This window comes from Haliotis rufescens, unplaced genomic scaffold (genome assembly GCF_023055435.1).
Source record: "Haliotis rufescens isolate VD_foot unplaced genomic scaffold, xgHalRufe1.0.p SCAF_106, whole genome shotgun sequence".
Lineage (NCBI taxonomy): Eukaryota > Metazoa > Mollusca > Gastropoda > Lepetellida > Haliotidae > Haliotis > Haliotis rufescens.
This window is the reverse complement of record NW_025963787.1, coordinates 122,210-266,388: the sequence shown is the minus strand read 5'-3', so window position 1 is coordinate 266,388 and position 144,179 is coordinate 122,210. Positions and strand designations below refer to the sequence as shown.

The 144,179-nt window shown below is 40.5% G+C and overlaps 2 protein-coding genes across 2 annotated transcripts; both read right to left on the bottom strand.

Annotated features, from left to right (window-relative positions):
• Positions 1 to 31,294: 31,294 nt before the first annotated feature.
• LOC124115571 (protein Wnt-4-like) lies at positions 31,295 to 76,332 on the bottom strand. The gene is made up of 5 exons (XM_046476614.2): positions 76,253 to 76,332; positions 66,085 to 66,882; positions 39,367 to 39,623; positions 35,417 to 35,685; positions 31,295 to 34,857 (listed from the first exon to the last, which is right to left on the bottom strand). Exons 2-5 carry the CDS (start codon positions 66,150 to 66,152, stop codon positions 34,396 to 34,398), a joined length of 1,056 nt encoding a protein of 351 aa, XP_046332570.1. The 5' UTR covers positions 66,153 to 66,882; positions 76,253 to 76,332; the 3' UTR covers positions 31,295 to 34,395.
• A 20,769-nt stretch (positions 76,333 to 97,101) lies between these two features.
• Positions 97,102 to 107,686, bottom strand: LOC124115573 (speckle-type POZ protein-like). The gene is made up of 8 exons (XM_048392024.1): positions 107,426 to 107,686; positions 105,899 to 106,004; positions 105,559 to 105,732; positions 104,194 to 104,302; positions 102,360 to 102,529; positions 100,030 to 100,150; positions 99,414 to 99,536; positions 97,102 to 98,458 (listed from the first exon to the last, which is right to left on the bottom strand). The coding sequence occupies exons 1-8, from the start codon at positions 107,512 to 107,514 to the stop codon at positions 98,319 to 98,321; spliced, it is 1,032 nt and encodes a 343-aa protein (XP_048247981.1). The 5' UTR covers positions 107,515 to 107,686; the 3' UTR covers positions 97,102 to 98,318.
• Positions 107,687 to 144,179: the final 36,493 nt, after the last annotated feature.

Sequence of the window (144,179 nt, the reverse complement as noted above, 5' to 3'; positions counted from 1 at the left end):
TAAGATGTGAATACCAGTATATCTCACAGGGTATACGATGCGAATACCTGTATGTCTCACGGGGTGTAAGATGTGAATACTGGTATGTCTCACAGGTTGTAAGATGTGAATACCAGTATACCTCACAGGGTGTAACATGTGAATACCACTATGTCTCACTGGGTATACGATGTGAATACCTGTTTGTCTCACAGGGTGTATGGTGTGAATACTGGTATGTCTCACAGGGTGTAAGATGTGTATACCAGTATGTCTCACAGGTTGTAACATGTGAATACCGGTATGTCTCTAAGGGTGTAAGATGTGAATACCGGTATATCTCACAGGGTGTAAGATGTGAATACCGGTATGTCTCACAGGGTATAAGATGTGAATACCGGTATGTCTCACAGGGTGTAAGATGTGAATACCGGTATGTCTCACAGGGTGTAAGATGTGAATACCGGTATGTCTCACAGGGTGTAAGATGTGAATACCGGTATGTCTCACAGGGTGTAAGATGTGAATACCGGTATGTCTCACAGGGTGTAAGATGTGAATACCAGTATGTCTCACAACCTGTAAGATGCGAATACCGGTATGTCTCACATGTTTTAAGATGTGAATACCAGTATGTCTCACATGGTGTAAGATGTGAATACCGGTATGTCTCTAAGGGTGTAAGATGTGAATACCGGTATGTCTCTAAGGGTGTAAGATGTGAATACCGGTATGTCTCTAAGGGTGTACGATATGAATACCGGTATGTCTCACGGGGTGTAAGATGTGAATACCAGTATATCTCACAGGGTATACGATGTGAATACCTGTATGTCTCACGGGGTGTAAGATGTGAATACTGGTATGTCTCTAAGGGTGTAAGATGTGAATACCGGTATGTCTCTAAGGGTATACGATGTGAATACCTGTATGTCTCACAGGGTGTAAGATGTGAATACCGGTATGTCTCACAGGGTGTAAGATGTGAATACCGGTATGCCTTACAGGGTGTAAGATGTGAATACCGGTATGTCTCACAGGGTGTAAGATGTGAATACCGGTATGTCTCACAGGGTATACGTCGTAAATACCGGTGTGTCTCACGGGGTATACGTCGTTAATACCGGTATGTCTCACAGGGTTAAGAATACTGATATGTTACTGTGTGTTAGATGTGAATAATAGTATATCCCGCGGGATATAAGATGTGAATAATAGTAGATCCCGCGGGATATAAGATGTGAATACCAGTATACCGCCCAGGGTACAAGATGTGAATACATATGCTGTGTAATACACAGGCGACTTCACTCAGTCGGACGCATAATTCGTGATACACAGAAGACGTCAGCCTCTGTCGGACGCATGATGTGTGGTATACAGTCGTCGTCAGTCAGTCGGACGCACGATTCGTGATACCCTGGCGACGTCTATCAGTCGGACGCATGATTTGTGATACCAAGTCGTCGTCAATCAGTCGGACGTATGATTCGTGATATCCAGTCGTCGTCAATCTCTCGGACGCATGATTCGTGATACCCAGTCGTCGTCACTCAGTCGGACGTATGATTCGTGATACCCAGTCGTCGTCAATCAGTCGGACGTATGATTCGTGATATCCAGTCGTCGTCAATCAGTCGGACGCATGGTTCGTGATACCCAGTCGTCGTCAATCAGTCGGACGCACGATGTGTGATACCCTGGTGACGTCAGTCTGTCGGACGCACGATTTGTGATACCCAGGTGACGTCAGTCTGTCGGACACACGATGTGTAATACCCAGGCGACGTCAGTCTGTCGGACGCACGATTTGTGGTATACAGTCGACTTCTGGCTACCGAGCGCAAACCTTTGCGAACTGTTTTGGGATTCTGACAATTGGACCCTGACTAGCAGATCCTGACTACTAAGGGACGCAACTCTGCACAGTGCTTTACATTGTATTAGACCACTTGGGGAACCGGCATACCCCAACAGGTTCACTGACTAAGCACTATTTGCGTCGAACAGTTTTTAATATGTTTCTACGCTCGAACTAAATTGTAGCCTTTATTTTTCATTCCCGGCTAAGAAGAAGTCTTTAAATATTCCCAAAGGTATCCCTACAACTCACAAGTGTCACAAGTCCTGATGGCTGCGTAATTTCATAATGGGTGGTCGAGTTAAAATTGTTGAGTAGAATGCCATGAAACCTTTCTTTTTGGGAGTAAACAAATGCTGTCTCTCAAAGAGAGCCATCTTATTTGCCTGGTTTTGACTGACACCAGTGGTATTTTGCAGATAATAATGTAAATTCTTATGTCATAATAAGATAATAGAGTGTTTGAAATATCTTTGCGGTGTAATAAAACGGCTGCAAGTGTTGTTGTGACTGCTACAGAAGAGACTGTTAAACACAGCAGAGTAGCCAATGAAACTGAACCAGCGGCACGTAGATATTTCAAGAAACACCGTACCGCAGGAACATTTTCTAGCCAGACAGTCGTTACATTGTTAGGGGGTTGTTGGCCTGATGTAGCTTTGTCCCCGGTTCGAATCTCTCAGGATATCTTAATATCGGGTATATCTGATTCATAGATCTATACTTAGAGAATCTTTGAAACAAAACGAGCCGTTTGGAAAGAGATAGACGGATAATAGAAGACTTGATAGAAGAATTGTGATTAAAAGTAGAGTAGAATACTGAATAAAAAGCTCGGTAGTGGGATCGAAAGAAGGACGATAGAAGTATAGGAAAAACGGGAGATTGGTGGATAGATGGAGGGATGGATAGAGGAATAGATGGGAGAAGTGTTTGATAAAAAAAAGGTCGTATTGGATGTAAAGAAAGATGGACAGAAGAATGTGCAGTAATATTGGTGAAGGAATGGGTGGAGGGATGGGTGCATTATTAGAAAACTTTGTATAAGTATTGCTAGAATAATGTGTGCTCGTATTGAAAAATAAAAGGGACCAAAATATATCCAGTCATATTAATAAGAAATCTCCATTGTCCATTGTACGATTCCGACTATATCATAAGCATGTGTTTATGAATCACTATCAAATAGGTATACGCGTAAAGGTGAGATTATCCTGCCCCAACTGTGGCACCCTTCACAAACACATGCAAAGGCAAGTCAATTGTTCTTCTGAACAAATATAGGAACATATGTTACAAGTCAAAATAGGGAACGAATGGAGAGAAGGATGGATAGATGATGGGTTGAAGTGTTGGTAGAAGGGTAGATAGAGGATGAATAGAAGAACAGTATCTGCGTTCTGAAGACTCCACTCTGTGTCTAGGTAGACGATGTCTATTGCAATAGGACGAAATGCCCCAGCCCTTCCTATCGCGATATTTGCACCGCGATACGGTTTATTTCTTTATGGTATAACACAAAAATGTGATTAATGCAAAGGTGAAATCAGTATGCGGTACACGATGTCGGTAAAGTATCATTTAAAAAAGAATAAAACAATAATAATTTCGTCTTGTGTAATGACGTCATAATAGTTAATGACATTACAGCCTATTATTGTGACGTCTTCTTTTGAGTCTAACGAGCGGATATTAAAGAAACGCGTACACTCGTGTTTATCATCATACTGCTTTAGCAAAGCTCATGTGAGAATTATTGTATTCCCTTTCATTCTCCCGTAATGCAAAAAATCTGACACTCGCTTCGAACGATTAGTACGACAAACATGAATGTTACAACCTCAATCTAAGTGGCCGGTCACCTATTTACTTCGCGTGTGCCTGACATTTCGCCGCAAGTCAAGTAGCGCTAAGCATCCAATCTCCAGAACGCTCGAGTGGGTTCTTGATGGGTCCACCCCCGGGCAGGCAGGCTTTGCCCTACCCTAGGTGGCGTGTTGGTTGAGCGGTGGAGCAGACGTGCTGTGTCAGTTGCAACTGGTCACGCCTTGATACTGTTGTTGTTTCACCTGGACCGAAGCTGTTTCCAGTGGGTTGACCTGACGCATAATGATATCCAGTTGAGATGGAGTAGAGGGATATTGGTTACAGGTTGGATGATATGTTGGAGGTCTTTGGGTTGTGGAATAGTGTGCTGTTACGATGGTTATATTGAAGTGTGTTTCTTGGTCTCGTGAGCATTTGTCAACGCGTTTACATCTCTTGATACCTATTTCAGGGCACTGATAAAATCATTGTTGAACAAACAGTTGTTATCTTTAGCATTGATGATATTTATTTGTTTGTTTGTTGTTTAACGCTGCACTCAGCAATATTCCAGCTATATGACATCGCTCTGTAAATAATTGAGTCTGGATCAGACAGTCCAGTGATTGACATCATCAGCATCGATCCACGCAATTGGGATACGATGACATGCATCAGCCAAGTCAGCCACCTGACCACCCGATCCCTTAAGTCGCCTCTTACAACAAGCATGAGTCACGTTTTACGGCAAGCATAGGTTGCTGAAGACCTATCCTAACGAGGATCTTCATGATGTTAAACTGGTAACATATTATAAGTTTCTTATTAATATACCTATTGGTAACATTATGAGAAAAATAATGTATAAATTTACTGAGGACGTTGTAGAGTTTCTTAATACTATTTTAAACAATTTCATGACGCAACATATCTGGACATAAGAAACATCATTACAAGGTCAGGCATGCTCAACAGAAAACAGCGACGAATCAAAACCACAATCAGAACACTCAACCATCTGTTCTTGAGAGCACCTCTGGTCAGTGGCGTATGATATATGTAATTTGTTTTACAATCACATCAAATTGACAATCAAGCATTCATAAGAAAACATTTTTTGAACAGTCGAACCATGCTCGATTCTCCAGTATGTTATGTCTCCCTTCTATTTTGATCAATACCCCGGACCCATTCACCACCATTGTATCGTTTTTGAACAAAAGCGACAAAACTCTTTTACACTGTCATAAGAAATATATTCTGAAAGGACAGTCGACTGTACGATTCCGACTGTAACACGAGCATGTGTTTATGAATCACTATCAAAATGGACCACGTGACTCTGAATCTTGATGCACAGACCTCAGTATGAAACAGACGAGGCGATCTCGCTGGTCTACTATATTTTTAGTCAGGTGGGTAAATCAGTGGAAGGGAACGTGCGATTTGATGGTTATTGAAAGATATCAGCTCATCGATATACCGGAAGCGTATGCTAAACATCATGACCAAATTACCTTGTTATGACTTTGTCATATGTATAAAGAAACAGATCACCATGAAGGGAAGCACAGCTGGTGCCCATGGGGGTGCCTACTTCTTACTTAATGTATTACCCCTGAGTTTTACATAGAGATTATAATGAGGAAGTCCATCATTTCACATACTGTTTTCTCAGCAAACCTCATATGACATTTGCTTTTATTTTTGCCAAATTGTCCTGAACCTCTGAAGATGACTATGTAACTGTATCTATGTTCAACAAAAAGGAATGGCGTTTTTCCTTATTTTTGTAATGCGGGATAGCGGTGAACAAAGCTGAAAAATCAAATGTTTTGACAGAATTAAACTTGTTTCATTTCTGAGATTGCAAAATGTCAAGCAAATCTTTATACAAGGTCACTTATACCAAGTTCTTTGATTACACAGGGGCACGGGTTGCCCACTTGCCCACCCTGTGATAGAACAGAAATACTGTTCAAAGAGGCTTTCCTCAATCAAGCAACTGGCACCCCGTGAAAGAAATAAAATACTGTTCGAAGAGGCTTTCCTCCATCAATCAACTGACACCCTGTTATAGAACTGAAATACTGTTCGAGGAGGCTTTCCTCAATCAAGCACCTGACACCCCGTGAAAGAAATGAAATACTGTTCGAGGAGGCTTTCCTCCATCAAGCAACTGACACCCCGTGAAAAAACTGAAATACTGTTCGAGGAGGCTTTCCTCCATCAAGCAACTGACACCCTGTGATAGAACTGAAATTCTGTTCGAAGAGGCTTTCCTCCATCAAGCAACTGACACCCCGTGAAAGAAATGAAATACTGTTCGAAGAGGCTTTCCACCATCAAGCAACTGGCACGCCGTGACGTAACTGAAATATTGTCCAAAGCGGTGTTCACCTTATTTATTCATTCTTATTCGCCTTTTTCCCTTTGACATAATATATTTGTCAAGAAGAATAGTTGTGTTTCAAAAAGTCAAGTTTTCTGACGCTTCCTGTTTGGATGGTCAGCCCTGAAGACCAAACGAAGTCTCACAAACTCCGTTGTCTTTGCACAGTGAGCAACATGTTTGGTTAAGGAGGTTCTGATGCGATTTTTTTTGTTATGAGTTTTTCCTGGGGAGCAAAGTTTTCATTTTCAGTGGAGATGTTCAAATGTGTAACTGAGTTACAATATGCATATGATCGAATCCTCGAAACAGATGTTCTGATGAAATATTCCGTTATAGAAGACGTGTCGCTTTTGACAGAGTTGTTATCAGTAGCAGGTTAACTGTTCTGTGTATGTGTTCTGATAAACACGTGTTGGGCCGTTGACATTGTGTGGGCTCATGACCAGTAGTTTTCTCAAGTTAATAGACACCTGACGCCATATTTCGACACACGTTCGCGAATGCTTATGGAGTGAGAAAGTCTTCCTACTTATATGATATACTATGATTCGATTCACGACAGGTAATTTGATGTCTGGTAAGTCATCTTTGATAACTTAATGAGGTCGGCTATAGGGGGTAAATTACTCGATTGTACGGGTGTCAAGCCTGTCTTGTTATCTAAATTACTATCCATTTCCACATTCGCTCTGATACCCACATTTCATAATGACAAATCCCATGTCTATGTGTTCTGACAAGGCCAGAATAATACTATCCATAGTGTTTGTCAACCGAAGACAGTATATTCTGTTTTTTTAACAGAATGTAAAAGTTAAATTATCTCATTCTATCAATTTTACTTCAAAGTAGACCTTAAACTTAATTAGTTCTACTAATGATCGACAGCTGTTAAACAATTCTTAAGTTTTTATTTGCTCACCGCCAAAAGTAACTGACTAAATAAATTATTAATAACTGGAACTTGAATATAATTACAATGTTATTAAATAAAATTATATTTTACAAATTGATTAATTGTCTGTGTAAACCGCAAACCACTTGTCAAGACAGATCAGGACCAGTTCAAAATGAAACTCACCCTATATATGTTTTCTCTCCCTGTCTGACATTTAGCCATGTCTTGAGTAAATATCACAACTTTTGCGAGTCAGATTGTGCTCTCGAAATTTGGAAATTGTTCAAATTTTTATAATACAAAAACATTATCTTTAGAAAGGCTTTTGGACCCATCTTCACCCTAAAAAAACTAATAAAAAAGAACATGGGTCACAGTTTGTGTTGACTTAATTGGAGTGTATTAACTATTGCTTGCGTGGTTGGTGGTCCGTTCTTTATTTTCCGACTTCTTTAGGCAACAAACTCTTATTTTTATGCAAATTGTGAGAGTGGCGGGTTCTTGTGGTATGTCGGGATAAACTTACCCTTTCCGCGAATACCTGGTGTCATCACTGATTTTTAGTGTTCCATTCATATAGTTTTCAGCGCTATTTTGACTGTTTCGGCAGATAATCGAGACTGGTTCTGTTCTGGAGTTGATGTTTTTTATTTTTCTTTGTGTCGTCACGTACATTCTACGTTGTTATACCTTGTGATTGAATTTTATAATTTCATAAATTCACCATTACTATTATAATTATCTCAAGGTGTGGGCTCTTTTGTAATATCCGTCTTAACTCAAAGTCACTAATACCACATTTTTGTTAGGGTAACCTGGTAGGACCAAAGTCATCGGGTCTGGACCAGGCAGATCAGTAACTCCACATGTGCTTACATGGGTTACAGCGTGAGACAGGACGAATCCCAAGAAACTCTTTGGAGTCAAGGCACCGATTACGGTCACCCATCGAACTACCCTCAGCGAACAATGTTTCTTAAAATCATCCGATTTGTGACCTGCGCGCTGTGCACAGGACCACGTGCCACCATATTACAAATGTCAAGCAAACCATACCATCATGAACAAATATATATGTCATTCTATCTAAATATACATTTGACACATAAGAAGCATAAGTTTTGTGTATCATGGAAAGGTTAATAATATTATAAAAATTAGAGTATAATATATTAAATAATTTTAAATTAGATGACAATACATCAGCGACACAGCTCCGGAAATTCATATTTTTTTATGTTTAATATAACAATACAAGAACGCGAAAAAACCCATCTTAAACAATAAACAACAGAGCAAGGTGCACACGAGACAGTGACAGAATACAGCTCATCGCGGTAAAGGATTCAGTCTTCTAATGCTGAATTGTAACCCTTGGGTTGCTGGAACATGTACTGAACAGCAAAACGCAATCAGCAAACATCAGTGGGGTAGTTCGTAGCCTGTAACTATGTCACTAAGCAATGGCAGAACAGTCTGTATTTGAGAGACACAACTAAAGATGTAGGACTCAATGGTGAAGGGTGAATGGGTTGTATGTAAAAAATGAAAGGAAATGTAAATAGGAAAAACATGACATGTACGAACACATTTTATGTTTCTTTTAAGATATTATTCCAGCGAAAAGTGTAGATGTCAATGACTTAAACTCCAAACGCGCTCGTGAATCATTTTTTTTATAGCTAGAAGTCTGCTGTTCCATATGCATATTTCCTCTTAGGAAAGAAGTCAAAGTCAGATATTCCGGATACCTGTCTCGTTTTGTAATGATAAATGACTGCTTAAGTGCAGGTTCCAGACGCTTTGAAGCCTAGCCCAGACTTCATATTGTATTACGATAAACGTATTCTTATGATAAATGATACAAAACACATGAAGACTGTATGACAGTTCTATTTAATATGTGAGCCAAGATGCTCAAACAAATCATACGCCATATGAAAATGATCAGTTATTTTGAACTATGTGCATCTATTTTGATATATATTTTGCCATGTCTCTTGAATCTGCTTGTAGGTTGCAAGTAAGTGAGGACTTTGGAAATTGAATGTGAAATGCAAGCGTCAGTCCCTAAGTATTTTCGTCTGTAAACACGAAGATTTACTGCGCAATACCCTCGCGGTGTCATTATGAGCTATTGAGAACAACAGGTACCGGCCCATTCATCTTCAAGCTCGCTTCGCCCTAAGACCACCTGCGGTTTTCCTGCTTTCATTCGCCTATTGTGTTTCTTTGGACACGCGGTTCCACAGAACCAATCTTAGTCAACGCTGAAAGATAACTCCTAAAATAATCAAAATTATCTAGTTGGAGACTGAGTGAGGCTTCCGTGTGGAACACTCTATCACACTGCTATATCGAAATCGAAATTTGAACAACGTCCAACTTCAACACGTAGAAACATTTGAAAACCTTTCACCAAGTTCCAATCCTGACGCGGCATCTTTAAAGATTACGCGCGCCGCAGTTAAATTGGTTTTACCCCCTGCTGAAAAATGTAAAATTCTTGCCTGTTCTTGTATCTACTTCAAATCAGCGATCAAAAAATGTCTAATTTGCCCGAGTGTCGACACTGATAGTTTACCTAGGCGTCTAACAGGTTATTCAATCTCAGATAAAAGATACCTACCCCATATGCTTCGAACTTAGATGGCTAATATTCGTCGCTTAGGTGTTTATTTACTTTATCACAAAGGACAAACTTGGTCGCTAATTGGGCACAGGAGAAGGAACCACAGCTGGCTTGAAATGGTTCAAAGTGAGGAACTGATCACGCATCCTAAAAATCTACCAAAATGCAAGCCATCATTTCTGTATTAGCCCCCTATCAAGACAGCGTGAGCAAGAAAAACAATTTTTACAAAATGAAAATAAAAAGATACACATTTGTCTGACTATTACACTCAAGAAAATGAAAACCAGATTATTAGAACTCTTATTTCTTCACAGCCGTCGTTTATCTGGGCGATTTTTTTGTAAACATGCTTATCCGCACGACGGTGAGCGCTGCCGTTTCCACAGAATGATGGTTTGAATGTCAAGAGTGCTTCTGAGTTTGTCTTCTAATCATTAGCTCCAAGTCAGCCATATGACAAGAGTATATTAAAGCAATCGCCATTCCTCATTATCTTGTCGCTCGCATGATAACACATGTCGTTCGGGAGTGTTTTATGGGACTACCTTAATTCAAGAAATGTCATCGGAAATTATATATTAGTTAATATTTCACAAAATGGCAAGGGTAAGGTATTTTGCAATATAACACATTCTTCCATTTTCACTTTGTGAGTTGCCTATTCACAGTGTTATGAATATTTCCTGATTGATCGTTAGATCATTTTTTATGCATTTGTTGTAAAATAGGCACAATACTGAGGAGTATGTTGTTTTTGTTGTCCTATTATGCATCACTTATGTTTGTGTCCTCATACCATTATCCGACATGCTGTTATATGTTTTCATATGCTATGTTTACGCAGCAAAATGAGAAAATGTTCACAAAACACAACACACTGCACCAACATATGGAAAAGTATTCGGGCCATACAACATATATATGTTGAATTTACAAGATTAAGTCAGCATTTTGAAATGTAAAATTAATCTGAAAAATTTAACATCGCATCATGGCAATTGAAATGTTGTATTTTAAACATTTTGAAAATTCAACTTAGTACCTTGAAATTTCAACTTAACCTTGAAAATTCAACTTCATATAATGACAGGTTTGCTTAGGTTCTCGAATGTAGAACAAGGTAAATTGAATTTTCGGGATACATAAAAGTTATATTTTTGAACGGTTGAAGCAAATGCACATCGACACATGTTTGCCATCACGCATACCTGCTTTCAGCGGCATTGTCTCCATTGCTGACAATTAATAAAAAATACAGTTTGAGATACACTGAACCAACTGAAAAGATGCTTAGTTGAAGCTAAAACGTCTTGTAAATTCACCATGGCAGGGGGGAATATTTCCATGGCTGATATACGTGCCAACATGTGTACAGCATGCGAACAGATTCACGTACGTCAGTGGAGTTGATTGGAGATTCGGGTCACTCACTCTAACAATTAAAGCGACAAACCCCTTTCCATACTGATAAGAAAACTGATGTGACAAATTTGGAAATGTACTCCACATTTCTACCCTAAAACTTGAAAGCTTTACTGAGGCCTTGGATGTTGTAACCTTGATCAAACAACTTTTGAGCAAGAGTACTCCCTTTGAAATCTTCGTAGACAGAGCATGCTTGATTGTACTATACACGTTGTGACTCGTAGACATCTCAGGTTGGAGTCACTGGGATGCTGCTCGACATAAAGGCAAAAGTTGACTATTGGAAAGTTGAAGTCATCCCTCTTGTCCTACAGTCTTGTATAGAGTTTTTTTTTCTCATTCTGAATCTTTCTGCATAGATCTAAGTATGAAACAGGCGAGACGGTCTTACTAATATGGACACTTACATTAAATTGTTTTCTTGAATAACTCGAACGATATTAGGAAACTATATATACAGTGAAGTCGGATTTGGCGATGGCGAATTTTGCGAATAATTCAGTTTCGTTTGATTCTGTTTTCTTGCAGTTTTTACGTGTCGATTCCCAAATTGAAACAATATCTTAACCCATATATATTTGTACGTAAAATATTGTAGTGTGAAACCAACGAACAACCGACACATGGTATACAATCAACGATTGTATTACAAAATTAACTAGGTTTAAAAATCAATACAAATTACTGCACAGCAAATACAATGGCAGTACACAATAAAGTGGGAGTGCAATATTCAATGGCAGTATGAAATGTGAGAGCTATGGAAATAACAATTACAAGAATAATAATCATATCGCCGCAACAGTAGTCAAGCCTTGGCTGAACACCGGGGTGAGAAGTAATTTTCACTCGAAAGCTGGTCTTGATGTAATGTCAGATGAAATGTGAGATGAGACAGGGACGCGCCCGCTCCACTTATATAGCCAACAAACTTCCAGCACTTTCCACACAGTGCCAGACCAGTCCAGGGTTACTGGAAACATTGCATCATATTCAACATGTCTTTTTAACGCTTGACAATCATCCATCCTGTTCGTATTCCGGAAGTTTACAGATGATTCGAGCATCTAAATAAAATAACTTCCTCACCACTGCTTACATTAAAAATAGTACAACATTCGTGACAACTTATCCTTGTTCAAATACAATGCAATGAACTTCTACTGAATACAGTTACAATCATTGTTTAACAATAAATTACACTGCCATATAACACTGTAGAAATGGTGATGTTAATATAAATATGAAAGCCGGAATGTTTCGAATTCTTTTTCTAACTTACAAAAGGATATTAATGTACACTGTAGGGTATTTTATTTCTCAGATATGAAAATGGCTGTTTGAAGTAAAATACAAACGTGTTTCCATTGTAAGTTTTAATATCAAGGAGGTACTGATGTATCGAAGTTTGCGGGCGTGTATCATCAATGATGACATATTATGAAAGTCAAATATCTCAACGTCAAATATCAATGACGTTCTGCACGAGACTGACGTCAAAGAGAACTGTTTATTGCTATTTGTAAAGATACGTTTTCTTTTTGCTCATGTCTATGGATGATAACCCAACTTGAAGGAATGCATTACATCTTACTTAAGAGAATTCGGAATGAGTTAATCCGCTTATCTTTTAATCCTAACGACTTGGCGACCCCATGCCGCGCATATCACTTCTATCACAGGTCGCCTGGCTGCTAGTTGCTGTCGACAAATTCTACATCGTGTACAGAATAATTACTTAATTCATACTGAACATTCAAGGTTCCACCGTGCACCGGGTTACCGATATAAGTTTCCAACACCTGCCATTTAACACCGTCACTCCCACACACACCAACACTTCAAAGCTGAACAGATTGGCGAGAAACATGGTAATTATAATGTAAAACAAACATGTTGTATTATTTCTCGTCTATGTTTGTTGTACTGCCCGTAGTGTCCGTGGGTGTGTGGATACATACACACCAACACTGTTCTCACTTTATTATTGACAGAGGTCTTGGCGCTCTCTAGGGATCTAATCAGACCGACTTTGATACCACGTTAAAGAACACTGTTTCTTTACAGTCACAACGCCGATATGCATCTAACCAGTACTGTTTCTTTACTGTCGGAGCTGCTTGTTTTACTTCTCCTCGAAGATGCAAGTGCGGAAATGAGCGAAGGAATCAAGGTGGATATTCAATATGGCGGCGCGCCTTCCGAGACCTATCGGCTGTAAACCTGGCAAGCCAAGATCCACACACGGGGAAAGAAGTCGCCACATTCTCCACCGAAGACACCTTCGCCAGACAGATCGGAAGACAAACTGAAACATTTTCTGTGGATGCTTCCGTGTAGGGATACATTACAGAGTGAAAATATTTACACGAAGCCAGTTGGGAGAAAACCTGAAACAGTGAAAGTTATACGGATCTGGTTAAACAACGCGTGCACTTCTTGCCCGAGTCGGATGTTGAAAGATATAGAAGAGGTAAAGAAAGGGAACTGCTAGCTAAAAAAGGTGGTGGTTTCGCGTTGCATTTCGCAAACATAAGTTTGTACGGTTGAAATTTGAAGGGGAACAAGACTCGTTTGACTCGAGTCATTACAATCTCAAATTTGTTATTATGTGTATCGACCCTAAGAGAGAGAAAACGTCACACATTACAGGCAATGTTATGTCTAGACCAATGGGATAAAACAAGGAGTGTAACTGATCGGCCGGTCAGCATACTGAGTTTGAGTGGGGTTTCCTTGTAAAACTGCTGTGTGGCATCTCAGTAGGCTAGCATTATAAAACCGGCTTTAGTCAGTATAAGTATGGTTACATTCTACGTGAATCCGGGATTCGAACCAAAACCAGCGGTTCTTGATCAAGCACGCAACTAGTCACAGTGCCCCAATCCCAAACAGGCTACTCCGTCGGTAACAAGAAACATGTCTAGGGCTCGCTATGTACTTACAGAAGGCGTTTGGTGTGGCCAAGAATAACCCAAATGTTATACGACACATGCTTGTATCCAACTGTTTGGACATTTAGAGATAATATCGCGAGAAAAACTATAACGTACATGCATGCATGTGTCATTTGGGATAGTCATTTTAATGCCGTTATATATAATGTTTGGGATATTCGCTGAAATGCCACAACTATTTTGCATCTTCTCCTGCTGGGAAATCAGACGCCCGACGCGGTGGAAATGTTTAGAGAGGAAAAGTTCCTTGGTATCAGTATTTACCTTACAAACGCAAAATTGATGCAATCAGGTGGTAAAAACGACTGGGGGCAGCGGGATGCAGACTACCTGGGAACATCAATCTACCTTTGGGATTTCAAGATTTTTCCTTTCTAGAATCTGAAAGAAATCTGTGTTTCTTTGATCATCATCACAAAGAACTGAGTATACGTGGCATATCAAACAATGCCACATATAAGGATACCATGTTTAACTGAGGAAGACATTTTCCAAAACCATACATCACTACTATCTACCTGAAGACATGTCCATTCCTCTTCTGTAATGGATACCAAATGTCCATAAAGATCCGTACAAAGATACACATATATTGCTGGGTCCAGCACATGTACCACCAAATCCCTGTCTCAAAGATTAACAATAATCAAGGAAGGGCATTCTTTATATTCACAGAAAGTATTTGGGACAAGTGGAATTAATACCATGTGGATTCTAAAAAACTCGAATGTCTTACTTGAATGGTTGAGAGAAGAACTTGGTTCAATTCTGTCAAAACATTTGATTTTTCAACTTTGTGTACCACCATCCCTCATGACGAACTCAAGGAAAACCGTCATTCCTTGAAAATGAAAGCAAAAATGTCAAAAATGAAAGCAAATATCATCTGATTTTACTGAGAAAACAATATGTGAAAAGCTGGACTTCCTCATTGATAACCTCTATGTAAAATGTAGGGGTAATACCTGAAGTAAGAAGTAGGCATCACCAGGGCACCAAGTGTGCTTCCCTTCTTGCTGAGACCCGTGAAGATTCCGGGGTAGAATAGGTCTTCAGCAACCCATGCTTGCCGTAAAAGGTGACTTTGCTTGTCGTAAAAGGCGACTAACGGGATCGGGTGGTCAGCCTCGCTGACTTGGTTGATGCATGTCATCGATCCCAATTGTGTGGATCGATGCTCATGATGTCAATCACTGGATTGTCTGGTCCAGACTCGATTATTTACAGACCGCCGTCATATAGCTGGAATATTGCTGAGTGCGGCGTTAAACAACAATCCAACCAACCTTCTTGCTGATCCTTTTCTTTACACAAACGAATCGAAATTTCTGCTCCGATTGGCATAGTCAAAACAAGGTAATTTAGCCAGGAAGTTGAATTTAAGCTTCAGGTATATCGATGATCTGGTAGCGTAAATTCCCTCTTACTGGGTTAAAAAGGAGACCGCCCCATCTGTTTCATGTCGGACAAGAGTCAACTTTCCCTTCAGTTTGAGCAATATTCCAGCAGCTCCAGACCTTGGTGTCTACATTTAACAATTTCTTAGGTACTATCGATCAGGTTCTTTCTACGAAGATTTCAAAGAGCTTTTTATCAAGGTTTCAAAATTCAAGGCCTCGGCAAAGCTTTGAAAACGTTTCATGGTGGACACGCGGAGGACGTTTCCACATTTGACGCATCGGTGACAAACATTATTTCCGATGCAATTCCCTATTTTGACTTGTAATATATGTCCCGTGTTTTGTTCAGGTGAACAATTGACTTGCTTTTGCATGTGTTTGTGACGAGTGCCACCGGTGGGACAAGATACGCTCGCCTCATCCATAAACTAGTGATACAGTCGGAATCGTACAATCGACGCTGCTTTTAACAGGGATTTGTTGTGGCTATTGGGAGGGTTTTGTCGCTTTTACCCACCTGAACTTGAAATAAAACCGACCAGTGGAACAACCTCTTCTGTTTCATACTTAGATCCATGCATAAAGATCAATGATATAGCTGGAATCGTCCAATGAACTCGCTTTTAGCTAAGATTTCCTATAATTATCGAAATGGGTTCGTGGCTTCTATTTATTGAAGAGGGAAACGTGTACGACTTGCAACCACTTTAGGCTTTCCTTCCACATTACGCTGACACGCCCTTGTAGAACTGACATACACGGCGCGCTAAAACCACCTGCACTCAGGTGCAAAGAATGTGAACCATTTATGATATTCTTAGGTTTATAGAAGCTTAAGTAGCTGTAATGTGTACGTCATACCAAGGATTTCTGTCTTTTTGTAATACAGCCATATCGGAAGGGTGATATATTACAATACAATTCCGAGGGAACTTTGTTTAAAGCCTCAGTCAGCAATATTTAAGCTACGTCTCTGTGTACTTTAAATAATTGACAATGTAACACACACACGAGGGACTGAAACCATGAGTAACGACACCCGCTATCGGGGCACTTTGACACTAAATCACTCCATTTACTGAAAAAATGATCTTCCGACAAACGTGTGGTTTATACCTACTATACCCACGTGTGGTTCATACACGCTATACCCACATGTGGTTTACACCGCTATACCCACATGTGGTTAACACCCGCTATACCAACATATGGTTTACACCCGCTATACTCACATGTGGTTCACTACCGCTATACCCAAGTGTGGTTCACACCCGTAATACCCACAAGTGATGCAGATAAACTATACCTGCGTGTTATTCAGACAAATCACAATCGCGGGCGTTTCGTATCCGCTATACCCGCGTTGGATTTAGACCAGCTATCCCCGCGTATGGTTAAGGCCCACTCTACCTGCGTCTGATTCAAATCCAATATTAGTCTTGGGTGATTCGCACAAACGTTATGGTGTCATTCCCGGACCCCTTATGCCCGCATAGGTTCAGACCATCTATGCCCACGTATGATTCAGCCCAGCCATACCCGCGTATGGTTCAGACCATCTATTCCTCTATGTGGTTCTATGACGTTCTATGCTCTCGTGTGGTTCAGACGAGCTCTACCCAGCTGTGGTTCAGACCCACTCAACCCTGGTGCTATTCAGACATACCAAACTAATAGTTGCGTTGTCATTTTGTCCCCCGGGTTATACTTTAACCAGTACAACTCAAAGCACCCTCAGAAATGTGATGGTTGAATGCAAGATATGTGCTTGGGTGTGGATTTGTACAACCCCGTGTGGCAGTTTCAAGAACTAGGGAAGGTCAAAGATGGGAGGTCAAATCAGTGGATTTGTGAAGAGGTGGCGTGTTCGATTAGAACATCCACCTGGTAACAGAGCGATTTAGAATGTTGTCTCTTGTTTACCCTACTTTAAGATTAACGTGTAATCTCTCAAGAGCGCGTCCAACCACATGAATGACATATATTTGTGTCAGTTTCTGTCTGTTAAGGTCAAAGGCCAGGTCACACGCAGCGAGTGCGTTTTGTTTGTTCTATGAGCAGATAACTCTTAATGAAGACCCTTCATTGTCACATTCTTTATACCAGACCTCACTCACGTCTAGCTGCAGTCGGGTAGCCTAGTGGTTAAAGCGTTGGCTCGTCACGCCGAAGACCCGGGTTCGATTCTCCACATGGGAACCATTTTCCGGTGTCTCCCGCCATGATATTGCTGGAATAGTGCTAAATGCGGCGTAAAACCATATTCACTCACTCACTCACGTCTAACGGTATCGTCTAGGAGTGAGTGAGTGAGTGAGTGCGTATGTGAGTTGGACTTTACGGCTTTTTAGCAATATTCCAACAATTATAACGACGAGGGACCCAAGAAATGAACTTCATACTTTTTACTATTCGTGGAAATCAAACCCGGGTCTTCAGCGTGACGGGCCGACGCTTCATTTAGCACGTGTTTGTTTGTGGGTGTACCTTTCCACGTACCACATTCTAACAAACAACTGTTGTTTCAGGAACCATTACATCCCAACTGAGATTTTATCCAAAAACATATTTTGTCCCCCAAAATTCTTGAAGAATATAATTATGCTCCAGACTGTTGCAAATAAATAAATTGCCTGCCACAAAAAGTAGGTTCCAAGTTTCCAAGGTGTTTTTATTTTAAAAAATCAGGCTAATGGTTTTAAATAAATAAAATATATCTGGTTGTGTAGCTGTAGCTGGAAAAATATATAATCTCGATGCAAAATTACAAAATCCGAACACTCACGTGTCCTTTAAACTGCCATGTGTCAACTGAATGTACGGATTAACGAATGTTTTCTTTGCATACTATCCTTTTCAGAAACGTCGACGATTAATCTAATCACCCGGAAGGAAAGATTAACAGAGATCTGTCAAACCCGACAAATGCAATAGTATATAAAATATAAAGAATAAAAAATATGGTTCTGTGCATTTCGCAAATCTGACCGCGGTGTGCAATTGCAATCAGTGCAATCAGTGGTGTGGATAGTACAATGTATAATTGTTCTTGTCATGGGCGTGTGGAGACAGGAGACGTTTCTCAAGTAGCACCACCCCACATTCTCTCCAGCCCTTACCCAGAGGAAAAGGAAATCACAGAAGAGTATGTTACACATATCTATCCCATTTGTTTGGAAAATTGAAATGTCTGCAGGCATTATGCGATACTTAGAAAGTTCCGTTTCCATTACGGCCAGTCTTTGAAAGATACATATCTGTAAATTAAGTATGTCACGAAAGTTTAAGAAATTACACAGATTCAGACACAAGAGTGATGCCCTTAACTATGCACCGAGTAGGATCCGTTTATCACATTAGAAGACGGGAGGCTGTATTTTAGATATTTATATATTGGCTTGGTGACTGGATTGCGCGCCACACACACAAACACAAACACACACACACACTCTCTCTCTCTCTCACACACACACACACACACACACACACACACACACACACACACACACACACACACACACACTCTCTCTCTCTCTCTCTCTCTCTCTCACACACACACACACACACACACACACACACACACACACACACACACACACACTAACGGGAAAACTTAGCTGTACATAATATAACGTTTATAAAAAAATGCATTTAATCTGATATTATTTCATGCATCTTTCAATACATATACATGTAGACATCCCCTCGACTTTAAGGTACTCACACACGTTATGAGAACAACACACTACAATTGATTAGTTATCAGGTGCTCAGAAAGAATAATACTTTTGTTTAAACGCAAATAACGCTCACGCAGTGCCATGGCTTGTTGAAAATCAACGTGGTGTATATTGACTTTTGGAGGCAGCATAACATTGCTGTACTTCCATGTACGGTTGTTTCTCCAGACCTCTCCACCATAGAACATGTCTGGGATGAGTCGGAACGACGCCTACAATAGGACCGGAACCAGCTGGTAATGCTTGCACAGTTTGGCCGATATTGACACTGTTAATTGAATTGTTACACCATCCCTCATGTTGTTATTTTCAATAAAATACCATTAACACCACTTTATATGAAATATGTGTGCGTGCGTGCGTGCGTGCGTGCGTGCGTGCGTGCGTGCGTGCGTGCGTGCGTGTTTACATGACCATGTTTGACTTATTCGGATTGCATGTTTATGTATACACCATGTTTATTTACATTAGGGTGTTTGACAGGATTTGGAATATAAGGTCAATGCATATTTGCATGGCGGATTTGACATAATCGGAATTCAAGTACCGTGTTTGACTGAATCGGAACAAAACGTCAATACATTCATAATGTTTAATCCAATGGACCTTTATAAATGAATACAATTCAGGGCAAGCTATGAATGAAGCATGATGCTTTTTTATGGATAACAACTTCTTTATATATTGTCACGACTTTCTGAACTACTTCTTGCCGCTCCATCGGGTTAATGGCAGAGTTCCAACATGACGACGCATATATACAGTCATGTTATGTTTATACAAGCTGTTTATACACATGGACATGTATACCCGAATCATAATAGAGGGTCTGCAGACATATATCTTTTAGCATGGATATTATAATGAGCTACCGGAGGTGTATAACAAGTGTCATTTATGGCCCAGAGGGAGCTGAAATGACGGCGTTCTACAGCGTTACCGCACCGTGATGCATGTTGTTCAACACACTGAGAGCCATTTCCCAACCTTCCTAAAGGGACACAATGGCTCCATCTGACAATTACAACTGGGCCCCACGCCGTCACTGGTTCTATCGCACAGACAATCGTACAATCCACATAAAACAGTAATAAAGCATTCTTTCCTCACCAGATTCCACTTACCCAACAGAAAAAAGGTCCCCTTCTGTTATCAAAACTTGACTTTTCTTATTGCGTAGTCCAAGCTTAATTCGATAGGTCTCTGTTAGAGTTCCAAATACTTGACTTCTTTACGCAGAGCTTATGTGAAGGCGCAGGGTTTGATAACCGCGAAGCATAAAAACAGACAGGCTTTACCTGCTGTTTCTCTGGCTGGAGGTACGCCGTGCCGATAGAAGGAGAGCGTCTCAATAAATGACATGTGCATTTAAACAATACAATCGACAATGGGAAGTTGTTCAGATATAGTTGGCGTGTATATCACCCTCGCGGATATAGCATGTGTTGAAGTAGAACGGTGCGAGCAGTCACTGACTGCCATTAGAAAAAATAGGTGGTGCTGCCAAGTCTTTGGACCGCCATGACCTTGCAGGAAAAACGGGTTTCTGGTGTTCAAGTTATTAATAATGTTGTTCAAGGTTGATATAACCAGATTCATGACCAGTGATAATTTTATGCACCGCAAATGATTAATGGCGTATTGCAGACACCATTGGCGTTGCAGTAGATGTTAACGTCACACCCTATCTTTGACGTAATGACGTCGAAATAGATGAAAACGTCACATCCAATCATGAACGTAATAACATCGCAGTAGATGGTAACGTCGCAACCTATCATTGACGTAATAACGTCGCGATAGATGAAAACGTCACACCCAATCATTGATAACGTGATGTTAGACTGCTAGTTTCATATCAACGTTTTCATAATCGTTAATTATGGATATACAGACATTATTCCATTCACGTAAACTCGAAATAATTATACTCGAGTAAACGCGTGTCACAATAATTCTAACTCTGTCTCAGTGGTACGTAAACTACAGAATATAATGATCATATTTATTTAGCTAGCCAGGGCGAATAAATGAATTTACAAGTATATTTATGCAATTACATTGATATACTCGTGGTGCAAATGGTGATCACAAACCGCTAAAATAATTTCTTTTTAATTCTTGTAAGTCGTTCTTTTTTGAAGGTATATTGGGGAAATTGCTTTTAAGTATTATTTTTGCATAACGACTATTCACGAGCAACTTCGTGACGGCACCAGGACATTAGGTTTGCTTCTTAGATTGGGGGGGGGGGGGGGGGGGCACGGGTGGCCCAGTCGTCTGAGGCGACGCGATTCGCTGTGCAGAGTTGCGTCCCTTGGGCACGCCAGAAACCTATGATTGTGGGTTCGAATCCCGGTTCGCCCCAATTGTGTTTCTAGGTTTGTCAGCACCATACCCGTGCTCGTGGGTTTCACCGAAGTGTTAAACGTCTTAGACCTGCATCACTTCGGGCTTTCCTCCCCAGAGGGGCTGACACGCCGTGATATGACTGGAATACTGTTAAAAGCAGCGTTAAACCCAACTCGCTCACTCACTCTTAGATTTGGCAGATGATCCATGTCCTTGTTAAAAATGACTATGTCATAAATATAAATAAAGTGCCGGGACTTGGTAAATATGGATTACTTGTACTTGTGTCTCCTGGTTTTGACCGTCATGTGAGTCAAACTAGTCATCTCACGCATGCATACCACCATGTGAGTCAAACTAGTCCCCTCACGCATACATACCGTCATGTGAGTCAAACTAGTCATCTCACGCATACATACCATCATGTGAGTCAAACTAGCCACCTCACGCACATATACCGTCATGTGAGTCAAACTAGTCATCTCACGCATACATTCCACCATGTAGGTCAAACTAGCCACCTCACGCACATATACCGTCATGTGAGTCAAACTAGTCACACTGACGCACACATACCGTCATGTGAGTCTAACTAGTCACCTCACGCATACATACCACCATGTGAGTCAAGCTAGTCAACCCACGCATACATGCCGTCATATGAGTCAAACTAGTCATCTCACGCATACATACCATCATGTGAGTCAAACTAGTCATCCCTCGCGCATATACCGTCATGAGAGTCAAACTGGTCACCTCACGCATGCATACCACCATGTGAGTCAAACTAGTCCCCTCACGCATACATACCGTCATGTGAGTCAAACTAGTCATCTCACGCATACATACCGTCATGTGAGTCAAACTAGCCACCTCACGCACACATACCGTCATGTGAGTCAAACTAGTCATCTCACGCATACATTCCACCATGTGAGTCAAACTAGCCACCTCACGCACATATACCGTCATGTGAGTCAAACTAGTCATCTCACGCATACATTCCACCATGTGAGTCAAACTAGTCACCTCACGCATACATACCACCATGCGATTCAAACTAGTCATCTCACGCATACATACCATCATGTGAGTCAAACTAGCCACCTCACGCACACATACCGTCATGTGAGTCAAACTAGTCACCTCACGCATACATACCACCATGTGAGTCAAACTAGTCACCTGACGCACACATACCGTCATGTGAGTCAAACTAGTCACCTCACGCATACACACCACCATGTGAGTCAAGCTAGTCAACCCACGCATACATGCCGTCATATGAGTCAAACTAGTCATCTCACGCATACATACCATCATGTGAGTCAAACTAGTCATCCCACGCACATATACCGTCATGTGAGTCAAACTGGTCACCTCACGCATGCATACCACCATGTGAGTCAAACTAGTCCCCTCACGCATACATACCGTCATGTGAGTCAAACTAGTCATCTCACGCATACATACCATCATGTGAGTCAAACTAGCCACCTCACGCACATATACCGTCATGTGAGTCAAACTAGTCATCTCACGCATACATTCCACCATGTGAGTCAAACTAGCCACCTCACACACATATACCACCATGCGATTCAAACTAGTCACCTGACGCACACATACCGTCATGTGAGTCAAACTAGTCACCTCACGCACACATACCGTCATGTGAACCAAAATAGTCATCTCACGTATACATACCACCATGTGAGTCAATTTAGTCATCTCACACATATATATAATCATGTGAGTCAACTTAGTCATCTCACACATATATATATAGTCATGTGAGTAAAACTAGTCATCTCACGCATACATACCACCATGTGAGTCAAACTAGGCTCCTCACACATATATATCGTGATGTGAGTCAAACTAGTCCACTCGCTCATATAAACCGTCATGTGAGTCAACTTAGTCGTCTCAAACACACATATATATATATATATATATATATATAGTCATGTGAGTAAAACTAGTCATCTCACGCATACATACCATCATGTAAGTCAAACTAGTCACCTCACGCATACATACCACCATGTGAGTCAAACTAGTCATCTCACACATATGTATCGTCATGTGAGTCAAACTAGTCACTTCACGCATATATACCGTCATTTGAGGCAAACTAGTCATCTCACACATATATACCGTCATGTGAGTCAAACTAGTGATCTCACACATATATATAGTCATGTGAGTCAAACTAGTCACCTCACGCATATAAACCACCATGTGAGGCAAACTAGTCAACCCACGCATATAAACCGTCAAATGAGTCAAATTAGTCATCTCACGCATATAAACCGTCAAATGAGTCAAACTAGTCATCTCACGCATATATACCATCATGTAAGTCAAACTAGTCATCTCACGCATAAAAACCGTCAAATGAGTCAAACTAGTCATCTCACGCATACATACCATCATGTAAGTCAAACTAGTCATCTCACGCATACATACCATCATGTAAGTCAAACTATGACATCGTTTCAGCTAGAAAACAGGTCTTGAACTACAACAGTGGCTGGTAGATGTTGGCAATACGCGTCGGTACCAACAATGATGCCTCTGAGCAATGTTATGGTAATGAGTGTGTTTGAGATGGGGGAGAAAGAACATCAAACGTTTAATTTTAACAGATTTGGTAAACTGTTGATAGTGCGTTATGCTCTAAATGGACTTCATTACTTCAGTGAAAAGAGCACTCCTGACAAAGTGGTTATAAGTGGCACACCTCGATATGCAGAGTTGCTTCCCTTATATGACAGGATCCGCTGGTTGTAGGTTCGATAACCACCCCAATGATTATCATGTCAGTGTGTTTCACGGAAGTGGGGGCTGGTGGGGGTAGCGTTGTGGCTAAAGCGTTCGCTCGTCACCCGGGTTCGATTGCCCACATGGGTACAACGTGTGAAGCCCATTTCTGGTGTCCCCGTCGTGAGAATACTGGAATATTGCTAAATGCAGCGTAACTCCATACTCACGCACATTCACTGAAGTTGTTATTGTCTACCAACTTGGTCACGTCGGGCTTTCCCTAAACACAGAGGGGAAAACAGTTACAGCAGACGTTAAACCCCACACCACACAATCCCTGTGTCTTAAGCCTCTCGCTCTCCTATTCCAACCACAAGGTACATATTTGTACATTGACAGAGTAAACAACGTGTTTTTCATGTAAACGTAATGTCTTTGAAACCCCTCTTGTTTAAGGATAAATGAAATAGATCAAGTTATTAAATCGTTAGTGGCGCAAGACTTGTTAGGAAACGTATAGTTGTTTCTCTTGTATCATCATGTGATTTAACAACAGCCAGTGTGATGGAAATGTGCCTTGACTGACCAGGGATGTCGCAGTCGTTGTCGCTGCGAAAACAGAAGAGACGCGGTAATAGAAGATGATAATGATCTCAGACGGATATTGAAGTCATCACTGAGTAAGTGAGTGAGTGAGTTGTTTTTAACGCCGCTTTTAACAGTATTCCAGTTATATCACGGCGTGTTCGCTTAATATTGGGGAAAAGCCCGAAGTGTTGCAGGTCTCAGGCGTTTACCACTTTGGTGAAATCCACGAGTATGTGGTGACGTTATGGTGCTGACAAACCTGGAAACATAATCGGAGCGAACCGGGACTCGAACTTCGAACAATCATAGGTTTCTTGCCTCCCCAAGGGACGCAACCCTGCGGCACCTTAGACGACTGGGCCACCCGTGCCCTCTGTAACCAATGAACCATGACGGAAAACAACATGTATATGATGTAACGATGAAATAGCATCAAGGGTATTTCACATATTGTAAACCATCAAAACTTCAAAATTTAAAAATACTATAGGTTAGTGACGTGCATTGGTTGTCGTCACCAGTTTCCGTTCCCGTTGGACCGCCTCCGTTGCATAAAGGATAGAGCGTCTGCCCGGAGAATGGTAGGTCGGTGGTTCGATTCCCGGTGCCGTCATACAAAAAAAAACCGTTAAAAGGGGATAAAACAAGGACTGGTCGCCTTGGAGTGTAGTGTTTGAGTGGGATATACATGTTCAATAGCGGCGTGGCTTCTCAGTCTGCTGGTACTGTCAAACCGGACAAGTACATGCACACACACACACACATACGCGCACGCACACACACACACACACACACACACACACACACACACACACACACACACACACACACACACACACACACACACACACACACACACACATGTTGCTATATATCACCTCACCTCGTAACAATGTATCGTGTTGGTGAGGCGTTGGAGAAAATTCAGGAATACAGTGGAATCCGGAAACCTTGTTTAGCCTGACCATCACAGGTGAACGAAACGTTGTTTGTATTAATACTGTTGGTGGTTAAAACTCGAGCTATCAACACCGAAATTAAACAATATTGAGCTATTTTGTTCAGGAAGTGGATGAGGAGTGTTTTACGCCGTTGTTAGGAATAAGTAGTAGTAGTAGTAGTACTAGTAGTAGTACTAGTAGTAGTACTACTAGTAGTAGAAGGAGTAGTAGTAGAAGTAGTAGTAGCACTTAGCAGCATTAGGAGTAGAAGCAGTACCAAGAGAAGTCGTAGTAGAAGTAGTAGTAGTAGCAGCTGGAGTAGTAGTAGTAATAGTAGTAGAAGTAGTAGTAGAAGTAGTAGTAGCGCTTAGCAGCATTAGGAGTAGAAGAAGTACCAATAGAAGTCGTAGTAGTAGTAGTAGCAATAGTAGCAGCAGCTGGAGTAGTAGTAGTAGTAGTAGTAGTAGTAGTAGTAGTGGTGGTGGTGGTTGTGGTGGTGGTGGTGGTAGTAGCAGTGTGTTTTTTGTTTAACGTCGCGCTCATCAATATTCTACCTATACAACAGAGGTCTGTACATAATCGAGTCTGGACAACACAATCCAGTGCTTGACATCATGAGCACTGACCTACAATACCAAGGTCAACCAAGTCAGCGAGCCTGACCACCCGATCCCGTTAGTCGCCTGTTACGACAAGCTTGAGTTGCTGAAGACCTATTCTACACCGAGGAGGTAGCAGTATCATATGTAAATCACATGTAGAAAGCTTAATGAAGAAGCAGCGATACATCGTGGCCCCGGCAATAGTACGGGCCCGGAATGTGGCATTTCCAAATGAACAGGGTCCGCACTACCGAGGTTTCATTGCCAAATGAGGCAGTACATCACACATAGGCCTACAAACCCTGTGCGAAGTCCAAGCACGTGCGTGATTCAGTGACATTATCATAATATTTAACCATGATTGAACTATTTTATCATTGCAATCAGTCGTTACCTAGGCGCAACAGCAGCTTCATGAGTTGATATATACTACTCAAAAGAAGTTAAAGAACACACGACTATAGCCATGTGAACACATCGGATGTTGTTTAACTTCTTTTGAGCAGTACAGTAACAGTTTGGTAGCTGGACATTGCCAAGAATAAATAGAATTGCTTATCAAAACAAAGACTCGATATATCATTTAACATGGCATATCCACATTAGATCTCGCTACAGAGAACAATGCACTGTTTGCAAATTCACAAATAATAAAAAACATTAAAGAGTTCAATCAAGCTTTATACAAGCAATGTGGCTTCCGCATATGATAAATGATACGAGAGGGACCCCACGAAGAGACAGATTTCTTCCCCAATTAGTGACGTGTCTCTTCGTGTAAGAAACTCTCCAAGAACATTCCCACCTTCCTGCTAGCACGTGCCGCAGTGCCATTGGCACCGTCACCACAAAGGTCACGACCTCCCTGGTCCCGCCCTCTTCAGGGCAGTCGTGGTGTGACAGCATAGCTGAGGATTATCTCCCTTCTTTGTCGCCTTGCGAGTGATTTTTCTTTCTAATGACCTCACATTTTACTGTCCCTCTGAATGCATTTCTCTTTACAAATATCACGTTTACTGATCTAAATAATTGCGGGGATATTAACAAGAAGGTTATCTAGTTAAACCCATCTCATCAACCTTAGTCGGCTAGAATAGCGAATTATGCTTTCATCTTTTAATTGCTTCCACAGCTAATACAGAGACGCATTTTAGCCTTGCTTGAACAAATATCTTCTTTCTGGATGAGGAATCGCCCCTTAAGACATTACTCCTGTACATCAAAGAGTGCAATATGCAAAACTGAAGAGAAAACTATCAATTAGGCTAATTCATAACACGGGGACGTTGCAGTTTGAGACGTATGAGGGTCGAATTACCCTCCGTGTTTATCCTACACGTCTCTTGAGAATAACAATTTGGGTAAATTAGACATCGTTATGCCGCGTAAAGATATCCACTTCACAAATCTTTTAATGCTGTTTTATGTTTAAATTTATTGCTGATAATTACGCCACCAGCACTCAACGCCTTGCTATCTCTGAACGCTGTTGTGTAATGCATGTATATAGGAATTACATATATTTATGCCACTGTCCTGACCATGCTGAATGCTTACCAAAGAGTGCGGTCTGATGTGGGGATAAATTCTGGGTCTCCCAGACAGTTATGATAGATGCATGCCTGTCAAGTAGACTACTGAACCAGACTGACATTAAATACAGATATACAAAATACAAAAAATGTGCAACGATCCAAATGCTGTAATTGTATTCATACATCCTTCTTGAAGTACTGTTTGTAATGTTTTCTAATTGGATCTGTGTTTTCCGGAATAGGAACGTTCTTGACGCAGCTGGTATCAATCCATCCTGTCTCACGAGAATTCAGATTTCTGGACATATTGGACACTAGTTCTTTGAACGTGATAGAAAAGGTAAAATATATATCATCGTAGCCTCCTGTTGATTTGGACTTTAACCACTATATACACATTCGCTGAATCAAATATAGGTGTTTGTTATAGAGTAAATCAATCAATTTGCGACACTAAGAATGTAAATAAAAGCGACAAAAACATTTCCATAACCGTAAGAAATATCATATTAATAAGAAATATCCATTGTCCATTGTACATTTCCGACTATATCAACTGGCATGTGTTTGTGAATCACTACCAAATAGTGATTTTACCAGGCGTTGAAGAAGGGTTGATCGTTTCCCGCCCGGCGGTGGCACCCGTCATAAACACATGCAAAGGTAAGTCAACTGATCATCTGAGTGAGTGAGTGAGTGAGTATGGTTTTACGCCGCTTTTAGCAATATTCTTGCAATATCACGGCGGGGGACACCAGAAATGGGCTTCACACATTGTACCCATGATCATCTGAGACAACACGGGGACATATATAGTACACATGGAAACAGGGAACTTGAAATCGTCTATGCGTCACTTGTTTGTCTAAGAGTGCAATATGCAAAACTGAAGAGAAAACTATAAATTAGGCATTGAGCATATGTTAACTTGTTTTGTCGAACACGACTGATATCGTGTAACACCCTTGTTTTAGTATGAAACGTTTATTATACTATAACTATGAGTGAGTGAGTGAGTTGGGTTTATCGCCGCTTTTAACAGTATTCCAGTTATATCGCGGCGTGTCAGCTTAATGTGGGAGGAAAGCCCGAAATGATGCAGGTCTCAGACGTTTACCACTTCGGTGAAACCCACGAGCACGGGTATGGTGCTGACAAACCTAATAACATAATCGGGGCGAACCGGGATTCGAACCCATGATCCGAACCCATGATCATAGGTTTCTGGCGTGCCCAAGGGACGCAACTCTGCACATCGAATTGCGGCGCCTTGGACGACTGGGCCACCCGTGCCCCCTATAACTATGACATAAATTTAGTAAACCACGGTTGTTATAGTATAACACGTAGCATTTAGACTAGTACTTTAGTCAAACACGGCTGTTTTAGTATCTCAAAGTTATTTTCGCATAACACGGAAGTGATATATCACATTACAGTTTCCATGTACATATTTTACTGATCATGTTTAAAATAACCATACATGTCACTTATTCTCCCATCATCACACATACTCGTGGAAACGAACAAGGTGGCACTGAAACAGGGAGATAAGCTATACTGTCAGTACATTTGAAATAGCGCGCATACAAATGTCACATGCCAGAATCAAATGTTGAGATGTGTTTGTGTGTATTGTTTCCAACGCGTATTTGGTAGACAAGGCTGGGAACACATGATAGCATATTACTTTGCTGTGTGTTCCCTAATTCATTTCAATCAGTATACAGTTAACTACGGTTATAACGAACACGCATATAACGAACTGACCGATATAACGAACATATTTTTCAGTCCCGACCATTTGTTGTATAAATGCTGTATATATGCTTATAACGAACTACGGTTATTACGAACTAAAATTAGTGGCCCCTTCGAGTTCGTTATAACCGTCGTTTACTGTATATACAAAGTATATATTATAGTGGCCACTGTGTTATAAACATATCTAAATACTTTTTGGGTCGTTTATATTTTGTCAATTCTTGTCAATTCAATTACTTTGTTCGACTCTCATGCATCAATGAGCGATTGATATGATCCTCTGCAATATCTATAAAAGTCTGACATAAGGTAACATAGACTACTAAAAAGAAGTTAAGGACCACCCGATTGCTTCATAAAAGTACGGCATGACAGATTAACTATAGTAATCTGAAAGTCAGGTGGTCCTTTACTTCTATATATATTATTCCCATGAGTGGAACGAAAATAAATTTTACTGTCTGTCTGTTTATTTTTGATAGGCATTACTTAGAAGTTGACGGATGACAAAGTAGACCCAATTTATGGATAACAACTTCTTTAATTACTGTAAAGGCGACATTTCGGTATATATCCTTATACCGTTGTCACAAGCAGGACAACGGTATAAGGATCTTTTCCGAAACGTCACTTTTACAGTAATTAAAGAAGTTCTTATCCATAAATTGTCTACTTTGTCTGTCTGTGTGTCTGAAATTATTACCTTGAAAAAAAAGAGTTAAATTTAATTATCTTAATGAAATATAATTAAAAAAAGCCCTGAGACTCTCTTCATGTTCATACATTTCACTGACCCACATTTAAAGACTTATTTGCTGTTGGGATGTCTTTGTTTCATGGTCTCTAAGACAGACTGGAGATCGTGCACTAAGAGAGATTCCGTTCCCCACTGGTAACGTGTCTTCCTGTGTAAATTCCTCCTCAAAATATTCTCACCCTCTCGTGAACACGTGCTTCGGTGCCACGACCTTTTTGGTCCCGCCCTTTTCAGGCCAGTCCTGGTGTTTTGATTTATATGTATGTGTGAGAGAAGAAGGATAATAACACGTTATTTAGAGAATTGCTTACAGGCAACGAGGAATTTCGATTATCTGTCCCGGATGATTTAAGTTTGTGTCATGCCTCGATGAGGGACCTTCGCCATTGATGTACAAGGGGCAGGTAATCCGCAATCACAAGATACGAGTAGGTTAGTTTTTATTTTACCCAGTATCTCCTATAATGAGGGAGTTAAGTGAGTATGGTTTTACGGCGCTTTTAACAATATTCCAGCAATATCACGTTGGGGTACGCCAGAAGTAGGCTTCACCCATTGTACCCATGTAGGGAATCGGACCAGGGTTTTCGGCGTGACGAGCGACCCAAATAATGAAGAGTCTGTGTTCGCATTACAAAGTGAACACTATCTATGTGCGGTTGGGTACCAGCTGGGCGATTAATTTGAAAAACACAAAATATATAATTATGTTCAAGTTAAACCGCTTGAATCGACCCACACTCATTCATATTTTAGAACATGCATAACCTCTACTGTATTTCTTATTTTGTATAAATAATCTCCACATGTATAAACATATGACTAAAATAATGTAAAATAACATAACGTAATGACTTTGAATGTAAATAACAACATAACGCATATTTAAGATATTAATGGTTTAATTACAGTATTAAATTGGGAGAAAGCATACTGGTTTTCTCATAATAATTGCGATATAAGTTAAAAACAAGATTTCTTCATAATATGTCGTAAGAAAGATTGAACAGATTAACTTTAACAACATCGATCTGTGAACAAATTGATTATGCACATAACTGTTAAAACATTGTCACATACATACTTTCCAACAAGAAATCCCTTTCGTATTTAGTATTTACGTAAAACCAATCGCGATTGTTGACGTTACATTGTACCTACATATGTATATACCTATACGTACAGTAAAGACATGTACACGTTTGCCTTAAAAAAGTCATCCATTTATCATTATGACGGTTACCGTGTTTACAGCAAAATAAATATTTCCTCTCTAACATACACTTGTGAACATTTTGCTACATAGTACGAGTAATACTACATATAAGCACAATATACACTAAAGTTCGAGTCTTGACCAAATTTACACAGTGATTCAGATATGTACAAAATCATGACTTCATTTATCAAGTATGTGACTTCAGAGAAACAAATTCCTAAATTACAACAGTGAGTGAGTATGGTTTTACGCCGCTTTTAGCAATAATCCTGCAATATCAGAGCGGGGGACACCAGAAATAGGCTTCACACATTTGAACCCATCTGGGGAATCGAACCCGGTTCTTCGGCGTGAAGAGTGAACGCTTTAACCACTGGGCTACCCCACCGCCCCTTAAATCACCACAGAACGTGACCCATACATTTTGGTCCTAAGGTGCCACTTGCACAAAACGATTTTAGCACTAAGACAGTTGTGACTCCCATAACAAATACGTGCTGTAATTTTAGGGCTAAGGTCTCTCTGCGCAAGTGAGACCAGAATGGACACCCATTGTGGAAGGCGAGGGAACCTCTGAGCAGTACTTAACGTAAGGTACTAAATGGTGTTTCAGGTTAAAAAAGTAGTTAGTATTAAACATATGAAAGTTGACTCATTTAATCACTTACGCCTTATGGAATCAAATAAAAGCTTAATTAACAATTATTCGTGTAGGGTACCAAGATTTAACTGAAATAATTAGCCATATCATATATGAATAAATCATGTCCAGTGTTTGATTACGGTGGGTAGACATGGTATCTCGCTATACAACTATGATATATCTTCATTAAAACAACCTTTCACAGAAATAAGAACCCATAGATTTGTACAATAATATCTTGCAATTAGGTCATTCAAAAATGCTGTTGAGCTGTTTTGTAATTAAATAAAGTAAACCGGTTCCAGTTCATATGGTTTACAAAATACGAAGCCATCTAATTTGCTGTACTGTTGTGCTGTGCTTTACAATGGCACTACGATGTAGACAGTGGCCCAGACATGTATCCATCGTATATTCTAGTTTCATGTAGTCATGGGACAAAACAACATAGAGTCTACATTCTATGACAATGTACATGATAGTTACATTAAATTATGCATCATTCACAAATATTCAGTAGATTACGGAAGCTAAGTTGTCTACACTTAATCATATTCTTGTAATACAGAACGTCTACAACACCGAAACTGTTTAAAGTAAAAGCAACATTTTAAGCAACATTATGAATTTTTCAATCTTATGATGTCTAAAAATAAAATAAATAATAATTTGGAAATACAATCATAAAACACGTACACTTACCATTGTATTAAATAAATATTAAGTTATTTAGAATACAAATATTATCTTGTAATATATAAAATCGTTATCGATTTATTACAGTGGCGTTTGTTATAAAGGTATATTGGGAGACAGCAACTTTTAGTAACCATTAGATACCGAATACAAAACATCTATCCCTTAATTAACATTTCATTCAAGAATTAAATATATTATACATATTTGATTAAGCAAAGATTTTGCCAATAAGACTCTTAGTTAATATTTTATTGTCTTTGTTATTAAAATAACGAAATAAAGACATGTCAAAACGACAAGGAAAGCCTCCACAGGTATAATTACTGTCCAAAGGTTACAAAAACCTATAATTACAATCATATTGATCATATATGTATTGCATGTACACATATATTTATAATCTGAAGTATTTACGACATACAGAGATAAGTATCAGTTAAAAATATTCTAACTGGAGAGACTATAACCTTAACTAACTAGTAAAATCATTTTCAGTTTGTATTCAGATTTCTCATGTAATACCGTATCTAGAGACACATGCAGATTCGTCAAATGTCATCTAATTTCTACTACGCGGTGACAGGTGTTATCATTTATATATAACTGTTTGACGACTTATAGCATGCGGAGAACATTAATATCCTTATTTCACTTTCTTTGGGCAGAGCGCCACATTAGGCATGCACATTCTCTGAACTAGTTTCCACTGCAGTAACTGTGGTGACAGTTGATGATATAGAAAATACCGAGCACCAGAATCATCAGCTGATAGCAGCCATTACTTTAACTAAATGCGGCGAAGACTGTTCCGTGACAAGGGTCATTCCGTAGCAGGGTTATCAAACTGGCCGTCATACATCACGTTGTCAGTGAACCTTCTCGGGCGTCTCTGAGGAAGAGGCTGGTGTTTATCCTCGAAAGAGTCTTGCTGTTGCTCCAACTGGTATCAGCTGCTCAGCAGTAACTGAACAATGCCTAGGTGGTCTGTCACAACTGACAGAACGATGGAGATGAGGAAGACCAAGAACGCCATCCAGTTGCCTCCAACGTGTTTAAGGAACACCAACATATGTTTGAAATATTATTCTTTCATGCGTTTTCGCTGCTTCAAATGTCCCAACTCTGTTCTTCAACTTTTCTGGTGAACTTAGGAAAAACACCGTTGTCCAACTGTTGACAACTGTAGTCCTTGATTATGTTGAACGTAGTTCTACAACTATAACGCAATGTCATCCATTGGTTTCACTGCTGTCGGATCCAGTGATGCCTTTCAACAGTTACAGATAGCTTAAACCATTACTTGCATCGATATCAGATCAGTAATGCCTTTCAATAGTTACAATAAGATGCAACCAACAGCAACATCGATATCAGTCACAGTAATGCATTTTGACAGTTGCTATAGGGTCCAGTCATTGGTAACATCGCTCTCAGTTACAGTAATGCATTTCAACAGTTCGTGTACACTTCTTACATTCTACTCTGCAACACCAGTAAAATTTGCAGTCACAATCATCCCTCTCTTCTTTCACAAGTGTATAATAACCCCTTCCACAACACATCAAACTGCACCCATCAAGAGCGATGCTTGTCTTGTTGCACTTTCTGCCTCGAGTACCCAAAGACCCGGATGCAGGATTAAAGTTACAGAAATCCGGAGACTCCTCTAAATATACAAGATCTCTCTTCGTCGGCCGTTTTTGGTTTTTACTGAGTCGTTTTAATTTCAGTCTGTTTCTGTCCACTCTGACTATACTGGCCCCATCAAAACGTGCTTTGAGGGCTGAGCCTATTTTTCGAAAAGCCTTCATCTTTCGCCAACAGATTTTAACAGAGCACGAACCAGAGACGCCATGACACTTGCAGATAAGTTCCATGTTGTCCTTGATGGTCTGGAAAAGAAAGAAAATATTTTTAAAAACAGATTTACATGTTATCGTTCAGTGGACATCACAAATGATACCTATTTGTATAAGGGTTCAGATATAGTGTAATTATTTATTCTAGGTGTTTCCAGTTCGACTAATGTGTTTCAAGTCTAAAACGATAACCGGAAGCAGTTTCGTTGGGCCTTCATTTTATATATACCGGTTTTCATAGTCTGTCTGGAATCATTATTCAAACTTTCCCTTTCCATAACAAAAAGTACACAACATACATATTTGGACGTAGTTCGTCAAAGAAGTGATACGTAAATACAATTTGGATTTTAAAAGCTAAAGGAAATGTTGAAAAGTACTGTGGATCCTGCCGCACTAAGAGGTCTAAAGCGGCGTTAAACCCACTCACTCACTCTGATAGGTCGGCTCGTAACCCAGATGAAGTGTGGGTTAAAGGGTAACCGCGGTACTGTTACTGCTCAAAGAAAAGTCACCTCACGGACGTGAAAGTTCGCGCAAGATCGTCTTCGAGGTGTAGTTTGTTTTGACTAGTACTGTGCGTAGTTCCTACCTTTCTCCCAGCACCATTGTTCCAGACGTTCATCAGTCCAAAATCCTTCACTTTCAGTTCGTTTGAGTCCACAAACTCCTTCGAGAACCTCTGTCCATATCTGATGTTGTCGGAACATCCTCCCCACTCGAACTTTCCGTCTGTGACCAACTGACGGGTTTTTGTATCACATCCACACTGGTCAAGCTGGCCACGTGCGCAGGCGCGGGTGACGCTGTACATGACTCCGGCCGAAGATATGGCGTAGATGTAGGCTGTCTCGCGACTCTCTGAAAGAAATATCGTAAAATATTAATACACTGAATAATAATCTAAAGACGTGTTTTTGGAATGGATAGCATACATATGTTTTTCAAAATTATCCCCAAAGAGGGTCTGGCTTGGGACATTTTGCGGTCCTGGTGTCTGACATGTTCATGTATATAAAGCAACAAAATCTTATCCATAATCATAAGAAATCTCAAAGTGGAGTCCATTGTACGATTTCGACTACATCATGAGAATGTGTGTTTGTTTGTTGTTTAACGCCGCACTCAGCAATATTCCAGCTATTTGACGGCGGTCTGTAAAATAATTGAGTCTTGACCGGACAATCCAATGATTGATATCATGAGCACCGATCTTCGAAAATGGGATACGATGACATGCATCCAACCAGTCAGCTAGTCTGACCACCCGATCCCGTTAGTCGCCTCTTACGACATGCATATCACTATCAAAAAGTGATGACACCAGGTGTCCGTGAAACAACACATGGGGCCGATTACAAAACGTGTATCCCCGGACTCGAGACATGCAGCTCCCATGACACAATCCCACTCTGAACCCGTGAAGATCCGGGGTAGATAGGTCTTCAGCAACCCATGCTTGGCGTAAAAGGCGACTATGCTTGTCGTAAAAGGCGACTAACGGGATCGGGTGGTAAGGCCCGCTGACTTGGTTGATGCACGTCATCAGTCCTATTTGCGTGGATTGATGCTCATGATGTCAATAACTGGATTGTCTGGTCCAGACTCGATTATTTACAGACCGCCGTCATATAGCTGGAATATTCCTGAGTGCGGCGTTAAACAACAAACCAACCAACCAACCAGCCACTCTGAACATTGTATTAGGTTAAATCGCAGTCAACCCTTTGCCTTTTCAATTTAAACTATCGAATTTCATGCCTTATTATAATTTTCGTTTGGAAAGGCAGCGGTGTATGTCTTTGGTCCTGGTGTTTGAGCTTCAACTGAGAGATCCAAGTCCGATTGTTCACATGGGTTCAATGTGTGAAGTCTATGCCGTGTGTCTCTGCCACGATATGGGTTTTATACTGAGACTAGAGGGGCAGGATAGCTTTTCGCGAACGTCTGGTATCATCACTATCGATATAGTCGGAACCGTCCAATGGACTCTTGTGATTATGGAAATGTTTTTTGGTCGCTTTAGTTACAGTGACTTACAACCCTTCCCACTTAATTTGTGGAGAGGGTCTTGATCGGAGGATAATGTAATCGGTGCTTTTTCCACATGTCTACATTCTACACCAATCTGCAAATACACATCAGGAAAGTCTTTGCTAGTTAAATAAATTAAGGTTCAGCGTAAGCATTTGCACAAAGGCAACACAAAACAACTATGATTGTAAATTCTATTCTTCGAACATCCGTCTGCAACGATTGACATTTCTTTTTAATAAAAGCTGAAAAAGACAAGCAATATACAAAGCCTATTACAAGAAATGTGCAAATGAAACGAGGCAGATAACCCATGTTTGTGAATGTCAGGACCCTACAACCTTTTTCGACAGCATATACCCATCCCATATCACTCCGCACCTGCACCCGACCACTGCTGGAAGAATGTGTACTGTCGCCTCCTCGTCCAATCAACCGCTTTACATAATTCTCCTCGTGTTTGACCCTTGCTACGGCTTTAACCGCTTGACTTAACTCAAACATGTGCATATTTTCCTTTCCCAGTGAGAATGAACGCTCAACTTAATTCACCCTTTCCACCCAACTAACTCGTATGCTAGCATACAGCTGTCCAAACAAACTGTGTTAATAAATCATGTTTGATGTTAAGAGACGCTACGGCTGTCTTTCAGAGATAATTAAACTGTCAAAACACCCAGATCAGCCCAACTCGTCTTGTCCACTCCAGCCGATGTTTCTCGAGATGAAAAGCAGTTGTCGGGAAGATACGTTATAAATGGCTGTTGTTAGCTACTGTTGCGACGAAAACACTATCTGCATCCCTGGGGGGCAACGAAAGACGTGAAATACGTTTACAACAACGCTTTCAACTTCTACAATATTTCACAGCTTTAACGCATTGTGGAATTGTGGATGACTAAATTTTTTATAGTGATCATTATTTCATAATGATTCGTGTTAGCTCTGCATGTCTTCCATTAGCAATAGAAATATATCGCCAACATAATGTTACGTATCAAATCAAGATGGAAACTATTTTCAACATAATGTAAATTAATATGTTTTTAAACATGACTTAACCTATATTTATTTGTATTGCGACTCTGCACTGTTTTAATATGTACTGTGCTTATGGTGAAAACTGGTTGATATCCTTTCAAAAAGAAAGATCAGATTTCGTACGTTTCCCTCCGAACAAGTATTCAAAGTATCGTGTTTCTTAAGAAATTATTTTCATAAATGAAAACCAGTGACACATTGTCATTACTCTCTGGATCCAATAAAGCGAAATAATAACCTAAAATCCGATCCCGACCTGTTGAAGATACCTTTCTTTTTTTCCTGTTTCATATCACAGTGAAGCAAATTGAAGTTAACTTAATGAAAAAGTACCAGTCAATTTTCAACTTGACAGTGATAAACATTATACTTTTTAGGAGAACAGCGCTCGATAAATCAATGGACGTGAAACCCATACTGGCTATTGTCAAGCGCGGCCGCCATACACGCATCTATGCTGAGCGTGCCCCATAACACAATTAGCTGTCGGTTTCCAAGTCAAACTTCATCTCATAACGAAGAGCAATGTCAAAACTTGGCACATCGCTGTTAGATATTGACAGGAACGAAAACTGTTTGCGCGACGTTATCGCGACGATCGCAGTAACGCCGAAGCGAAAGCTTACGTGGTTTCCTCGACTTTCGCAGGAAGAAACGCTTCTCCCCCGCCCCATTGCCCGACCCCATACCCTTCCTGGCACTTTTATGTCGGGATAAGAGGAGATAAGGCAATACACAGAGCCATTGCCACTCACCTTGCCTTGATTTCTAAACATGCAGAATAGTGTTATCTCTTGACATTTCTTTACAGAAGTATGACTTTCAGAGGGCTATGTGAGCACTTTGAATCACAATAAACATTTCTCCTTCTGGTTTTTGAAGCGTTCCTAGCTATTTGTATTAGGTTATATCTTTGCTATTTCTGTTTTAAATGAGCAAATCATCACTTCATGCATATGATGGCCCATAGATAAATAAATCCAAATAAATACGTTACCACTCATAGGGCTATGTTGTCACAACATTTACACAAGATGAGATTCTGTTTTCAAAACGAGAACGTTAATGTGAAAAGGGACATATATCAATATTATAAGTGGTTGGAATAAAAGAAACTATAGATGTGATTAAAATGGTTTAGGCAGTGTGATGGAGCAGGTATGATTTGTTAACTCACAAAAGACATTTGGAAGCAGATAGAAGGAAATTATGCAACGCCGAGCGTCTGCTAACTATTGTCTTAACTCTCCCTAGCCCCTCTCCCTAGTCATTGCCTTAATCCAGACCCCGTGTTAAAACTACTTGTGTTATTCGCATCATAGGGTTATTCACCTTTATGAGCTGTGTAAGGGATGTGAAAGGTTTAATTGGTACAGGGGTTACTGGGAACGTGTTATACAAGGGGGGATTACTCTCATCTAACAGACAGACAACTGTGTATGTTACATACAGTTTCTCTCAACTTACTTGTGCTTAGAACCTGTCCAAAGACGTTGGTGGTGTTGAAGGTGGAGCAGTTCCAACGACGATCTTTAAACTGAAATTGGCATTCTTCAATGCCAACATTGGCTCCCTCGTGAATGACGTCAATGAGTTTCTCTTCCTGGTCGCAGAGCTTTTGCTGCTTGGGTGCCAAGAACTGCAGGTTTGCACATCGCTTCCTTACGGGCACCTCCTGTAGTTCCTCCAGGAGAGTCTGGTAGGAGCTCGTCATGCCAAGGTACCTGGAATCAAGATTTCCACAGTGAATATAACGTTAATGCAAGAGAATAAACAGTCTTGATTATCCGCCCAGATTCCATTTGGCGTAAAGGACAAAGTAGCTATGAATGGACCAATGACAAACAGTGATGAGACAAGGTGTTCGCCAAAATGGTAAGCATTCACATTCATAGTACGTCTGCCATGCGACGGCGGCCTGTAAACAAACCAGACAATCAAGTGATCGATGGACCAGAAAACTCAGTGACATAATAGTGCATTTACTGATTTGAAAACACGAAAAATGTTAGTTTTGAATTAGGCCATGTCACTGAAACTGTAGGGTATTGTTCACCTTGCAGGTTGGGTTGTGAAAGAGAGTGAGTTATATTCACGTTGAACTGTAATGCAATTATACAACGGCGTGTCAGTTTAATGTGGGAAGGAAGCTTGAAATCATTTACCTCTTTGGTGAAATTCATGGTGAAAACCATGGCGCTAACTAATGGAAACCAAGGATCGGATCATACGCATAGGTTACTCTTTTAAGATCCGGGGTAGAATAAGTCTTCAGCAACCCATGCTTGCCGTAAAAGGGGACTATGCTTGTCGTAAGAGCCGACTGACAGGATTGGATGGCCAGGCTCGCCGACCTGGATGCTTCATGTCATCGATCCAAATTGCCTACATCGATGCTCATGATGTCAATCACTTGATTGTTTGGTACAGACTAGATTATTTACAGAACGCCGTCATAAAGCTGGGATATTGCTGAGTGCGGCGTTAAGCAACAAACAAACAAACAAATCAAGCATAGGATCCTGACTCGACCATGGATCCGGACTGGGTAAGTATGAATGCACAGTTTGTTATGAGCTAGAAATGTATAAATGTATCATATATGTTTTGTATGAAAGAAACGCACCGCAATAAGAATTACACTTCCTAAACTTCTAGATTGTATCCCTTCTGCTCTAAACAATGGCATCACAACCATTTCCATAATCAGGAAATCCCTGCTACAAGCAGAATCCTTTATATGATTCCGACAATATCATAAGAAAGGGTTTATGAATCACTATCAAGCAGTGATTATACCAGGTGTTCGCGAAAAGGTGAGCGTATCCCGCCTGCCGTTGGGATCCGTCACAAACACATGGAAAGGCAAGTCAATTGTTCACTTATTGCATCGGAGATGGGTTTTTTTGGCACTGATGTGTCAAATTTGCACACATGCCTACCATAAAACGTTTTGAAAGCTTTACTGAAGCCTTGAATGTTGTAACCTTGATCAAACAAATGTTAAGCAATACGCGTATGACGCTAGCAGTGATTACCCTGGGAACACTGTTGTCCATTTTAACAAGCATTTCACTGCAACAAGTCTATATCTGAAGGCTATATTTATTATTTCCAATGTTTTTTTATTGTACCTATCAATGTGTGTATTACATACCAAGATGTTTTTTAGCCTTATAAAAGAATTACAGGGGATGATAAACCATTGAAATTACTTGGCTTTATTATTATGTATGTTTGTTTTTGATGGAATAATTATATCTAAGAACTTACAAAGCACGTACAGGCTTCCAAGAGACATTCCCCAAACCTAGAAATCTACGAGGCTTGATGAGTTTATGGAGTCTACTAAATGTTTTAAATGCTTTTAATCAAAAACATATGTGCGAAAACAGAAACCTGAAAAGCCTCCCCCAAACTATTCCTAATATGGCGGAAATGCCAACTGGTATTAGTAACGCGTTCGCATGTACGTCTCCGAGATGCTATCGCCACATTTAATAACATGACCTGCTGTAAACCTAATTAATGTCATCGTGTTATCAGTAATTACGTGTTTATGCTGTTTTCGTCACTTTCATACAGATAACTTTTTAGTAGTTACACACACAAAAAACAACAGCACGAATAGCATTGCCCCTTCCTTCAGAAGCCTACAATCCTTCTAGGTTTCCCGTCTTGCACTCGGAGATATGTGATGTATATTTCTTGCCAGTACATGTGAAAAGATAGTATATCGGTCCGTAATAGGAAGGTGACATATTTACAGCTTTTGACATTCCTTCAAGTCACACGCTCAATGTACCTCCGAACCTTGTCTTGGCAATTTTATTGGTGAACATGACCAGAAAACAACCAGCGTGTTATTAATTCCAAACCACCATGGAAATGGAACAAACTCGCATATGACGACTGTCACTGTGAATCGACGGCGAAAGTCCTGAGACAGGTAGTGTTATAATACAGTGCGTGGAAACTATGATCTCTATGTACCCTAAACATAGAAGCATTCTTCTGTGGGCAACATATTTGATGGTGTTCCCGTGAACCAGATTAGCAAGCAATGATGGCTTTGACCTTGTGTGACCTGTTCATTCCTAAGTATGTCGTTTTAATTACATATTGAACAGGTTTTCATTTTGTATGTGTGGCGTACGAGCGATAGTAGGAATCATCCTGAACGTTTCATTTGCACCGAAAGTCTTATCTTGGAGGGGGTCTTAAGGCTGCCATCAAATGTTTAAGGTGTACGAGCTTCTAGAAGGTTAAGAGGATATTAATGCAGGTGAAGATAGAAGCACCTGAACTGCGATATTCACCAACGCTGATGCAATGTTAAGAGGTTATCGCATGCACGTATTTATTGTACAACAAACAGGTTAGTTCGAACAACAAATATGTAATTGCAAGGTTTGATTGTACAGATTACTCCACAACAGAGCATTTCTACAGGCCGCATTCCTTCCCCTGTATTGACCAGAGGTTGATGCGACCAGACAATGTAATCCCAGTAAATCCTGCCTTGCGGAGCACAGCACCTTTGATGTGAGGCTGGAGAGATATAATTTCACCTTCTCCTCACCTAATCCAATTTGTCTAAGACAACAGTATGTTCTCTGGAGTACCTCAGCCGAGCAATTCCATTGCAGTGAACATACCCGCGGATCTTTTTTTCCAATATGATATTTACCTCGAAACACATCTGTGCTGTACATGTTTAAATTGTCTCTTGAACTTCTCGGAAATCAATTAAATATTTTTAAAAATACGAAAAAAACCACATAATTAGAACCATTTCTGGGTTGGCCAATCCAAGAAGATGGAGAAACCTATAGATACTGAATAAAATGGATCGCTGCCGGTTTTTTAACCTTGCATTCGTTTCAAGAAACTGTCAATTTATAAGGGATTTCATGTTCAATGCAAGAAATTTTACAAAAATGAGATCGCATTTTTGTGGAAACCTAAGAAAAATACAAATCTCGGAATTCCGATGTATCGGTGCAGAAAACATTCCGATGTGTCCCAACCTGCCTTGGAGCAGTTGTATAGCCTTGTGTTCTGTGTTAAAGTAAATGTAGCCATATATCGTGTACACCTGACGTATTTCATGATCCAGTAGGCCCAGTGTGCATCTCATCTGGATGCCTCTTCTACCTGGAGGGAAGATTAACGCCCTATAATCCTCACTTGACAGTTCGCTACAGCATATGACACTAGGAAGTCTCTAGTCGCCACTATCAGACAAGGAATCGGGGACCTATATGACTCTTGTCGCATCCCCTTCTTCAGCGCCTCTTGATGATGGATGGGGAATTGTTCGTGGACCACGGCATGATTGATAGTAGGTGTGATGGAGCTTGACGTGGGTATTATAAACAGGTTTTAACTTTTTATGCAAATGCTTTTTGGGGGGACCTGACAAGTGTAAGATAATACCTGTAGTCGTTTAACCGAAAGGGGTGAGATGTGTCAAAACATAGCCGCTTGGGTGATTCGTGACGGCAGCAGCCGGGATGCAGATGACACGATAGCCCCTGGATAGGTTATGACTACAGTGTCATAATTACACAGATAACATCAAAATCATAACAGGTGAATCACCATACCACACACGCTTGATACAATGCTATCACATACCGCTAAAGCCATATCTTCGATGGTGAGCTTTGTACTTGGATATAATAAATAACTTGAAGGATTCCTGGGTGAGTTTTCATGGGCGGTGTAGTAATCAGTGAAACATCACAACGAACTATTTGATTCATCTAGGAAAATAACCTTCCGCTTCCCCCAAAAAGAAGCCATACAACTAAACGTAGACACTGAAACGACAGTCAGCAAGACCACATACCTTCATCCGGGTTATATTCCCCGGATGTCTCAACTTTCGTAAATGACATGCGCAGTGTTATCTGAGCATCGTCGTTACCTGCCCAGATGCTGAAGATACCAAGATACGTTAATGATAGTATTCCATCTTACAACAACACACACATAATGATTACCTAGGGGAGGCTTCTAGTTTTTTCTGGCATATTGACAACCCCAGATGGTATCATTTTTCAGGCTTGTTCATCCCAGCTGCCATACTAGGAGATATAATCGCATGCTTCATAATTGCAGTTGGACGATGGATTTCAGTGCCGAACCTCCGGAGACAAAAAACATGTGACTATGACACCCCATGTTTTTCACACTTGTCTTGTCGCCGACGCTCTCATTAATCACACGTTTCATTTAAAGTTATCGCCCGTAGAAGCATGTGTCGTGCCATAGCTTATGTCGTTGCTGGGGGAACATATGTTAGAAATTCATCACCCATCTTAATGAGTAATAGTCGTATTGGTACACAGATAGGCCTGACCGTATGGTTTTCACCAGTGTTTTAACTTTAGAATCAGTTTCGGCAGATGATCGAGACTGATTGTTGATGATGTGTTTTGGAAAGATTATGGAAAATGTTTGGTCGCCATTTTTATATAGAATGTACATAATGGGTTTAATCGGAGATGGTTCTCTCAATTTGGTGAAATATTCCGATTCACTTATGCAAATAAAGTATTTTTGAACTTAGTTAAAGATAATCAGATATTACAAAACACAATGGCCTGACGCTGTCTTATCCACATAATCACAAAAGTAACAAAGTACTGGCGATTTTATAACGAACAGGTAAAAAATAAGCTGCTGCCCAAAATATTGTTTGTATCTTGGGATAAAACCCACTGATGAAATCAGATAAAATGACACCGACTTAACATGTGAAATGTTACCGTAATTGTAACCATAAACCCATTGTCCTGTGTGCATATCTTAAAATGAAACAACTCGAGACCACCGACGATGCATAACATGGATTATTAGAAACACCTGACAACTGTTTTTCAGTGAACACAACGCTGACACCGCTATACCACCCTGACACTCTCATCAAAAGCATTCTTGTATTAAACTGCTAAGTCGATTGGCCTTACTCTACACCAAGGTCTAGTAAGTTAAGAGACTGGGTATATTGAGTTACCTTAGATGAGCATTCTAAAACGTGAAAGAATCCTTGGGTAAGTATTGAAGTTAAGGTTCTGGCAAATTCAGTCGTTTCTAAGACTCTGGTATTTGTTGCTGGCTTAACATGTGAACTTTGGTAGCACCAGTGGTTCTGAGCCTGTCTGCTAGAAGTCTGTAAATAACCTTAGAGAGTCTGTAGACACACTCGATACGGCCGTGACAATGCACACTGACTGCCTATTTACGCACAGAAAAATAGTCCCTAGGGCACGATTTCTAAAACGGATTGATGATTAAAGGAAATGTGGGTGTTAATGAAATTAATGCAAGTCCTCTGGTTTATGTAATTCACGAAGGGGAATATCTGCTTGAAGCACGCAGCGAAGCGTCTTTGACTGTGAACAAATGCAGAAGTACAATCCAGCTGATTAATGGGATGTTCCACGTGTGGAACCGCCATGTTTTCACGCCATTACAACGTAACACTATTTAACGCTTGGTCTGTTGCTATTTATTCTGACGGTGGGAGACAGACTTGTCAGGGGGGAGGACGTGATTTGCCAAGATGGTCGTCATAAATACCAATCAATTACGGTTTTACCAGACACTGTATCATGTGGACATTTCCGATTCGTACAGCCCCTCGTTGTTTAGCAGAACCAGCGATGACCCATCCTCGTCATTCGGTGTGATACTAACAAAGCTTCAAATAATTGATGGATAAATAATGATCGATAAATAGATCAGATGGATGGATGGATGGACGGAAATAGTGAATGAGTTGATGGAAGCTTGAACAGAAGTATCACAGTAACATGACGAGGACACGAGAAGGGGTTTCGGGCGAGCCTTACCCTCATCTAGCGAATAGATGGATGAGGGTGGGGGTAGTGTGTGTGTCGGGTGGGGGGGGGGGGGGGGGGGGGGGGTCTCACGAAGAAATATCTAATTTATATTTCTCTATAATTATACATTCTAGATGTTGGGTGAACATCGATATCCTATTGTTGTGGAAATTTGAGACACAACAACACGACAACAATGCAACTTTCACATGCACATCCAAACACGTAAATGACATCCGTCGTTATCCTGGCAACTGTAATGTAGCACTCCTATTTGAAACATGATTTCCCAGCAGAGAAACAAGAGGCTTTCATATCATGACCCACGACCCATCACGTGCACCCTTTCCCAGCATGCGTCTTACAATATGGCAGTATGATTGGCGGGAGAATCCAAAGGCATGGACACAATACTTCATAATAAGCTTGTGGGAAGAAGACGATACCACTGCAGATGAAGGACCCAGTGTGGGGATAGGTTTACCCTCTTGATCAACTTGCCAAGGCGTGAACAGCCTTCATGGGAGAGGACGGGGTGAACACCCCTAAAAGATTGATTGCCCGCACATCCAGATGAGGCAGTGTTTGTCTGGCTCTGTACAAGCTTGTAAACATCTTTGTGGTAAACTGCGCCGAGTTGGCAGCATACCGGGGCTGTATAATCTTGACACCACTTTGCAGTTTGTTGTACCGTGATGTATAGAAACATATATAAGCGACAAAACCCTTGTATGATTCTGACTATATCATAAGCATGTATTTATGTATCACTGTCAAATAGGGATGTTATCAGGTATATATGAGCGTAGCACCGGTCACAATTGTTCACCTGAAGAAAACATAGGAACTTATGTTCAAAGTCAAAATAGGGAATTGAATCGTGCATCTTTTTGTCACTGATGCATCAAATCTGAAAATGTCATCCACCCGTCTACCATAAACCTTTTAGAAGCTTTACTAAGGCTTTAAAAGTTGTAACCTTGATCAAACAACGTTTGGGCAAGATTCATATGACACTTTGAAAAGCTCATGACAAGAGAGTGCTCTATTGTACTTCAAAAGTTGTGAAACGTAGACACCAAGAGCTGGAGCTGTTCGAATATTACTCAACATAAGGGTAAAGTTGAAGTCATCCCTCTTGTCATACTGTCTTGTGGAGAGTATGTTTTATCTTGTCATACTGTCTTGTGGAGAGTATGTTTTATCTTGTCATACTGTCTTGTGGAGAGTATGTTTTATCTTGTCATACTGTCTTGTGGAGAGTATGTTTTATCTTGTCATACTGTCTTGTGGAGAGTATGTTTTATCTTGTCATACTGTCTTGTGGAGAGTATATTTTATCACACTGTATCTCTATGTATAGATCTAAATATGAAACGGATGGGGCGGTTTCTCCTTTATGTCTAGTTCAGGGAATTGGCTATTTGATTTATTAAACGATATCAGATTATCGATATACCTGAAGCTAAGTTAAACGTTTTGGCCAAACTCCTTTGTTTTGAGTTTGCCAGTCTGATGTGAAATTCTAACAGCAAGGACAGGAGCACAATTGGTGCCCATGGGGATGTCCATAGTCTGTCATACAGACCCTGAAACTAAAATAGCCAATACAGAGCTTGCAAGATTTTAATGTTTGGCAAGTCAAGATTACTGCAGTATTTGAAATGAAGATAGTCTCTGGGCTCTTTTTAAATACATTATTATTAAGATTATTTAACAACTATGTTTTTCTTTCTGCAAGATATGTTCAATTCAGAGACTAGATTTTAGTCAAGGATGTCCAGCACTTGCCTAAATGTCCTATCCCCAAATTTCATATAGATATTATCTTGAAGGAAGTACAGCATTTCGCATGTTGTTTTCAGACATTGTCCTGACGGTCTGAAGATAGATATTTAACTGTATCTATGGGCACCACATTTTGTAATAAGAAAACAACATGGATCAAGGAATGAAGTTTTTACTTATGTTTGTCATGTGGGATAGTGATGTACAAACTTGAAAAATCAAATGTGTTGGCAGAATGGTTCATTTCTGAATTGCAAAAGGTCAAGGACATTGAGTTCCTTAAGAATCCACATGTTATTAATTCCACGTGTCTCAAATACGCTCTGTGAATATAAAGAAGGTAATTTCGTGATTATGATGAATCTTTGAGACAGGAATTTGGTGATATATTTTGGACCCTACAATATATACATCTTTGTACGGATTGGAGCTATGGAACCCAGTACAAAAGAGGAATGAACATGTACTCAGTTAACACACTGGCCTTATATGTTGCCCTATTTGATATGTCACGTATACCAGAATGCATCCGTATTGATCCCTAAGAAACACAATACAACCTATAAAATCCGTCTCCTTCAAGAAATGTTTACTAATGATGCTGTCAGGAGTGTCATGATATGATTTGAGTTGGACACGTTCATGTGTCATTAAGACACATTGTCATTTAGACACATTGTCTCTGCGTCACCAGACAACATTATTATAGTAGGAACGATGTGAGTCCGATTTTCAAGGACTGCCAATTGGCCTGAACCTAGCACCCCTTTAAGACACATACTCAGATAAATGTATCAACTTATCCATTATCGAAGAACAACGCCATATTCAGTACGTCGACGTGAATGTACGTAGAGTGAACTTCTACTGCAACACTAGACAAGCAATTGAACCCATAAACCCATATTACTTTAAATACTCATTTATCTCACGTAAATTGTTATAAGAGAAGTAAATGGTTACCGTATACTACGGGGTACTGCTGACACAATAGATCGCCCAGAGTAGCATGTCTGCCACGGCGGGGACAGTAAGGTAGGATATTCACAGATAGGGGTCGTGCAAGGAGAGTACCTGATCCCTAACCCCGCTATCTGATCTCTCGTAATTCACCTGGTCCCTGAATCACAACACCAACGTTACGACTGTGTCTACACAAGCACCGTGAAGGTATAGTGAGCAAGTTGGGTTAAATGCAACATAATTTCAGTAATTACACGGCGCTACGTGGATGTGTAAGGAAGGGCTCTGAAATATTGTGTTAAATATAAAGCGACAATAAACATGTTCCATAATCAAAGAACTCTCTTTTGAAAGCAGAATCCATTATATCATAAGCATGTGCTTGTGGATCACTATCTCTGTAAGAACTATTCAATTATATTGTAATGTGATGATATTAATATTCGCGGACACTCAGTTGACTCACAGCGATTTGTGTGCATCAATGAAGGTCGTTTATATAAAAGTAAACTCCTTTCGGCTCTACCAGAACGGATATGTTTTGTGATGACATTATTACATAGTTATTTATTCCTTACCACAATGTTGATTATGGCATAGGGAAAGCTTCATGTCCAATATCAAAGTGTTTACATCTCAAATTGATTCACTTGTCATATCACATAAACATTAGTGTGAATGTTAAATCAATGAAGTCTGATTAATATTAATGATTGCTGCATAACCAAAACTCAACAGCTCCATAACTTCTTAAAGGGAAAGTATCAAACTAATTCACACATCAATAGGGGCTACTTATAATCCCCGTAGTCCTTGTAGATCCTCTGATTGGCAACCTCCCATGATTCATGGACTGTTTACAGGTAGTCCAAGCCCGGAGATTACCCTACAATTAGCCAGGAATGTGGATGTACCGGGTAAGGCAACAAGCATAAGGTCTTCAAGACACAACGTTGTGGTAAGCTTAGATCTGTAGATGTGGCCAACCTAATAACACCTTCTGAATCAACTGCCCGGAAACGTACAAAGAATGGAGTAAATTGAGATGGGTACTAGTGTATTACAGATGCTTTATGGAGTGCTGGTATTCGGAATACTACAAGAACACTGGGACAAGGTTTTAAGAGCCTCATTGAGAATAAAGGTTTTGGGATTGGGTTCCTGGTGTAGCCATATAGGTCTTACAATGACGACGTGAGTTACAGGTGTCGTGATAACACACCAGGTGGGGACTGTCTCTGGAATACACTTCAAGAAATAGAGCTTTTGTAAATCTAATTGGACGTGTTGTGCTAACAATCCTAACTGGCATCTTGACCAACTATAACTGTTCTAATGTTCAGATGGCTTTGGTTATCAAGATATACGACTGAAGAACAGGCGCTCAGAGGGGAAGGTCGTTACTATGTCAACAGTTAAAATGTGTATTGATATAGATATTGAGAGCCTTGCTTTTGTTTCCTAATGGCTGTGACTTATTCGGGGTTGTTTGAAGTACACTGGGATTTTAAGGGTATATGTTCATTCATTTTGATCTTGGTGGGGTTCTAAAACTATTGTATACATGGAAACAAAACATGACACTGAATGTGAGCTTCAACATGTTGCATTCGTGTCATCAGGAAGAATGACGTTACAGGTTCGATCCCCGGCCGCGTCATACCAAAAGACGTTAAAATATGGTACTTGTTGTTTCCCTGTCTGGCGCTCGACATTAAGGGGCTAAAACAAGGGCTGGTCGACTCGGAGTCAGTATACTGTGACCACTATGACCACGCCACTGAGGTTTCATCTTAAGAGTTTGGTTTTCCTCCGTTATACAACTGATACATTGTTCAAAGAGACGGTAATCGGACCTCACTCACTAATTTGGGAGATGGTTCCATAATCATGTGGGCATGCGACCTACTGATTTTCTCACCGTATTCTCTGAAGGTCATTCTGCCACAATTGGCCTGTGGTCCACTGCCATCCATATAACCGTTCTTCTGTTGCACTCACACACGCATGCGCTGACGTACATCTCGTCAATAGAACATATCACCCCGTGTCATTAGGCTTATCTGTAACTAGCCTAATTATATTCTAACCCAATGCCTAATGCACGCAAGCCTATAAACCCAAAGTTCTCTAACGATCTACCACATCAAAACAGATAGACAGGGCTAATTAATCAACTGTAAATCTACAAACGGCAATAAAACACAGTGTTAAAATTTAGTATTACCAATTAAATCATCATTGACTCCTCTGCTCGGCGTGGAGAGTAAAACTATAGGTGAGCTAATTGGATGGGAGGGTCGTTATGGTAACTGCAGGTGTAGGGAAGCAGAGAGATAACATGGCGATGAGAGACTGCTGTAATTGAAGGCTAGACAATTTGGCGAAATGGTCTGTGTTTCTTTCTGACATAATCACGAGGATCTAATCACTGCGGCAAGGATAGCGATGTTACAGTTTCATTGTGACATTAAGACGCATTCCTCATACCAGAATCCAATAAACCTCAGCACTATAATATACTCAGTGGCATGCATTTTGAAAATTTTAAGACGGGCTTATGCGAGTGATCACTCAGAGCATATCGGATGTCATGCATGCAGAAATTCGATATGAAAGTTCCGATTGCCCAAAAAACCAGTCTAGTTGGAGTGTCTCCACTTGGTACGTGGCACACACAAGTTAATTACATTGTACTACTGGGAGGGTAACAGTGAAGGGGAAGAGATGAGGACGAGAATAGGCGAGAGTATTATCAGGGGAAGATGCTTGTCAGCCTGTATATAACCGCCAAAATGTGCCCAATCACGTCATTCCTCGCGAGACATATATATATATATATATATATACCCAGCAATAACTGACAACAATAAAATGCCTCTGGACACTACGTCACATTAATTTGCTAGTTATAACGCAGTTTTTGTTCTTGAATATGCTAGATATAACCGGTACATTATCACGGCATAAACAGTGTGTAATATGGCTGTTTGTTTTTGTCTTTGCTATAAAAAGTAAGTTAAATATTTTTTCTGCTACCTCTATTTGATATAAATAATAGTATACGATTAACTTGCTTAAAAAGCATAAACAAGGAACAACCGCAGTAATAACATGACATCTAGACTTGTGGTGGGAATAACTATCCCAGGCATATTAAGGTTGTAAGTATGTAAGGCTAGCAAGACTTTAAAATATCACGACCTGGATAAAGTGAGTAAGTATGGTCTTTCCGCCGCTGTTAGCAATAGTCCAGCATTATTACGGCGGGGGAAACCATATATGGGCTTCACACATTGTACCCATGTAGGGAATCGAACCCGGGCTTTCGGCGTGAGAGGCGAACGCTTGAACTACATTGCTACCCCGACGCTATCCCGGGATACACAATATGCACATGTTAACCAAATTCGGCGTGACGCGTTAAATGCAAAACTGAATAATATTTTAAGTTACATATTCCTTTATGCATTTATCGGCCGTTCGTTCGGGCGTCCATTTCTTCGTTCGTGAACGGGTTAGAATAGGTCTTCAGCAACCCATGCTTGCCGTAAAAGGCGACTATGGTTGATGCATGTCACCGATCCCAATTGCGTGGATCGATGCGCATGATGTCAATCACTGAATTGTCTGGTCAAGACTCAATTATTTACAGACCGCCGTCATATAGCTGGAATATTGCTGAGTGCGGCGTTAAACAACAAACAAACCAACCAATCGTGAGTGAGTATGATTTTGCGCTGCTCTGAAATTATATCAGAACGTGTTAGCTGGGATAGCCTATTACGCTTCCTGCCTTGGTAAAAACCAATGCCCACAGGTATGGGGAGACTGAGATTGATAATACATGAAAAAGCTAATTTTGTATTAGAGCCCTCGTTCAGCGGATCCTGACACAGGCCAAGGTCGCAACTCTGTACAACGAATATCAGCCACTGAACCATCCGTGCTTCCCGAACATCTTGACAAGCATTAATAGTTACAAATTGCACAGCAAAGTTAAAACAAAGCAAAAACATTAATGTCGGACCCACATTTTTCCCATCTCATATAACTTAAATGTTCCTATGTTCGGTAGAAAACATGTTAGACGTTGAGATGTCTTAATTGCATCGAGTTAATTAAAAGACGTCAAGGCTGACATGTTTAATTTGGTTAAGAATCTTTGAACTGCTAACGCCACACAAAAGGCGAACCATCTTAACACGTCTAAGATCGTTACCCAGTCACGTCACGTGACTTTAACGTCTGAGTTTACGTCATGGGTATTGCGTTTTCATCTGTTGTCAAATTAGTGTCAAAATCAGTTAGAGTATATCTCCTTTCACGTTGGCACGGAGAGGTGATAAATTGCTTCTGCTATCTTTCCGTACAGCGAATTCTAGTTCAAGTTCATCTTCCTTTCCGGATCGTAACGGCATTGTTTTACGCCGGATTTCTCTAACTGTGTGGCTCTACGCCATTGTTCCACTCGTCACGTGAACCAGGGGCCATATTGTATCGCCTGTGTGCCGAATTAACACCGGTTCGTTATTGCCATACCGCAGATTCTAACACCTGCCGAACATACTTGTTTCCATTTCCACATATTCTAAGCGTAGACCTACTGATGAGGGTTCCGCATGGTAGAAATCGGATGTCGTGGTGCCAGATGCAGACACAACGCTTTACATATCTTCATATCTATATAATTAGCCTGTACCTATTCTCGTAAAATAGTACCTTGTTTATTTTTTTGCAGTCTAATGCTAATGAAAAACAAACCGTGTTTTCATGTTCGGAAGTCACACGTCATATTTTTTTATAGGTGTCGAGGACGGTAAAGTTAATGTATGGCTACCGTATAAGACCTCAGTTAAATCACAAGAGCATCCCAATAATGTGTCATATTACTGTATGAACCAAATATTCGAGAAAAAACACATGTAGAGTGGTATACATGACCGGGGCTACGAAATCCTAACCAGCTCATTTCACACCCTTCCTTTATGCTAGGCAAGTTGGTATACATCAGTAGTGCTAAAATATCTCAACTCACTCGGAATCTCCGATTTATGCATTATTACACACAGTAATTAGATTTTTATTTCACGCAGGTCTCATTCCAGTTTTTGAGTTCTTTAGGAACCATATTCGTATATTATTTCCCATCTTATAAATACATATTTGAATTAGGATTAACTCAAATGGTTAAACACAGGCTGTAAAATATCACAACAAACTTGAGCTGCTGGAGCTATTTCTTGGCATGTCTCCTACTTAGGTATTCAAGCTTCCAATCCCATACATGCGCACGTGTACGGGCGGCGGCTCCGTATAATTAATGCATGCATATATCACCTGTAGGATGGTATTGTGAAGTGAAAATGACTGATTGTTCCTTTAATCCTCTGCAAGCAAAAAGGCAAGAATGTCCATGCATGTTCGAGTATGTACAAACATCGGTCTCGACCTTACAATGCACCTCTAACAGGGTGTTTGTGAATGAAGATGGGGGCAATATATGATATATTGATACCATGGAATGAGCACTTTTAGAGTTTGGTGATAATAGGAAAGCGTTTCACTATATTCGCCGGCGGGATCTACAAGGTATATTTACCTTGCGCCTCTGTGTATGGCCGACGATGTAACGCCCGATTTTGTACGTATTAGCATGTAATTGAATTCTTTCTCTCCATCTGTGGGGGTATTGTGCACGGGGGCAGGGGCCGTGGTGTACAGAATTGTAGGGGTATGGATGTTTAGATAGTATGAACCCAATATTCCCCGTCTTTCAAAACTCACAAGAACGTAAGCGATAGAGCTGGTGGTATTTGACACCATAGGGAAGGCAAGTTTTCAATCTATTCGGGCTGGTTAAAGTGTAGAGACTATGTCCAAGGAACAATAGCCACTCCCTCAGACACCTGCTGAGACGGTCGGGAAAGTAGTCCGTACCCTGAGGTATGACAAAGGGGAGATCTCAAAACCATTCCTGTCGACTATGCCATACCAACATTTTCTAACACCACAGCCTTTTCAAGGTTGTCGCTGTTCTGTTTTCCCCACTGTGTGGCAGGAATAATGATGTCCCCGCGGTCTAAGGCGCCGCAGAGTTGCGTTCCTTAGCTGTTGAGATCCTGGCCCCATCTCCGGTTAGGATCCTTGGTTTTTTTATAACTAACATCGTACTTCCCACGTGGTAAATGCCTACGTCCTGCGTTACTTTGCTCACCCAAACAACATTAGGCTGAAATACCAGTATTACTCAAAGCGGCTTTCCACCGAACTCACTCACTCACTCTCAGAGTGAAAAACGCGCATATATTTCTCTTTACGTTTGGTGCTTTATTGCATCAAAGATTGAATAATTCCAAATAAACTTTTGAAACGACCCGAAAGCTGACGATCATTTACCAGTCAGTTGAGTGGACAAAGACGTGAGACTGGTTTCAATGGTTCCAAGGTTAACGTCAAGCACAGCTACGGCTGAAGAGCACTCAAGCCAATATCAAGAGGCACTTATTTTGATAGACACTGTTAAGGCGAGGATACATTTTCATACTGATAGCCATATCAGACGGTACCTGTTTATCATTAAACCTTACCATATTATTATTATTATTATTATTATTATTACAGATAAAAATAAAAAATGCAGCAAAGAGGGTTTAGGTGATCCTGGCACAGTCAGGCTGATTAGGCTCATCATCAGCTCAGGGCCCTTGTCCCCTCTACACGCAGCCCAGTTTTTTTATTTCTGATATTTAATAATATGTAAATACAGACAGTGCTTGTGTTCTAAGTATTCCCGAAATGAAATCGATGTAAACTCAGATATATTGACTGGAGTAACTGAATAGAACCCGTTTGATCTAGTCTGCTACGCACGTGACCCGATTCATGAACCGAACTGCCATTTATAAAACCGACCGCAGGTTCAAGCCTATCAAATCCAATTCCTAAATTTAGTCTCAAATTATCTATTTCAACCAGATGTTCACACAAACCTGGTCCAAAAACTTAATTCTTTTAAGAGGTTTAATATTTGCAATTTAAACAAACGCTTATGAGTAATTGACGTTATCAGAGTTTTTGCTCACTCTTTAGCGCCGAGCGCACTTAATGAAGCTGAGAGTGTATATAGCCACTGTGAGGTGTATATACAAGCTCCTGACAGTGACCACATTGACCTACACTGCCTGAGAGTGTTTACACCGATATCTCGGAGTATTTACCCCCGATAAACTAAACAGATAGCACGGCGAATCAAAATAGAAAGATGACAATCATCTTGTTTGGCAGATTTTCCATATCAATTCAAGAAGAACGACGACATTTCTGCATTTGTTATAGAAATAGCTTGGTGTAGTATTATTCTAATGATTACCGATGTTTGCAAGTTGCATTTGGGGAGCTGCTGACATTGTGGGATACGTTCCTTGATATCGCTGTTATGGCAAAAAGAAAATTGATGCTCTACATATATACAATATGTAGAAAACGGGAAATCGAGACTGTTTTTGTTTTTTATTATGTTTTTTTTAAATATTAATACTCAATAAGATGATCACTAGGGCATGTCAGTCTATACATTGCCTTTATTTGATTAAGGGCATCATTAAAACGATTCTAACATATAGTTTGTAATAATTAACATTTATGTGAACATGTAATAAAATTGTAAAACTTATCCAACATTTACACACTTGAAAAATGTACCTTGTCTTAAGCAACGTGAAAAAATGCTCATTGGCTTATAAAATTTACACATTTACTGTAAGCGCTTATATGTAACCCTTACCTCAGTTATTCCTAAGTAGCATCTAACATATTTACTAACAATTAATATTCAGACACAAATAAGTATCACTTGCCATAATGAAGGACAAGTAACATATAACACAATTATTCCTCAGTAAAATCATACATATCTATTGACTATTAAACACTTGCTGATTAGTAGCCCTTTACATATCTATTGATGTACATAACATTTGCAACTATTCTAAAGGAACAGTCTACATACTTATTTCACTGATTTCCATTCATCCATTCTTATTGTTTTTACCGCTCTTTTACTTTTCGAATCTGTTTCGTAGGATAACAGAGACTGGTTAAATTCTGCCTTTGACGTTTTATATTTACATTCCAATACGTGTTATTTTACAATTGAAAGAGTATGTTCTGCTCTTTTAAGTATTGATTTTGTTTTCATAATAAACCTATTCGCTTAATTACAGATTTGTTTGGTAAAAACTGGTCAAAATTACACATCGGGTGGCTGGCATGGACATGGCATGTGATTCACGACATTTTGGTTCTTGTCATGACGTCATGGGGTGATCTCGGGTGAGAGGAGGCCCATACAGTGGCATGCTAAGACAGCGATCAAAGCCCCTACACCCCTGGCTTAACCTTTCAACACAAGGGTCACACGGCACCTCATAGCTTACAACGCACCAAGAACTTACGTTCCAGCTTTATACGTAACATCACGAACGGAAATAAAATTAATTCATATTTTGTAACATTAACAAATACCAAGAAATGTAATAACGATTTGAATATTTTACAAACACGTGTATGGAGAGTACATACAAGTGTTCGCGTGGAAACTACTGGAGTTTAATGCACAAATTTAAACAAATATATCCTATGGTAACAAGAGTATTTGAGGTCACGTGCCATACTCTCTGACCAGTGGCTATGGCCTGTTTATTAACTGATAATGACAGTTAAGGCATATCTCCTTCAAGTGCGGGGACACTTAATCGTTACGCACCCTACTTACAGATAACTGCCACTGGGGATTTACCTTGAACCGAAAAAAGACAAACAATAACTCTCTTCTGTAATGTAAATATTGTCTGGTCTAACGCCATTCACTACGGAGTATTTTCTTAATGATGATTTACATTTTTTGTGTTGCTATAGGAAGTAAACATCTACCTAGGTTTAGGAAATATGTATATACAGAGAGTGGAGTATTTATCAATGGTGATGAGAGAACAATTTGTAACTCACTTCAGAACCGTTGCAATTACATTTATTACATTTTGCAAGGACAACCAGCACCAGTATCCTCTAATTACTAACAGTACTACTACAGCTACAACTACCACTTATATTGTTACTGCGACTACTATCATTACTTATGCTGCTGCTACAACTACTACTAATGCCATTAGAACTGTTATTAGTAATTTATTATTATTATTGTTATTATAATGTACCGATTAAAATACAAAATGCAGTAAAGAGGGTTTGGGTGATCCTGGCACAGTTAGGCTTGTTAGGCTCATCATCAGCTCAGGGCCCTTGCCCCCTCTACAAGCAGCCCAGACAGCGAATGGGACTTCTCTCAGGAAGCACTGCTTTGTCAAACCCACCCAGGAGAATGTGAAGACTCCCCAACACTGCAGCCTTCTGCATTACCCAGATTGTCAGAAGGGCTGTATTCCTGGCAGCAAATCCGGGTACTCTCCCAGTGTCAGTCAACAGATTGGGAGGTACCAAACCTAAGGTACCGAGCATAATGGGGAGTCGGACAACTTGTTACATGGATGATGATGATGATGATGATGATGATGATGATGATGATGATTATTATTATTATAACAACCACTACTATTTCGACTTCCATCGTTACTGCTGCTACAACGACTGCTAATACTATACACCATAACTATTATTATTACCAATGCTGCTGTTGCAGCTTCATCCCCTCTTATTTACTTTATAACGGTACGTACAACAAGGACTACAACCATACTATCATTACGACACCTTGCTACAACAAACACACAAGTTGTAGTTCTACAAAGGTAATATCTGCTACTTCCACTTAATTTACTCAGAGAAGAAATGTACAGAAATGTTTAAAAAAACCCACAACATTCCAGACATCCACATCGAGGAAAAGCAGAAAAGCAAAATATATTTCAGTTTTTGATTGCCTGCTCGCGGGCAGATATCATGACACTCACGAAAGAAGAAAACCACCTCACAGTTTTGTTGTCGATTAACACGATCATAGTTCTCGATGTTCAAAAGGTTACATCGCCTGGGGGAGTTTCCATTAATCCTTGCCACATGGTTGCTAATAGGGTTCCGGTTCTTTTTATTTTAGTTACCCTGCGGTAACACACAGAGCCATAAAAAGGGCCAACTGTATACACAGAAAGTTTGACTTGATGACTGTGGACAGTTTTTATCAGACTTATTTCATGTTTATGGGTCTTTTGACATGGTGACCGCTGCAGAAGCCCCGGAACGGCCATATATGTCATGCTTTACACGTCTTAGGACATCCTCAGATCTACTCGCTTTGTCAGACACGCAAATATTCATGTCTGAATGTAGCCATGAACATAGCAATGTCGGGAATGTGCATATATGTCTATCATAAGCTTACGTGTTTGAGGCGTATACAAAATAATATAATTGTCCACATATGACGTTCCATCTATAAGCACTTCACCTTACATAAAGTGTTCTTTATTGAAGCAACCTTCATCACCATCATCATCATCATCATCATCATTACCACCACTATCATCATTCGCACTATCACATCACCATAAAAGTCAGTATATAATTCTTACCATCGAACTTAAAACAATTAAAATGGACCCTTTTATGGCAAAGAAGAAGCGGTCTTAGAGCAACGAGGAAACGTTGCACGGCGTTACTTAAAGGTTTCATTGCTATAATCGTTCACAGTGATACCTCGACGACGGCAATCGTGTTATCCGTGGTTCGAGACACGGGAAGTGAGTTTTAGATCATGTCGATAAGAGTTCTGGCAGGGTATACGTTATATCGTCTTAAGGATTTCGAGATAAAAGTAATCGAGACACCCAGAGTTGAAAATAATGAAATTTCAGACTCGATCACCAACATAACAACCAGGGCTAGACCGAAATACATTATCCATACATCAGTCACACAACACAGTTTGATCAACAATCATCTCATCGCTCTCCCATCCCGACCTATTCCTCAAAGGGCACCAAACAGCATGATGCCATATCTCCTGCAGGAAGTGTTGTTTAGACAGCATATGCAACATGGCGTCCGTAAATACTGATGCACTGTTACAGGGATGTACAACCAGGAAATGTCGGATCTCAAATCTGGCATGACGCGTTGCCTGTACAGATGTCTTTTCGTCCGGTGATAGAACGTTGTAGACGATGTTGCAATGACAGCAGGGTGCACTGCTTCAGCAACACGTGCCAGAACAAAATAAATGGTTCTTTCATATATAATGATTGTATTAAAAAATGAATCGTACCGAAATACCATTATAACATCAGTCGCCTTGATACAGTATTCTTAACGATTTCAGTATTCATATAAAAATAAGCATGTGGTTTATCATATGTGTTACCGTTACCCTTATCAGTGTATATGTAGATACAAACAGTGTGGGTGTCATGAATCTGAAGTAATAGGTTTAGACAGTAGGTGCATTGTGCAGCAGTCAGTGTGCTTCAGGGGACCTGAGTAATGTTTTGCTGCAACAGAACGGAAAATAAAAATGGATGTCTCTTCCGAGTAAGAAGTGATATCTGGGTTTGACACGAAGCAAAATATCCCAATTTATGTTTGATCTTGGCATCAAAATAAATAATATACAATTTGAAAAGACATTACGGTGTAAAGAATCCCCTTTCACAAATTATTAACTACTATATGTTATATATATAGATTTGTTATAGACCATCAAAGCAATATATTGTCAAAAAACAGGTTAGAAATCTTTTGTCATAAGGTGGCGTTAATACGAACGGATTCTGATAAAAGACATATCCAAACCCTAACTGGTAAAAAAAGAATACTTTAAGGAAAATACCACCACATACAAAGACTAAACTAAAGTAAATGGATGACCATTGCCTTTAAATATTTTACTTCAAGTACAGCGACAGATGTTCATAATATACTGGCACACTACAGCCTATAAAACTTAACAAAGAATAGCAAACCCTTTGAAAGAGTTCTAGCTAAATAAAAACTCAAACATCCCGCCTTTTGTACCACTCCAAATGACAGATGGCCGAGACTGGACAATGATCCAGAAAGACTTCTACATCACAGGGATCACTGCTACTAAGCCATCTCCAAGCAAGAATGACGCAACACATAATTGAATAAATAGTACCATCCACAGGTAGGTACTAATTGCACGATTACTTTCCAAACAGGTACATAAGATGTATTACGTTATTCTGCCTAAGGCAAGATGTCTGTCTCACTAAAATATCAGATCATTGCCCCATAGCAAGACCTTGGCATCGCTGAGATACTCTGTAATCTTGGATAAGTGTATGTCTATTTTGTTTGTTGTCTGCAAGACCCATTGAAGGAACGCACACCTGTGAGGGGGAATACAACAGCATACCAAGCAGGATGTTGGGCGAAGGAAATATACATCCCCCTATCATCGGCTCATCTGCCTAATACTGCTTCTAATCTTAGGATTTTCCAGTAAAAAGGAAATGTCACTCAGTAGTCTTGCATCAGATGCTTCAACCAGCACAAGTCCAAATCCATAAAGTTGTAAAAATTATCAGAGACTTTGTAAGAATGGGTAGACGGGAACACGACACCATGCAATAGTATTAACACTAAGGAACAAACCAATTTAAGTGTCTCCCTTAGGCAGAGAACAAACGAAGCCGGAGAACCCTGCTACCTGAACTTCTGGAAATGTCAAAAACAGATTTATGTGTTTTGGTGGTTGAGTCGACAAGATACTATCTTTATTACAAGGGGTTTACGAGAATTGGACAAACGGTAAATTCAATTCATTCGCAAGAGTAAGACTGGCATACAGGTTTCAAATGACGGGCTGTTAGAGGTTTGTAAAGCATTCGTAAACAGTATGGTGAACGAACGGCAAAATTCTGACACGAATTTGGCTCCACTATCCAGCCATCTCACAAGATCAATAAACTAGATGCCGTTTGCATGCTCACTTTCAACTATATCAGCTCATCTCCCAGCTGTTTGATGTCGTTTTTATGAACATGCATCCAGATAGAAGTAGAATTATCCGCTAATTGAAATCAGTGTTAGTCCCATGGTGAAGTGCAGCTCTCTTCATCGTCTTTCATTGCACATTAGTAGAGGAGGATTTCATGTTGAACTAAAGGTAGCTAAAACATGTGCCCAATTATTGAATCTTTCGATATCATTTGTAAATATAATCGCTGATACAAAATAGCCTATCCTTGACCTGACCTGTATGAAAAAAAAAGAATAATGGGGGCAAAATTAAAAAATATAATTTTAATTATATCTCCTTTTATGAATGCAGTTGTTTTAATACATGATGCACAACCATATATTATACTGTCGTAACGGTTACTATGGTAATGTAACAAATGTAACAGCACAAATGTAATAAACATACTTAAAAAAAACCTCCAAACTCCGTGATGCAAATGTGACCATTTCAATTTGGTAGCATCCCATGACCTTTCCCGACACTTAGAATCAGTGACTAACCTTTCATTTGAAGCACATTTGAAAGGTTTAGATCGAGTTCAAAACCAATTTTTGGCTGGTTATTTGAAGTATAAATATGCCTGGGAGCAAGGGAAATAGGAGCCTTTGATGGACCCTTTAAAGTTGTTTTTCCTGGAGCAAAACTCCCATCAGGAAACACAGTGTGAAAAGTGTTGTTTTGGAGTTTCAGGCAGAGCAACTAAAGACAATCCCTTTTGACATGTGGAATGTTCAAACGTGCTATGCGTGTTAGGCTGGGGCACAGAGTTCGATCAGATGCGGCGCAAAAACGAGAGTTTCTCTGATAAAAGGCGCAAATTTATCCTCTGAAAGTTAGGTCACAGTTAAAGCGTCTAAACACTTGCGTTGAAAGAGCCCTATCGAGACAAACCATCAGATTCCTTCGTCATTTGCCTACCGTGTGAAAAACCTAGTCATTTGCGTAACATATTAGCAATGGTCAATACTAAAAGCTCTGCTTTGGATGGGCAACCTAAGAAAGGCCTGTCTTTACTTAAGTTCTTTAATGCGATTTTCTGGACATTTATACACGGGAATTGGCCGCGTCTCGCCTCAGGGTCGACGCTGATGTTTGTTGAGTCACAGATATAGGGATTTTGGTGTGGTGTGTCAAAGGGTCGGCCTTCTGATTGGAATTTTGACATCAAATCCTTTCTTTGGGAGGACCTTCTCAACAGAGGTACCGCACAAGTCAACACAAGTGGACTTGATCTAGAGAATAGGCACTTTAATATGAATCACCCAAAATCATTAATACAATTTATCGTTTAAAATTTGTATTCCAGGAGCATTTAATCTCCTTCACACAGAGAGTATCACGACATGAGATGAATGGAAATTACCAACAAGCCCAGTAACCTTCCGGCCATGTCTTTTGTCTTCTCGTGCCAACATTAAGGATAATATAGATTTAATAACCCATTGCCGTATCACTCTTGAAATGTGTTAAATAGATGTCGCTTGTGTTTATTTGTATGACATATCACGATCTGGAGGCAATAATAAATATTTGTCCTCTCTCACTGACAGCAAGCTACGACGAAATGCTGGTGATAAGATGGTGTGTTTTTCACGCAAACGTCTATCTCGCTATTCCTTTTTCTGATGCGTGTATAGGATGAATTGGGTTACACCCTATATTCCGCACGTACAATATACACGGAATCCCTGAACGGCTGTTATTTGTTTATTTATATACACTTAATTCACACTATCGCTTTCCTAATGTAGTTTTTAAGCGGCGGCTGGTATGTTTGGTATGGGTCATTCAACACTTTATTTTTTCACGGGTGCTTTATCTTTTTTATTTGAAGAGTATGTCAATTTTAGTAGTAGTAGTAGTAGTAGTAGTAGTAGTAGTAGTAGTAGTAGCAACAACAGCAGTAGTAGCCGCCGTCGTAGATTTATTAACATCATGATCATCATCTTTGTTGTAATTATTGTCAATAAAATACATTTCACAAATAACAAAATAACACTATCATTCTTATTTCGCCCTGTTTGTATACTACATGTACACTTATTTACGTATACCTTTTAGAATTACCAACATTAAAAAACTACTCAACTTATAAGTACCTGAACGAGGATACATATTATGGATAACAACTTACGGAAAATGAAACAACGCTTCTGACAGGAAACATTTATAATACCCCTTGTCGTGTGAAACATTTGAGTTTAATTTGTCAATATTTTAGACTCTCCCGACAGGAAGAGCCGCGTCCCCAATGTCGCTCACTCCAGTCGCTATCACCGTGTAAGGTGTGTGAGAAGAGTGTCTATGTGCTTCTTAAAAAGTAATTTACCTCGCAATATTTACACGAATTCCTTGGTTCATCTCATGTCACACAAAACAGTTTAATTGCTGATGCTTAGAATTCCCTTACAAAAAACTATCTATATATCAGTCTATGTTTCAAAACCTAAAGGTTATTGGAAGATTTCGTTGAAAATAGAATGTATGTAGTACATGGACCGTGAGATCATAAAGATCACATGATAACATCATATGTTGTCCTGTGATCATATCCAATGTTGTCCAGTGATAAGATCCAGTATTGTCCCATGATGATAACGAGTTCCCAAGGTACTATAGACTCTTCATTTTGGTATGTCCAAACCACATTAAATTGTCGTCCCGTGGTGTTTGCCAGAATAGAATTATTATTAAACTTATATGCAACCCATCGGTGTGTATAACCTATACATTACAAATATCGATATTTCCTTAAAAGAAATATATTCTTTATCGAATATAAGACAAATAAACGTATATGAACAAATGAAACATTCTTTCAGCAAAATATCATTTCCCTTGCTAAATAAAAGTGACACGAACTTTCCAAATTCATAAAAAGTCTCTGTTATAGGCATTGTATGTTTCTGACTGTATCATAAAAGTCTGTTCTCAAATCCAATTCATACAAAGAACATTATCTTTTTAACTAAAAACCACATATATTACTGAGCACAATTTGCCTTGTATTTCTCAGAAGGATATGCTTCTTTCTTGCGTATAGAGAGAAAATAATTGCATCCAATTTCAATCCGGTGTTGTTACGCGTCAGTGTTATGCAAGTAGGTATGCATGCAGGTATGTATTCTCTTCTTTATCTGGATAATGCAATAACACTGACACCCATTTAACAGGTTCTAAACATGTACAGAGATAGCTCAAACCTTCATGTACACATGTGCGGGTCGATCTGTTCCCTCCACGTGACACACTTACAAAGGAAGACGAGCTCCCATTGCACGAAACACTTCTTCTGGGGTATATTTTCAACAAAATTAGATTTGTAAATTTTTATGCTTGCCATTTCTTCGCCTCCTTTTCCTTAAACTTTCGTATACTAACAATGTATTACAATCTGGGAAATAAACATTGTTGATTTTGACATTTACAATATTATTCACTGGACCATTCATTTTCATGATATTTATTTTAAACACATGCCAATATGTACAATTAGATGTTGTATTGTAGAATATTGGGACACAAAACACTTACTTCCAGAAAAAGCAATACATATTTAAATATGTAAATGGGTACACTTAAAAAGGACATGTTCTGATGTCAAAGGGGTCGTTGACATAATATGATCAAACACACTTAATTCGAATTGATAAATACAAACATCGAAAACGGAAATGTTAAGTAGACGAGTAACGTGCTGAAGTGGTTTTTAAAATTTGGATTCACCGCCGGTTTAAAATTTGAGAGTCGTGACACGGAATAAATCAAGGCGCTTTGCTGGACAATGCTGAGTGTAAATGCCAGTAAAGACCCATGTCAACAGCTATTGACAAGCATCAACTTGGTTCTAATCTCCTAATCCTCTAATCATAAAGGTGAAAGGAAATATGATGAGAAAGGAAGATTAATGTCTTGTCGATTTAACAAATATCGCCATGGAGTATATATAACAAATGACACGGAAAGCTGTGCTATGGCAAGAAAGGCATATGTATCTCCCAGACACTGATAATATTTTCCTGCATGTCAAATATGAGCTCAAGAGTCAACATTCCTATGTAACGTAAAACCGCGCACCTACTTCAAACTGAAAGAGAACCACAAAGCAAGTTAAACTTGCCTATACCCCATTGCAAGTTACCGTATATTTGAATCGGAGTCCACAAACTCTTGAATCGGGATTCGAGGCCCGTGTTACCGACCCAAGACAGAGACAAATTAGATGCCATATTTCATCTTGTTTCCCTGGTGTACACGCTCTTAACAATGCTCCCGAGATCTGATACTCTTCGCTACATTAAACCGTCTTCGGTTCACTGTTGACTAAATATACTCAGGGCTATCTTAAAGTCAGACAATATCGAGTGTGTCTTAAAAACAGCTAAAACTGGTCATAAATTTACAATTTGCAGGCAAAGGCTCTACGGTGGTGTCGGTTAGGAGTCGCCTACGAGTCCTTGAGGAGCGGAGGGATCACTCTCTATAAGCCATAACCTTTGATCAAGGTAAAATATTCGAATAACATACACAGAGAAGTCGTTATGGTGCCAAACAATAAAATAGAACAAATATCGTACTTACCACCAGGACGCATGAACTATTTGAAGCACGAACACAATGATGAATATGTACACTGTGTAACACGGCATTGTTCAACACTCATACGATATATATATCCAAATATTATAGAGTTTAGCACATCATGAAGCTTGTCTGCTCTGAGGTAGAGGCCGGTCCGATCTGACTGCTGAGACAATTGTGAGCGATTGCTACAGGCTACTGTACGCTATGTAGTCGATCTCACGTGAACGGCTCTCGTGGTAGAGGTACCTAGTTAACCGGCTATACACGGGTTTCTTACCACCGCTTGGATGGCTCGCGCTTATCGCACAGGGCTAAAGTTCCACGAGAAGCACTTGTCAGATCTTTCACCGTGAGCCTGATGGTCAAATTCACCCAAATTCGATTATATAAAACAGGGTGATACTCGATGGTCCAAGTTCCAATTTTCCGCTGGTTAATTTCAGAGGACACACAGGAACGTGTAATTCCCGCTGTATTGTTTCTAAGTAGAGGTTTTCACGGTATCGTGTGATTGGCGTTGGGTCCAGCGGACGATAATCACGTCGCGAGAGTTGTGAATAAATTAGGTAAACAAGCCCGGCCTACGGCGCTACCTCTCCACGAAGGGGGACGGGCTCCGATCAACACGCGACGGCTTCTCAAACTGATGAATTCAAACACGATGTTCTTGCAAGTATCTCTCTGCAACGCCTGGGGCTGTTCCTCTTCTGTTCTCACACCTGCACTGGACCACGTGGCTGAACTTCACCCAATAAAAGCACCGGACACTGGCTCAGAAGATATTGAACCTTCAACCTGTAAAACCAAAACGGAACGTCATGATATCTTCAGTATCCAAATGGCATAAATTCCGTATTTGACATGTTAATCGGCTTTATCCCAAACCTGTCACTTCACCAGCCCTCCCGCTGGTGTCACCTATTCTCTATCAATTGGGAACGTGTTGGGTGTTGTGTCCCATCAATACCTGTTTTCAGTGGTGTAATCTCTTAAAACAATCACCATCACACCACACAATATGGCATGTATTGATGGAAGAGTCATATCGTGTTTCTTAATCCAATCTTATTAAGCTCTTCTGCTTGAATGGGTGGAACAATTAGCTTCACCGACTCCTTGTCAAAACACTCTCGTTACCTGTTGAAGTAACCTTTTCAGGGATTTAATCCGACATTAACTGACACCGTCTTTTAGCACCCGGTGGAGGATATTCATTTGAATTAATCCGGTTACACATAATTAACTGTCATCTTAATGTTGGTGCATGTGTAAACGACAGGGAGGTTCACGTATATCCTTTCGCTATTCATTCACCCTGACTGTACCTTTCTAGGGAAAAAGTTGCATATTGGTTATTTAAAAGAAAAAAGAAAATCATATTCTTTCATTTGTTCTTTCTTGGATAAGGTGCATCAATCAAATAGAAACTATCCATAAATTGTGACTTCTTTGTCCTCCGTCAACTTCTAAGAGATTCCCATCAACCAAGAAACTATGGACTCAATAATTCAATCTTGTGCATTTTAGAGCCGATTTTACAAACTGAAAGATTAGTATAACACATTTTCCACATTTATGAATATATATTTATAAAAGTATTTATATCACATATATACAATAATTCGTAATAAATACTTATATCATCACAACACATAGAAGTCCTATGGTCGGAGTCGTACTGACGTAGTCTATTTAATAAAGCCTGTTCAGTATAAATTGGGTTGAATAATATTATCTATATAATGTGGGAGTGATTTTATATGAACTTGGATCAAAGAACATATTCTGATGTATTCTATTTTGAACTCATTTTTTTTGTTACAGTCTAATTTTGGTGAGTTCTATTCTTGGTGAAACGTGAATTGTAATCAAATTGTACCTGAGAGTGTCTGAATGTATCCATTAAATAGTTCCTATTATAATATCCTAAATACATATTTGCCTGTTGAAATGGACACATGTAAACATGATGGTGATGACTGTTTGATATGATACCACCAGTTTAAGTAGTACCGCACATTCTATTATTCCTAATACTTATACTACTACTTGTAATTTCAACGAATTAAAATTCTTATTAATCTGCTTTAAAAAATAAGAGAATTATGTGTGTTGTTTTGCCTTGCAATTGTATATCTCTTAAATAGTGCACTGTTTACTCTTAATACTAGTTTTAAGGTATAAGCATGTACACTGAATGTATAATATGATGTGAATCATGAAGGAGTGCGAAACTGAGTTGCCAAACACAAAATGCTTTTCAACTCAAAATATTAGCGGAAAGAAAACAAACTTTCTTCTTTTATAATAGCGGCCAATCATAGTACCAGTTTGGCATTAATTTATCAAAATTTCATCTCAATAAAAAATACCCTTTTCTGAAATCCCAGAAATAGAAACTGTTTTAACCACAATAATTTACTTTGGCTTACAAGTTGTAAATAACACTCTAACGCATAATGACGTGAGTCAAGCGTATCCAAATGATCATTAATATGAACATAAACGTTTAATGGGGAACTGTAGATTCAAACTGGGTGTATTAAAAGTGTGAAAATTGGTTCCAGGGATTTCAAGTAACATTGCACATCAATGCGAGATTTATAGTTACACAATTACCGATTTTCAAGTTTTCTTCCTGAATGTCATACCGTGCAAGTGACATGTATCATTTTACTGTAAAAGTGTCATGTTTATTATGTTTGGTTAAATAGACATAACGAGTCTCAAGGCTATGTCTTATAAACGAATGCCTCTAAAGAATTGCACGCTCAAGAGGTCATCAATGTAGCTGAGGTTTATGGTTTAATACAAGATCAACTTGTAGCATGAGAACAGACATTGGGCATGAGGGAAAGTCAGGTATAGGTATCTCTCAGTTTGTAAATATGTAATGCATCATTTTGAACTCCGTCAAAAAACTATGAGAGGTACGCAAAAAGAGTCAAAACTAAGTAACCATCGCAACCTGCAAAATACATTTTTTTAGAATTCCGGTTTGACGGTGGAGTAATGAACATAGTTCAATGAATTACGACCAATTTAACCTATGCATACTTTTTACCAAAAATGTCCTGTACCAAATACATTTTCTTGTATATATCATCCTAGGATAGCCTCCCTTAAGACATGGTATTACATAATGAGTTGCTAATTGCTTCAGCTCGGAAAGTTGAAACTAACACTTTGGTGAAGTTTTTGATGACACTACTACTACTACTACTACTACTACTACTACTACTACTACTGGTACTAGTACTGCTGCTGCTATACTACCGCCGTAATGTTGAATATAATCATTATAATATATAATACGTACTTTCTTTTGATTATGTAAGTCGATTATCGCGTCTTTACTTGTTATTCATAAAAGACCGCCAAGAAATTGGTGCTAGATATACTACAAGGCTATATATAATTTTCGAATATGTATTTCTCGTCATTATTGTAAATCAAAACACATTGTTTCCAATAAAGCATATGTATTAAGCGCATACATTAACCAACTTTTGTACACTGAGCAGGCAGACGTGAATAAAATATGTTTACTGTAGTAGCAAAGTAACATTACATTTAAATTCAAAAATACTTGATGATGACTCAATAGGAATTCTACTAGCCCCAACAGACGACTTTGAAGAAACAGGATTTTTATATCACGCAAAGTATTAGGTTTATTGCTTCTCGTCACTATTTCCCTTTAGACAATGGTTGTGAATGGAACAGTCTGTTCAGTAGGAATTTTTTTTTTAAAGAGTTAAAGAAAATGGTACTGAATTGTAAAGGGCATCAACTAAGAAAAATGTGATATTATAATATGAATATGGACTAACATATATAGGTTCATGTACGAAACAGATTCAAGTGGGGTTAAATGCAAAATAATGGTAAAAATGATAAAATGATAAATGGTAAAATTAAAATCGACCAAAGAGACGGCAGTGGTGACATATATTTGAAGGCTGATGCTTACAGGTTTAACGAATGTTGCCACAATGTCACCAACAGACGCTACGTGTGGCACAAAGTATAGATATGTCCAATCCTTTGTGAAAAGTTTTCCTTCCATTTCTGCTTTAAACCAGTTGAGTCATCCATCAGAATTCGAGACACCTGTCCTTTGTTTTTTTCAAGGCATTCTTATATTCATAAGTTGCATCCCTATAGGGTGATATAACTGCACACACATAATACCGTAGGTAACCCTCCGAAGAATTGATGTCCAAATATGATGATATAATGATCAAAATCTCTCCATATGGTATGACTGTTGCTACACTCCACATCCCCAAGAAAGTACGATGCTGGTCCTTTATTCTTATTACCCTGGACAGGAACACCTCCATGTACAAAATATTGTCATTTCCATGAGTTTGCGAAACATCCCAACATTCCTGTCATAAATGTTCGAACAAAGAACCAACGCACAGTCCCCATCCTCATCCCAAGTAAAACACCACCATGTCAATCTTCTTTGTAAACGAAGAGTTACAACGTCCAAGGAACATCCTTGTTCTATGACTTACTGCCGACGTCCGAAGGCTGCTAATTCAATGCCTCCTGACTTCGCCATCCTTGTTTGTACCGCGTAGTCCGACACACAACCTAGATGTATCGCTAATGTCGAGACAGTTTCACATCCATTAGCCATTCCGATCCATCACCTGGTCTCAGTGGTTACAGAGCTGACCATCAAGTGATAATCGGCTTGTAGTGCATGCTGAACAAGATGCTGTCCTTGCTACATCACACGTATCCTTGTGTAGACGTTGGAGAGAATAACACTGAACATATATACATCAGACATGCGTGCTATCCTTATACTTGAGTAAGAAAACATACAACTTTATGGATGACAACTTCTGGTTTATTACATTAGCGACGTTTCGATGTAGATTCTTACACCGTTTTCAAGCTGGAGTTATATTTGAGTTTTGAAACATCCAGTTTAAGATAAAAGATAGATATGTGTGCCTATAATCACATGGTTTGATTATTTATTTATCAAACAATATTATCAATTACATTACAAATTTTACTTATCTATGTTAATTTAGTATAATCGTTTTACGATTTATAGCCCATGGAAGTAGTTTTTCAGTGTCAGTTTGATTTTTGGAAACATGTATGTATGTGTGTAGGTGGTGTTTTTGCGTGTTTCTCTTTTGTCACACAAAATAGACTATTATAAATGACGCGAAAGGACGAGGTATGATAAGAACTTCAATGAGGAAAAACAGCTTTTTGTTTCTACCTTCAAGAGCAAACTTTACAGTGAACAAATTTATGTCTTTATCTACTTCTCCGAGGTTTTGATCAAAGACATTCTCGTTTTCAAATATTAGATACAGGCTTCTAAAACCTCTAAAATCAGTGTTGGTAATACATTTTAGCCTTATCTGTGCATTTAATATTGTTTTTGTCCAAACGACGTATACAAGTCGAAATGTAGAAGGCCTCATTGTCATTCACGTGTTGCTCCTTTCTATGATTATGCATAGCCTACATGCCAAATCTTCCCCTATCGAACCTTAGTCGTTGCCAGTCACGTAATGCAAGTGCTTAGGTTGTGGTCCAGACATACAGTTGTTTAAAACATGCAAGCGATAAGTAAGAGTGCCGCCTGAAAAGTCCTGAGCCTAACAATGCTGAATTGTGTCGATGGGGCTGGCTGCTAATTATTTCTTAACATAACCCCCTCGATCCAAGCGCCACAGGCTTCTGCCAACGATGCTTGAGTACCTGGATCCCAATGGTACAAAATGCTTCCTTCTGGTGGTGTAAAGGGTCTCCCACAGCAGAAAAGACGTCATCATCATTTCCATAATAGTTGCCATATTTGCAATATTTCTTAATTCAAATTTGGGAAGAGGTGGAAATCTGACTGTGCCAAATCTGGTAAATACGGAGGATGGTCAATGAGTTCTAAACATTAGTCATGAAATACAACCATGACGGCAACAGACTTGTACACAGGTGCATTAGTGAGTTTTCCACGACGTTTAGTCTTGATATTCGAATGCAGTTGCCTAAGCAGATTATCAGAATCTTGGTCATTAATGGTCTGACCTTTCGGAAGGTAGTCTACCAGTATGATTCCTTTGGAATCCTATAAAACCGAAGCCATCACCTTGCCAGCTCGTGGAACAAACGTTTCCTTCATCTTCAGAGGTGACGTTAGATGTTTCCACTGCTTTAACTGTTGTTTAGTCTTTGATAGAAAAGGGTGGATCCAATACTCATCCATATTTACAAACCGCAAAACAAACTCCGATGGGTCTGCTCCAAAACGATGTCAATTCTCAAGAATGACTATGAACCTGGAGCGTTTCTGAGTCAGAATACTTGGAACCCAGCGTGCTGAAACTTTTGTCCTGCCCGACGTATTCCTTAGAATGTCCTCAACTCTCTCGCCCAATTTCGTCTACACTTTACATGAATATATTATCATTGGTAGCTACCGAAAAGAGAGACTTTGAGCATCAGTAGAATTTCCAAACTAGTTATGCGAGGTAGATAAACGATCCTATCTGAAAGAGACACTGCTTTGACGACATAACATATACGTCATGGTAATAGTTCATCCCTGTACCGGTGTATAAATTGAATGTTGCTACTGATATAGCAACAGTTGCCTTTAGAATATGTATTCTTGAAATAAGTAACTGCATTGACCATAGTCTGTCTTATTGGCGTCACAAACTATTTATAATTGTGCTTCTGCTTGTATGTGCATAATTTCACTGATTTCTTTCTATGTCTTCAATGTTTGTATTTTATCATCCCCTCTGTACTTTTTTCGCAAAGGGATCCAACACGCTTGTCCATCATCCATCCGTAAGAATAGCATTCCTCAGCCGCAGTACCATCAGTGCTTCTTGGAACACATTTTGGCATATATCCAAGTTTACTTATCATCCTCCCTTTGAAATCGGTGTCATAGAGGTATATTTGGCGTGTGCTGTCAATTTTGAAATTTATTCCATAAGCATACCAATTGTACCTTTAGGACTGCAGACACCTGACGAGATAGTATTTGTGTTATTTCACATTGAGTACAGCCTTCTTATAGGAAGCTCTCATAATGCTCCCTGTTAAAATCACATGTCAGTACCAGTTTGTGACATTCTCACTCATTTCTAAAGGCAACTCAGACATTGCAGTGATTCATGGTGTAATTATGTGTTATGACGTTGCCACTTTAACTGCCAGTAAGGCTGAAAAAGTGCTTTAAACCTTCCTGATGTATTAATGTTAAAATTGTTACGTACTGTTCTTTACTTATTTGTCATTGTAAGCCAAGGCGATGAAGTACGTTAAATGGACATGGATATAGTTGAATCCGAGTTATACTTAGTTCTGGGATGGTATGAGTTGCAAGATATTCTGGTCATATTTCCAGTTCTACATCGGAGGACCATTTAAGTAACCGTGTGGACCAAACGAAATTCATGTGATGGTTTACCCTTATCCACCCTTTGTTATATTCTATGTAACTTGCTTCTAAAAAACTGTTGATCGGTATGTGGCTGAAATAATGTCGACGCGACTATACATTTTAACTCCCTCCCTCTAAACACTCCAGTAAACACACTTCTCAAAATTATCCTCAATCGTATTTTACAGAATTGCTTGATATAGTTTACAGTGTATGTTTCTCTGATGCAGAAATGAAATACATCAAATAAGAACTTAAGTTATATATAATAAATGACACAAATGTGAACATATCAACACCTTGTTAACGCCATCAACTATACGGAAATATTACATGAAATGGCTCTGACACATCTGTTGAAGTAAACTTTAGTGTGTCACTAAGCTGAACACACACACACACACACACACACACACACACACACACACACACACACACACACACACACACACACACACACACACACACACATACATACATACATACATACATATATATATATATAATCTATAGTTCCCTGCACGGCTGTGACAGCTGAAGGTGTCTCCTCTGTGTTATTTTGACATAGGGACATCGCAGTCCATTGCATAATTCGTAGGTGACAGTCGTTGTATATTGCCCCTCTCGAGGGACGTCGACTGAAATATGATAGCTCATATACACAGCAGATTACACAATTTACAATCCCTTTCATAAATAAGGATTTCATCGTGACATGTGACCCATATCGAGGGTCAAAGTTCACATACCACTTTGGCAAGCACCATCAGTGAACGCGGGGAATGGAACAGATTAAACACACAACTGACGTGACTGCTGTGATAGGAACTGTCATTCACATATCTTTCAATTTTTACGAAATATGTTTTATGGCATTTCAAGCAGCAACAGAACTTTGCCAAAAAGCTTCCACACGTCGTGAAAATATGTCTTGTATAGGTGAAGAAGACGAAGTAGATATTTAGTTGTCTGCGGTAGACTTTGGAAAGCTTAAATCATAAGTACATTAGAGATAGCACATGTATCCGTGAATGTGATTGTCTAGTACGCCAAGGGTTATCTCTGGACTACTGTTTAGTTGTGGATTTCGTTTGATTTACTGTCTATATACATATCTCTTCACTACAATGATAAACTAAGGTTTGCCCGCTTGTCAAGACAGACGTATATCATGGCATAAATATAAATATACAACATGCTGTTCAACTAACCTTTTTGATATAATGATTCATGGTGTTTTTGTTTTTCGACAAGGCATCGTCCTGTAATTACAGATAATAGTAGGAACATTATGTGTAGATAGAACACGGGTTGATGGATGTGTTTTAGTGGTTGATGGGCATCAGGTATTCAATTCATTTCTTTTTAACTTGAATGGTGTATTTTGGAGTTTGTTGTTTACTTGTAAATCTGACTTGAAATGAGTGGAAAGTAGGAGTTAAAGTAATACATATACTCTGACAGGCACATGTGTTGCTAATTAAATACCTGTTATTGTCAACTTCTATATGTTATATACCAACTGAATACTTAATACTGTAATACCATTTTAAGAGATATTCGTACTTTAGAAATTTAGATTGTTGACAGAGAAGCAAATTTTAATTAAATGAGGATTCCCCTGGTCCAGTTGTTGTAGGACACATCTAAGTATTAACAAATGAATAGGATTATTGAGAGATAAGCCGAAAGCATTTGAAGTCAGGATAGTCAGGTGTGACTGAATATTATAATAAGTACATGTTTAAATGAACCTACGACAACGACCAATGGAGTTATTAAACATGCGTAACTACGAAAACAAGTTCCATATTGAACAAGAGGAGAAGTATTCTTATGAAACATGACCATATTGTCGAATTGTGTCTTAAACTCAAATATTTTCTTTCTTTGTTTAGTCAAACAAGCGCATCATTCACAGTGTGATGATTTCGCATATTGGTTATAACGATAAGTAATATAATCGTAACACGAATCATCATCACCATTAATAGCATCGTTGTTGTCCCCGTTTTCTAATCATGTATCCAGTGTGTACCTGAGCATTACGAAACATTCACAAGTACATGTTTATGGATGTTTGCTGAATAAGGCGAATATTGAATTAGGCACTACATTTATTATTGTATAATGTTAGATACGAAAACAGTAATGAACTGAACAAATATTTCATCGCACAATCGCAATACTGTATCTACACAAGCACGCTGTGTCACCTACTTGAGTATAGTGGAGCATTTTCTTATTGCCAGTCTGTTGCAGTATTTGGTTTTTCTTCACTCAATATCAAGTTCATGTGATAATATTACAATGACGACATATTTGTACATACAATTTCAAGGTGTTTGTTTATAACATTATGTGAAGAATAGGTACCAGTACGGGCATAACAACATAATTCCCCCTTTTATTTATATTGAAAACTGTGTTAAATAATAAAAGTTTAAAGGAATTTACTGATCATAACTCACACGACGTGTTTAAAATTTGAATTGCAGCCTGTATCATTGTATGTTTTTCTTTGCCCACGCGCAAATCGTTTTCCTCATTCATTATTAATACAAAAATAAATGTGCTGCGTGGTCTGATTTGAACAGAAACTCTCAGTTAAACTGTGTGTTTGTGATAACTAAATTTCGTTGGTAGACACGGACGCTGACTTTTTGGTTGATTTAAAGTCAGGAAATGTGCATATGAGAGCATCACGAAAGAAGATCTTATACTTACCCGAGTCAAGCCTGTCTACAGTCGTCAGGAATGTAGTTTCGTGTTGATGTTAACCTGTGTTCCTAACCACTGTTTGTATATATTATGCCTCGGAAGGACCCTCAAATAGCACTCGTCGTCCCTAAGGCAATCTAACAAAAACACTATGTTAGCATTTATACGCCAAATTCGGGCTTAAATGTGAACTAAAATCTCATTTCCTGAGTTTGCTCAAAGATTTTTCCCTAGCCTTGCTCATTTTATTACCTACAAATATTTGCCTCCTACCTCCGACAATAACTCAAGTGGAAACAAATAAGGAGAAGCTGTTTATTTTTCATAACGCTTTAGAAACACTGACAAAATAGAATGTTTGCCTGCAAAGAGGATATAATTATAGGGTGTTGAGCTTCTTTGTCCACCTGAACCCCAGTGAAAGAGGGGGTACGGGGACTCCCTCGGGGGATCGTTGGCAACTGAATTGACAATGGGTGGCAGGCATACTGGGTATTGAGCCTATACAGGAGGGGTTGGCGGCTGTCGGGCGATATGAACTCTCTCTCTACAGTCGGACCAAGTTGGCATGAACTCAAATGTAAATTGAACGTCTTCATTAGAACTTTGTTAATAAACTTCAAACAACGTGTATTCATTCAACAGTAATTTAAGTATGAAGCGTTGAAGTGAAAGGACTGGCCACCCTTACACTGGAAGCTGATGAAAATAATATGGATTCTGATATGTTGACGAAGGGTGTCGTGTCTTTTTATGCGTCACAGGATGCGTGACGTGATTATATGGGTCACGAGGTAATGTACAATGAAACCTTGTTAATCCGAATCGACCGAATTAGAGTGAGTGAGTGTGTATGGTTTTACTCCGCTTTTAGCAATATTCCCGCAGGGGATTCCAGAAATGAGCTTCACACATTGTATTTGGAAGGGAGAACCAGGGTCTTGAACCGAATTAGAAAATGATGCTTTTTATCTAGGATGTTTGAAAGTGGGGAAACATAACTTTCAATACTAATCGCTCGGTGTATGAAGGTTCTGAAGTATTAAAATCCCCAGCAAAAATGAGGTTGTCCAGACAATTTTCCGAAATATGAAGTATCTGGTGTAGTGAGGTTTCTAGCAGAAATTGTCCGAAATTTGAACTGTCTGGATCAACACATTTCAAAGAAATATTTTGAAAAAAAATAAGTTTCCGGAGTGTCAAGGTTTAAAGAGATATTGTCCGAAATATAAAGTGTCCGGAGTATCAAGGTTTCAAGAAACAATAGTCCGAATTATGTTATGTCCGGGTATCGATTTTTTACAGAAATATTTGTTCGAAATATTATATGTCCTGAGTATCAAGATTCCCAGAAAAAAATGTCCGAAATAAGAAGTGTCCGGAGTATTGAGGGTATATGAAATGTCCTGAGTACCGACTTTTTCAGAAACAATTGTCCGAAATGTATAGTGTCCTGAGCATCAAGGTTTCAAGAAACAATAGTCCTAAATAAGAACTGTCCGCAGTATCAAGGTTTCAAGAAACAATAGCCCTAAATATGAACTGTACGGAGTATCAAAGTTTCAAGAAACAATGGTCCCAAATATGAGCTGTCCGGAATATCAAGGTTTCAAGATCACAAAATATGACGTGTACGGTGTATCAAGGTTTTCTTAAAATAAAGTCCGAAATATGAAGTGTCCGGAGTATCGAGTTTGCCAGAAATATTTATCCGAAATATGTAGTGTCCGGAGTACAAAGGTTTCTAGAAATAATGTCCGAAATATGAAGTGTCCGGATTATCGAGGTTTCCAGGAGTATTTGTTCTGAATATGAAGTGTACAGAGTATCGAGTTTTAAAGAGTAGTGTCCAGAGATGTTTATGACATTTCACCGCATGACGTAAGTTGTTCCATAAGTTTTTGTAAACAGGATAATCTTATTCGACTTCGTATGTAGCAAGTGACAATGTTCAGTAACAAACCTATACACACTATAATGTTGGCATATATTTCAATCATTTATTGTACAATGTAAGCATGACAAGGGCCAAGTTAGACAGGATGTTTAGGGTTTAATAATAAGGCCTTTAAATACACACGCTTCACTGTTTGGAGTGTTCAACCTCAACACGAGACATGTTTACAAGCATGCACAACAATCTCTCACATGTACGCATACCACATTGCGCCTCAACACACATAGTTCAATACTAGACTATATATGTCGAAGATATACATTGGCCTATTTGCACAGAACGCTCATAACGCTAAGCTATTGCACCCCCTGTACATTAATAGTTGTAGCACTAAGAATGCTGTATCTCCTATACAATGTATGTAAACACAAACATACAATAGCTCTAGCGTTAAGATCGTTGCATCTCCTATACAATAACACGGACCTCCATACATTAACACGAACGTACAACACTTGTAGCGCTTAGATTGTTGCATCTCCTATACATTAACAAGGACTTCGATACCTTAAGACGGACAAACATACGTTAACCCGCACTTTCAATAGTTTTAGCGCTTAGGCTGTTGCATCTCCGATACCTTAACACGGACTTCCATACAATAACTCGTACTTATGATACTTGTAGAGCTGAGATTGTTGCATCTCCAATACATTAACACGGACTTTCATACATTAACACGGACTTCCATACATTAACACGGACATCCATACATTAACACGGACTTCTATACATTAACACGGACTTCCTTACATTTACACGGACTTATGATACTTGTAGAGCTGAGATTGTTGCACTTCCTGTACATTAACACGAACTTACAATTCTTGTAGTGCTAAGATTGTTGCATCTCCCATACATTAACACGGACTTCCATACATTGACACGGACTTCCTTACATTAACACGGACTTCCATACATTAACACGGACATCCATACATTAACACGGACTTCCATACATTAACACGGACTTCCTTACATTAACACGGACATCCATACATTAACACGGACATCCATACATTAACACGGACTTCCATACATTAACACGGACTTCCATACATTAACACGGACTTCCATACATTGACACGGACTTCCATACATTAACACGGACTTCCATACATTAACACGGACATCCATACATTAACACGGACTTCCATACATTAACACGGACTTCCATACATTAACACGGACATCCATACATTAACACGGACTTCCTTACATTAACACGGACTTCCATACATTAACACGGACTTCCATACATTAACACGGACTTCCATACATTAACACGGACATCCATACATTAACACGGACTTCCTTACATTAACACGGACTTCCTTACATTAACACGGACTTCCATACATTAACACGGACTTCCTTACATTTACGCGGACTTCCATACATTAACACGGACTTCCATACATTAACACGGACTTCCATACATTAACACGGACATCCATACATTAACACGGACTTCCTTACATTTACACGGACTTCCATACATTAACACGGACTTCCATACATTAACACGGACTTCCATACATTAACACGGACATCCATACATTAACACGGACTTCCATACATTAACACGGACTTCCTTACATTAACACGGACTTCCATACATTAACACGGACATCCATACATTAACACGGACTTCCATACATTAACACGGACTTCCATACATTAACACGGACTTCCATACATTGACACGGACTTCCATACATTAACACGGACTTCCATACATTAACACGGACATCCATACATTAACACGGACTTCCATACATTAACACGGACTTCCATACATTAACACGGACTTCCATACATTGACACGGACTTCCATACATTAACACGGACTTCCATACATTGACACGGACTTCCATACATTAACACGGACATCCATACGTTAACACGGACTTCCATACATTAACACGGACATCCATACATTAACACGGACATCCATACATTAACACGGACTTCCATACATTGACACGGACTTCCATACATTGACACGGACTTCCATACATTAACACGGACATCCATACGTTAACACGGACTTCTATACATTAACACGGACTTCCTTACATTTACACGGACTTATGATACTTGTAGAGCTGAGATTGTTGCATCTTCCTTACATTAACACGGACATCCATACATTAACACGGACTTCCATACATTAACACGGACTTCCATACATTAACACGGACATCCATACATTAACACGGACTTATGATACTTGTAGAGCTGAGATTGTTGCATCTTCCTTACATTAACACGGACCTCCATACATTAACACGGACATCCATACATTAACACGGACTTCTATACATTAACACGGACTTCCTTACATTTACACGGACTTATGATACTTGTAGAGCTGAGATTGTTGCATCTTCCTTACATTAACACGGACATCCATACATTAACACGGACTTCCATACATTAACACGGACTTCCATACATTGACACGGACTTCCATACATTAACACGGACTTCCATACATTAACACGGACATCCATACATTTACACGGACTTATGATACTTGTAGAGCTGAGATTGTTGCACTTCCTATACATTAACACGAACTTACAATTCTTGTAGTGCTAAGATTGTTGCATCTCCCATACATTAACACGGACTTCCATACATTAACACGGACATCCATACGTTAACACGGACTTCTATACATTAACACGGACTTCCTTACATTTACACGGACTTATGATACTTGTAGAGCTGAGATTGTTGCATCTCCCATACATTAACACGGACTTCCATACATTGACACGGACTTCCATACATTAACACGGACTTCCATACATTAACACGGACTTCCATACATTGACACGGACTTCCTTACATTAACACGGACTTCCATACATTAACACGGACTTCTATACATTAACACGGACATCCATACATTAACACGGACTTCCTTACATTTACACGGACTTCCATACATTGACACGGACTTCCATACATTAACACGGACTTCCATACATTAACACGGACTTCTATACATTAACACGGACATCCATACATTAACACGGACTTCCATACATTAACACGGACTTCCATACATTAACACGGACTTCTATACATTAACACGGACTTCCATACATTAACACGGACCTACAACAGTTGAGGCGCTAAGATTGTGGCACTTCCTATACATTAACACGAACATACAATACTTGAGGCGCTAACGTTGTTGCACTTCATAAACATTAACATGGACTAACAAACGTTTACCCGCACTGGCAATAGTTGTAGCGCTTAGACATCTCCTATACATTAACTTACTTACAATTATAGTTGTAGCGCTAAGATTGTTGCACTTCATACACATTAACGCGAACATACAATAGTTGTAGCGCTAAGATTGTTGCACTTCGTACACATTAACGCGAACATACAATAGTTGTAGCGCTAAGATTGTTGCACTTCATACACATTAACGCGAACATACAATAGTTGTAGTGCTAAGATTGTTTCACTTCATACACATTAACGCGAACATACAATAGTTGTAGTGCTAAGATTGTTTCACTTCATACACATTAACGCGAACATACAGTAGTTGTGGCGCTAAGATTGTTGCACGTCATACACATTAACACGAACATACAATAGTTGTAGCGCTAAGATTGTTGCACTTCATACACATTAACGCGAACATACAATAGTTGTAGCGCTAAGATTGTTGCACGTCATACTCATTAACGCGAACATACAATAGTTGTAGCGCTAAGATTGTTGCACTTCGTACACATTAACGCGAACATTCAATAGTTGTAGCGCTAAGATTGTTGCACTTCGTACCCATTAACGCGAACATACAATAGTTGAAGCGCTAAGATTGTTGCACTTCATACACATTAACACGAACATACACTAGTTGTAGCGCTAAGATTGTTGCACTTCATACACGTTAACGCGAACATACAATAGTTGTAGTGCTAAGATTGTTGCACTTCATACAAATTAACGCGAACATACAATAATTGTGGCGCTAAGATTGTTGCACTTCGTACACATTAACACGAACATGCAATAGTTGTAGCGCTAAGATTGTTGCACGTCATACACTTTAACGCGAACATACAATAGTTGTGGCGCTAAGACCGCTTTTTACAAGTGGGCCCTGGATTCTGTCATAGATATGAAAAGAAGTATCCAGAGTATATCCATGTGTTATTTTGCAGAGCTACACGTTCATAAATTTGTTTGTTGTTTTTCGGTTTGGTTTGTTGTTTAACGCCGCATTCAGCAATATTCCAGCTATATGACGGCGGGCTGTAAATAATCGAGCCTGGACCAGACAATCCAGGGATTGACATCGATCCACGCAATTGGGATACGGTGACATGCATCAACCAAGTCAGCGAGCCTGACCACCTGATCCCGTTAGTCGCCTTTTATGACAAGCATAGTCACCTTTTACTGCAAGCATGGGTTGCTGAAGACCTATTCTACCCCGGATCCTCACGGCTCCCAGGGGACAGCTTCTAAATATGGGGCGGATTTTGAATAATGGGCGAATGTGATGCTGTTTTAAGCAGTCAAGGGCTGTCGGCCAAAAGCGCTATCGGGTGTCCGTATTCGGTTTGGATTGCTAGGATTTGGAATCATATGACAACCTAGATCAAGATGCACAGGAGAGGTCACTACTATGAGATATTTTTGGGGACGGACACAGGGCAGGAAGTGGTGTAGGTTGGTGTGAATTGGTTTGTTATAGGCCAATCGGACACGTTTCGATTTTTCTTTTATGCTTTGTGACCCGTGAAGATCCGAGCTAGAATAGGTCTTCAGTAACCCATTCTTGCTGTAAAAGGCGACTATGCTTGTCGTCAGGCTCGCTGACTTGGTTGATGCGTATCGTATCTCAATTGCGTGGATCGATGCTCATGATGTCAATCACTGGATTGTCTGGTCCAGACTCGATTATTTACAGACTGCCGTCATATAGCTGGTATAGTGCTGAGCGCGGCGATAAACAACAAACCAAACCAAACCAAACCAAACCATCATGTTTTGTCTTGCTTTCGCTCTCCTTTCTGTGTCGGGCATGTATGTGTGTGTGTGTGTGTGTGTGTGTGTGTGTGTGTGTGTTTGTGCTTGCGTGCGTGCGTGCGCGTGCGTGTGTGTATGGGTGGTCTGGTGTGGTGGTGTGTGTGTGAAGGTACGAACGCCAGACAGCGTAACAAAAAGTACCATCTTTTAACGTCTTTTGGTATGTCCCCGGCCGCGTTATACCAAAAGACGTTAAAAGATTGTACTTGTTGTTACCCTGTCTGGCGCTCGGTATTAAGGGGCTAAAACAAGGACTGGTCGGCTCGGAGTCAGTATACTGTGTCTGAGTGGGGTATTCATGTTAAACTGCGGCATGGTATCTCAGTGAGCTAGCACTATAAATTGGCATCAGTCCGGACTAGTACAAGCAGCCACACAAACACACACACACGTACATGTACGTCGCTATATAAGTGTAATAATCTTGGACGCGACGTTAAACCCAATTTCACCCCTCACCTCACGAACGTTGTCTCACATGAACTATCAAGCTCTGTCTTAGTTCATCTAATGGCAATTCCTTGTGTCTCGCTATGCAAAGATACGTTAACCCCAAGACGCCTGTAGCTTCCCTACTTGAACAAACACTTAAAAAAGTCTTCGTGCTAAGACATCAAAGCAACGTTAACGCTACGACTGTCGCAAATATATTTGAAAATATGGAACTTACGATCGCCTTAGAGCTAAGATCGCTTTGTGGACGGGGCTCAGGTCATGACGACTTTAGCGTCTCGGAGTACAAGTGGGTTACTTGACGTACGTTAGGTCACATTAAGCCAAGGTGTCACACTGATCAAGCTGACCATCAATCAAGGCATTAGAGCAGTTACAGGTGTCGCCATAAAGATAATTACATAACACACTTTGATGTTACAGGTGTTTGTCAGTACAAGTGTGCTTTATGGAAAGCGCATAACCTATTTGACATACAATTTCACATCGACTAGTTTATTGACATCATGTGATATCCACTGGAGCACATCGAAGCAATGTAACATGTTCGACATGGATAAACTTGAGTTATTAACAGCCTTTTAAAATACTTATATTGTTTTCAGCGGATCTCCTTACCCAGTAAGTCATGATTCCGAACATCTAATTTTAAGATCCCGTGAAGATCCGGGGATGAATTGGTCTTCAGCAACCCATGCTTGTCGTAAGCGGCGACTAACGGGATTTGATGTTTTTTGTTGATGCATGTCATCGTATCCCAAATGTGTCGACTGAAGATCATGATGTCAATCCCTGGATTATCTGGTCCAGGTTTGAATGTGTACAGACTGCCGTCATAGAGCTGCGACGTGTAGCGTTAAACAACAAACAAACAAATAAACAAACCTCATCGGAACCAATTATTTTAGTTCGGCTGAGAGGTATACGTAACGTGTAGGTACAACGCTGATTTGTTAATGATGTAATCCCTGTATTCAGAACCTGATTAATCTGGACATGTTAAATGTTAAGAGCAATCATGAACGTAACGAAATATTTGCTCTTCTATACAAATATTTAGTGAGCATTGCATGCATAACATCGTTCCCCGACGGCTACGATGAATACGCTCAACTACAAAGCTGAATGGTCGACATGATAGAGCTGGAATGTTTAATACTGTCTCGGCCAATTTACCTGTATGTAGCAGGAGAGCTGGAACACCTGATCAATCCCCTTATGACTGCAAGAAGTGACCACAAAAAGTTGTGTATATAAGCAAGTTGAAATCCATATACCTTGTGTCACTAAATGTGTGAATGGTCTTGTACGCCTCAGTCCACAGTATTCCAAATATAAAGTGGCGGCCTGTGTGTTAGTCTGGACCAGACAAACCAGGAACTAAACGCATGGGAATGATCCACGCCGTCAGGGCACGACTTGCAGTTAGGCAGGTCACCGAGACTCACATGAACTATCAAGCTCTGTCTTAGTTCTTCTAATGGCAATTCCTTGAGTACTTGTGGTCGACTCTTATGATAGGCACAGGAAAAATCGAAACGAGGCTGGGACTTAGTGATGGCTAAATATATGCCTACCTTAATATTACTTCAACATATAAAATGTTACCTTGTAATATTTTTGCATCATCAGGGCGGACAGACATGTGCAAGTGTTAAAGACCCTGGCTTCAAATATTCTCGTATCTGATACTGGTTTACAAAAGCCATCACGTTTATCCATGAACTAGACATGTCCCTGCCTTGATTTGAATACATTGTAATGCCTACAATCCTTGTGTATCTGATTACAGTAATCCTCGCTGACAAAATACTAGATAACCACTAGGCCATGCAATATAACTGACCACTTCAATATACTTTGTTTTCCCTCTAGTTACATGTAAAACTGCACATCATAGTTTGTTTTCCCTCTAGTAACATATAAATCAGTACACCATGTTTTGTTTTCCCTCTGGTTACATGTAAACCAATACATCATACTTTGTTTTCCCTCTGGTTACATGTGAACCAATACATCTCACTTTGTTTTCCCTCTGGTTACATGTGAACCTATACATCATACTTTGTTTTCCCTCTGGTTACATGTAAACCAATACATCATACTTTGTTTTCCCTCTGGTTACATGTAAACCAATACATCATACTTTGTTTCCCCTCTGGTTACATGTGAACCAATACATCATACTTTGTTTTCCCTCTGGTTACATGTGAACCAATACATCTCACTTTGTTTTCCCGCTAGTTACATGTAAACCAATACACCATACTTTGTTTTCCCGCTAGTGACATGTAAACCATTACATCATACTTTGTTTTCCCACTAGTTACATGTAAACGATTACATCATACTTTGTTTTCCCGCTAGTTACATGTAAACCAATACATCATACTTTGTTTTCCCGCTAGTTACATGTAAACCATTACATCATACTTTGTTTTCCCTCTGGTTACATGTAAACCATTACATCATACTTTGTTTTCCCTCTGGTTACATGTAAACCAATACATCATACTTTGTTTTCCCTCTAGTTACATGTAAACCATTACATCATACTTTGTTTTTCCCTCTGGTTACATGTGAACCAATACATCATACTTTGTTTTCCCGCTAGTTACATGTAAACCAATACATCATACTTTGTTTTCCCGCTACTTACATGTAAACCAATACATCATACTTTGTTTTCCCTCTGGTTACATGTAAACCATTACATCATACTTAGTTTTCCCTCTGGTTACATGTAAACCAATACATCATACTTTGTTTTCCCTCTGGTTACATGTAAATCATTACATCATACTTAGTTTTCCCTCTGGTTACATGTAAACCAATACATCATACTTTGTTTTCCCTCTGGTTACATGTAAACCATTACATCATACTTAGTTTTCCCTCTGGTTACATGTAAACCAATACATCATACTTTGTTTTCCCTCTGGTTACATGTAAACCAATACATTATACTTTGTTTTCCCTCTGGTTACATGTAAACCAATACATCATACTTTGTTTTCCCTCTGGTTACATGTAAACCAATACATCTCACTTTGTTTTCCCGCTAGTGACATGTAAACCAATACACCATACTTTGTTTTCCCGCTAGTGACATGTAAACCATTACATCATACTTTGTTTTCCCGCTAGTTACATGTAAACGATTACATCATACTTTGTTTTCCCTCTGGTTACATGTAGACCTATACATCATACTTTGTTTTCCCGCTAGTGACATGTAAACCAATACACCATACTTTGTTTTCCCGCTAGTGACATGTAAACCATTACATCATACTTTGTTTTCCCACTAGTTACATGTAAACCATTACATCATACTTTGTTTTCCCGCTACTTACATGTAAACCAATACATCATACTTTGTTTTCCCTCTGGTTACATGTAAACCAATACATCATACTTTGTTTTCCCTCTGGTTACATGTAAACCTATACATCATACTTTGTTTTCCCGCTAGTTACATGTAAACCATTACATCATACTTTGTTTTCCCTCTGGTTACATGTGAACCAATACATCATACTTTGTTTTCCCGCTAGTTACATGTAAACCAATACATCATACTTTGTTTTCCCGCTAGTTACATGTAAACCATTACATCATACTTTGTTTTCCCGCTACTTACATGTAAACCAATACATCATACTTTGTTTTCCCTCTGGTTACATGTAAACCAATACATCATACTTTGTTTTCCCTCTGGTTACATGTGAACCAATACATCATACTTTGTTTTTCCTCTGGTTACATGTAAACCAATACATCATACTTTGTTTTCCCTCTGGTTACATGTAAACCAATACATCATACTTTGTTTTCCCGCTAGTTACACGTAAACCATTACATCATACTTTGTTTTCCCTCTGGTTACATGTAAACCAATACATCATACTTTGTTTTCCCTCTGGTTACATGTGAACCAATACATCATACTTTGTTTTTCCTCTGGTTACATGTAAACCAATACATCATACTTTGTTTTCCCGCTAGTTACATGTAAACTAATACATCACACTTTGTTTTCCCTCTAGTTACATGTAAACCATTACACCATGTAAACCTTTCATCTTTTACCCGAATCAACCAAAACGCATTATCAGCTGGACGTCTCACTTTCACCAGGATAACGTGTCAGTACACGTGCTCGTCTGTTGGGCATATAGATTATGATCAAGACAATATATTCTCATGTTAGTCCTGAATGCATGTGTCTAGTCAGTGGGTTTACTGCCGTTTTCGGTCAGCTTGATTTGGGAGGAAAGCCCGAAGGGATGTAGATCGTAGAGTGGTATCTCTTGCAAGAATTCCGCGATTTCTGGCTTGGTTCTGACACACCAAGAACCATAAAGTGGTTCAGTCTGGAATTCGAATGCAACTCTGGAAGTTTTGCAGCGCTTTAGTCCAGAAATATCGGGTATATCTCCTTGCTTGTCAATTTGTATTGCCAAGGTGTGGTAAAATGGGACTTCACTTAGCCGGACTAATGCCGGTTTGATAGTGCTAGCCCTCTGAGATACCATGGCGCAGTTTAACATGGATACCCCACTCGGAAAACCGTAAACTGACTCCGAACTTGCCCATTCCTTGTTTTATCTCTTCACTTTCGACCCCCAGGCCGTACGTCTTTTATCGTCTTTTGGTATGCCGGCCAGAGATCGAACCGCCGACCTTCCACTCTCGGGACACAAGCTCTATCCACTACACCACGGTGGCGGTCCTGTATTTCCGTGAATGAGAAGCTCCTCCATGAAATCTCACAACCAGCCGACTGAGAATTTATCATCATTTTGTTAGCTATAGATATGGATGCGCATGAGCCAGTGGTCTAAGGCGTTTCTACTTGCTATGCAGAATTTCCTCTCTTTGCAATAGCAGGATCCGATGATTGTTAGTTCGAATCACCCATTTATGATCCTTAGTGTGTCAGCATAAAAACCGTGGGTTTTACGAAAGAGGAGAACGTCCCATTAAGCTGGCATTGATTTAAATGGCTGAAATACTGTTCAAAGCAATCTTAAACTCACCCCACGAAGCAACGTCACTCACACCAACACAAGGTCCGACTAGATCACGCGTACCACGGCAGATCTTTGACGTCAAATAATGCCCAATTCTCCAAATGGTCTACAGGGGAACTGATACCTTTGGTATATATTTGGGTATGGCCCTGTTTGAATCCGGTATATTTTAGAAGAGGCTGCGTAAATCGTTCAAACAGGCTATTAATTTGATACGGACTCTATATTCGTGCAGTATCACACTGGCGTGAGGAACGTGCTCAGTCCGGTGTATTCTAGGAGCGTCCTGACGTGCCTGTCTTTATGCAGACAGAAAATTGATTTAAGAAATAACTTGGACTGAAATCAGAGAGCAAAAAATAAGCGGCAATGGGCTTTTGATGTAACATCAATGTAATCAAGCAAAAAAGTTCAAATAATATTTTGTGCGGCGTAAAAAGAGAAATGAAACAGACTGCGGTTCAACAGCTGTTGGTACATGAAGATAAACGATTCCAGCGCGAGGGAGAAATGAGGGATTATAGAAACGAAACGTTATAGAATTTTTTTTACCGATTTATCAAAGCTGAAATTGTTGATAAATTACAGGTGTTTTTATTTAGATGCACACCGGAGAAATTCTTTGTTAAGCAGATCTAGTTGTCTATACTACTTGGCGTTGGTTCACTACACTGCCGTGCAAAAGAATGTACCCATGTCTGATGGGGGCTAAAATGAAACAAACAAGAGATGGTTGTGCTTGGGGCCTTAAGACTGTTTTCAGCCTTGTGACGTTTTGCTAAAATTTGTAAATTTTGGTCAAATTTAATTTTCAAGTGTATACTTTACTTTGCCGGGCAGTGTAACTAGACGTAGCGAAACAGTAACAGAAAGATGTAACAAGACTACGACTAATAGAGTCATCTAGCCATGAAATGAATGTAAAGAAAGTCTATAATGCTTGTCTTTTTGTTTCATTGTTCTGTTTCACGCCACAGTAAGTAGTATTACACTTTTATCTCTGCAGCTGGTAAATGACAGAGTATGGACCAAGTATACCAATGGTTAATAGCATGAGCAACGCAGCCCGCCGTCGGGGTACATTGACATACAATCAGTCAACCAAATTACTTGGGGTTGTTTACATTTCTTCATAAAATATATTTAAAAAATTGAGTTTCCCTTGATTTAAACATCTTATTGTTCCTTCCAAGGTTGTGGACAATATTATTTTTTGTCAAATGACACATACGGCCCATGTAGAAACTCTCATTCCTTCTTTGATATTGTTTGTTTGTTGTTTGACAATATCCAGTGGCGGCTCGGTAGAGCAGACAATGAAGTGATTGACGGATCCACGCAATTGGGATACGATGACACGCAATCAACAATGTCATTGAGCTTGACCACCCGATCCAGTGAGTCGCCTCTCACGCCAAGCGTAGGTGGCTGGGATATATATTTGTACACAGAATCCGCACGAGTGTCCGTCTTTCTCCAGGGAGAAAATAACCTGTGTCATTCATAAAATGACACCTAAATCTTTCTTTTTAAGCACAAAAGGTGGCGATTCCGACGAACAAGAATCAATTTGTTGTGGCCTAATAGCATGAAGTGTGTAAGATACCTGCCTGTGCGCTAGTTGAAACAAACCATACCTCCTAAACATAGCTGACGATATGAGTGTACACAGACTTAATATGTTATACGACCAAGGCGAGAGGGCATAGATGGTTGATAATTCCATAGGATGAGTCAGTGTTATACAATTACATACGTGTTACTAGGGGAGTAACGATAGATCGAACTATCGATACACTGTATTTGTTCATGGCCCGATAGTAATACATCCATACCAATTCAAAATAGCAAAAGCGTGCATCGATACCACACTAGTGAGTGAGTGAGTAAGTATGGTTTTACGCCGCTTTTAGCAATATTCCAGCAATATCACGGCGGGGGACACCAGACATGGGCTTCACACATTGTACCCATTTCGGGAATCGAACCCGGGTCTTCGGCGTGACGAGCGAACGCTTTAACCACTAGGCTAACCGACTACCCCGATACCACACTAGACTGTCAACAGTTTCGATGCAACCTATAAAATACTGACAGAAGCGGTCGTGGCCATTAGATGATGAACACTTTGGGTTTGCATGCTTGTGGGTAGTGGTGAGTATTCCATGCCTGGACACTTGCCTGGTATATCGGCGTCGTCAATCGGCGGAGATTTCAGATGTTACGATTTCGAGCCAACGAGAAGTCAATAACACCCGCAAATCTGAAAACACATAATCTTGATGGACATTGAGAAATATTATTTTGTATGTTAAGTTTATACGCTATGCGGCTGTTTCATTGTACAAAAGCCCGGTCACATGACAGTCAAGCTGATTTTCATAAACATATGAACGTCACATTTTGACGTCCTTGCGTTTTCACGATACTGTATTCTTGAAATGATGTAAAACTGACGGTCCTGAGGAAACCTCCCATAATCCTTAGCGCGAATACAATACAGAAGCGTTATGTCAGATCATTTTGACACTTTAATCTTGAACTCAACGTTTTTGCATACATTGGAATAAGTCAGAGCGTTTGGATACATGCTCATGCCTGACTAACATATCTTCCAGAGGCACATCCGGTTCGTAAACTGCCGTGCTGATTTCGGTAGATTGCAGGATTCACCTATGATTGTGGGTTCGAATCCCGGTTCGCCCCGATTATGTTTCTAGGTTTGTCAGCACCATACCCGTGCTCGTGGGTTTCACTAAAAGTGGTAAACGTCCGAGACCTGCATCACTTCGGGCTTTCCTCCCACATTAAGCTGACACGCCGCGATATAACTGGAATACTGTTAAAAGCGGCGTTAAACCCAACTCACTCACTCACTCACACATATCGTCCTGACTGGGCACCGTCATTTTGTTTGAAACAAGTTCAAGAGATATAAGAGGTGGAATGTGAGTGGTCAATATGAGAGACATAGAAGGGACATAGCTCGTAATAACCATTGGAAGCGCTACGATCGAACACAGAAATTCCGGCCTTGTTCGGCGAGGGTGGGAACTGGACTTTTACAGTCAGTTAACGCCCTTGTCTCGGGAAAATGGACTACCCTTGCCACGACCCATCCTAGTCAACAAAACAAAAACATGCACACTCATTTTTTCGGATCGATCCGTGCCGGTCAACAACATTCTACGTCAGTATTTATTCGACACAGTTGTATACTCACCTTGATCTGCGAAATGATGACGAACACCAATCATCACCACAGGTTCACTGACAGCTTCAGAAATATCCACCGTCACGATGATCGTGTCGGCCATTTTGACGTCCTGTACGTGAGGTAAATTGGAACACCTTTAGAATTCAAGACCACAACTTCTCCTGAGGACGATCTCTACCGAAGATCACATGTGACTGAGACAAGCAACCAGTTTTAGTGAGAATCTGTCGGACGTCATCACTGTTAAAATAAGTGCAAATTTACCTAGTCATGCCTAAAACGGTTAAGGAAAGGAACGAAAAGGTGCGAATAGGTGAAGGATACTTACGAAGGTTGTGGGTATCTCGTAACTTTAGTCTACGGACACTTACGAGTGACCCCGATGCCATTTGGCACACACTCGTCCCGTTCCGTCATCTGCAAGATTGGTAGGGAATGATCCGATATGGCGTCAAACGTACCCATGAATGACAGGGTATTTAATAATTTGTTGGGCTGTTTCGTGAAGAGAATCGTGTGGGAGGGAACGCTGTTAGGATAACGTGGACCATACTAAGGAACGAGGAAGATACAGGTATGGCTACTGATGCTACGAGGGCGAGTCAGCTTTTGAATCATTACTGAACACATGTAGCGAGTGAAAGTGATTTAGGGGGAGGTTGCGTGACAGTTTCTTGTAGCCAATATATTCAACACTAACCCACTTCATCCTGCTCTCTCGACGTTTTGTGTGGAAAATAAATACAACTGACAATTTGGAAGCAATAAAATGAACAAGAATACCTTGCCAAGTGCATTTATTTGCACGCTTCGACGCTTCTTCTGTCGTGTTTTAAAATCCATGGGAAGGGGGTACAATCCCCTCAGATCCCCTACACAACTTTTATCCGTCCTTGTCAATACAAACCTAATTGATTTTTTGCAAAAGATGTTCCATGGTAGACAGATATTGTTCGGACAGGCGACGTGTGGATGTGTTCAGCGTAATTAATAAATATATAATAAACTGCATCCCTATGCATAATAATGAATAAACTAATACGAAAAAATAAAATATGTATAGTTATAATTCCTATTTATAGTCCCTTTAGCTCCGTGAATTAGTTGACAAAACAAAATATCTGGAAAATAAAAAAAATGTATTACTTTCATAATTTTTTGTTGGCTATAAAATGCGCACGATATATGGAGGTGACAAATCACTGAGTGGAGCTTATGCATACTCGATGATCTCATTAACCCTGTTGCTCTCGTGACGTCACAGGGCATTGTTTCGATGGTCATACAACAAAATTAATTTTCACAAATTACGCCTTAGGGTATTGTGATCTGTTTGCAAACTTTGTGGTACGGAATCCTAAAGGTTGGCCAGTTCTGATAACTGTTAATCAAACTTTACACATAATGAACGTGATATCCGGTTCGCTAACCCGAACGGCACGTGTTTCAAATTGGAATGGAAAAACTAAAATAAAATGTTCATACGCAGTGCGAAGTCCGAAAAATGTCAGGGCTTCGAATCCTATTAACAACGTCTGTCAACCAATCAGATTGCAGCATACACTCGCATTCGTTTTACAATGGCAGACAACTGTGTTAGAGTTTACCCATGGCGACAACTTCCCCTGCAGTCTTCCGAACCTTGATCATAGAGGGTATGCTAGGGCATGATATCCTGCCCAATATAGCCAGTTTTGTTTGTTTGTTTGTTGTTTAACGCCGCACTCAGCAATATTCCAGCTATAGGACGGCGGTCTGTAAATAATCGAGTCTGGACAAGACAATCCAGTGATTGACATCATAAGCATCGATCCACGCAATTGGGATACGGTGACATGCATCAACCAAGTCAGCGAGCCTTACCACCTGATCCCGTTAGTCGCCTCTTAGGACAAGCATAGTCGCCTTTTACGGCAAGCATGGGTTGCTGAAGACCAATTCTACCCCGGATCTTTGCCGGTCGGATAATGCCAGTAATATATGCAGCTACATTGTGGGAAACCACATCGTGCTATGGCATTATATCACAACAGTATCAACACTTAACATCCTGGATAATTCAGTGTATTTTATCTCTATTCTGTTGGGACAATTAGTCTCGACCCTTTCGCTACCATAGATTCGTTAATTACTCTGGACCCATTCGCTACCATAGATTCGTTAATTACTCTGGACCCATTCGCTACCATAGATTCGTTTTGAACCATATTCGATTGGCACGTCGCTAAAAATAACTGTTCAATCATTTTACGCTCATGAGCGAGAGAAATCCTATGCGAATTTGGAGACATGCGAAATGGCAGTGACGTCACTTCCGAAACAAGGATAATCGATGATAATCGATAATCGAGTGTTTTTAGCTATCGCCAATACCATGGTAATAGTAGAAATACCCACGATATTCACCACCACATGTTAAACGTAAGAAGTCCGTATTACTTAGTGGGGTAATGCACATCGCATGAATATATTTTGCTTCAAGGGCTAACCACATAGGCATCCCGGACAGATTACACTCCAGCTCCCCATGTTTATCATAAGAGCAGAATAATGGGGATAGTGTCTCATGCCATCAATCACTGTATTGTCTGGTCCAGGGTTTCTATAGTTATAGTCCGCCATCTTATAGCTGGAATAGTGCTCACTGTGACGCAAAACAACATTCATTCACCCAATCACATGAAGCGACTCGTGTCACCATGAACGAATAAGCAATTTGGTCTTAACATAAAAAATGTTTGAAAGTAATTTAAGATTATAAGGTACAATGTTTTTTCTTTTTGTTTAATAGCCATAACTGTGACGCGGGCCTCAGTTGTTAATTCGCTTGGATGGTGAGGTTTGTTGGTTGAACAAACGGCTCTTGTGTCCTGTGCTTCTCGCGTTACCAAGCCTTAACCCTGCACGGGTTGTGATGCACCATATTGACTCTATATACGTTCAATTGTGTTTTTTCGGATGTGTATGGCTCGGCCCCATAATGGCCCAATAGTGTTGATTCATTTTTTATCCGTCAGTCATTTATCGCACACGGATCATATTCATGACTTGATGTGCCTCATCTGCCTCGTCTAAACTTTCAACAACAATCCAGTTGGCGATATACACGGAATAGTTGGTTTAATATTGTTGAAACGCTTGCGTCAGTCACAGGCACAGTGGACGATAACTCCTTACTGAATGTTCAAAACGATTGCCTAAAGAGCTAAAACACGTCTCTTCCGGTTGTGTTATCAAAAAACTCGACATAGACGCTCACAAGGTTAATATTTAGGTTATAGGTAAATTGATTGTCTGGATTGCGTGTCTTCAAATGTCTACGGCTGTAATAACATTACTATTTTGGATAAATAGTGGGGAATGATTTTATCTGATGATTGGTATTGACTGAGTGAGTGTGTGTGTTGTTGGGTTTAACGCCGCTTTTAACAGTTTTCCAGTTATATCACGGCGTGTCAGCTTATTGTGGGAGGAAGGCCCGAAGTGATGCAGGTCTCAGACGTTTACCACTTTGGTGAAACCCACGAGCACGGGTATGGTGCTGACAAACCTAGAAACATAATCGGGGCGAACCGGGATTCGAACCCACAATCATAGGTTTCTGGCGTGCCCAAGGGACGCAACTCTGCACAGCGAACCGCGGCGCCTCAGACGACTGGGCCACCCGTGCCCCCTCTTTTAAAGTAGCAAATAGTAATTTTTAATGCAGACACAAACATCTCCTTGATGGCTAGGGTATAATTTGGAACAAAATTGTGCAAATCTGGTCAGTGAAGCAGGTGAGAGTCTGTTGCGTTTCTAGCCCTGGCTCTAAAGATGTAATGGCTCATATATCATTTGGGGCAAAGATGGGCAAAATGTCTGCACCCCTTCGTGTCAGGGCCTGCGTGTCGTGGATTCGAAGATTCGCTGGTGATTAACACATGATCCTGGGTATTGCTATACCAGCGCCGTAATCGTGATAACCGTCAACAACCTGGGTCACATCGGACCTTAAATCCACATTAGTCATTTTATACACTAACATTAACTACGTTTGTAACGAACACGCTTATAACTGACGGATATAACGAACTTATTTTTTCCGTCCCGACCATTTGATGTATATATGCTGTATATATGCATATAACGAACTACGGTTATAACGAACAAAAATTAAGTGGTCCCCCCGAGTTCGTTATAACCGGAGTTTACTGTAACTGAATTACTGCTCAAAGCGGCGTTAAGCTCCACTCAATCATCCAATCACTCATTTGCGCAATGAATCATTCGCTCATAAATGTGTCAGAGATTGGGTCAGACATGTTGGTGAGTTAATGAATATTGTTCACCAATGCTCAACCTATATACCGGCTAGACCATATTAACCAGTGAATGAATTCACAATGACACACAATCAGCCAAGGTACCGGACCGAGGGTACTGGGAACCTATTCTCTCCTGGAACAGAAACAAGAACGATTGGAAGCTCGTATTTCTTCCCTGGTCCCCTGGGTCGGTGGAATAGCTTTAGAAAAACTTGGACCACTCATGTTTATTTGCCTCCAACATATCAAGTGATATTTAAAATCATGAACATATGTAGGCTTACTGAACCAAAGAAATCTATTGCGCATTAGGAAGTATTAAGGGTGTTCACAGTTTCTCTGAGACGACACAATTCTCTGTTGGCGAAATTGTCTTCCAGGTCATATTTTATGTTCGCTTCATGGACTTATGTTTTTTTTTAATTTGTTGTATACGCCGCACAGTTTCACACTTACGACGGCTGTCTGTAAAAAATCGGGTCTGGACGGGGCAATCCCGTGATTGACATCATGAGCATGCATGCACGCAATTAGGATACAATAACATGTGGATCAACCAAGAAGATGAGCTAGACGCGCGATCCCGTTAGTCGCCTCTTACGACAAGCATGGGTTGATGTAGACAATTGTAACCCGGATCTTCATCAGGGTGTACTTTATTAAATTCCATATACCGACGCTATGAATGTTACACACACATACATACTTGTATGGTAATGTCCATGTATGCTAGACAAGATCAGGATGGATTGATGTACGTCAACCGATGATGACGCATGTCAAACTTGATAGATAAACGAACAATCATTTTAAAAATTCAATTTATGTAAAAACACATACCCAATGTAAAATCATATAAACCGAACTCAACGTTCATAAATACGTATAGAAACGTAAACAAAATGTATTATCTTGAACTGTTAAAACTGTACAAAATACATGTTGCATAGTGAATATTGTTGAGGTGGTTTTTTTCCAAATCAGAATGAGTTAATAGAACCAATTTATTAAATCGTGGAATATTTACTGACTCAAAAATGCTAGTGAGTGGGTGAGTTTGGTTTAACGCCACTTTGAACAGTTGTAAAACGGTGTGGGAGGAAACACCAAGTTGAAGCAGTTCTAAGACATGTTCCACTTTGATAAACCCACAATCACGGAAATGGTGCCGACAAAAATAGAAGCATGATCAGGGTGAACAGGGAATTGAACCCACGAACAAAGGAATCTTGCAAGTTTAAGGGACAAAGCTCCGCAGAGCGAATTGCGGCGCCTGAGACGACTTGACCATCTGTGATCACCCTCTGTGCCAGTACGCCAGTAACAGACACTGTTACTCCCCTTTAATGACGTTTTGTTTGTTGTTTGACGCCGAACTCTGCAATATTCCAGCAGGAGGACGGCGTTTTGTAAAGAATCGAGTCTGCACCAGAGGATCGAGTGATTGACATCATGAACATCAATCCACACAATAGGGATATGATGATTACCCGACCCATTTAGTCACCTCTTATGGCAAACATAGGTTGCATGTAACCCCAAAAAGATGAGGAAGTTAGATAAATTTTAGAGTCACAGGCTGTTTCGTTTCTTTTCTCATTTTGACACATGAGTGCCAGATCCTTTATTGGCTCAGCCGAACTTTGAACCCGGCTGCTCGGGGAAACCCATCTTCCATGATAAAAATGTCAGTTCTGCTAGTAAAATAAAACATTAGTTACTGCTCCGGGCTGTAACACTAGTACTAAGAATAGGGAAGATGTTGTTTGTTACCAAAAGGAACATATCTTCACAACAGTGAGTAAGGGTTTGACGGCGGGTTCAACTTTAGTTTTCACACCTATTGTAAGTTTAATCTCGCATGAAATCGCATCTCTAATCATGCCGGTTCTCTCCACGACATCGCGCCACGTACGTCACGTCAACATGGCGCGGTAGATGACGGCACCTGGTTCATCTGGGCGAGAGTCTGGCTGTGGACAGCAGCTGGTTCATCTGAGCGAGAGTCTGGCTGTGGACAGCAGCTGGTTTATCTGAGCGAGAGTCTGGCTGTGGACAGCTGCACGATCTCCAGCATCAAGTCCTGGGGGAGCTGCTTGAACTGAGGAGTCAAGGACACGGACGCCAGATTTGAAGCCAAAAACTCGAGGCACACTTCCCGAATATCATCTAGAAGACAGAAAAAGAAAAACATGTCTTCAAATTGCTTTCCGATTATATGCTGCTTTTAAATCTTCATAAAATATGGTTGTCATCCATGACGTCATCCATGACGTCATTTGCCCCCATTGCCATGAGGTATGTTGTATGAAATATTAATATCCAAGATGGCTCCAAATGATTGACACCAATTGGAAACAATGAATTTCTTTACGGTTCTTTTGGCATTAAAAGTTGAAAAAAGACATAAAATATTATATGTATTAATGTACTTGACATAGAAAATTAACATGGAATATTCCACGGCGAGGTCCTGAAAAGAAGATTACAGAAACAGAGATAGAGAAACTATATCGAACATTACAGTGTTGTATCACGGTGCCATAAAAAACAGCATGAATGACGAAGCTATTGCATTCAATGCAGCCATCACATGCAGTGACAAAGTCAGATAAGACGCATTATCAGCTTAAGCAAAATCTGAATACTTACTGCGGTTTCATAACCATTTTGTAATACAAATGTTTGTTTGTTGTTAAACGTCGCACTCAGCAATATTCCAGCTATATGACGACGGTCTGTAAATACTCGAGTCTGGACCACACATTGATGGATGTCATGGTTGATGTCATGAGCAACTGGGATACAATGACATGCATCAACCAAGTCAGCGAGCCTGACCACCCGATCCTGTTAGTCGCCTTTTACGACACGAAAAGTCGTCCTGCTGTGAGAATGAGTGATAAGCGACTAGTGATCGACGCAGCGTCAATGTCGACACACGAGTCACCACATGCAGTGACAAAGTCGGATAAGGCGCATTATCAGCTTTAGCAAAGTCAAAATGAATAGGCATGTGTCAAGTGAATTTCGGATACAACAAACGTAGTCTAGTACCCTTGGTATTCCTTACATCAGATATCACAACACATCAAAAACATAATTAATATTAGTAAAATATCACCTGAAATCGGTTCTTTAGCGATGGCGTTGGCGTACACATCAACGACGTTGTCCGTGTCCAATTTGGCGTCGATCATCGTCACCGCCAACGCTCGGAGGCCATCCATTTGAAGTATCGCCGCAGCTGCCACAAATACAACATCTAATGTCTCAAAAAATATTTTCAATGGAATTTCAGGACCAATAGATAGTCATTTAAAGAATCCTTAAAAGTGATCATCAAATAATCGATTTAAGTCTCTCCTACGCAGCTGCGGCAAAATACAACATGCAATGTCTCAAAATATAATAATTGCACTCGAAATGCAGGACCTGAAGATAGTCATTTAAGAATCCTTAGAAGCGATCCATCGAATAATCGATTTAAGTCTCTCCCTAATAGAGGTATCCACTACACGAGCCCGGGATTCTGACCATTGTACGCTCGTACTCGTCATTAGTGCATCACCCGCCTCTTCTTTCAAGCCCCATCGCGGAATTTTCTGCCCTGCTACGTCCACGTCCTGCTTCTCGTTGATATCCACATTCACCTCCTTATCTGAAGCATTATCCAACATACCAACCCCCTTTCAGAACTGCTATCCCTCTACCGCCCCATCCCAACACCGGTGGCTCACCTCTCCACACGTCCACCAAGACGTATGCTGTCTGGTCGCCGGGGATACGGCCGCTGTACACGTAGTGGAGGACTCCAATGAAGGCGTAGGCACTCATACGTTCTATAGGAATTGCACCTTTCTGCAGGAATAAACGTGTAATTTTGGTCTCAGGTTACAGCAATGCCCAATATATATATATATATATATATATATATATATATATATATATATATATCAAAGTACTCTTGAAAATCACATTCGTGAAATCGGTTGAGTGAATTATATACTGAACCGCAAAAGAAACGTCACCATGGATAGACATATGAGAAACCTTATTTGTCCAAACACTGTAAACATACTTTGAGACATATTAGAAAGACGAAACTTGGCAAAACTGATCTTCAAGGTTTAAATTAAAGTGTCAAATGTTCTAAAAGTGAAACACAACACTAGTCTCTGAGAAAACGGCTTCACAAGTCAGTATCTCGTGTGTCCGCCATGTGCCTTGATGACTGCCGTGCAACGTCAACATGCGGTTGATGAAGGCCATAGGCACTTGAGCCCAAACTCTGAAGAACGCCTGACGCAGTTAAGCTGCAGTTGTCGGCTTTGGTCGGACGTCATTCAGCCGTCTTTGAATCTCGTTCCACAGGTGCTCAGTGGGATGTAAATCGGGACTGAGGGCAGGTCACTGCATGGATATGATGCCATTCTGCTGGAGGAAGTATCTGTTGCTATCGCAGTGTGGGCACGGGCGTTATCATGCTGAAACTCGTGGTTGCCGCGACGTGCCAAATGAGGTATTGCGTGTGGTCTCAAGACTTGATCAATGTACCGAGCTGCTGTGACACCATTGCCTCTCCCTGGACCGATGTTCTGGAAGACCGCAGGGCCGACCCTCTGTGCAAGATCAATTCCACCCCACACCTTGATGCTCGGACCACCCCACGAGTCTCTCTCAACAACACAAGCATCCGTTTAACGTTCCCCACGGCGTCGCCAGACTCTCTCTCTCTGCCATCTGCTCTTGAGATACAGTAACGGCTCTCGTCTGAGAAGAGGACTCTTCTCCACTGCTGGTGGCGCCAATGCTGGTGCTGTGTTGCCCACTGAAGACGGTCCCGGCGATGACGAGGTGTCAGAATGGGTCCTCGGTGTGGCCTGTGACAGTGGAGATGTCTGCTCGTCAATCGTCGACGCACGGTGTCCGCACTAATGTGTCGTTGGTGTGTCCCCATGGTCTGTCGAGCAGTTTCCGTAGCAGTAACAAAGCGATCTTGAAGATGCTGTCGCACAATCTGACGATCTTGACGTCGGGTGGTGACCCTTGGTCTTTCACTACGTGGTCGGTCATCTGTAGTGTTGGTGGTCTGGTATCGTTGCTGGAGCCTGTATATGGTCCTTACGTGGACTTGAAATGCATTGGCTACTTGCCGGGCAGTTTGTCCAGCTTGCAATCATCCAAGGGCTTGATGTCGCTGATGTCTTGTCAATGTTGGCATGTGGTAGCAATTCAATAACGAATGAATGTTATCCGATCTGGGTGGATTTTTATAGGGCAAGAAATGGGGGAACGCATGTGCATTTCAATTTGCATGGAACTCACGTGCATCGGGTTACCATGGCCGTTGCCGTGATGCGTTTGGGCGATCGGATTTATTGTCATCTGCTTTGTTTTTATCATCAAATTTCATTTTTCCGGACAAGGTAATGTTAAATTTTAGAAACTTTGACAAAAAATACCCAGATATTTAAATGACAACTTTTCATGCAATTTTACTCGGGGTGATGTTTCTTTTGCGGTTCAGTATATATTGTTCGGTTTTTATCGACCTCAGCAGATATCGTAATTTAGCCTCAGTTCCTGTTATGGAAGTGTCAGGATAAACTCGTAATAATATAAGTACTATATTATATTTTACGTAGCCATGCTACAACTGATAATTATTACGATTTATTTGCGGTTTATATTCAATAATTTGCATAAATTTCAGATCAATAGCTTACCTGAACAGTAAATACAGGAGTGAGTATGGTTTTACGCTACTTTTAGCAATATTCCAGCAATATGACGGCGGGGGACACCTGAAATGGGCTTCACACATAGCACCCATGTGGGGAATCGAACCCGGGTGTTCGGTGATACGAGCGAACGCTTTAACCACCAGGCTACCCCGTCGCCCCAAAATAGAGTAAAATCAGTTGGTGTTTTATCGTCTTTGTAACGCCAGATTACAAAAGCATGTTATAATTTGATAGTACATTACTGATTGCAAAGGAGGTTGTAACTTTCAAAACTTACAACAATACAACACAAAAGTCAATGATAACTTGATTTTCAAACTTACCTCCGATGCTGCTGACATGATGACCTTCAACTTCGGCGACCTGACCGACAAGATGGCGCGGTGACCGTAGACCTCTGTGCCCTGGACACAGAACACGACGTCGCTGGTGTCCTTGTCGTTGACGAGTTTGGCAAAGTCATCAGCCAACGCCGACAACGAGGGTGGGGGTTCTGTCGGTGGATGTATTGAACAGTAGTGACGTGAAATAGATGGAAACATCTAAGAATACACCGCTATCAGACATGAACATGGTGAGTATACTGAATACTTTCTGCGGTTTTATAACCATTATGTAATACAAAGGCAAGAGTATGGATCCAGCCAGCTGTGACAATGTTTGTTAGTTTGTTGTTTAACGCCGCACTCAGCAATATTCCAGCTATATGACGGCCGTCTGTAAATAATCGAGTCTGGACCAGAAAATCCAGCCATTGACAGCATGAGCATCGATCCACACAGTTGGGATACGGTGACATACATGAACCAAGTCAGCAAGCCTGACCACCCGATCCCGTTGGTCGCCTTTTACGACACACACAGTCGTCCTGCTGTGACAATGATGGACGGGCGACTGGTGACCGACATTGCGTCAGTGTGTCCACAGGAGTGAATATTGTTCAACTCAGTGTTCCAGTTATATAACGTCGATCTGACTGGAGCGGGCAAACCATTAACTAAAGGCATGAACAACGTTCCACGCCATCGGGACATGATGACACACAATCAGCGCTTGATCATTACGTCACAGTCTCTGACTTCCAGCGTCTCTTTGGTCGGCCCTTTACAGCCAACGCTCTAACCACCTGGCCCACTAACCCTGAATGCTTTGCTGTTTGTTTGTTTGTTGTTTAACGCCGCACTCAGCAATATTCCAGCTATATGACGGCGGTCTGTAAATAATCGAGTCTGGACCAGACAATCCAGCGACTGACAGCATGAGCATCGATCCGCGCAAATGGGATACGGTGACATACATGAACCAAGTCAGCAAGCCTGACCACCCGATCCTGTTGGTCGCCTTTTACGACACACACAGTCGTCCTGCTGTGACAATGAGGGAAACGGCGACTGGTGATTGACACAGCGTCAATGTCGACACAAGGGTGATTGTTGTTTAACTCAGCAGAGCTACAGATAAGCAGCGTATTTGCGTAAAATCCCCCCCCCCCCCCCCCCCCCCCCCCCCCAAATATTCAAATCCAAATTACTTTCAATTCACTTGCGCGCAGGAACACATGCATTAAACGAAAAACTCAAATGTTTAAAAACAGCACGCGTAAATACCCAATGAAGCTTTTTCAGCATGCGAACAAAGGGGCTAATTTCCAAAACACAATTACGAGATAATTTACTATCCGAGTCAAGCCCATATATTGTGAACAGTTATATACATCTAAAACATTATTTCATACTTTTGAAATCTTAAAATGTTCACTCCTTTTGGGAAAAAACCCTGGCGAGTGATGAATAGATGAATGAAAACATATTGGTTACCGTATGAAAAATGCAATAACCCAATTAAAATGGAAACCCTAGAAAAACTCAGACTCAGTATTCCAGTTATATCACGTCGACCTGTCTGGAACGGGCAAACCACAGACTGAAGGCATGAACAACGATCCACGCCAACGGGACATGATGACCATCTTCACGGTGTTGTGAGCAGGTCGACGATTCGATACCAAAAGACGTACTTGTTGTTACCCTCCCTCTGCAGTACTGCTTGCCATACGCGCTTTCATTTTCTCACACACATCATCGATCTATCGTTGGACGAGATTTGTATGTTATGGAAGGAGGTGATGATTGGTCTGGAGTGATTGTATTGTCTTACCAGATTTTAACTTTCTGCCCACCAACTCGACGGCGTCTATCTCGACCCATGACTGTGCCACAGAACAGTCGACGTCGAGTCGCACCTCCTTGGTCCTGAAGTTGGGGGTCTGTATATGTAGAAAGCATACTGCATGGTAACCGTGGTAACACCGTGTTCTACAGAGCGTCATGTTACACCTGGGGTAGTATCAATGTAACACTATCACACGGTGTTCTACAGAGCGTCGTATTACACCTGGGGAAGTATCAATGTAACACTGTCACACCGTGTTCTACAGAGCGTCGTATTACACCTGGGGAAGTATCAATGTAACACTATCACACGGTGTTCTACAGAGCGTCGTATTACACCTGGGGTAGTATCAATGTAACACTATCACACGGTGTTCTACAGAGCGTCATGTTACACCTGGGGTAGTATCAATGTAACACCGTCACACCGTGTTCTACAGAGCGTCGTATTACATCTTTGGGTAGTATCAATATAACACTGTCACACCGTGTTCTACAGAGCGTTGTATAATATCTTTGGGTAGTATCAATGTAACACTGTCACGCCGTGTTCTACAGAGCGTCATGTTACACCTGGGGTAGTATCAATGTAACACTGTCACACCGTGTTCTACAGAGCGTCATGTTACACCTCGGGTAGTATCAATGTAACACTGTCACACCGTGTTCTACAGAGCGTCACATTACATCTTTGGGGTAGTATCAATGTAACACTGTCACAATGTGTTCTACAGAGCGTCATATAACATCTTTGGGTTGTATAAATGTAACACTGTTACACCTCGTTCTACAGAGCATCATATTACATCTTTGGGTAGTATCAGTGTAACACTGTCAGACCGTGTTGTACAGACATTCACATTACCCCTGGGGTAGTATCAATGTAACACTGTCACACGGTGATCATTTTCGCGAGAGACAAGTGACCAATAAACTACTGCTCAAAATAACATTCCCTCGATTACCACCGAGTCGAGGGGCGGTCGGGTAGCCTAGTGGTTAAAGCGTTCGCTCGTCACGCCGAAGACCAAGGTTCGATTCCCGACATGGGTACAATGTGTGGAGCCCATTTTTGGTGTCCCCCGCCGTGATATTGCTGGAATATTGCTAAAAACGGCGTAAAACCATACTCCAGTAATTCCATACTTAATTCCAGTATCCCACCATATCGTTCAATATGTAACATCATTGCAGAATCCTCATCGAAATGGTTCAATACTGATACTAACTTGTCTCGAACAATGTACGGATAAGTCGATGTCAATTTGAATTTCCCTAGTTCTTCGAGATAACAAGGTTCCACAGACTATGTCGAGTCGTCTAAGTGAGCCACTACGGTACTGACACTCACCTTGATATCAGGGGAGAATATCCTGCTCTCCTGGAACACTTTTACCTTTCCCGTCTCCCATAACGTCTCCCACGTGCCCCCGGGGGATCTGACAGACACCCTCTTCACTCCACCAGAGTGGAGAGTCTCGTAGATGTTGATGCCGGACACGTGCACGGCTGTGTCGTACCCCAGCTGCAACAAGTAGTTTTCCCCAACAAATGTAGCAATTACACCGCACTTACGAATACCGCTGTTTACTTTGTAAGACCATAGGAGGAGATATTAATCAAATACCTGTTACAGTTCACAGATAAAGTCACCCTTTCAGTTCACTGTTCACTGGGTATGTTTCACTGACCTCAATAAACTGTTTATTGTCGCGTGTCCTCTGTGCCCACGCCCCCTCAATGTCCCCATAGCGGGGGTACACCCGGGGTGGCCCCACTGCCGCACTTGCCGGCCACCTGAATAACAAACACAGTGGAGACACTGGACTGTAGCAAACAGCCTATCTTCGATTGTTTCGAGTGAGTGAGTGAGTGAGTGAGTGGGTGAGTGGGTGGATGGGTGAGTGAGTGAGTGAGTGAGTGGGTGAGTGGGTGGGTGGGTGGGTGAGTGAGTGAGTGAGTGAGTGAGTGAGTGAGTGAGTGAGTGAGTGAGTGAGTTGTTACCCTAACTTTTATATATTTCGGCAAAATTACGCAGACAAAATTAATTACATCTAAAGTTGGACATTCTGTCACCTCTAAGAAAGTATACACCCATGTTTGATAGTGGCTGAACATGAAACATTCAAAACATGGTGATGTATTTGACACGGGTTTCGACAGTTGTGTTTTGGACCATAGGTGTGCAGTGTTTCGGCGACTGTTTTCAGCCTAGAAACATTTGGATAACGTTTAAAATTGTATTTACAAATCCAATTCGAAGTCACTTTCTTTTGCCCGGCAGTGTAGCACAACTACTATACATACGTTTAACCTTCGCGTGATTCAAAGTCATCATGTCACGCTCTGAGTCATAATTACACACTCGCTTATTTGTAGTTTTGAAGGTTGAAGGGAAAAGTCATTATCTGCAAAATATATAAAACTTCAAACATGTCCTGATATATTGTCATGAAAACAATTATGCGCTTTTTTTTTATAAACGAGTGGAGATAAGCGTGAAATGTATCACGTGCTCAGTTCTTGTGACGACAGTTTAGCAGTACCTTGGTTTTATTGGACAAAATATGAAACACCAGAAACCAAGAAAGGTGACGAGGTGAGACCGAGTTACCTCCCTTGTTCAATGTTTACATTCTGGCAAAACACAATGCGGAAGTGCGGCAGAGATATTTCAACGTCTCCCGAACCGCATTAAACAATATCATGCGTTCTGGACATATATGTATATCGTTTAACTGAATTCTTTTTAATATCTTCATCGAAGTAAAATATTAAAGTATCACAGGTAACCAACAGTGAATCAATGGTATACTGTCCGACGGTCGATCGAGGTCAAGCAAAAATGTCACAACAGTAGTCGATGGTTTCAGGTATTGGTGATTGTCTAGCGTGTCAAATCATAGTTAAACTAAGACACCAATGGCAATGGATTAGTCTGTCTTACAGACCCTGATACAAATATATATCTAATACAACCAATGTTTGGCAAGTCTAGACTACTGCAGTATCTGAAAATGAAGAGAGTCACTGGCCTCCCTTTTATTATATTTTTATTAAGATAACTGAACAACTGTTGTTGTTTTCTGTACGAAATGTTCATTTCAGAGACTAGATGTTAGTCTACCAATGGATGTAACACAGAAATAATGTAAACATTCTGTTTGACACTACAGGTTACTGTTATACGTTTGGAGGTCAGTATCTGATTCACGTACCCATTCGAGTCATACTGCGAAGAAAAATTGATGACTGTTGACGCCCATTGCTGGAGTACCCCGGTCGCCGAGGTGTCGGGATTCGTCATCTCCCTGTTACTGTTACACACTGACCAGCCTGATACTAATCCGACCTACCTGGTATGTATGGTCAATTGATTACAGGTAATGAGACGCGGACAGGTGTATTATGAATGCGTTGTCAATGGAGACAGTGTATGAGACGGGGGCGTTGCCTGACCCGGACTCCAGCTTCATTGTTGTCTTAGTAACTCAGTAATAGTTATAGTTTTGTGTGGTATTTCATTACGATTTGAAATTCTTACTTTGATCAATAGTATATATGTGAGAATAATGAGGTCATTTAAAAGCTTTTGCTTATGTCCGTAAAATAGATAGATAGATAGATAGATAGATAGATAGATAGATAGATAGATAGATAGATAGAAAGATATAGATATAAAGATATATATATATATATGACCTCATTATTCTCACAGATATATTATTGATCAAAGTAAGAATTTCAAATCGTAATGAAATACCACAAAGTAAAAAACATCGCACATACGGAAAAACGAATAAGAGAACAATTAAAAATAAAGGGAAATGTTTTACTGTCAGAACATTTGAAATAGCATTTACTTTTACTTTCTCTAAAACTAAATGTTCCCTTATTCATTTTCATCAGTTTATTTTACTGTGTTATGTCGAATTACTGGTGAAGTTCGTTTGCCTCGAATATCTGGATATCTCGAGACATGGTTCGACTGTCTACAAACGTTGTCATATCTACCACTACCATAATAAGTACTTATACTGATAATATCTCGACACTTAGTCCTAGTTATTTTGAATTTTCATTAGTAAATGTTGGTTGTTTTTGGTACTTCTAAAACAATCACAATACCAATATATCTCTAAAAATGTGTGATAAAGCTCTTTCTCAATTCTGTTCCTACAATAACTACTTATGGAAACACAATGTACGTACATGGGGTCATTTGGTGCAGTACTAAGTCTTGTAATGATACGATGTCAAACTGTTTGATACGGGTGCCAGTTCATCCCTTGTGTTCGGGGCGGTCGGGTAGCCTGATGGTTAAAGCGTTCGCTCGTCACGCCGAAGACACGGGTTCGATTCCCGACATGGGTACAATGTGTGAAGCCCATTTCTGGTGTCCCCCGCCGTGATATTGCTAGAATATTGCTAAAAGCGACGTAAAACCATACTCACTCACTCACTCACTCACTCATCCCTTGTGTTCACTACGCTGTTACGTCATACTTGAACGTCCTTCTTGTACCTATAGCTGCATCATCCCTGGATATGAAGAAGTCGGATAAGGACAAAGTCCGTTTTAATATCTCAACAGAAGTAAATAACGCTGTTATGGCTCTTAAGATTCCATCGTGTTCGTTGCATCCGGATTTGACTATCATCGACACAGGATATTTTAACGATTTACTCTGTCAGACCACCTAAACGTTTGACATCATGACCTTCGACATAGTTGACCTGACCAACACGATGGCCGTTGACCTCAATGCCCTGGACACGGAACACGACGTTGTTGGTGTCCTTGTCGTTGACGAGTTTGGAAGAGTCGTCATCCAACGAGGGTAGGGGTTGTGCCAGTAGCTGGTTTCTTTGGGAATCTGAGAATACACCGCCCTTAGTGTGCAATATGCATTTAACAGCCGAGGCAAAGACATTTCTTTGGGTTCGACAATTTCATCTTTTAAGGGAGACCTCGGATTTTTAAGAGCACCCCGTTTCCCTGGATACCTAACACAACGTCACTGGTGTCCTCGTCTTTCGCGAGTGTAACGTCATCAGTCAACGCCACAATAGCGGATGGAATAGACAATTTTGGCAACTGCCGGAGTTTTAAACTTTTATTGACTCGTGTTGATATATTTGATATCAAAAGACACAGATTGTCTATTTATTACCTTGATCATAAAATGGTGTTTAATTTGACACTTTAAAGTCCGAATCGATAGCCGTTCGTCTAAGAAATAACAACTGATACAAAACGCAGAAACATCGTAGAGAAACACCTCAGACAGTGAGATGGTGAATAATCTGGGGTGGCAGTGAGATGGTGAATAGTCTGTGGGGACAGTTGGACGGTGAAAAGTCAGGGGTGAGAGTGAGATGGTGAATAGTCTGGGGTGACAGTTGGACGGTGAATAGTCTGGGGTTACAGTAAGATGGTGAATAGTCTGTGTTGACAGACGGTGAATAGTCTGGGGTGACAGTGAGATGGTGAATAGTCTTGGGTGACAGTGAGGCGGTGAATAGTCTGTGTTGACCGACGGTGAATAGTGTGGGTTGACAGTGAGATGGTGATTAGTCTGTGGTGACAGTGAGACGCTGAATAGTCTTGGGTGACAGTGAGATGCTGAATAGTCTGGGGTGACAGTGAGATGGTGAATAGTCTGTGGGACAGATGGACGGTGAAAAGTCAGGGGTGAGAGTGAGATGGTGAATAGTCTGGGGTGACAGTGAGATGGTGAATAGTCTGTGGTGACTGTGAGACGGTGAATAGTCTGGGGTGACAGTTGGACGGTGAATAGTCTGGGGTGACAGTGAGATGGTGAATAGTCTGGGGTGACAGTGAGACGGTGAATAGTCTGGGTTGACAGTTGGACGGTGAATAGTTTGGGGTGACAGTTAGACGGTGAATAGTCAGGGGTGACAGTTGGGCGGTGAATAGTCAGTGGTGGCAGTGAGATGGTGAATACTCTGAGGTTACAGTAAGATGGTGAATAGTCTGTGTTGACAGACGGTGACTAGTCTGGGGTGACAGTTAGGTGCTGAATAGTCTGGGCCGACAGCGGGACGGTGAATAGTCTGGGGGACAGTGAAATGGTGAATAGTCTGGGGTGACAGCGAGGTGCTGAATAGACTGGGGTGACAGTGAGCCGCTGAATGGTCTGGGTTGACAGTGAGACGGTGAATGGTCTGGGGTAACAGTGAGACGGTGAATAGTCTGGGTTGACAGTGAGACGGTGAATGGTCTGGGGTGACAGTGAGACGGTGAATAGTCTGGGTTGACAGTGGGACGGTGAATGGTCTGGGGTAACAGTGAGACGGTGAATAGTCTGGGGTCACAGTGAGCCGCTGAATGGTCTGGGGTGACAGTGGGACGGTGAATAGTCTGGGGTGACAGTGAGACGGTGAATAGTCTGGGGTGACAGTGGGACGGTGAATAGTCTGGGTTGACAGTGGGACGGTGAATAGTCTGGGGTGACAGTGAGACGGTGAATAGTCTGGGGTGACAGTGGGACGGTGAATAGTCTGGGTTGACAGTGGGACGGTGAATAGTCTGTGGTGACAGTGAAATGGTGAATAGTCTGGGGTGACAGCGAGGTGCTGAATAGTCTGGGGTGACAGTGAGCCGCTGAATGGTCTGGGGTGACAGTGAGACGGTGAATAGTCTGGGTTGACAGTGGGACGGTGAATAGTCTGGGGTGACAGTGAGATGGTGAATAGTCTGGGGTGACAGTGAGACGGTGAATAGTCTGGGTTGACAGTGGGACGGTGAATAGTCTGGGTTGACAGTGAGACGGTGAATGGTCTGGGGTGACAGTGAGACGGTGAATAGTCTGGGTTGACAGTGGGACGGTGAATAGTCTGGGGTGACAGTGAGATGGTGGGTCATGCGTGTTATTATCCGCGCATTATTCTGCCAGTGGCCTACTGCAATGATAATACAAACTTCGCTACTACCACTGTGTATTTGTACAACTACCGGTACCACATATATTCTTGTATTTGTATACAAATATATGTTTCAAAACTAGTATTTACGAGCTTATTGCGATGGTGCTGCTGGTCTAAGGGAAGTAATAGTCACTTAAGTTCTTTTAAATTATCTCCCTTTGACCACAGAGCATGTTCAATCATCGTTTTGTTTAATTAATTTATTATTTTCATGGCAATATCACCACATACTTGACACAATATGTTTAATGGAAAATCTTATTTTTTAATTATCTACTGTTTCTTCGTGTTCTGATGAGAACAATAGCGTACAAATTTCTATCACAGCAGCCGTTTATGAAGAAATGAATTAAGAGTCATAAAATCTAGTTAGACGTGTTCCAAGGGGGACAACCCTGTCAGAACTAAAGTATCAAAACACCATAGAATCAACAAAATGTCCCCAGCAGAGTTGTATCTATGGTGAAATTTGAAAACTATTAAAAAAATTCAAAGCATGCCAAAAAGAACTATTTTTAAAAAGTGCATAAACGTTCTCGGTTCCGTGTGAAAGCCAGTTAATCGTTTCCATTGCCGTGATGGTGAAAATAGCTGTTATATGATCTAGGATTTTAATGTTTTAGCCTAAATAAAACATAAAAATATTCAATTAGGGTTTTCGATTATTATTTTAAAACCATATGGTGAGATATTAATGGAAGGGAAATATAAAATAAGCGACATAGTGCTATAGACCATAATAGATCAATTGTATCAATCATAACATCAATCGAAAGGTAAAATTTAATAAATTGCAATTGAAACAAATTGTGTTTATGATAAAACACAAGTTAAGCGGTAATTTAAATTGGAAACAATAACATTTGAACCAAATACCAAAACAGAAATGTTTGTCTGTCTAAATGTCTGCCTGACCACTCACTCACTCACTCACTCACTCACTCACTCACTACAAGCAAACCAACACGCTACAACAAAAGTAATATATTTTGTCCAACACCCAGCACACCCCGACATTAGACCGAAAGTGTCTGCAATGTGATTAAACGCACTAATCTACTTCACCTAGGAGGATAAAAGAGACGGAACCCAGCCTAATGAGACATCACTACCTTTAGATTTCGCCTAATCTACTTCTCGATGTGATCTTTGTTCCAGTCCAAGACGACTGTGCTCGTATTAATTAAGAGCAGCATTAAAGATTGACGAGTTAGCATTTAGAAAGACTCTAATCACATTTTGGCTGCTACGGAGGTAAAAATATCAGTGTTATGTCGTGGCTTTATCGAGCATCTTCGGATATGGTCGGATATCTTCGTTATTTTCCGTAATCTCTTCCAATTTTGAAGTTTGAGTGGCAGCTGTCATGTTGTGAACTACAAAATGATGCCAGATTATTTCAGGGTTATTTTATGTGAGTTTTTGAGTGCATATTCATATGGAAGACATAAGACCCTGCAGGAAACATCAATCTAACTGCAATATTTTGTTAAAACAACATGCCAGCTTTGTGAATTTCATTTTGTTAGTATATCTTTCCAAAACGGCTGTTTTTACAAACAAGGAAAACACATCCTTCACTTGTCAGGTTTATAAACATTTGGAAGATTGGATATTCGCCTTATACGCGAGAATGATATTTATTGTAATGATTTTGTATAAATGCATTAAATGAAGAGAAAATGCATCTATTATCACGAAATTAGGCGTAAATTGTGACTGAGCAGGTTAAAATTAAAGTCACAACGGCAGTATTTCAACTACACTAATAATGATATTGAATCACGCTAATGTGATGTGGGGATTCGAGCGAGCGAGTGAGTGAGTTTGATTTTACGCCGCTTTTAGCAATATTCCAGCAATATCACGGCGGGGGACACCAGAAATGGGCTTCACACATTGTACCCATGTAAGTAATCGAACCCGGGTCTTCGGCGTGACGAGCGAACGCTTTAACCACCAGGCTACCCGACCGCCCCTGTGGGGATTCGAACCAAAGTTCTATCGTAGATAGTTGCAGCACCATCCCCGCCCCTAAAGAGAAATGAAAACAAACCAGGTAACCACTTTTTAATCTGTTGATGCCTGTTCAGACACCCTAACCTGATGTCGTCACTCGTGTGGCGTGCCACACCACAACCACAGGCTAGCGTCAGACCTGACCAATATGTAATTAGCGATGACCAACACGAGCCAGCGAGTGGTCAAATCTTACAAAGGCCTTTGAGCGTATGCGTAATTGAATGACCACTTGTGGTACTGGTCAATCAGCCTTGTCTGTGTCCCTCGATCAATGTTGTGGCCCTTGAACCTCCTGAAGTGATTTCAGAGACTTTGGAACATGTTGATATTGGATCCCAAACAAACACACCTCCTCCCCTCCAGCTCTCTGTGTTGACAAGGATATGAAACTAACATATTGCTGTTTGTTCAATCTCAGATATCAAACTTTGTTTAGGCTGGTGTAAATAATATCTCAAAGGCGGCTAAATATTGAATAATTGATTTTAATTTTCATCAAGCTCTTGATGAATTTCTTTGATAAAAGTTCCTGTGTCGGTTTCTAAAGGTTTGAAGAAACTGGTTTTTTTTAGTAATTCAGCATCTAAAGTCCCTTTATCACCTTAAAGTAGACTCTTTACGTGGAATAAATTAAATTAACGTCGCCAAATATAGCTCATGTTTTCTTAAAGAAATTGTCGGAGAGAAAAGCCAATATGGCCGCCGCTCTGATAAGATCAGCGCTATCAGTGAGCCCGAGTTACCCTTCGGGGTTTGGATGTTTAAATTAGTTTGCGGGAGGGTAGGGTTCCCTCTGCCGAGTGTATCTGGCGTGTCCTCATTGTGCCGGGCCCCGCCCACCCCAGTTGTGACTAGAATATAATGGGGGCAGCGTGTAGGGGTCGGGGATGGTGTGTGTGTGTGTGTGTGTGTGTGTGTGTGTGAGAGAGTGAGAGTGAGAGAGGTGGTAGCTGGTGTATGTGTGTGTGTGAGAGAGAGAGAGAGAGAGAGAGAGAGAGAGAGAGAGAGAGACGGGGAGAGAGAGACGGGGAGAGAGGTAGGTGATCAGGTGCCCCATTTTAAATTACCCTGTCAAACCTGATAGAAATGTACAAGCTGTATAAATGCCATCAACTATATTATCAAATGTAGTTGTCAGGCAAGTATTATTAGCAACCCATGCATGTGGACGAAGGCCAGTCCGGTCTGGGAGGTACACGGAGTGTGCGGTACATATGCGCATTCTTTCTTCAGCATATACAGGATATTACTTTCCCTACGGCAAATGTTAGAATAATAAACAGTGGCACTGTGCTGAAACAAGTCTGGGGTTATGTATGTAGCGGTAGATACAAGGCGTGAGATTGACTCCAACATAGACCACGATGATATGCTTATAAATGCTGCTGTAAGAATGCCCCAGAATTACTTGCACCACTAAAACCATAAATGTACTACGTATTTCTTGCATCATCTCGAGGGTACGTCTGTTGATAAAACAGGTTTACCTAGCCGAAACCGCCAAAGAATCCGTCCCTAATGTCGTGTATAGGAATTTAGGAAAGATCCACACCCTTCGCTGAGGATAGTTATTGTTCACGTTGTATCACTTCAGTAGGTATTTAGACCTTAGTGTTGTGATAAAACAATCATAGAACCAGGGCCTACTTGCACAAAGCGATCTTAGCGCTATGACTATCGTAAGCCTTTGTTAAAGTATGGGAGTTACGATCATCTTAGAGCTAAGATCGCGTTGTGCAAGTGGGTCCTGAAAAATGTACCTAAATGGTGTCACACCAAAGTATATTTACGTTAATGTGTTGCCATATCACAGACGTACATGTATATTGAAAACACTTTTTTGTTACGTTAAATAAATCCAGATTCCCATGGCTACACTCAGAATGGGGACGTAATGTCGCTACCCCACCTCCTTCCTGGCAATGCTAGACGAAACAAGTTCCTCCGCAGGGATAATTGACAACAGGTGTCGGGAGCAGGGTATGGGGTGGGGGGGGGGGGGGGGGGGGGGGGGGGGGGAGTTACGCCTCCCACGGGAGACTGACGCACCAAGGGTCTGGATTCACAATACTAAGTCTTGGCAAAGAATAATAAACTCCTAGGTTCCTTACCTGACTCCATACAGTGGATACAAAGGGCAGGGTGGTGTGTCTGTCGTTGATGATGTCGATATAGGTTTCTGTTGTTGGCTTGATTGTGGTGAGTTTGGAAAAGATTACTATTGTGTTTTTGGTGGTGTTGTTGCTGCTGTTGTATTTCTGTTGTTGCTGTTGCTGCTGATGAGGAGGAGGAGGACGTCGGTGAAATGGTGTTGTTGTGGCTGTAAATTGAGGTGGATGGGCGATTAAGCCGTTGTTCTTGAGGTTGCTGTGGCAACAGAGGCTTTTGCAGTGGTAGGAATACAACGTATGGTAGTGGAGAAGGCAGTGGTAGTGGAGACGGTAGTGGAGGGAGGAATAACGTGTGGTAGTGGAGGTGGTAGTGGTATTGAGGAATAACGTATGGTAGTGGAGATGGCGGAAGTAGTGGGGAATAACGTATGGTAGTGGAGACGGTAGTGGTAGTGGGGAATAACGTATGGTAGTGGAGATGGCGGAGGTAGTGAGGAATAACGTATGGTAGTGGAGGTGGTAGTGGGGAATAACGTATGGTTGTGGAGATGGCGGAGGTAGTGAGGAATAACGTATGGTAGTGGAGATGGCAGTGGTAGTGGGGAATAACGTATTGTTGTGGAGATGGCGGAGGTAGTGAGGAATTACGTATGGTAGTGGAGATGGCGGAGGTAGTGAGGAATAACGTATGGTAGTGGAGATGGCGGAGGTAGTGAGGAATAACGTATGGTAGTGGAGATGGCTGAGGTAGTGGGGAATAACGTATGGTAGTGGAGATGGCGGAGGTAGTGAGGAATAACGTATGGTAGTGGAGATGGCTGAGGTAGTGGGGAATAACGTATGGTAATGGAGATGGCAGTGGTTGTGGGGAATAACGTATGGTAGTGGAGATGACAGTGGTAGTGGGGAATAACGTATGGTAGTGGAGATGGCGGAGGTAGTGAGGAATAACGTATGGTAGTGGAGATGGCTGAGGTAGTGGGGAATAACGTATGGTAGTGGAGATGGCGGAGGTAGTGAGGAATAACGTATGGTAGTGGTGATGGCAGTAGTAGTGGAGATAGAGGTAGAAGTGGAGATAACAGTGGGCTACCTTATTGAGGTTATTCACACCTGAACAACATCGCAACATACCACCCATAACAGAAATGCAAAACCGGTCTCCCTCTGTTCTCAAACTAACACCCTCGACAAACCTGGTGTTATTCATCCCCAGAACATGATCAGCCTGTCTCCTCCTATCATCATAACTATCCCACCCAGTTCACGACCCGCATTGCAACAAACATCCCCAGCAGCGTCACAAACAAGACCCGGCCTGTTTGTTGCGATGTGTGTAATTGGATGTAAGTATTCACTATCGGCTAACTGGATGGGGTCAAATTTAAACAGCACAGACGCCCTAACAGGTAATCGCCCTGAGTTGAGCCATTCAGTCGTGGGTTCTTCATTTGATACTCTTACAGCATATAGATAAGCCGAGAAAACTGGCTAACTGATAGCCACCCTTTATCTGCCCATCAAAAGACACCGCCGGGATGCCAGGGCAGCGTAAACAGTCCATCGTGGCCAAACATCTCTGTTGTCTCGATTGTCTAAGATACAAACGACATTTGTAAGTCGCCTGTCTGTCGTCTGCTCACCGGCGCCATGACAGTTTGTGTCCATGCCTCTTGCCACACCCAGATGGTACACATGGTCAGTGAAATAAGATGGACGTGATCACTGACCGATAGCACTGACCCATACGATTCAACATATACCTGTAAACTGCGGTTGTTGTTTTATATTTGAGGTTCACTAGGAGACCCCAGCCAGTCATTTGATTTATACGCCATTTTGGTTAACCCTTTAAACCCAAGCAGCCAGTACTGTTTATGGTCATGCAATAAATCCTGGTCGCAACATTTGTATGTAAAAATCTTCTTTATTTTGTAACTGATATGAAATGGAATAAGAACAGCCTATCACATAACGGAATAATTATGTATTCAAATCTAGTTTCATATAACAAGCAATATCACCTGGCTATCAAAAAATTATTTGGCTGTCATGTTTGCCGAAACGTGATAAAAAAATTCACGTGGATGTGTTCATTGTGATTGAGGACTTTACAACATGTTATTATGCTGATCTAAGGAGCGTACTGTACACTGTCAGCGATTTAATTTTTTCTGTGAATTTGTTAAAATTTTATGATCCTTGTATTACAAACCGAGATTTGTAAGCAACTTGACGCGAAATATCACTGCCATGGGAAGTACAAAGCACAGTTTGTCTGAACCTTTTTTATAACTGTTAACAATTGTTATTCACATTATTAAATAACCTCAGTCAACACACACTGATGTTTTGTATACCAGGGATACGACTAGCATATTAAACATCAGACAAAACACAAATACATATGTTTGGTTTAGTCCCGCGCGAAGAATTATGCTCTTCTTCCTACAAAAGATTATGAAAAAGCTGAAAGCTATTTTGACAACACATTTATTCTCAGCCTGTGAAACACATCGAAGCGTGTGATTTCCGCTCTGTTTCGTTTTTCAAGCAATGTTTTCATCCACTTAAATTGCTCATAACGCACGGGTAAAGTTTGATAATACATCAATATACTCGCATTAGGCGTTATGAAAATATGGGTGTAATATTCACGAAACACTTGGGATTATAACATTCAATGCCTGTGTTGAAGCGCATTCTTCTCGCGACCTCTGACCCTTTTGTCCAATCGTGCTGTGAGGACCGGGAATGCTGCATTCTCATTGGCTGCTCTCGTAAGGCTTGCGTCTCTTTGTTCTGCTCACGAGAACTGTCAGCCGAACTTTCACAAGTAGAGAAGGGTCGCATTCACAAATCTCATGGTTGATGTGGCAACATTCGCGGGAGTAGAATTACCCTAGTTCACTCTCCGAATTCACGTCTGCCTAGGATTACAACTCAGTGTTACACGAGGCCTCGGTGGTCTGCTCAATCCAACATGGCGTCTGCCTGGCGTGTTGGCTAAAAGGTGTCATAGCTTGCAAATCACCCAAATGAGCCTGTTGTTACTTCGTCTCCCTTGTCCCGGGGATAAACATCACGGTCCCGGGGATTCGTAGTAAACGCTAAAATATCAACACTCGTTTAATGTGATCAGATTTCCCGAGTATAATAACCTCTAGTGTGGTATATAAACTGAAAATATTTGATTTGTGAAGCCCGTCCATCTTGTAACGTTAATTCAAAGGAGCTAGGACATTTGTAATTTGTTTCAACCGGTTTGGGGAATATGAAATCTGGCTAAGTGTTACAAGAATAAGTAAATGTAGATTAAACGTTGTTTGATATGATTAGACTAGGGAATTTGTAAAGTCGGCACATAAATAGACGCACATCGCATTGAGGCTTCCACTGTGTTTCGTGTCAGTAATAAGAAATAATGTTATCTCTTATCCAAACATCACTGAAACTATTCTCCCTAAACGACCGTCACCTAGAACCGACATTTTACTATTGGAGCATCTGGCGCCGCCTAAAGTGGCACTAAAATCGTATTTTTATGAAATCAATCAAAACATCGTCCTGTGTGATTTTATTTATTGCCAGAGTAACAGAATCCATTTGCAAACAAATATTACTACTCGCCCCGCTTTTGTGTAAAATCTCATCAGCACATTTCAAAATGAGTTTTCTCAAAGTCTTGGGGGATTTCAACCGTCATGAGACGAGTTCATTTCAATATTTATGGCATGTGGTTTGAGGATGCAGCAGTTATTGCGAGTTCTCGGCCTTGATTCCCCGTGGGGCTTGCACTCACTTCGAGCCAGAATTCTATTCAATAAAGCGAGGCTTTAGTTTCTAAAGAGGCGGTGCAAACTCTCGCGCTCAATATGGATATTTAAGGTAATTAAATTAGGCAAATAAAGCTTTATTAATGTTTCAACCGTGACAACTCTTTCAAGGTCAAAAGGTCCCTTGCTAGCCAAGCTAATGACAACGCTTCGGACAAAGAAGTGTTAGTTCTGGATGAGAGAAAAATAATATGAATAAAATCTTTGCCAAACAAACTTGATTACCTAGAATTAGATGTATTGGGAGATATTTTGCAATCCACTTATGAAAATTAATCATACATCCTCAATATTTAAAAAGAGTATCTTGTCTAAATTTCAACCCAGTAAATGTATTGATATCATACAGATGTTTAGACTAACACTTAGGCTATGAACAGATTTCTTTAAAACATGTGTAATCTTTTTTCTTCAAAAGAACCATTTCTCTTCTGTAGTGGAATCAATGAAAATTAGACTTGGTTTATACTTGCCAAGGCTTTTAGTAAAAAAATCTGCATCTAGATATAGAAATATAAATTCCAATAGCATGGCACGGGACTCACTGATGTTATGAAACTGCAATACATTAAAAAGGGCGCATGGCTTGTGTAAGCATTTAAGTGTATAAAAAACGAATTTCGTTTAGATGACAAAGGATTTCACAGAAACCGACGCCAGTGGAGTAGCCCAAGAGATAGCGATATTGATTACCTATCATGAAACATCTAATATTTGCACAATAGAACATTGCATTCCCTCAACACCCATATTCTGAGATGTGTGCACCTATAAAAACGTTAAAGAAATTAACGTAAATGGAGGAACGATCGGAATTTACGAGATAATGTTCTCAATGTACTGTTATGTCCACAGTCTCAACAACTCATTATTGTTGTCATTATCATTCAAATTATTGAATGATATGTTTAAATGTCAATGTTTCACAGACTAATAGTTGCCATTTTGGAAACACGCATTGATGTTTATTAGTATGTTAATGATGATATGTAAGTGATAAAGCTCGTTCATTGGACATGATGGATGTTTTGAAAAATAATATTTGTGTTGGGTTTAAATATAACCCTTCTTTTCAGAGAAAGAATGTACGCCTCGAAGCACTGGCTAAAACATATTCTCAAACAAATTAATACGTTATATACTAAGTTGAGAAACGTTGGAAACGGTGAGTAGGTGGATGGGTGACCCTATCCGGGAGACTTTGTTAAAAATATACCTCTGTTCTCCTAGCAGTGATGGGTACCCGGTAGGATTAGATGGCTCTGTGACTGATAACCTTCTAGCACCTCACATGCTCCATCAGTTGTATACTTCCAAGGGAGGTGAGAAAGAAAATCATGTGCACACTGACTCATTGGGCGGAGTAATAATGGCGTCAACGGATGACCAGTAGCGCTCACAAATATCCATTTATTATTAATATCTATTATTAGATACTATTCAAACGAGTTGATGTATGTAATTTCTACTCCAAAATGTTGTGTTATGAACAGGAAATAGAGGATTTATTTGTTTCACAGATACAAACAAGGACAGGACACGGTTCAATTTCAAAAATTTCTCCATCAATGCCACAACAGTTGCTCAAGAGATACAGGGAAACAACTAAGATGTGTATGTCACAATAATTCATGCTCTGCGTCCAACACAATCGATTATTCACTGGAGTTGGGTCAATTGGCGTGAAGTGTAGTTTTCATTTATTCCACGTGTAGTATGCCGACCCCGTTAAGCACAGTGAAATAGATATCAGTGTACTGGCTCAGTGCGTTTGTTTATTAAATACATCATATTTTATTATGGTTTTATGGAGCATCGATATTGTTTGTTGCTTTACGCCGCACTTCGAAAAACTCAGGATAACGCTGTGTGTATAAATAATTAAGTATGGGCAGATACAGAGTTGTTGGTGGAACACTGATGGCCCAGCCGTCAGACGCCTATAGGTTAAAGGTTAAAGCGTTTGCTCGCCACGCCAAAACCAATTTCTGGTGTCCCTTGTCGTGATATTGCTGGAATACTGGTAAAGGCGGCACAAAACCATACTCATTCACTCACTCGTAACCCGGGTACCCACTGGGCTCATACATATAGGGTGTATTAGAAACCCCTAGGAAACATCGACAGAGTTGTCTCCCTGCACAACTTTCCACTTCCGGTGCGTAATCGAAACGAAACATGACAGATTACGAGTACGTGACACTTGTTTATGTATAACAAGCACTTTATTCTTTACATCGACTTTTTGGACCCCTTCATTAGATGACATGTATTAGGTTAATACATAAACATGTTCATATGTTTACAAAAGGTTGGATTCATGTACAAAAATAACAATATTATGACCATCCTCAATACGATAGTTCCGGGAACAAACCAAAATTCTCCATACCAACATCAATCACTGGAATAAAAAGGGTAACTGCAAGAAGCTATTGAAACACAGAGGAAGAAGCCAGCAGTTCACAGAGACCAATGCCATCTTAAAATTACAAAATATAATTTCTATGCCATTTGAAATAATAAGTAACTGAAGTATGTCTTTCTTATCACCATGAGAGGTACGCAATCATAAACCACTGAAGTTTTGTGCAACATTCAGTTTTCTTAATTGATCAAATAAGGCGACGGATGTCTTTGGGCATATGGTTCGTCGACAGACAGTGGCCAGGCGACTCAGGGCTCAGTGAATTAGGGCTTACGGACCCTTACAGAGGACAGTTATTGACAGCGCAACATCGTCGTCAGAGATTGGGGTGGGCCCGGACTGTACGTCGTTGGCAGCGACGTTGACTGGCAGAGGGTCGTCTTCTCTGATGGAAGACAGCGTATTTACCGCCGAAGTGGGGGTGTCATGGTGTGTGCGTTGCGGGGAGGAGGGGGAGTTTGTGGGCAGGGGATTGACTAACATCTAGTCTCTGAAATGAGCATATGTTACAGAAAAAATACAAATGGTTAAATTATAGTTATAAAATATAATATAAAGAAGCCCAGAGATTTTAACCTTGCATGGGTTGTATTGGACATATTTGTTTATGGGTCTGTATGACGCGACAAGGTAGGAAAGAAAACCACTGGTCATCGTTAGCGGAAATTTGACAGCTCAGCGTTACATGGATGACATCCTATTGTCCTACCATTTCGACAACAGCTGCCACGTGGTGTCCTTTATGAGCAAGACAAAGCCAGACCTCATACAGCCCGAATCGGAAAGAACGTCCTAGCAGCCAACGACGTCAACGTACGTGTTCCCGTGGCCCGCACACTCCCCAGACACATCCCCCATAGAACACCTCTGGCATCTCATGGATCGTCGTGTTCGACAGCAACCACCTCAGCCAACCAGAACAAGAACTGATCCAGGCCCTCCAAGAAGACTTGCTTTTTTTAGGTACAGCTATAACATAAACAGGTTTAAACATATACACATGTACACATCCAGAACCTAGACAGTATGAAAAATTAACCTTCTTTACACGAAAGTTGAAAATATCTGTTTAAAATAAGGACTTATAAAATACACCAAATATGTAAGGCCCTAGATATAATTTCCATCAATAACACATTAACGCGGGACGGCGAGATAGTGTATGAAAACATGTTTCATTTCACATTATATAATTCGTATTTCTGTACATTAGTTAAAAGACAGTATTTGTAAAATAAGCTAAATATCCAAGATGAGAAGGTGTCATGTAGAAAATGTGCTGAACGATAACAGTGCTTGAATTAACACCCTTTGTCTGTGCTATTCGAACTGGGACGATTGTCGCAAGCGAATGGAGCGTGTACGCGCCGGAAGTTATAATCGCCTAAAATCTGCCGCTTAGCGCATTGCGAATCAAGGGCAGATAAGTATGTTTCCAATAGACCCTTTTTGAGTATCACAGATGGATACGTGTGGCATCGGTACACCCACAATACACTATAATGTTTTCGTTACGATACATGAAACAATATGCATTAAAGTTAAAGTCAATATAACGTATTTGCTGGTGACAAAACCCCTAAAATTGTTTCGATTTCAATTTCGGTTTTGTACTTATTCTATGTAATCGAAATAGTATAGCCACAAAATGACATGAAAGGAAACGTGAAAAAGGCTCTGACATACGAAGTCGGCACAGTTGTGGGAACAATCTTATCAATTTATCTGGCTTCAATTTGTAAACTACATTTGTATAGCTTTGTACATACAGGTTTGAATAGCTTTTCCTGTTAATTGTTAAGTTAATCTCTGCAGCCAGTGCGTGTCAAAACACGGGGTTGTGTACTCGCGGTCAAATGACCACGGAGTACGCTGATCACTGTGTCGGATTAACGAGACTGATTAATGAGTGATTTCGGCAATTCGTTGCAAATTAGGTGTGTCGGAGTCGGAGTGCGAGAATGTCGGATTAACGGGACTAAATAGTTCTGAATCAATCGGTTCCCATCATTTGTGTCGGATAAAGCCGAGTGTCGGATTAACGAGACTTGACTGTATATAGCCATAATTGCATCGATCAGTACAGAAACCGGATTTCCGGATTTAATTTTTTATGTATTATTTATTTTGTTTCATGTACATATCGTCCGGTAGGCGAGGTTTCAATAGGTACCTAGGGTCCGGATAAGCGGGGTTCCTGCACATCTTTTCAGACATTAACACTGTACAACAATACTACCATCTCTATGAAATACGTTCGTGGATAGGAAGATTAATTCTGTTCAGCATATCTAGTTACGTGGTGATAAAAAAACATCCAGTACCAATTTGGGATTTGTCCAACCGTGGAGGGGCGGAGGGGTAGCCTAGTGGTTAAAGCGTTCGCTCGTCACGCCGAAGACCCGGTTTGGATTCCCAATATGGGTACGATGTGTGAAGCCCATTTCTGGTGTCCCCTGCCGTGATACTGTTGGAATATTGCTAAAACCGTAAAATATTGCGTAAAACCATACTCACTCACTCCAACCGGGGATCTACATAAATAGACCGCCTTGCTCTACCTAAAACAGCCACCCGTCAAATGATTGATACACCGTTCACTCTTCTCCCTCGTGTGGGCGGTGTGGTAGCCGAATTGTAAAGCGTTTGCTCGTCACGCCAAAGACCCGAGCTCGATTCCAAACATGAAGTGGGTGAGTGAGTTTGGTTTTACGCTACTTTTAGCAATATTCAAGAAATATAACGGAGGGGGGTACCAGAAATGGGCTTCACACATTGTACCCGTGTCGGGAATCGAACCCGGATCTTCGGCGTGACGAGCGAACGCTTTAACCACAAGGTTACCCGACCGCCCCTCAATACATGAATACACTGCGTGAAGCCCATTTCTTTTGTCCACCGCCGTGATATTGGCGGATTATTTCAAACAATCGGCTTTAAACCATACTCACTGATTCACTCGGTTGATCATATATCTCCACCAATCTGAATATATGTTCGTTTCCCGTGCACGTTCATACGCTTGTGTGTGTGACGCGGCCGGAGATCGAACCACCGGCTATTTCCACTGCATCACGGAGGCTGTCTAGGAAATTCAGAGAGTTGGAGGTTCGTTGATACCCGACGATTCCTTTATGGATTATTTTAAAATGACTTGATACATCACTTTCTTGTCTTGGCCACAATTTTGGTAAACGTCCCGATTTACTTCGGGCCTTCACCCCACATCATTCTTAACATCATGATATAAGTGAAATACCGGTCAATGTAGGGTTAATGTTACTCACTCGTTAATAGTTCCCACATCTTCAGTCGCTTAATACGTACTCCCCGTCATAACATTGCTGGAATATTGCTAAAAGCGGCGTAAAACCATACTCACTCACTAATACGTACTGGGGGCGTGTTTTTTATCTTACCGGTGTTTTTTTGTGTTCTGAGTTAAACATAACTTATTTCAACATTGATATGACAGCACGCATTAACTATTTCAATACTGACAAAAGATCGATATTACTATTCCAAAGAGTGTTTCCCAAACAGTACAAATCAACTCATTTAAGAAAATGGATCGCTTTTCTTAGAGTAATCGACATTTTATTTCAACCAATATAACGTTTCGTGTTTAGCATGTGGGGTTTTCGTTTTATTCCGCTTCTATGCATTTAAATGAATCGTTGATGATGTTTGATTTTCAGACTTGAACGTTGTGACTCACGTAGAAGAACGTCCGCTGTATAAAAACTTCAATGCTGAAAGGTCCCCTCGGTCTCTCAGCGAGTGGCCTTGTGTGTGTGAAGTTGGCTCGGCCTGAAGTTATTGATGGCCCGACGTAATGTCATTATCAGCCAGCAAGCTGTAAATGAATTGTCAATTATACTTGTTAGTCATTTCACCGATGCGGATAATGGCTACTCATTGCACGTGACGCTTCCTTTTAAGGGAAATTACAATGACCACACGACGAAGGAAGGCAACGCGGCGCTCAGAGGGTAGAGACCATCTGATATTTACAAACTTCACAATGAGAATGTCGATTACTTTATGCTAGGGCTATTATCGGCTTTGAATGTCACTCACAGTGAATATTTGAAATTGACATGTTCAGTTTGAAAAAGAGTCGTTAGATAACGCTCGATCGATCGATGAAACAAAGACGGTGTGTAAACAAGACTATCTCGTCAATTAGATTGTTTTTTGGTATACAACTATTATTTTTTAGGATTGAAAATGCTTGTGTGTACTTTACGCGTGACAGTGATTGATTGACGTCAGCAGTCCAGTAAATGCATGTACAGGAGAGATGGACAATGAGATGGACGGATAAATGGAAGGATAGCTAAATATATCATCTGACAAAAGACAAAATGTTTATTTCAATACATGTCTTAAAACAGAATTAAAACATATCCCTATGTCCATTAACTTGTGGTTTTCACCATGCAAATCAGCATGTTCTATGTATTGGTAACATTTTAGCTGGTAACCGTATTTTTGCGCTGCGTTAACCTACCTCTGTGCTGCGAATTTTGATTTTGACCTGTAATACACGTAATCATTTGTAGGCAGTAGTATAGAGACACGGTTACTATAGGTCGTGTACATCTATGGTTTTAGTAGTGCAAGTAATTCTTGGGCACTCTTAATATTTATAATACTTGCCTGACAACTACATTAAATTGTTTGATAATATAGTCGATGGCATTTATACAGCTTGTCCATTTCAGGTTTGACAGGGTAATTTGAAATGGGGCATCTGATCTCTCTCTCTCTCTGTCTCTCTCTCCCTCTCCCCCCCTCTCTCTCTCTCTCCCTCCCTCTCCCCCCTCTCTCTCCCTCCCTCTCCCCCCCTCTCTCTGTCTCTCTCACACACACACTCACACACACACACACACACACACACACACACACACACACACACACACACACACACACACAGCTTGTCCATTTCAGGTTTGACAGGGTAATTTGAAATGGGGCATCTGATCTCTCTCTGTGTGTCTCTCTGTCTCTCTCTCCCTCTCCCCCCCCCTCTCTCTCTCTCCCTCTCTCTCTCCCTCCCTCTCCCCCCCCCCCCCCCTCTCTCTCTCTCTCACACACACACACACACACACACACACACACACACACACACACACACACACACACACAGAGGCAGTCCCCCAGGGCACGGTACACCTGGACAGGAGGTAACCCCGAGGACATTCTGCGTGAGTTAATCAATATTTGGCTTCAGCCACATGAAGCACAAGAAACGTGAATGAATGACATTTTGACACCGAACCACACCAACGATTATCGAGATTGTATGTTACAATTTGCTTTAATTACAGACGGTTTGGTTTAGTGATTGTTCAAACTAGGGCCGGCATGTCAGTCAGTGTCACAGGGGGAACAGATGGAGGGGGATGGGGGAGGGAGGGGTGCGTGTTGGTTTGTTGTATTAACGTGAGAGAGTGAGTTGGGTTTAGCACCGCTTTGAACAGTATTTCAGTGATACAACGGCAAGTCACCGTGGTGTGAGAGGAAAAACCAAAACTTACGTCAGTTGTAGACGTTTACGAATTTGGCGAAGCCACGAGCACGGGCATGGTACTGCCAAAACAAAAAATATCATCGGGTTCAATCCAGGATTCGAACCTAAGTAATCGGATCCTTGCTATTTGCGGCACTTATATAAATGTGCCCAACTACCCCCATGCTGTGTTTACACCTAAAGTGCACCATTGTTTTCTTTATCCGACTAAGTTCAGTGATAACATTTTGCTTATGTTCTTCCTTCAATTAATGTTATATTCTTTTACATTCACATTTGCTCATTATATAATATGATTTACAATAACGTGTTTTTTTATGAGTGAGTGAATGAGTTTGGGTTTACGCCGCTTTTAGCAATATTCCAGCAATATCACGGCGGGGGACACCAGAAATGGGCTTCACACATTGTACCCATGTCGGGAATCGAACCCGGGTCTTCGGCGTGACGAGCGAACGCTTTAATCACTAGGCTACCCGACCGCCCCGTGTTGTTTATGACAAAATGTGGTGTAATGGGTACAGACACTTTCTGCCTGCAATCACATCAGTGCTCACGACCTTCAAATTTAGAGAGGAAGATACTTTGACACTCCAGCAGAAGAAAGATTATGTACCTTCTGTAATATTAATGAAATAGAAGACGAGGAACACTTCCTGTTTCAATGCCCTCTCTACAAAGAGGGCATTGAGAAAGGAACTAAATTCACCACCCGCCTTAGCTGTTCACCAAATATCACTGAAAATACTACAAAATCCACCAGAGCCTTTTGCAAAAATTATCTCCCATTTCATTTACAAAATGTCCATGCAAAGAAAATCTGTATCTCTTCTCTAGACCTTAACCATAGCAATATTTGTATTCCATTGTGTATATATCAATGTTTATGACTTTCCATTATAACTAGTCATGTACATGTTTTGTACTCTGCCCCCTGTGGGTGTTTATGTATCATCAATCTTCTTCTTCTTCTTCTTCTTCTTCTTCTTCTTCAATCGATAGGATGTAATGCTGGAAGCGTGCTTGGGTACTCAACTCTGTCAAGCTTTTGCTAGGAATCGAATTCTATTGTACGTGTTGATTTAAATTCATGAGAACCCAGTTCTATCTTGAAAGGCGTTTCATGTTCAGCTTTAATTCATTTTAGTGGTTTCATTGATAAACTATTGTTTGTGCAAAGTGATGTGACAACAAGTCCAGTGTTTGGGTAGCCTTCTCACAGTGCAAGGACCGTGTTACGTAAAACCTGAATGTTCCCACGCCTTCCAGTCATTGTTCCCGGAATGTGAATTTGTCCCCGACGTGCCACCGTAGCACTTTAGCGACACGTCAATCAAATTGTCTGCTCGTCTCCACCACACAATGTCGTTATGCCTGCCCTGTCAGTCTTCAACCTAATTGTCATCTCAGAGACGTATTTTCTCGTGGATACAGCAGCTAAAAGCCCCTTCCATGTAACTTTTGACAACATAGTGTGTCTGTTGATAAATCATTCCAGCTGAAAGGTCACATGTCACGGTTTTCTCGTGGCATACTCGCATCAGCTGATTACATGAAATATACAGCATCAAACTGGCGGATCTGAGATCAAAGGAGGAGACGGGTGACTGTCAGACTTTCGCTGCTGTTATGGCAGAAACATGACTGGTGTTGTTAATATCAGAGGCATTCTTATTAATCTGCAGGCCGGCATCAGCGTTGTTGATGTCGTAAAACATGAAATGTCACATAAACACAAGGGCCACACGAACCGAAACGGACTGGGATCCTAATTCTCATTATAATCAAGGGGACACAGATGGCACAGAATGGAAACTGTCTAAATTAGTCGTATCAGGATCCGCTGAAGTTTGGATTCGAATCCCAGATTCTCTACGACAATTATCCGTGGTTTGTCGGTAAAAATCTTCGATCTGCTATTTTCCTACACTAACCACAGGAATACGTATCGGTACAACAAATTAAAATACTATTGACCCACTTTCATTTTTTGCTTGTTTGTTGTTTAACGCCGCCCTCAGCAATATTGCAGCTAAATAAACGAGTCTGGGCCAGACAATCCAGGGATCGACAGCATGAGCATCGATCCACACAATTGGGATACGATGACATGCATCAACGAAGTCAGCGAGCCTGACCACCCGATCCCGTTAGTCGCCTTTTACTGCAAGCATGGGTTGCTGAAGACCTATTCTACCCCGGACCTTCACGAGTCCCTTTGTATCCTACGAAGTCTCTGTTTTTGGTATAACTACGTATTCCTGTGCACGAACATCACGCACTGGGATATAACCGAAATACTGTTTTAAACGGCATCATATTTCCCAGACACACGTACATTATATACTTAAATACACTTGACAGCCATCACATTGGCTTGTTATCATCGAGATAGTTGCTGTCTGCCACACTGAATAACAAAGCCAATAGTGTATTGTTATAATACTGAGGATGACATCTCTCTGTAATAAATAACAACGTCAAGAGCATCATATAACATACACCGGATGACATTTCAAACATCCGTCAAACATATTGTTAATTGACGACCATAAATATAACGTGTATGTTATACCTACTGATTACTGGTGATTTATTACACGTAAACTTGGCACATATAAACTACTTATTGATTATTCATTTATGCGTGCATGTCATGTTCGATGATGCACGCACTGTGTTCTAAACGTGCAGATCAATATCAAGAGTTTTCCGTATTGACGAGGAAGTCACACAGCTGTAATGTCCACGTACCTACATTGTCTCATGTTGGCAAACATCTGCTTCTTCCTGATCAGATTTGTCCGAGTGACGTCACCGCGACGGTGCTTTGGTGCCATTTGCCCCCGGCATCCCTCGCCCGACCGAATTACTCACACCAATAGACATGTAATCCTCCGCTGTGGTGTAACGCTGTATTCAATAATCAGGTGTGTCTAGATGCCTGCGGGGGGGGGGGGGGGGGGGGGGTGATGAGAGGGGGATAGTGAGAGAATGAGCGGAGGGAGGGAAAGAGAAAGAGAGAATTTGGGTAATAAACGTTTCTTGAAATTTAACTTATGAAGAGCAGGTCAAGGGGTCACCTTGGCCGAATTAACTAGTATTCCTCCGTGAAAACCAATGGCATCATCATTTAGGTAAGAGCAGGCAATATGAACGAATATTACCATCACGCAATTCTGACGTCTCACTTTACGATCATTCGTGACCAACTCGTGTTATTCCGGGACAAGCCGAATAGCGACTCGTGCCCCTGTCATGGCCATTTTTGCGACCGGGTTCCGTCTTTGCGCAAACGGGCATACCTAAAACAATTGTCAACTCGTTGCGTAATGGTTCACATTTATTTCCCCATACATTATATATATTTCAGATGCAATTTAAAGCACATCGGGACATGCGGAATTATACAGTATGATTGAACACATTTAACTGTGTCTTGGGTATATTTTAAGTTGCAAGACATATGTAAAATAAAAAAATATTTCTGAGGGATTCTTTGACGAAGAACTTGAAATCATACGCGCATTCTGATTGGTTTGTCGTATTTTCGCACATAACATTCATCGATAGGGGGACGAGACTTCTTGCAGGTTACGGAAAGGGGCGAATGGTGACGAATGACTTTACGATCTGTGAGCAAGATGATGTTTCATTTGGTTCCACAATCCCAGTCTGATGATAGACAATTAACGGGGGATAATGCATGTGCATTTACTCTGACGGGTAGAATCGTGCACCGCTGCACCACCATACCCGTTTTCTTCAAACAGAACCTCAGCTAACACTCCCATTTGCTGATGATGTCAATCAATGGCTTGTCTGGTTGATTACGTGCCATCGTACTCCCACGGCGTGGACCGTTGAATACCATATCGCTCACTGGATTGTCTGGTCGAGTCTCGATTATTGATAGTCCGCCGGCATGCATCTGGAATAATGCTGAGTGCGGCGTATAATAACAAACAAAATCAGGAAGATAGTGTCACCTTTATACACTTTTTAAAATTTAAATACTCACTCACTCACTCAAGTAGGGCTGTGCCGGGTTGTCCGATGATTGGTGTGCATCAAATGTAGGTTCGAGTCTCCATCAGTTGGAGTTGCGTCATCTTCCCGAGACAAGGGAGTTAAAAGAGTATAAAAATCCTGTTTCCACCCTTGCCGAACCAGACTGGAATTACGGAGTTGTATTTTGGCTGGACTAACAAGTCTATGCATAGTCCAATCAAACTCACGTAACGAAATCGACATCCGGTTCGTAAACGGTCGTGCAGATTTCGGACGATTGCAGGATTTGCAAAGCAAGCGTACCGCCAACTCGGAGTCAACCGATATTTTCCAATTTTAAAAAAAAAAATTTTAATCAAGTGTTAAAGGGATTTGATGCACTTCGGGAAGTAAAAAAGTTTGATTACAACATAGATTTTGATTATCAATCAGATCGTCTTGACTGGGCCAATTTGTTCGAAGCAAATGCAAGTGATATAAGAGGTAGAATCTGATTGGTCAGTAGGAGGGATATAGAAGGGACATAACTCGTAATAACCACTGGTGGCGCTACAATCGAGTCCAGACATTCCATCCTAGTTCGGCAAGGGTGGAAACTGGATTTAACAGTCAGTTAACTCCCTTGCCTCGGGACGGTGAGATTGTGTCTTTCCGCGCCATCATATAACTTCGAGATTGTTCATATCGGCGTGAACCACCACTCACATTCACTCATATACTTCTCTATAGTCTGTCTAACAGACCCTGATACAAATATATACCAAATACAGCCCATGCAAGTCTAGATTACTGCATTGAAAATGAAGAGAAACACTGGGCTCCCTTTTTATTATATTTTATTAAGATAACTGAACAACTGTTTTTTTCTGTACGATATGTTCATTTCAGAGACTAGATGTTAGTCTAACTTCTCTACAGAGACAAGCATAATAACGATCGTGCACGTGTCTACCTATCATTAAAGCGATTAATGAAGTAATAGGTTCCCGAACCGTTTTCCACCATCATGTTCAAAAGCCCTCATGAATTCAGCTAATCGAAATTTATCCAATTATTTTCATACAAAATTACACGGGCAGATTCGTATTAATGCGGCTGAAATGACAATTGTTTGTTATTAATAACTACAAATAATTTCAAGCGTGCATTGTTGGGTTTCATACAGAATTAATCAATCGCAAAACATTATTAAAATACACCGCGAAATTCCCTCTGTTGTCTCCGCCCATGCAGGCAGCGTTTGGGAAAAAAACGGTCGCTTTGATGTTTGAAATAAGATTGTATTACATTTCGAACGTGCTTTGCGTGTCTTGTCTTTGTGAGCAGGAAATGCGTTAAAACGGGGGCGCCGGAGAACTTCTTTGTGTTGCGTTGTGGATATGTTTAAATGATAAATCAATAAATTAAAAATACGACTTTGTACAATGCAGTTAAATCCGTATATTGAATATTTTGCATAAACATAATGAAAACAATATGCTAGACCGAGTCAACAAAATGTTTACAAATATTCAATAATATTCTTCTACAGCTGCTGTTACCACTACCACTGATGCTATTATTACTACTGGGGGCACGGGTGGCCCAGTCGTCTAAGGCGCCGCGATTCGCTGTGCAGAGTTGTATACCTTCGGCACGCCAGAAACCTATGATTGTGGGTTCGAATCCTGGTTCGCTCCGATTATGTTTCTAGGTTTGTCAGCACCATACCCGTACTCGTGGGTTTCACCGAAGTGGTAAACGTCTAATACCTGCATCACTTCGGGCTTTCCTCCCACAGTAAGCTGACACGCCGCGATATAACTGGAATACTGTTAAAAGCGGCGTTAAACCCAACTCACTCACTCACTCACTATTACTTCTAATGCAGCTACTACTATTGCTGCTACCTCTACAATTACAACGTCGTGCCAAAGTGGTTACAATTTGGGCAGGGGTAAACAGCCTACAAAACCAGCCTGGTTGTGTGATGCAGGGACAGTCTGCCATACCGGACACATGCCATTGGCATGTAATAAACAAACAAGTAAAAATGAATGCTCATATCAATTGAAATCGTCTCAATAGAATTGTACACACTTCGCAATTTGGTGATATAGTCAATGGTCCTTCACTGGAGGGCGGATAGACAAACATATAGTCTGTGAAATAATGTATTACAAAAGACATTTCTCTCCTCTAAAATCAAAACAAATAATTTTCTGATTCGGATAGAGCTGGCAAGAGCTGGCTAGACTTGCTTTTCTATAAATCCTGATTGGCTTTGTTTTCACAAAATACGTATATTCCACAGTCATGGTGCAGGACCAGAGGGCGGCGGATGGGGTTCCGTGATAAATGCATAGACTGCCGTAGTTAAAACCGCAAGCGTATGATACGCATGCAAGCGCGCAAGGACTGGCAAACCAGTCAATGTTGTTTTGGTTGGAATTCATTAATATTTAAAGAAATAGGGTTTATTCAGATCCACTTGAAGCTGTAAACTGTCGGTTACAGAGATATAATCGGTACGTTATCAATGTCCAATTTGTTCAGTATATTAAGTGTGTACAAATGCTGGTGCAGATTTCAGCACTGGCATCTGGTGAAAACAATGTAGCTATTTCTCAGGTTTTTCCTGCCTTGAATTGTATTTTTTATTAAACAGAATTTGCGCTTATCATTCTCCAAGGAATATTGACACATATGCTAATTTTGACACTTCTGCAGCTGATGGTGATATTATCGGTTCCATTAATAATGCTGCTGCATATACCACTGTTCCAACGAATCTAGACCCGTGGGGATTCCGGGTATGAATCTAGACCCGTGGGGATTCCGGGTATGAATCCAGACCCGTGGGGATTCCGGGTATGAATCTAGACCCGTGGGGATTCCTGGTATGAATCTAGACCCGTGGGGATTCCGGGTATGAATCTAGACCCGTGGGGATTCCGGGTATGAATCTAGACCCGTGGGGATATTCCGGGTATGAATCTAGACCCGTGGGGATTCCGGGTATGAATCTAGACCCGTGGGGATTCCGGGTATGAATCTAGACCCGTGGGGATTCCGGGTATGAATCTAGACCCGTGGGGATTCCGGGTATGAATCTAGAGCCGTGGGGATTCCGGGTATGAATCTAGACCCGTGGGAATATTCCGGGTATGAATCTAGACCCGTGGGGATATTCCGGGTATGAATCTAGACCCGTGGGGATTCCGGGTATGAATCTAGGTCGCCAGCAACCCATGCTTGTCGTGACAGGCGACTAAATGAATTCGGTGGTCAGGTTCCGTGACTTGGTTGATGCATGTCATCGTATCCCAACTGCGTGGATCGATGTTCATGACGTCAATCACTGGATTGTCTGATCCGAACTCGATTATTTACAGACCGCCGTCATATAGCTGGAACATTGCTGAGTGCGGCGTTAAACAACAAACAAACAAACAAACAAAGGAAAATACAGTTACTACTCTCATTATAACCTGTGAACATCCGGGTTAGAATAGGTCTTCAGCAACCCATGCTTGCCGTAAAAGGCGACTATGGTTGCACTATGATACGACTAACGGGATCGGGTAGTCATGCTGGTTGACTTGGTTGATGCATGTCATTGTATCCCAATTGTGTTGATCGATGCTCATGATGTCAGTCACTTGATTGTCTGACCCAGACTCCATTATTTACAGACCGCCGTCATATAGCTGGAATATTGCTGAGTGCGGCGTTAAACAACAAACAAACAAACAAACAAAACTCTCATTGTAAGAAATAAACACTTTTACTTGTATTATTCAGTATGCAGATGATTCTATTACTATCTTTCTTATATGCATTTTACCCCAAACCGTAATTGTTAAAACAAACGCGTATTATTGATTATGATATATATATGATCAACATATCATAGCATCTGCTACACCTGTTATTGAGTGGTGTTGTATTACACATCTCTCGGCTGTGTCGCCTGGCATGTCCATGGTACACGTGCTATCTCCGGGATAAACGCTGCTATAGTTGCATTCGTCACCATTCGCCCCTTTCCGTAACCTGCAAGAAGGCTTGTCCCGGAATAACACGAGTTGGTCACGAATGCTATAGTTGCTGAAGCGACATAATGTTTTCAAAACGAATAAGATACAACATTCATGGTGAGAATATTCAGTTGTGACTGTTCCAGCCGTTTGTTTACAATCAGCATACACGCGGTGGAATGCTCCGTGGTATGTTTCCAATTTTCTTGTTTCGGTATTGAGGTCGAAATTTGGTGCCCTGAGATATTGTCTATTTGTAATTTGGACAATCACGACTTAATAGATTGGCAAACATCATTGAATCGGAGTTGGCAGACAAAGGGAATGTCATTTGCTAAGGAAGCCTTTTTCTCTAACATATCCTACTCAAAAGAAGTTAAGGACCATTCAATGCTTTCATATTACTGCTGTTAATGACCCGTGAAGATTCCGGGGTAGAATAGGTCTTCAGCAACCCATGCTTGCCGTAAAAGGTGACTATGCTTGTCGTAAAAGGCGACTAACGGGATCGGGTGGTCAGGCTCGCTGACTTGGTTGATGCATGTCATCGATCCCAATTGCGTGGATCGATGCTCATGATATTAATCACTGGGTTGTCTGGTCCAGACTCGATTATTTACAGACCGCCGTCATATAGCTGGAATATTGCTGAGTGCGGCGTTAAACAACAAACAAACCAAACAAACCAAACAAACCAACTGCTGTTAATTTGTCAGGGCAGGGCATATTAACCGTAGTAATATGCAAGGATCGTTTATTTAAAGAATGTATAGCAAAATGCAAGTGATGCAGTTTATCCTGCTGCACATTCTCATAAATCAAACAAAATACAAACCAAAAGGAATTCATCCTCATACCGTTCATGTTTATCTTCAATGCACCGGCTGGAGGTTTGTTTATTTGTTGTAATCTATATTTTCGCCAGTAGAGCTCCAGCTGTGCTACATTTTTTGTCTTTAATTTACAAGCCTATGTTACATTATGTTACATATATTCTAGATGAAACGTAAATCAAATATGCTAATTACTTTACACATAATTACAAACACAGCCAGTTTGCCATGTCAGAAGAAAAAGCTATGGCACATGTAAACTTCTGTGTTGTATCTTAAAGGAGTTATCTATTCAGATAATGTTTATCAAGCAATTTCAATAATTTCAAACTTGGCAGTCATTTAAAGTCCTGATAAACTCAATGTCGGCAAGTGCAGCTTACACGTGTTAAAATGCAATCAATCTGAGAAATAAACACTTCAAAATACTCATTATCTCCTTTGAAAGTCCGTACGATAGTCTGGTGCCTTGCAAATGAAAAACAGGCTGACAGATCGCGGCGCGGCCAGGAGCTCTGAGTGATGAGTCAGCTGCCTATCAGCAACCAATCACCGCGTCCAATTTACAATTCTCGCGCTATGATTGGCTGGAGGGAAATATGTTACCTCTCAGGCTACGCTGCAGTGCAGGTGACCTACTTTGAGGGCAGCGCTATCGTATTCACTGAAGCTGTGGTTTCGCCTCCAGTCCTTCACCGTCTATATGGTTCGGACCAACTCACGCCATGTTGGACTTGGGGAGATAAATACACAACCCGCCATCCTCTCTTCACCCACATAGATTTCACAGAACCTGCTTCGTCAGGGGCAGGTCTTTACAGCTGTGTGGGGATCGGTTAGGGCTAAATATGGCGGGGAGAAAAAATGCTTCAGTCTGTCTATTGATCAGAATCAAGGAGCCATATGCTGGTGATATTCAGCTGTTGAAACATGTTTGATTTTATCTGAATTGATTAAAATTATCAACTATTTTTAGCGTTGTAATTGGCTAGTGTGGCAATTCTCAAGTGGGAAAGTACTTTCGTTTGTGGATGTCGTTGAATGAATGTTTGAACAAAATGTTTTGTTGAATGGGATTTTACTTCAAAGAGGAAGTTGAAATGAAACTCGCTTTGATAATAAAATAATAATGGACAGCTTAGAGTTCAGGTTTCTTTCCTTACTGCGGGGTTACGGTGTTTGATATTCAACATGGTTATTCTGGCCCAGTTCATATTCTTCTTAATGCATACTATTGTTAATAAATCTTGTATATTACTCAAACAAAGTTAAAGAACATCCGATTTTTTCACATGTCTGTAGTCACTCTGTCATGGCTGGTGGGGGTTGCAACACACAACCTTCCGATTGTGGGTGTTCTTTAACTTATTTTGAGCAGCATACATAATTTGGATGAAAATGTCTGTGATAACATTATTATTCTAAACAGCATATCCCAAAAAGGTTTTATATATATTTTTTAGGAAACTCGATTTCGGTTGAAACAAATCCAACTTGAAGCAAAGATACTGGTCATGTGACCACTTCATTTATTTATTCAGCCCAGAACATAAATCTGTGACATGTGAGTGCAGTGAAACAGTGAGAAAAGCGTGTGCCATAAATGTGTTATCAAGTGAAGTGTCTCCCCAGGTTTATGTCTCATGTCTACATTGTGCTCGTGTTTATAAACCAGTGTGCTTGTGAAACATCCGTGCCTTTCTGTCAAGGTTGGCAGTTCGACGAGCAGTCTATGTTTCATAGCTGGTGGATTGTCACACACTTTTAACATAAGAATCCGCCCCAAAGCGGTGTAAAGTGTTTTTAAAACCCCATTGAAAAGGATCCGCCTTGTCCCGCTTGACCTTTGAACACACGCTCACCAGTGAACATGGTGCACAGCACCACGACAAACACTTCCTGATTATTATTTTAAAGAGTAATACATGTGACATGTCACAACTGATTCAAGCAATATTTTCTAAACCGTAATAGAATGTGTCTGAACGAATGGAGACAACGTTGAAAAGGGACCTTAATCTGTCCAAAACGATGTTATTGTTCACATCATGTAAATGGATTATTGAAGGCTATTGGTTCAATACACATGAACTACAGTTTGTCAGACCCGTTACTGTGTGAGCAGTGTTTCTGTAATGCAGGATGGCTGATCGAACCTTATTTTTGTTCGTACGCGAGTTTAACAAAATAAAATGTATCAAACCACACATCGATGACCATGAGAATTTGATGCTCTAGTTTGCAGCTTTCCACTTAATTTAATCACAATATTTGGAATGTATGGATCTACAAGCTCCACTGCACTGCATTTAGTTTGCAGCCTATTGACATCGGCTGTCCCAGGGAATGTTCCACACCTCGATGCACGTTAACATATGTGACCACAGCAATGGTGCAATAAGTAATACTCTCCCAATATCTTGCATGTACCGTTAAATTATTAACAGCTATGTCGATATAGCCATATGTGTTTCACTCAAGGAGCAACGCAGTGCAGGGACTGGATACATAACACTTCAACACTCCAAGAGAACAAAGATTATGTACCTTCTGTGATATTGATGAAATAGAAGATGAGGAACACTTCCTGTTGCAATGCCCTCTGTACAAAGATCTGAGACAATACTATATTCATCAGCCGCCTTGGCTATGCACACAATATCTCTAAAAATACTTTTAAATACACCAGAGCCTTTTGCAAAAATTATCTCCAATTTCATTCACAAAATCTGCATCTCCTCTTTAGCAATATAATCATAGCAATATTTGTATTCTATAATGTATGTCATTGTTTGATTAGTCATGTTCATGTTTTGTATCCTGCCCCCCTGTTGGTGTTTATGTACAATAAATATTCTTCTTCTTCATGATAATAAAGAAAGATAACTAGATTGTGATCTTGACTAAGTTTACAACAAATGCGTTTGCACCTGACAGGGTGTCAATTCGTGCACGACCACGACCACGGCCGAGACAACCTAGCAAACAACAGTATGTGTTCAAAATTCGGGCCCCGCGGAGTGGAATACTTCAACAAGCTAGCATTCGGCACGACGACTTCGCTTTACAAAGCGTACAGCAGTTGCCTCGAATTGAGGGGCGTCCATATTGGGTTGACTTGAATGCGTGTTTAGTGTCAAGGGTTTAAATTGGGTATTTTCACATTCACGTATTTATGCGATGCACGTTTGGTTGTGTGATGATGTATATTTAATTTTGTAACCTTTCTATACGCTGGATTGTTCAGCTCTGCGAATGCAGTCTGCCTCAAATATGATTCTCGCTTTGTCAGCGTTCTGCTCTTTCTCGTCAGTTTCACAAAAGAGACAAATATCAACGACCTGACCTATTTCGGGCTTTCCCCACACCTTACGACAAATAAACTGTTGTTAATTAAAACCACCCACTTACTCATTAAAATGGAAGGTTGGTGGTCAGGGCCTATTTGATTACATAATTGTTAACATATGTCAATGGTTAAAGAATTGTTTGACCTATGAATTGTATAGGTTAATTTGTACTGCGTTCTTGGGGAGGTATTTGTTGATCTTTGCCTTCGTGCAATCAATAAGGACGTCGATGCGATCAAACCCTCTCACATAACTAGTGATAAATTCAATACACGTCATTTGTAAAGAAATAAACCTGTTTCAATTAATATGCCCGGCATAAATATGTAAATTTGCAAACGAAACATACACATTGCTTAAGCATGTGTGTATGCCGGTAATATATAGTTCAATTGAGAACGTGCTTTATTGAAATAATATAGGTAACACATTGTCGGTACGCAATGTTGGGCGTTTTCGATTAGATGATCCATCACAGAGCGCACTTGATTACAGCAATGAAACCTCATGGCGGGTGACAGTCACAGACTGGTGACTGCAAGCACTGTCTGGTGACAGTTTCGCTGCCCTTGGCTATGCATGAGAAACCTGTAGCATTTGGATGTTTCATTGCTACTTGGATTAAATTACTGGCTGAAATGTATAATTAATGTCACATCACAACTGCCAAATACAGCCACAGGCTGTTTAGAAATTCTTAAGTGTGCACGTGTTTATTTAGCCATGAAATTGCCTCTCAGGGTTTTTGTGAAACCGGAGCATAGTTTCTAAACCCTTGTGTAAGGAAGGAACTTCCATTTCTTGTATGACTGTTTGTTCAATTTTACGAGCTTGTTTGGAACACGTCTCTTTGTTATATCGAAAACAAACCAAAATACAAACCAGGCATGTAAATTCGAAACGAAGCTAATAGGATTTGTCTGCAGAAATCAATTCTATTTTGTATGACAATAAATCTTGTCCAGTAGATTAAACATTGATTCAAGTGAGATCATACTAACTTTCAGTGGCTTACGTGCTTTATCTTACTGCTATTGAGCCAATATGCCGCGTCGTGTTAATATCGATTTTCTGTTAGGTTTCTCAATCCTCAACAAGCTGTTGCCAAAGAGTGATATTAACGAGACGAACCTGCTGTCGACAAAGTGTCAGATTGATAAATCGATTGACATTTGATGCAAAATTTGCTTTTATTTCAATTTTATCAAAATAAATCTTATCTCGCGTTTGAATCATACCCACGCTGTAATCATGCAGTTAATAATGGACGCGCGTGTTTGACGTTCATGATTATTATGATGAATCCACGTGGTAAACATGTTTGCCGTTACAATTAAACCCCATTTATCTGGACTGTGTCCTACCTAGTTTATTACCGCATTTAAAAAATCTGGATCAACGAATCATTTTTACGAAGTGAGATTTTTTTTATATACAAGTAGCTGTTTGTTTGTTTGTTTGTTGTCTAAAACCACACTCATCTCTATTCCAGCCATATGACGGCGGCCTGTAATTAATCGAGTCTGGACCAGACATTCCAGTGATTGACATCATGAGCATCGATCTTCGCAATTGGGATACATTGACATGCATCAACCAAGTCAGCTTGCCTAACCACCCGATCCCCTTAGTCGCCTTTTACGACAAGCATAGTCGCCTATATACCAGTAGTAGTCCCTGAGAAGCACCGAGGTCCGCACTAGCAGGGGTTCACTGTACAAGAATACCTTGCAGTGAAGTAACAAAATAAACATAAGTAATTCAATTACAGTCACACACAAAGAATTGAAAAAATATACCTCGTAGCCTCGATGTAACGCGTTTATCAGTCTTCCAACGAGGAGTGTGTGTCATGTAACCAGTTATAAAGAGATCACCATTCATAGTCAATGACAACGCTTATTTTACGCTGAAGGATATCTGTCAATAAATTAATGTGTGTGCTTCTTATATAGTAATTTAAAAATTGGTCTGACAATCAGCTGTCTAATTTATACACAAAGTAACACTGTTTATTGATGCGATATGTTGTTTTTACAGTCGCTTTTACCATTTCTGTAAACAAATACGTACAAATCTGCTCGTTGACTGTCAAGGGATAGGTTTTCAAATATCCTCTCTCAACGATAGATAAAGTAGAAAGAGCTATCTGTTTCCTCCCTCAAAACCCCACGGCTTTCTGATCCTTCGCAGCTGGGGAACATGTCAATACGGGCTGTGTTCTGAAACTCGACTCAAGGACCAGATCATTCTCTACCAACACAACAGATCTACTGCAGATCCACCATGCCCTCAATCCGTCCACTTCAAAAAGCCCGTGCAAATCGTGGTGACCGTGCGATGTGTGACTAGGCGGGTGGTCTGTTTGAAGTCTGGAGGTGCTGTTTATAACATAATTTTTTCAGCATGTTTTTGTTGTTGCAGAATGATAATGCAATCGTGAATAGGGCAAGAAAAGAACTGATATATAGATAGATATATATCAGCCGTGTTGACACTTTCTTCTTTTGAAATCTCCTTTCTTTTTGGTCGTCCCTTTTTATAAGTCCTGCTGCGGCAAATTGTAGCTGACATGTGATCGTCGTCATGTCTTGCGGTTGTAGGTACATGCTGTGCTGTGTGTGCGAAACACTGTCTTAATCAACATTGACAGCTCTGCTCGTTACTGCGGAAGTCAGGCTCGTTATTTACGTATCATTACCAGTTTGAAATACATCTCTTGCGGCAGATGATCTGACACATATTTCAGTAAAAGATGGACGTATGTCTCTGCAAATAGTACCAACAGAAACAAAAATCTTGTTGTTAGGTCGTTGTCGAGGCAGGTACTACATAAATGTACCTCTACAAAGAAGTCTCAAGTTAGCATCCCTTCAACACTCAGAGTACGCTGAAGCTACGAGTGAGACTAGAGTTAGCTGTCTCAGCTGTGTTAACAAATCATCCCCAAGGCAACACGATGTGAACCGCAGTACACGCATACTTGTGTCTAGTTTCGTCTCATATTGATAACGGCGATTGAATATCACGATCCTTAGCACGACACTCACTTCTCAAGGTACATATTTGTACAAAGCCTTTCTGCTGGGTTCATATTTGTATACAAGTCTTACATCTTTTGTGTACCTATGCCGGCAAGGATTCCATATCAACCATTTCAAAAATGAATTACATTGCGCTTAAACCGTTTGTACCCGTGGACTTCTGAACTTGAATATGTGCTAAAAATGAAACGAACTGGATTTGAGATAACGTTTAAGATCTTTGATATTACGCAACTGAAGAGTCAACAAGCCGTGATACTGAAGCACTGTTGAAGTCGGTGTTTAAATACTCTCGTTCACTTCAATGCCACATGTTAACCTGCGTTAGCTAAATGTAGACTTGGGCGAATTAAATCCTGGATCCGCTCCTTGACAATACTCGTTGCACTAGGAATTTTTTTCCGGGCGATTTCACTCTGAATCTTACTGTCTGGATCAACGGGGGTAACTGTTTGCTGTATTATTAATACCCATTATAGCTGAACTATAAGAGATGATAACAAAACCAGAAAATCGAAGCAAGAAATAAATTATGCACATCTAATTTCCGAGAAAATCTTAAGCAACGATTACTTTATATCACCAGGCAATGACCCTCCAATGACTGACACACACTTTCGAGAACTAATCAAAGGCCTAGACATATCCGAAGTACAATTCCCGTTTGTGAGTCATGCAACCAAGCGCTATCCAGTCAGATATCACCGGCCGGGTGTCACACGATGATATCACTGGTCAAATAATCATGTACATTACATGACGGGCTTGACATTGATGGCGTGTCTAGCGCGTCAACTAACATATCTCACGCTCGGGGAAGCACGCCCTTCCGTCATCTCGAAATAACCCTTGTCAATGGCTGTTATTTAATTCTATGCTTTATCTGCCCATTATCTAGGGTTTGTAAGTGCAGAAACTAGTCAGTCTCATTTTACAAGGTATTAAATCAAATATTTAGTGCAACGATGACTTCATTGATGGTGTTTGAAGACGATGACATTTTTATATCGGGTTAATGTGAACTACATAATCACGTGCTTGTATCGGTGGCAAACGTGAATGTCGTCTTCAATGGCCTTTGTGTATGTGGAATTTCTTTATTAAACATTTTTCAGACGTGAATATTGGCTGGATTAGCTAAAAGTCACACTTTACGCATTCATATTAGTGCCATTATGAGCAATATTAATCTTGGGAATCGGGGCGAACATGAACTATATCATGTTATCCGGTGTTCGAGACAAGCGGAGGCCTTATATACACAGTAGACCATAGAACCGTTACGGATTTTGTTGGAACCATAAAGTAAGACCTATCGAGTAAATGGACTTCAAACACAACCAAGTGATTTTAAAACAAATTGTTGTTACTTAGTTTCATTATAATTTGCATTGCGCTGAGCGGTTTGAAATGCCAGTCGGTTTAACAGATTAAAAACATAAACGTCATTAATACATAACAACAGTGTGTCCGACCATTTGATACTGTGCGAGTGTGTGTGTGTGTGTGTGTGTGTGTGTGTGTGTGTGTGTGTGTGTGTGTGTGTGTGTGTGTGTGTGTGTGTGTGTGGTGATTTTGTTTTTCGCAACATATTTTCTGATACATAGTATGGAAAACCAATTATATTTAATTGAATATAGATTTAAATTAAAAATATCTGTGTAAACATAAAAAAGAACATCTGGCAACAGTGTAGTCTCTTTTTTAAACAGTATGCAGTATTTCTTTTTCATTTGCAGGGACAATTTCTTTAATTCGATAAATCCCACTCCCTACAACCATCAATCCCCCCCCCCCCCCCCCCCCCCCCCCCCCCCCCCTCCAACCCCCA

What these genes read in the sequence shown, in the direction of transcription:
- LOC124115571 (XM_046476614.2), bottom strand. Translation starts at nt 66,152, where the DNA reads ATGCCGTGTTACACAGTGTACATATTCATCATTGTGTTCGTGCTTCAA. An exon ending in ATAGTTCATGCGTCCTGGTG is followed by an intron (nt 39,624 to 66,084) that starts GTAAGTACGATA and finishes TCTTGATTCCAG; the next exon opens with GTACCTTGGCATGACGAGCT. An exon ending in TGGACAGGTTCTAAGCACAA is followed by an intron (nt 35,686 to 39,366) that starts GTAAGTTGAGAG and finishes TATTTCTTTCAG; the next exon opens with AGAGTCGCGAGACAGCCTAC.
- LOC124115573 (XM_048392024.1), bottom strand. Translation starts at nt 107,514, where the DNA reads ATGACGAATCCCGACACCTCGGCGACCGGGGTACTCCAGCAATGGGCG. An exon ending in TCGCAGTATGACTCGAATGG is followed by an intron (nt 106,005 to 107,425) that starts GTACGTGAATCA and finishes TTTGTTATTCAG; the next exon opens with GTGGCCGGCAAGTGCGGCAG. An exon ending in CTTGGTGGACGTGTGGAGAG is followed by an intron (nt 99,537 to 100,029) that starts GTGAGCCACCGG and finishes TATTTGTGGCAG; the next exon opens with CTGCGGCGATACTTCAAATG.